Source organism: Cheilinus undulatus, linkage group 22 (genome assembly GCF_018320785.1).
Source record: "Cheilinus undulatus linkage group 22, ASM1832078v1, whole genome shotgun sequence".
NCBI classification, from domain to species: domain Eukaryota; kingdom Metazoa; phylum Chordata; class Actinopteri; order Labriformes; family Labridae; genus Cheilinus; species Cheilinus undulatus.
In genome coordinates this window covers 2,130,141-2,274,319 of record NC_054886.1, presented here as the reverse complement: position 1 = coordinate 2,274,319, position 144,179 = coordinate 2,130,141, and the positions used below count along the sequence as shown (strand labels likewise).

At 39.0% G+C, this 144,179-nt stretch overlaps 1 protein-coding gene across 1 annotated transcript; it reads right to left on the bottom strand.

Moving 5' to 3' along the window:
- Nucleotides 1–34,723: 34,723 nt before the first annotated feature.
- serpinh2 (serine (or cysteine) peptidase inhibitor, clade H, member 2) lies at nt 34,724–85,369 on the bottom strand. Its single transcript, XM_041779827.1, has 5 exons — nt 85,231–85,369; nt 84,067–84,702; nt 65,044–65,136; nt 61,356–61,588; nt 34,724–36,255 (listed from the first exon to the last, which is right to left on the bottom strand). The coding sequence occupies exons 2-5, from the start codon at nt 84,695–84,697 to the stop codon at nt 35,950–35,952; spliced, it is 1,263 nt and encodes a 420-aa protein (XP_041635761.1). The 5' UTR covers nt 84,698–84,702; nt 85,231–85,369; the 3' UTR covers nt 34,724–35,949.
- Between the last annotated feature and the right edge of the window lie 58,810 nt (nt 85,370–144,179).

Genomic DNA, 144,179 nt, shown 5'->3' with positions numbered 1-144,179 from the left:
ATTACATGGATAAACATCATTCATCATTTTTAAAAGGGTTTTTTTGAATTATTTTTAATGTGAGCTGACGAGGCGGTATCTGGTTTCTATTTGCTAGAAGAGTTTTCTTTCATTAGGCTTGCATGAGTATTCAAACAAGCTGCAGACTCTGAAGTGGCCGCGTTAATGTTATTGGTTTCAGCGCAGTCAAAAAGCTACCGGTGCAGAAGGGCCTTGAAACATCAAATAATCTTTGAATAAAATACACAAGTGATGTGATGCTGATCAGCTGCTGGAGATACAGGGAAACCATTTAGAAACACAGTCACAGGTGGGAAAGCTGTCACATATGGGAAATAAGACAGTTTTATTTTAGATCGGCCTAAGCTGTCTATTTAAACTAAATTTAGCATAAAAAGTGGGACATTTATGTTCAGTAGATTATTTCTTTGTTGTAACAGTGCTTCTTGGCAATGAATCATACTGTTGGAAGGCCTGTTTATTCCCCTTTTAAATGGAGCCACATTTGTAAGGAGCATGTGTTTGAGGGATGAGCAGCAGAGCTGAGTATGTGGGTTGCACCCATAAAAATTAGCCAAACAACTTTGCTGTTGCTATTGACTCTTGTTTGAGCTCCTGGTACCCGCTGGTGTCTACAATCAGGACTGTTAGCGGGTCATTCCCTCCTCCTCACTCCCAAATTCTGGAGGAAGACTCTGATAAACACTGTCCTTGTTTTTACAGTGAGGGAGATGCCGCCCCACATCATCACACTGCCTCCATTGTAAATCTATCAGTGTAACAGTCACTAAAGCGTTCTCTGCGTCTCCTCCACTCTTTGACCCTATGATCCAACTGCACAGGCAGGATCTGGACTCATCGCTGAACATGACGTTCCTCCACATGCTCAGATATCAGGGCACATGTCGCTGACACCAGAGCAAACAGACCTCATGGTGAAGGGCAGTCATGCAGGCCTTCTAGCAGCCCTATGAGACCAGAGATTGGCTGCCTGCAGTCTGTTTCAGATTGTCTGGGCAGAGAGCCGTCGGCCATGTCGTCCTGCAAACCTTGACTACAAATCTGTAAGACAGCCTACTGCAGGGGACATCGACTACATTTCCCTAAACAGGCACTCTGGGGGCCAAACTTCCACATAAGCTAATGAAATTACTAACATGGTCTAATAAACATATTTGTGTTTAGATATTTTTATTTTATTTCAAATGTTTGTAATTTTTAGGCTCTTACAGAGAGATTGGTCCCTATATCACAGCCAGCCACAAGGGGGCGACTGAGACATTTTAGCTGAATATTTCTGGGGCTGTCATGCTGTCAGATATGGGTCGGATGCTAAAAATCTGTGCAGTGATGAGTGAAAACCCAAGCACCTGAAGCTGAAAGTTTGCACAGAAAATGTGAGTTTTTATCATGAACTGACTGATGAATGTGTGTTTGACATTAATAATAAATGCTACTAACAGCTGACAGGGTGATCTCTGAAAAATAGTTGAATCATAAAGTCCTTCCTGATGAAACTGTTTGAGTTCTTTTTGGAGCTGTTCAATAGCCTTAAAGAGTTTATGAGCAAAGAAACACACACAAAAAAATATTTCCTCAGCATGGTCTGAATTTGGTCATGGTTCTGGGGGCCGGATCAGGAGTACCTGGAAGCAGCCGAGGACCTCCTCTTCACACTGGAGGTCGGAAAATCGCCGCCATATCTCATCTTCTAATACCGGAATTCACTTGAACTGAACGTCGTCTTCGTTGTTTTCTCCGTGTGTCGCTGCAATAGAGGCAAGTCCACCACATAAGGAAATATAAGCAGACGAAAAACACATGACTTTTCAGCTAAACAAGCACAGCGATAACGTTATGTTAATTTTAATAAATCAATTTATGATCCATATTCACATATCACTGAGAACAGACATCATATGCGACGGGAGATTGGCTGGCCGGATGCCGACGTCGCCATGTTGCCAGAGGCAAGTCCACTATGTCATTCAATACAGCAGAGAAGGATTGTCCAAGTTTTTGGAATGAAAAGCTCAAACGACAAGATTAAATAGATTTTAATGAACCATTTATAACAAATGATCCATGTTAAAAAAAATAACAGTGACAGTGAAACATCAAAGCAGAATCTGCTTTCTTGTATTTTCTCAGTTAAATGGAAAGATGTACTCCATGATTTAAAATAAAATAATGTTATATATATTACAGTTTCATATATATATATATATATATATGATTGTTTGAGCTTTTTATTCCAAAAATGTGCACAGTCCTTGCCTACTGTATTGAATGACATAGTGGACTTGCCTCTGGCAACATGGCGGCGACACCAGCGTCCAGCCAGCTAGCCAACCTCTGGTCACATATAATGTCTGTGCAAAGTGATACGTGAATTTAGATCATGAATCGATTTAGTAAAATTAATGTGATGTGATCGCTGTGCTTGTCAGTCTTCTTTAGTCTTCTTGTATTTCCTTATGTGGAGGACTTGCCTCTATTAATATGGCGGCGATGCATGAAGAAAACAACAAAGAAGACATTCAGAAGTGTAGGTCCTTGGCTGCATCCAGGTCCCTCTCAGCCAAATGGGCCTGAGGCCCCCTGGCTGCTAGTCAGTGATCATCGGCTAGTTCTTTTTTCAGACAATTTGTTGTAGGAGATGTTTTTACCTTGACATGTCATCTGCAGTCTTTCTCAGAAGCGTCAGCAGGCTGACCACGCCTGATAGACCTGTCAGGGCCGTCAGGTTGACCACGCCTCGGAAAAACAGCATATAAGGATACGTCACAGCGGTCAGCTGACGCTTCTGAGGAAGACTGCAGATGGCAGTCAAAACATGTCAAGGTAAAAACATCTACAATAAATTGTCTGAAAAAAGAAACCCAAGTAGATTATTCAGAATAAGAAGACAAAATGAACTTGCTGGATTTATTGGCCAATTGTTTCTAAGTGCTGGCAGGGTGAGGAAACAGTCTTCTTGGGGTGTCGTCTCCCTGGGACCCCAACTTTGCAGCCCATCTCTGACATCTCCTATCATAAGGAACTTGGTCTTCAGTTTGGAGATGGAACCAGGGCTCATTCCAAACAATGCTGCAACTTAGTTTTGATGGACACCAGCTTGAAGTTGCACAGTTGCACAGACCTTATCCAGACCAGTCAAACGTGGCATGCTGATTCTTGGAGCAGACATCTACTGACCACTGTAGCAGGGCCCATGACCACGGGTGCTGCCAATCAGGTAACTGATTATCAGCACCTGGGGGAACCAGAAGCTCAAAGCAAGGGTCAGCAGCAGCAGTGAAACAAGCTGTTTGGCATTAGCAGAGAGGATCTGGATAATTTTCATGGGCACAACCCACATACTCAGCTCTGCTGCTCATCGCACAAATGCATGTTCCTTACAAATGTGGCATCATTTGATAGGGTAATAAACAGGCTTTCCAACGGTGTAAGATTTACTGCTGAGAAGCATTGTTACAAATAATCTAGCAAACAAAGAGTTAAAGTTTAGAAAGCTAAGTTTATAAAGACTGGGCCACCTAAATAATGCTCCCTGAATCAGGGCACACAGTAATGAATGTAACTTCTAATGCACGTTTGTGTTGCACATATGGATTAACAAAAATCTTAACAAGTTCACCGTTGTTAGACATAGCTCATGCAAATTACCTACAAGTTAAAGCTTACTGCATTAAAAAATATGAACTCTTGAAAACTTCTTGTTTTATTGTGCAACTGTTAGTTATGTTTAAGGCTGATTATTTTTAGTTTGATCATTATTATATTCTTCTAGACACTGTCACATTGGTCTAAAGTTGCAAAGATTTCCTACATGTATTTCCTATAAAAGCTGGACAGCTGGATGACAATCGCCTGAGAGCTCAAGTGTGCAGAATTGCACAAAAGGTCCTCCAGAAGTCCACCCTGGCAGGAGGCCAATTTCAGCCCTCTCATCCTCATCCTTCCCTATAGATTCAGCTGATCCCTGGCCTCAGGTGATGTAGGAAAGGTAAGATAAGGAGGCTCAAAGAAATAAGTGTTGGGGGGTGCAGGGAAGGCTTGAAATTATTTTGGAAACAGAACACAATGAAAGAGAGAGCATGGATTTGAAGAGATTGGAAAGGAAGGAAGGATATAAATTCAAAGAGCCAAACACAAACTACAGTAAAGGATGTGGCTAGGTGAAGGTGAGAGGTGGTGAGCTCAGCGCCTCATTAAATAAAAAGTCTAAAGAGTCAGAGGCAGGAAGCAGATGCTGCAGCTTCAATAGTGTTTAGAACAGAGAATCACAGATCAAAAGATAAAGTCTGTGTGACCTTTTAGACAGTATCCCCAGAGAGACGATGGAGAGACAAAGGCACCCACACACACACACACACAGCTCCCCTAAGGTTTACTCACATTCTCCAGGCTGCCTTTTTGTCCTTCCTGGTCTCCTTTAGGCTAGGCTGCAGGCATTCCTTTGGGATGTTCACCAATATGATGCTCAATTCTTTAGAAAAATAATCTTTGCAAATGAAATGAAGTTTTATAAAATATTACACATTAAACAGCCAAGACAAGATAACAAGAACAAGGTTTGTGTTCCTCTCAGAGCACAGTAGGCTCAGTAAAGAGGTAAATGTCATCTCAAGGGAGCGCAGATCTCTCAGGTTTTAATGCTTTTTATTGCAGCTGTGTGACTGCATTTAAATGGATGTGGAAGACTGACAAAGGAAGGCAGTAAAAACAGCATGGAACAGACTCTTTATACCTAATTAGCAAATTATTTATGTTCTTTAAAACACTAAGAAAACTCTTAACAAATATATGGATAGGGAATATTGTTATAATGTAAGGAAACAGCGGTGCACAGTATTTCATGGAGTTGCAAAGAGTCGTTAAATGTGCTTAACATTAGCTGTACCAATGCACTGTCATACCTGGATGAAATACAACTCTGCACAATTTTCTTAACATGCACACCACTGACAAAGAAAAAGACTGACATAATTGTGACCCCAAAGTGAAGTCATACCTGTATACTGATCACAGAGTAGCTCATAGGCTCCACCCCCTCCATGTAAGGAGATGGGAAAGTCAAACTTTAAAATCTAAATATACCCAAACCCAAATCTCAGAGTCAAATATATTATTTTCACAAACATGCATGGTTTTTGTTTTCATGTCTGCTTCCTCTCCTGATGATTTAAATTAGTCCGCTGGTGCTATAACATGGGGTAATATGCTGTGCCTGATAAATACAGACAGATGGCTCACTGAGGCGCTGTGTGCATCAGCATCAGTAACTGATAAACACTAACTCAAGAAGCACCAGTACTTCCCATGACTATGACTGTCCAGAAGTATCAATCCTACTGTGGGCTGTACCTACCTGCAGGGGTCTTTGCTGTTTTATTGGTGTAAAATATCCTTTATTTATCTCTGATGGATGCCTGGTTATTGTATTGTATCATTTCTAGACTCTGTCCAACAGGACTTTGGGTCCTCACTGAGTGCTTTCAGAAATTCAGCAGTAGGTTGCTCGCGGCCTATGTTGACTTCCAGAAGGTGTTCGACTGAATAGAGATGCCCTCTGGAGGATCTGACATCCAGGATCCCATGTGAGCTCATCCAGCTGAAGTCTGACCTATATTCTGCTACAGAGCGTGCTGTAAAGTGTGGTGGCTAGTTGACTCTGGGGCGAGGCAGAGGTGTAAGTACCTGCATGGGCTTGATAATTTAGTGGATAACAGTGGCAGCGAACTGTTGAGTGTCATTCAGCGATGTTGAGATCACTGATCTGGACTTTGCTGATGATGCTATGATCCAAAGATGGTAGATGTCCTCTCTCCTAACTTGCTGAGTGAGGAGGCTGAAGTGCTGGGAATGCACATCTCCTGCACCAAATCAAAGATCTAGGCATTTGGTAATGCTGCCATTGAATCTGTGTCTGTGAATGGGGAGAACGCAGAAGTTGTAGAGCAGCTGACCTGCCTTGGCAGCGTAACTCATCGATCTGCTGACTGTGAGGCTAAAATCAAGCACAGAGTTGGGTAAGGGCGGTCAAGTTTGCTGGTGTGGCATTCCTGGTATCTGAGCATGCAAACAAAAGTCAGAGTCTTTTGGTCCGTGGTCCTCCCAGTCCTGCTAGACTCTTGTAAGGCCTGGATGCTGAACTTTGGCTGGAGGCGCTGGCTGGACTCGGTTGTGACAACTTCTCTTTTGCACATTTTTGGGTATCGATGACAAGACTATCTAAAGCTGACATACTCAGGAGAGTGGAGATGAGATCAGCTGTTTGATATGGGTACCACAGCTGTGCTTTTGTGGACACCTGGTGCACTGTCCTGGGTCGGACTCAGCTCACCACTGCTCCAGACACCAGGGGCAACCGTCATGGGGGGAGACCTGGAGAGCTAGGCGTAGGTTTGGTGCATGCCTGGATGATGGCTGATGGCCATCAGGATGCCAGGACCAAGGTGACAAGGTGAATTGCCAAACTGGCATATGCCCCCATACCTGACCTGACTTAAACAAGGTCACGGTGGCAGCAGGTGAAGCAAGCCAGCCTAGACATCCTTCTCCCTAGCAACATTTTGCAGTTCCTCCTGAGGGATGTGGAGGCACTCCCAGGCCAGAAGGGAAACAGTATTTAATCCCCCCAGTGAGTTCTGGGTCTACCTCGGTGTCTCGTCCCAGTTGGACATGCCTGGAAGACCTCCACAGGGAAGAGGCATCCTGATCACATGCTAGTACCACCTCAACTGGCTCTTTTTGAAGCGACGGAGCAGCAGCTGTCCGAGCTCCTCGCTCTATCTCTAAGGCTGAGCCCAGACACCCTCCTGAGGAATCTCATGGTAGTTCTCATGGTCATTACCCAGAGTTCATGACCATAGGTGAGGGTTGGGACATAGATCTGCCGATAGATTGAGAGTTTTGCCTTTCGGCTCATCTTCCTGGTACACTGTCTGCAATATCGAGGCAAAGACTCACTCCCCACCTGGAGGGAGCTTTTATAAATGTGTGTGATTATCTCCTGATTCAAACACATGTGCAACATGAATGATGCTGTGACATCAAAGAATCTCAGGCTCCAACCTTCAGTAGGAAACTCATAAGTGTTAATCATGTTTGCCTGTTGGAGAAAAGAGAAATCCTAGAAACAATTCCTCCTCTCCAGAGAGCAACGCCTACATGTAGCACAGCCCGTCTGCAGTTTTAAAGGAAGGTGCACAAGGTGAAATACAACATCATTATATGAGGATGAATTAGACTACCAGGCTTAAATGAGGAACAGGAATATCAATGAAAGCGGAGTGAAACAATATGCAAGGTCAACAGGAATAATAAGAGACTTGATAGGCTGGTTGGCTGCTGAGAGCTCTCCTCCCTGACATCAGTTTCAGTGCTGGGAAAGTTAGGATCAGAGCATCATCAATACATACTCGCCTGCCTAGTGGCAAATGTAGCCCTCCATTAGCCTTTAAAATGAGATCTAAACAAGACAAGGACAGGAAGCAATGGAGGAAAAATAAAATAATGAGCTTCCTCAAAGCAGAACGAGCTGAGCAGCTAAAGAGCACGTAACACAAATATGTGTGCGCTCTTTTACCTGCCAGTCTGTGTTACTTCATTCCCACACCTGTTTATGCTTTACAAGAACACATTTAAAAGCTTATGTTTCAGCCTGTTGTGCATTTGTTAATACATTCTATGGTCACTTAACCTGAGTGGGCCTGAAGTGAATGGATAAAGACGACTGATTGAGCTGCAGCCTTGCTCGAGGCCAAAGAAATGCTCGGCATGATTGCTAGCTCTTAGTCTGACATGGGAGAGTAATCTGTATACCCAGGAGCTATAATGTTACCTGTGCTCTCCTTTTACATCCATATTTATGCTCTGCTGTGACTTCTTGTTATTGAAACTGAAAAGTTTAGAGTAAAGTTTCTAGAAAGCTTGAAAAAAAAAAAATGTTTACCCCACGAGGCCCGATTTAAGAGTCTCAGGGTTTTATATCCTTGAAAGGCCTTTGATTGTCGGGGTATTGACTGAAAACGATATTGCAAAATGAGAATTTGCAGGGGGGCTGAGGGAATGAAAAGGATTTCTGTCAGGATTATCCAATCTTTGTCTGATTATCCAGGAAACATGGAGCTGTGTCAGGTAGAGGAGGTTGTAATTGTGGGTGCGCGGTTTCTGTTTACGGCTGTGTGCGCATGCTTTTGTGTTCCTCTGCGAATGTGTGTTGCTTTTTTGAAAAGCAGTGGCATTTTGTGCACTGATTGAGATAATTAGCATGAGAATTGAACCATCACAACTTACATGTATGCTGTGCCATTGCCCCTGCCCTCCGTGTCTCTCAGTTCAGCTAGTCTGACAGCGTTTACCTTTGTGGCTTTGTGAACAACACACACAATCTGTTTGGCTGCATGAAAGAGCAAAGCCACATTGTAAAGGATGTTGTTGTTGAAGCAGATCCATGCTTGGCTGTCAAACTTAGATTTGTCAAAGAGGAAGCAGTGAACTCCTCTTTCAACAGGAAACATTTTGCACATAGATCGAGTATTCTGGGAGCTTTAGTCATGTAAAATAAAACTGATAGGAAATGTAAGCCCTCAGATAAAGGTGAGTGAGGCCGTTGTTACAGATCTGACAGCACAGAGGAGGGAAAAATGTTAACATGAATCGGTCTATGCACCAGTTTTTATGAAGGAAGGATAACTTTCAAAAATTCTGCCCTACCTGATGACACAGCAGATCTAAAGTTTAGCTAAAGCAGGGGTCCATGGGCCACTTCCGGCCCGCCAGCAGGTGCCATACGGTCCGCGAGATGTTTAGGGGAAAAGATGGACATTAAAAAATATACATTAATTTTCAATATTTACTTAAGTGTTTGAAATACAAACTTTCACTCAATTTCCATGATCTATCTATAATATAGAAAAGAAAGATCATAATACGATGCAATAATTGAGTTAAATAAAGCATATTGGACTCCCTTTAGAGCAGGGAGGAACATCGTAACAAGATGCACAGCAGAGCGCACAGCAGCACAGACTTCTGCCGCCCTACTAGCTTTAATTTCTCTGCAAAGAGGTCAAATCAATACACACACGAGCGGTCAGTATGCAGAATAGAGAGAGAGAGAGGGAGAGAGAGTAAGAGAGAGCGAGAGAGAGAGTAGCCCGAACATGGGAAGGATTAAGCATTTTATACAGAAGAAAACACCCCTGAGATATACTTCCTGCCCCCCTGTCTGTTGTGGGGACCTTCACCAAGACCGGGCTTTGTTTCCAGGCGGTCTGGACATCACAATTTAAAATACAAAAGGACCTTTAGATTCAGTGGTGGGCCCCGGGTTTCACACCTAGTCAGGAACTGGCCCAGTCACCCTTTGTTGCTTTGTATTTACATATAGTCGACACCTTTCTAGCCCCATCGCCCCCCCATGTCTATCTCCATACACACCCCTGCAGGCTCCACAGAAAAGCAACAGCGGGGGGAAAGAGACGAGACAAAGAGGCCAAAGTTACATTACAACTTTTAAGACTGGAGAAGAAGGACTTATTTTTTCTATTTATTCATTCGTTTCTCAAGATGAAGACCGTAACCACCGTGCACAGCTGTACCTCGCTCTCTCATAGACTCTGGTCCTGTCTGACCCTCAGTTTTCTTGTTTTCTTCCTCAGACCTTAATAAATGTCAGAGGTTTATGCCTTGTTAAACTAAACTTCTCTCCCTGTGGAGGAATGAAGCAGCTCTCAGGATAGAAAATGCTTTTCCTGAGTAAATGCCCGTCCGCCACAAACACAGACATCGTCTCTCGCCTCTGACAAGTGACGCAGTTCAATCTCCAGCCTGATTTAATCCCTCATTATGAAAGTCTGTAATGCCCAACTAATATCAACTATATTTACTGACATATGATTTAATTCTATGTCAACAAGAAGTGAAATTGTGGTCTTGATCACTTACGTTAAAGCAGGAAATGGCTTATAAATCTTGTAAAATATTAAAATCCAAGTCTCATCAAATGGTAAAAATTCCTCTCATAACAATAAAACAGATTCTTTATAAATGAACATTTAATCCTAATCTCGACACTGGTTGTCCCATGACATGAGAGGTCAACATGTTCAGTCTTGGTGCAGCGCTAAAAGACATCAAATTTACGCACAGAGATGGCCCTGTTCATGACGCGTGCACGGATGTCGGGGGATTCAGAGAGAACTGACATGCAGAAGAATGACTGCTGGGACTCAGATGTGTTTCAGTTAAGTTTTCACTCAGCAGCTGAGAGTTTGTAGCTCTGTGAGCAGAACGGTTGAGCAACGGTCAGGGATCCCCTCTCTCTCCCTCCCTCCTTTCTCTCACTCATCTCCTCTCTGGACTCTGTGCACTGATCCCAGTCCGGGTGAAATAAGGATCAGATCAGGTTTTGTGAACAGGTTGCCATTTTAAAGCCATAGACAGTCATGCTGAATGTATATTTATAATGAATATTCCAGTCTTGTAAATTTAGCATCAGTGGGTTTTAAAAATGTTAAAAATCTGAAAAAAATGCCATGTGATACAAGAACAGCATGTTAATGTCTGACCTGTTTAGATTACTTTCAAGTAAATTCTGTCCAAAGTAGCTATTTTATACCCTTTTGTATATATAAATATATATATACATGATAACATACATGTTGCTGAAAAAATATAGCCCGGCCCACAGAACGTCTCACTGGGGCAAATCCACCCCCCCCCCAATCCTGAATGAGTTTGACACCCCTGAGCTAATGGCTGGTTCAGACATTTTTTTCTGTTGTTTGTGACAGCACCATGTCAGACTATACAACCAAAAACGTGTCCCATCACTCCAAGATACTCTCCCCGTATGCTGACGACACCACTGTCTCTGTGACTGAGAGTGAGTTCACAGGAGGGTCAAGGAGTGTCAGTCACTCTACAACAGAAGCGCTCTGTGTGACTGTAGCGGTCTTTGCTCCTAAAGGAAGAATAGTGATGATGAATTTTATGAATTGTATCAGGAGCATTTACATTATAATATAATTTACATCCGAGCGAACAGAGCTGCAGATTTACCCTCCGCATCAGATTATTCACTACTGAGAGAAACTGTGGTAGTAGCCCCACGTTTATCAGGGATGTCACAATAATCACAAGGTAACTTTTTTACACTGTTTTATAATTAATGCATTTTTTTCTCTAAGCACCGCTCCATAGAGCTGGAGCTCTGGCCTATTGGTGGTTTTCTCAGTAAATGGTTTGACACTGCATACAGCCATGTGGAGGAGAAGGATCATAATATAAACATAATTATTATAATGTGAATCTCTTTAACCTCCTAGGACCCTGCACGCACATGTGAAGACATTACACTCTGGCTTTCCAACTAAAGAATAAAAAAATTTCTACTGTAAGAATTTTGTAGAAAATTGTTTGGACTGTCCCTTCAAGTTAAAGTTCATTCACTACAAATACTGGGGAAATTTTCTATCAGATTTTTAAGCATTTTCCTGGAAAATCTGGGATGTTTGTGTGTTTTTAAGAGTTTCATGGGAAGTCTTTTTGCAATGAGTATTTGCATGGAAATCTTAGGGTTTTTTATGTTTGTTTTTTATTTTAACTCATTTTTGTGTTAATTTGGTAAATTTTTTGAAATATTTGGTATTTTTTGTTTCGGTTCTTTGCAGGAAATTCTCTTACTTTTTTAATTTGAGGAATTTGATTGGGATATTTCTAGAACTTAATGGGATTTTCAGGGAACTTGTTGGCATGTTTGGAGGAATTTAGTCAATCTAGTATGTCAGGCTTGCTGTTTCCTGCTGACAGGTCTTTATGTTTTAAACTTTTCCCCACCCTCAGACTTGAGACCGCACAATTACACATCCCAAACACCAATCACTCTGCCAGAACACATGATTCAGTCAGGTATTACAACAGACATCGCTGATAGCTGCAGTAAACAGCAGCTTTTAATCTAGTTTTATTTTCCTCAGTAGTGGTCATATGGCCCAGCTGTGCCAAGTTAGAGAGATGGAGAGCAACTTTTAGGATGCAGTCACACTAGGCAGTCTGCACTGTGCCTTAATCCAGTGTCTGTTAGGTGACTGAGCGGACAAATGTATCCCTTTATCTACTATATTTCCATAGTTGATGTCCACATGATAAACGAGCAATCACTGTGTTTAAAGGGAGGATTTGGTACGAGAGACAGAGAGGGATGGGGGCAAACAAGCAGGAAACAGCAGGAGCCTATCTAAATTATTAATCATCACACTGCTTCCTCAGATTAGAAGCTTTGCTGTGTTAAATCTTGAACTTCATGTCACAAATATTGCAGCGTAATCTGCATCGTATTTGGAAAAGTGGAGCGCTACCTTCGACCACTTCACATCAGCAGGGGCGTCGTTAAGGATTTTGGGCCCCGGGAAAGAATTTTACACAGGGCCCCCCTTAACTGGCTAACCAAGCAACAAATGTTGCATCATTTTTACAAATATCTGTGCATTTAAATGTATTTTTGAACCATAATTTCTGGATTTATGAGCAATATTTATTCTTTAATCCACTTGCATTATTTCTCAGCACTGGGCTATAACATTTGGACATTTTTGAGGGAGGAGCAGCCCCCCCCCCTCTTATTTCACTCTGTTTGATACATATTTCTGTCTGTTGCTTTTAATTCAATAATGACAATAATTACTAATAAGAACAAATTAATAAAAAATAAATAAAACACTTTCATTGCAGGCTTCCAAAAGGCCCCGTCAGCCATGCTTGTTTTGTTGATTCAGTTCGCTGCTGTTGACGCCATTACTCATGTGCATGCAATGCTGCGTACGCGTCCGGCATGGAAAACTGACTACTCCTCCACTCTCTTGCAGTAACAAGGATGCGTTTAGGTACCGAAACATGACACCATTTGATTTTACGTGAATTGGCACTCAGGAGTACCGACGAAATTCGGTCTGTACCTATAAAAGTAGCAAATTCAGTATCCATCCCTACTGGTATCACAGCTGCATGTTGTGACCTTTGACATCAAAAGTTTTGTATGTGTTCATGATTTTAGAAAAATCAGCTTCTGTAATTGTTAAATAGTTCAGTTTTGACTTATGTGGTGTAGTGGAGCAGAAATGTAAAGTACCCATCCATTGCAAAAAGGAGAAGAGTAACATTATTCTTTACTCAGTTGATCAGTAATTATATTATTACCTCCGCCAAGGAGGTCATGTGATCGGGAGGGTTAGTTAGTTAGTTAGTTAGTTAGTTAGTTAGTTAGTTAGTTAGTTAGTTTGTTAGCAACATAACTCAAAAAGTTATGGACGGATTTTGATGAAATTTTCAGAAAATGTCAGAAATGGCATAAGGAAGAACTGATTAGATTTTGGGACTGATCCGGATTACTGTCTGGATCCAGGAATTTTTGAAAGGATTCTGTACTATTGGGAGATAGGGCTAATGGTGGAGGTCTGCGCTGTTACCGCTTACACCAGGAGATGGCGGACATGAGTAACTTCAATCCCAGCAGCATTTGTTTTGGTGTTTCTAGTCAAAGTTTTGGAGTTAGTAGAGTTTGAAAGACACATGCCCGGTCGAGGAGACGAGTCGGAGCATAACAGAGAGAAAGACAGCGAATTGTAGCCAGAATACTCGCAATGCTGGGAGGAATAGAGGAATATTCACCCTCTGCCATGGCTTCCAGTTGTCCGGTGAGACCATGAGTGAGACTGTCAGTGCATCTGTTGGCACCAGCAGGCAATGCCTCCACCATGACAGTCCACCTGTAGTGAAGCCAATGCTTTGCCTCATTGTGTTTCCACTCCACCAGGGAAGGAGTAATCGGCGAATGCTGTGGTGGGGGGCACACGGAGACGGATCCAGGAAGTGCAGAGCCACACACAATATTTGAGCATTTTTGTGCAGCAGTTCTCAAGATATATTGGTGAAACAGGGTTAAAGAGTAGCAGAAATTGGCAGAAAAGTTGTGAAAAGAGGTCAAAATGTGACAAAAATTGGTGAATGAGGGGAAAAGGGGCAAAAGGTATCAAAAATTGGTTACAAAGTACAAAAAATAGTGCAAAAAAGTGATGAATGGGGTTAAAAGTGGCAAAAAAGGGGGATAAAACATGCAGGAAATTGGTTTAAAGGGTTAAAAGATGGCAAAATTTCAGTTAAAGAGGCAAAAAGTATCAAAAAAATGGGTTAAAAGTGGCAAAAATTGGTTTTAAAGTTGCAAAATGCGAAAGTGGTTAAAAAGTGGCAAAAATAGAAGAAAAGTTGCAAAAATGGATAAGAGTAGCACAAAGGGGATAAAACTTGCAGGAAAAGTGGTTTAAAAGGGGCTATAACTCTGCAAGACTTGGTTTAAAGAGGCAGAAAGTATCAAAAAGGGGTTAAAAGCGGTGGTACTGGTGCTAATTCACAACTGTGGAGGGCCCATTCTCTGGGATTTTCAGGGGCCCAGCCAACTCTGCTGTCAGGCCTGTCTCCTTGTGGCCTGCTGCATTAGAGATAACAGGGATCAGGCTCACTGGTGATGTCTAAAATGTCCTACATTTTGAAAGAAAATACAAATACTACTACAATAATATTTCAGTATTTCAAATATGTATTTAATTTTTGTGTATTGGAAAGTCCGGCCCCCAGAGTTTCTGTCAAAGACTAAATCTGGCCCTTGTGCAAATGTACTTGATGACCCCTGCTCTACAGCATGAATGGTCACATATTCCCACAGAAACAATCCAATATCTTCTGGAAAGCCTACCAAGAAGAGCGCAGGCAGTTACAGCTGCAAAAGCAAGACAAACGTACATGTATTTGAACACGATGTCATTACAGTCCCTGCTGGTGTAATGGTTAGGTGGCCAAATACTTTAGTAGTCAAACTAGTGTTTGATTTAAGCAGTTCTGCCAAATGAAACTTAGCTGTGTCAACGGAGTCTGATTCTCCTCTTTATTTCTAAGATGATTTATGGTAGGATGGAAGAAGTTGGATACTAACAATCAACCCCTCAAAAGGAACTTTTCATGTTCCACCAGTCGACTTCTGATGTAAGCTGGCAGGGCGATGCTTATTAAACCACCAGGTGTCTGAAACATTCGTGGGAGGAAACATGTTTTGGAGAATACTTTTTTATACGAGAGGTGAGAAGGTGACAGGGTAGTCAGTCTAAACAGAGTTAAACACATCATCAGTTGTGTGTGTGCCACTAACCTCTGAGTTTTGTGATAGTGTGGGGATAATCAGTCACATAACAGTCGCTCTGCTGTGAAGGCGCCGCTTCAAGTCAAAAACGCCAGGGCCAAAACTTCGTCCTGGTCCAGCCCTGCTTGTCTCCACTGGTGTGTTGTTCTCTTTAATTGAGTTTTAAAACTAAACCAGCTCTCTACATGGTCTAGTTACTCTACAGTCTAACTACATTTTTAATGCTGGCTTTGACCTCGGAGAGGAAAAAGATGTCAACCGTGGCGCTGCCTGGTTTGTGCCGCTTTGTATCCCAGCATGCTCTGAGCAGTGAAGCAGACGCTTGGATTACACCGGGGAGGAGTTTCTGAATATTCTGAGGTCATGAGTGTCGAGTGTTGTATGGTGGTGGCTGCATTTATCCTAGTAAAATAGTCGCACTAGTAAATCAAATGCGGTCAGCTGATTGGATTTTACATCTTACTAACAGAGTTTTAGGGCTTGAGTACATATAGTTTCTCTTTAATTCTACCATCCGACCAGCTGCAGCCTGAGGGACCATTAAAGAAACAAACACTAGTTCACACAGAGCTTTCATCCTCAGAGGCTGAACAGGCATCACAACACCTTTGTGGTTAAGTCGCCCTTGATGTTTTCTTCCCAGAGGGCCACACGGATGCTGCGAACAGGTCACCCTGCTCAGCTCTGGGTGGGGTCGTCCTGCTCTGTGCAAGACTGTGCCGCTGCATCAAATGTCTCCTTTGTGATTACTGTCCATGACACATGGACATACCAGGCCAGCTGCTCTGCCACCTGTCCATGTAAAAGTGAAATTAATCAGAGTGCTGATGAAGAGAGGCACAGGTACAAAAGGAACATGATAGAAAGGAAAGGGTGAAAATTAGAGGAAAGAAAAAGTGGGAAATGAGAAATCAGAAATAAAAAGGGTAAGAAGTGAAAGAGAAAGAGCAATGAGAGAGGGCAGCAGGAAGACAGACAGGAGGAAGACAAGGAGCAAGATCATAATGGGGATACGAGGTTTCCAAAAGGCACAATGCAGCCAGAGAGACACTCTGAAATACATAATTAAATTATGGCATTCAGTGATTCTCCTTTGTGATCTCTAGAAAGCAGGAAACTGCTGCAGCCATGAAATGGGAGACATTTTTATTAATTCCTGTGGGTCCCTTTAGTCGCAGCTCACTTGGTATTCAGGGACATCATTACCAAAATCTACAAAAGCTCTTATCAGTTATAATACTGCAGAGCACTGCCTCAGTGTGTGTGTGTGTGTGTGTCTTTGACAAGGCTTGGCAGCAATCTCTGCTTCACATCTCTTGGCTTCTGAGGAGAATGGGCAGTCCAGCTTTTCTACAGTGTTTTTGACATTTCCATTAGTCAGGATGAAAGTTAAACAGGTATCAGACAAGGTGGACAAGGCTGCACAAAGAGCTCCAACAAAGGCAGTCACTAAAAATCTCTCTGATGGGGAACAAAGGTGCCCACCAAAGCTGCCAATAATGATAATAATAATAATAATAATAATAATAATAATAATAATAATAGTAATAATAATAATAATAACAACAACTAAAAATATAATAATAATAATAATAATAATAATAATAATAATAATAAAAATAATAATAATAGTAATAATAATAATAATAATAACAACAACTAAAAATATAATAATAATAATAATAATAATAATAATAATAATAAAAAAATAATAATAGTAATAATAATAATAATAATAATAATAATAATAACAACAACTAAAAATATAATAATAATAATAATAATAATAATAATAATAACAATAACGATAATAATAATAATAATAATAATAATAACAACAACAACAAAAAATATAATAATAATAATAATAATAATAATAATAACAATAACGATAATAATAATAATAATAATAATAATAATAATAATAATAATAATAATAATAATAATAATTAACAATAATAATGATAATAACATAATATAACAAAATATATTATTATTATTATTATTATTATTATTATTATTATTATTATTATTATTATTATTATTTATAACAACAACAACAACAATAAAAAAATCAATAATAATATTAGTAATTTATATCAACAACAAAAATAAAAAAATAGTAATAATAATAATATAATAATAACAATACAACAGCAACTGCAATAATAGAAAAAATAATAAAAATAATATTAATTATTTTGATAACAACAACAACAACAATGATAATAATAAGAATAGTAGTAGTAGTAGTAGTAGTAATAAAAACAACAACAACAATAATAATAATAAAAAATAAAAATAATAACAATAGTTATAATTATAATAACAATAATAAATATAATAGCAATAGTAATTATGATAATCATAAAATAACAATTTTAATTAAAATGCTAAAATAAAAAAAAGTATAAAAGCAATAATAATGATGATGATAAAAAATAATAATAATAATGATAAAAATGATGAAAAGTAATGGTAAAAAGTAATAATGAAAAGTAATGATAATAAGTAATCATCTTCATCATCATCTTCATCATCATCCAAACATCGCTTGCCTATTGTAGCATAAAGCCACTATTTTCTCCATCAAAATGAGTGAGCTACTTGAACCAACTCAAAGGAATTAAGCAGCTCCCCCCTGGGATTTTCAATGTCAGAACATTCATTATAGGGCTCAATGGGGCACATCTCTTTCATTAAGGGCTCCATAACACATGTCTCACTGGGGTTCAGTCCTTATCCGGCGTTACAAAACTCCACTGCTGCTACATTTGTTTTGGAGGGGGTCATCTTTACCTCTGAGGACACGGAGGACTCCGGCAGCTCTCATGGAGATGTCCTTGGTGGAATTATGTACTTCCTGTGTGTCCTTCAGCGGCGTGTCCTTAGTTACACCAGGAATGACCCACAGAGCTCATAACAGCCTCTGAGGTCCAAGGACAGGGAAAGAAAAGGTCTTCATTCAGTCTGATAATGTAAGAATGCCAGTGTGCACACCCCAGATAAATGGCCAGAACAGTTTTTGCAATTACACCCCATGACATGTACCCCCCCAATTATAGGGATGCATATCATAATTGAAAATGTCTGTGTTGTAATCCGTCCAAGCCCACCACCCCCAACCAACCTGCTCCTATTTCTCAGCAGGAATTTCAACCAACCAGCAGGCGGGGCCTGAGCTAGCACTGTTATTAGCCAAATCATATCACCATGCAGATTATACATGGAGCTGTCCTGTTGAGTAACAATAACCAGACACAACACACAGAGCATAGTCCAGCAGGGTGTGAATGGGACGTCTGTGTCAGGAGCTGTTGTGTCAGGGGAGAGGTCATGTGACTGACATGGAGAAAACATACATGTAGACACAAACACAGGTATGGGCCACCATGTGTGCATTTATCCCCTATGATCCCAGCTATAGTGACAGTTAGTAGTGATATCTAGCTGATGAGAGCAAAGAGATGGTGCAGGTTCAGAGAAGACAGATTTTTCATTTTTATAATGCTCCAAATGTTTTTGATGTTGGAGAAAGATCTGGACTGCAGGCAGACCAGTTCAGGACCCAGACTCTTCTCCTGTGAAGCCATGCTGTTGTGATGGATGTGGCATGTGGTTTAGCACTGTCTTCTGTTACACACCTGTGTAGGAGGAAGGGACCTAACGTAATAAATTGTGAAAAGAATGTTTCCCAGTCCCTGAACTAACAAGTGATACAAATTTAACAGTTCTCAATCAGACAGGTTACCCTAAATAATTCAAACAGAAGACTGGACACAAACTAAAGAGGTCATTATAGCTTCAAAAATAAGAATAATCCAAAAACACAATTACCCCTGTAAAAAGAAGAACTGTGAAGATTACGATTATTCCACAAAATCAGAGTTCAAGTCTTCAAATTATCACCAAATGACCAAAACAATGTGTAGGCTAGGAACATAAGAGATGCTGATGTCAGAGATGTAGCCATGGCAACCGCCAGCCCCCTCTTCAGCAACCAATCACCAAGCACCACCAGGGAAGACGACCAAAGATCCACACACAACAGACAGCTCGCTCACTCACATCGGCATAGGAATGAACAAACAAGAGGACTCACTCTCACACAATACAGGAGACACAGATCCACGCAACCACAGAGCACTCACTCAGTCACAAAAGGAGAACACAAAATACAAAGCACAACAGCAATACAACAATACGATACAGCCCCAGCCCTAACACCTTCCCTGAAGTAGATGTTGTCTGGATGAAGCATAAGCTGCTCTAAAACCTCCAGATACTTTTCAGCATTGATGACTTAAACGAGTTACAACTTTGATTTAATCCATTAATGCGACTCAGCTGTGTAGTTACAGCTAACTCCAGTCTGGCTTAAACAATCAGCATCAGTGTGCTCAGGCATGGGATGGTTAGAGAGCCCAAATCAATGGATAGATAAAAGAGGATACCAAATGTGAAAAACAAGAGTAGAGTACTTTCTGAGGCCACACAGCCTATATTTATAGATTTTTAAGAGGAAGATAAATAAGATTTAGCCAGAAAAGTCAAAACTTTCACTGTTTACTGTCAAGGCTGAAGTTTATCTCATTGATTCTTTTGACATAAATGCTTTTTCAGCTTTAAAATAAGAGACTATGGCTTTAAGGTTAATAACATCAGTTATATGGTTCAACATGAGTTTTAGGCATCTGACGCAGTTTTACATGTAAAGTGGCCCGCTGACCTTTGACCTGTAAGTAATCTTAACAGCAGAAAAGGGCGATCCATCAGACATAAATACAGAATATAATGTGTTCTTTCTTTTTCAGAGAGCCATGAGAATCATCTGGAGATAGCTGATATGCTAAACTTAAACAACAATTCCAGATAAAAATCTCAATAATTCCAACAGCAGAATTATTACGTCGTTGTAGGAAAGCTAAATTGGAACGGCCTCATATGTGCATGCTGGGTCTTAGGAAGCAGAGCCACCTGAGAGCCTGAAGACAGAGGCCTCCGATACTGACCTTTAACCTTTCCCCTCGGCACCGAGAATTCTGCAGATCCTCAGAAGTGTTTGATATCATGTCCTGTAGATGGTGAGGCATTCAAAGTCTGCATAATCTTAAACTGAGGGACATTTTACTGGAATTTTTTACATTTCACAACTCAGCTTTGCGGGGTGGTGAAACTCTTCCTGTCTCTACTTTTGAGAGACTCTGCCTCTCTCAAAAGCTCCTTTTATACCCAATCATGTTACTGACCCGTTGGTAATTAGCCTTATTATGTCAAAAATATGTTTATCATCAGAATAACGTACTCTTCTAGTCTTCTGTTGCCCCGTCCCTACTTTTTTGAGATGTGTTGCAGCCGCCAAATTCAAAACAAGCTCATATTTTTCATGAAATGGTAAAATGTCTCAGTTTCAACATCTGACATGTTTATCTTCTAAAATTTGGCTTTATGAGATCTGACAATCATTGCATCCTGTTTTTATTTGCATTTTCCACAGTGACCCAACTTTTTTGGAATTATCTTTGTACTTTTGTTAAAATAAATCCCACCTTATCGCAGCTATGAAAGTTGTTCAGTCTGGACATAAACAATGTAGTTAACATTGTTTCCTGCTTTAGTTTAAGTTATAGCTATGTTTTTCTGTGTTCTCTTCATGCAGATCACCTGAGAAAAGATTCAATGACAGCTCAAGATGACCTTATAAGGCCCGCCCACAGGAAGTGGAGCCTGCCAGCACTGGAGACTGGAGAAGGGGAAACTCAGACTTATAATTCACCCATAAAAATCATTAAAACAAACATAATCCACTTAACTATGTTACATGTACGACAGTAATCAGAAAAAGAGAAACGCTGATGAAAGAAATCCTCTTTCCTAGCGGTGAATGAATGGATTTATTGTCACTGTCACTCAAAGACAAACGGTTGAGGGAGTCCAGTTAGCACAGGAGAGAAAATGTTGGTAGGGCTGATGCTGAAATGAGAGTAAACAGGGCTGCTCTGGGTACCAGGCTGATTTAGAGCGGCCTCAAAGATGCAGGCGGAGAGAGGAGAGGCAGAGGTAAAACCTCCTAATGAATCTCTCCATCCATCACCGCTGTAAACATCCCTCCAGCTTCATTCATGTAACGTGGGACTGACTGATATCACCTGGGCTGAGCATCCAGCTGAAACCCTGGAGCAGAAGCCCCTGGCAAGACAAAAGCTGCTGGCATGATGGAAGAGAAGAAAGGTTTTATTTCTATTTCTAAATTAGGCGGTGACACTGGGACCACTTCTGTAAAACTCGGGTTATGTCTTGGTCATTTTTCAGAGATTAAAGGAAGTAAAAATACGAACAATAACTGAAAATACTATGGTGCCTGTTCTCAGACCTCGATGTAAAACTAGAATTAAAAGTGTTAAGTTAAAGTGTGTACACATCACGTCTTTCACATCACTGTGGAGGAATGTTGTCCCACTCTTCTTTGCAGAATCGCTATAGTTCAGCCTCACTGGAGGGTTTTTGAACATCAGTGGCCTGTTTAAGGTCTCAGTCAGATTTAAGTCTGAACTTTGATTTGCCCACTGAAAACCTTCACTTTTTTGTTTTTTAGTCCATTCATCGTTGTCCTGCTGCATACAGCTGATGACCAGACATTCTCCTTCAAGCTTTTTCTAATAGAGAGCAGAATCCATGGTTTTTATCAATCACAGCAAGTCCAGGTCCTGAAGCAGCAAAGCCCCGGACCACCACCATGTTTGACCGTTGGTATGAAGCACTTCTGATGAAACGCTGTTAGTTTTACTCCAGACACACACTTTCCAACAAGTTCAAAGTGAAAGTACAGCAATTCTTGAAAAAAATTCTAAGTCATAATAATGAAATAAAAGGTCAGAATTATAAGATTTAAAAAAGTCATAACTATGAGATACAAAGTCAGAATTAGAGGAAAAGTAATAATGAGATATACAAAGTCAAGATGATGAATTGAAAAGTCAAAATTATGAGATAAAATGTTAGAATTGACTAAATAAATTTTTATCTCATAATTTCAACTTTCTATCTTTTACTTATGACTTTTATCTCATAATTTTACATTTGAATCTTATAATTATGACTTTGGATTTCTGTTTTTATTTCCTTACTTCCACATTTTTATTTTTTTAGGTGTCAGAAATGGGCTTCCATATGCCTGCAATGAAAAGTGTGTTTTTATTCAATTGTTCTTAATAATTAGAGTCATTATTGTATCAAATAGAGTCAAATACAATTCTGGGGGCCCCTCTTTTAAAAATGTTGAAATAGTGTGGTCCAGCACTACACAATAATGCAAGTACATTTAATTTAGCCATAGTAAAATTGCTCTTAAATTTGGGAAATTATGGTTAAAAATACATCAAATGCATATATATTTGTAAAAATGATGCAATATTTGTGCTTGGCTAGCCGGCTAAGGGGGGTCTCTGTGTAATATTCTTTCTAGGGGCCCTAAATCCCTAGCTACGCCCCTGCTGACCAGACTGCAAGGACTGGGGCTGATGGGAAGATTGATGATGTCAAAGGAGGCAGAAAGTGTTGATCTGAAGTGAAGCCAGAGGTGAAAATGAAGTCATAGTATATAACATGGCCTGGTGTTGTATTTAGCTCAGTGCAGAGGCTACAGTCCTTGAAGCAGGAAAGCTCTGGTTGGAATCTGGACTTGTCCCTGTTTCCAACCATATCCACTGTCCTCCAGTCGGCGTAAAAGCCCCAGAAGAAGACCCGTCCTGTCTGACAGATGCATGTGAAGCAGCTGACAGTCTGCACCCTTAGGTCGATCACAAACATGACAGACTTCAAGTTACTTTTTCTTCAACTTTTGAGAGTCATTTTCCAAAAAAAGGTTGAGAAAAGGTCAAAAACTAAAAGTGGAAACTATCATGTGAGTAAGAAGTGGTCCGGTCTAAGTCCAGAATCCTCACTGCGGCAGCTTCGTCTTTTTCTATGTAAAGCAGAAATGATTATACGGTATTACGACAGCTTTTGGTTTTATCAAACTCCTGGCGAGTATGCATGCACCTGAGCTCAGGACAAACGCACAGCTCCTATCTTCTCTCCCAACTCCTAATCCGAGGATTGACAGCTGGGGCCTGCGGGGACCGCCATGAATAATTTGGCAGAAAGAGCTGCAGGCAGCCAGAAAATTCTGAGACAAAAGTAATAAAATGGTGAAGTCAACAGCTTCATGAACTATTTATCTTTCTAGAGCCGATATGTCCTCCTTCAGTCGGATTCTGTACTGTTCCAGTCTAGCCACCTCACTTGTCAAAGCCCACAGCAGTCCAGACTTTATTGAAAATTTGATTCAGTTTCCCAAGTTGTCACTTTCTAAGGACTGTGTGCAATAAAGGAGACAGGTTATTGGGGAAAAGAAGAGAAAGACAGACTAATGAAAAAAAAAACTTTAGTGGAGAGAAACTGGGAGAGTGTGGTCTGAGTGTGCAGAAGTTGACAATGATCAATAACATTAATATGGGCTTCTATGTGCTGCGGGCAGATGAACTACCTGCTGCCAAAAAACACAATACAGGAGGGACAGGACCAGGCTTCTGCTTGTTATTTAGACTCTCAAGGTTTCTGTGGCCTTGTGAAGAGTAAAACCACCCATTACTTTTGATTTATTCTTTAGTTTTTTGCAGCATTCTTATAAAAAATGATAAAATAGTAGATATCTGACAAATCTTAAGCCTTCATGTGCTGACCTACTTCCTCCTGTGTTGATAGGGAGCCAAACATGGATGCTTTGGCTATTCTGTTGTTGATATTAATGAGACAGTAGAGCATGAAAGCACTCGTGTCTTCTTATCAAATGGGAAATTGTTGTTTCCCTTGATATCAGGCAGAAACACGGATAAACAGAAATGGTCTTTAATGATGAGGAAAGAGCCGACATTGTTAGAACAAGCTGGATGGATGGAGACGACTTTGATTTGTCATTGGAGTGAAAGTGTTCATGTTCCCATGAGGACAAATATTCAAACACCAAGGCCCTGAAACCAACTCCCTCTCTCTTTCAGCATTCATGTCGTTAACATGTTTGCTTTTCCTGCTGTTAGGACAGCAGACAGACGTCCCCAGAGAGGACGATGTGATCCTTTCTTCTTCTTTACACAAAAAAATTCTGCTTAAAAACATTTGAAAGTGCATGTTGATTTTTTTTTGGACATGATGGAGCAAAACATGTCATTTGTTAGAAAAGTGCACAAATTACACCAAAGTATTCCAACTATTGTTTATTATGTCCCACAGGGGAAGTAGGGTGAAGATTTACTGAAGGACTGCGGCTCATGCTCACACTAAACCTGTGTGAAGGAGAACTTACAGACCAGCGAAACCCAGTGCATCACATTTTCACCAGCTGTGGATCAGTGGTAGAGGTGGTTCCTCTTAACCGGAAGGTCAGAGGTTCAATCCCCAGTTCCTCTATCCTGCTCCCACTGCTGTCAGCGTCATGTGAATGTGTATCAATGATAAGCTAACGCTCATGGACATCACCGTGGTAGTAAGGTAAGTTTGCCCTGTGGTCCAAGTGTCCCCCTTCCTCCAGAGGATTTAGCCTTTCCTGCCCTTTCATCTCGACCTCAGTGGACTTTCAGCATTTCCTCCACGTTTCCTGATAGTTTTGTGGTGTATGACCTTGTTTTTCCTGCTGCTTATGACTACCTGTGCCTGTGAGGTGTTGAGAAGAGTTTTGCTACCTTAAGCAAATGTAGCTAAAGCTAATGTAGCTACATTATATATATTATGTGTTATATATATTATTTTTATAAACACACACTGTATATAAGGTTTTGCAGGTCAGGTTAAGTACTTTTGTGCCCAAAATCCCCACCCTAAGCATAACTGGAAGTGTAATCCAGTTTTATTTTGAAAATTTTCGGTCGTATTTCTGACCAGACAGTCTGACAGCTGCGGTCTGCAGTAAGTCTGAGGTAGGGGATCAGCTGGACTGTCTTGTGCAGGGGTGTCAACTCAAGGCCCGGGGGAACGATAATGTCTGGCCCACCAGATCATTTCATATTTGTATTATTACTGGCCCACCAGTCTGAAGTCTGCAGGTTTCCTCCTGTATAAAAACTTAAACTTGATTACTCTCTCTTGATGTATATCTTGGACTTGTAGTGTTTTTCACAAATAAACTGACAGCATATGTTTAAACCTGTGAAAACAAAGAAGATGGATGGTCCAGGACACCTTTAAGAGAAAGAACGGGAAATTTCCATGCAGAAAAACACCAAAAAGGTGAAAAGAAGACCTCAGTCTCAACTACAACTCCTGGTTAGCTTAAATGCTAACAACTGCCAGTAACTGCAGCAAATCACCGCCTGATCAACAGGAGACTACTGAATGATACCTACTGAGGTAGCATGGGGCGGAGTGCATGAACGCAGCGGCCCGGCGCTCCATCACTAGCAGCAAATCAAAGCCCTACACTTACACCAGAACTGACAGCATACCCGCGGAGTTTACATCTTTCCTGATGAAGATTATCCAGAGAACAGGGCACTCAGAGACTAAAAGGAGGAGGTACAGCAGCACAACACCTGCAGCCAGGTGGGGAGGAGGCAGAGACGACAATGTGCGAGAAGGAGGAAGTGGGGAAAACAAGCCGGGCTGCAGGCTAGGCTAAGAGCAGCCCCACACAAACCTGTCATACCAAGCTTCTTTCTCCCGGGTGCCCGCTCCCTCACCAGCAGGATGGACGACGTGAGGCTGCAGATTTCTAACCACCACTTGGACCACTGTGTTTGCTGCTACAGAGGAGACTGCCAATAATTTCTTTGTGTTTTTACAATGCAATGACAATAAACCTCTATTTATTATTTATCGTTGTTAAACTATAAAAATGAGAAAAAATTAAAGAGCAAGAAAAAATTCATAAAAAGTGAAGAATGTGGGGAAAGAAATTAATTTGTGTTTTTTTTTTTTTTAATATTTTCAATTTTGCTCCTCAAACTTATTATTTGACTTTTCATTTCATACTTTGACCTTTTCATCTAATACCTTGGACTTTATATATCACATTTCTATCTTTTACAGTCACAATTCTAAATTTTAAGTCATATTTTGACATTGTCAGCTCCTAATTTTGGCTTTTTAATCCAATATTTTGACTTTTAAACTCATTATTTCATTTTTTTCCACATATTTTGACATTTTAAATGAATAATTTTTACTTTTTATATCATATTTTGACCTTTTAGACTCCCAATTTTAAATTTAAATCATATTTAAAACTTTTTAAGTCATCATTTTGAATTCTAGCTCATATTTTGACATTTTCCACTCCTTATTTTGGCTTTTTAATCCCATATTTTGACTTTTAAACTCATGATTTCAAATTTGATCTCATATTTTGACCTTTCAAACATTTGATTTAAACTTTCTCCTCATATATTTGCTCTTTAAAAACATTATTTTTCTATTTTTAATATCGTGTTCTGATCTCTTAAACTAATAAGTTGGAATTTTTATCTCAGATTTGAGCTTTTAAACTTACCATTTTTACTTTTTTTGAATTTCCAAATGATTCCTCATCAGTGCTGTTGTTTTCATATTTTGTTTCTGGTGAAAATGAGGTTGACAGTTCTGGTTAAATGTTGACCCTGTTAGGCTCTCAGGTTGGACCTAGACCCAGGATCTGGCCCCTGCTGTGACTGAGTCTGACACCCCTGGTTTTGTCAATTTTGGGTCTCCTGACTCCTAGTCTTGCCTTTTTAAAGGGCCTAAGAATAGTCTGTTTCAGTCTGTTACAGGCTCAAGTCTATGGACTGTTTACTGTTACGATCTTTAAAAAGTGCTCCCTCTATAGACAACTTTTCTCCACATTAGTGTACAACTTTTCATTTGTCTGCACTTCAGTTTCACAAGCACTACAGACTTTGTGAATTCAGCCTTTAGACAGGGCAAATAGTACAAATGAGGATTTTTTTCAGGAATAAGGGGCTGTAATCTACATTTCACACCCTAACTTTCATAAATGCCCTATTTTTCTTAAATGCCACAGAGGTGCAAAGGTCAGGAGTTTTTCTGACTGATTAGAAAAGGTTGGGTCAGTCGTATCCCTGTCAGTGTAGATGACACCAAACTGTATTCATCAATGAAGCAGGAAAAAAAACACTCAATAAATCTTTAAAGTCCTGGATGACTAGAAAGGTACTGCCATTAATATAAAATATATATATTTCATTGTTTTTATCATTCGTTTGGTTAACAGGATTATGACTGTCATTGCAAACTCCATCTCCCCTCCCCCTCTTTGGTTTTAATCCACATGTGAGTGAACAGACTGCAGCACTCATGCTTGTTTCACTTTTCTAAATGTGAGTAAGCTGTCCCTTTAGTTCAACAAATATAGGAAATGCTGCTTTTTTCCAGGTATCCCTTCTGTGTCCGACTTCTAACCTCTCTTTTCAGAGCAAGGCGAAAATGGTTGGACCCTTGTAGCATCCCTATCAGTAAGTTGACCCCGAGCTGACCAGAGCCTCTTCTCTGATTCGCTCTAAAGGGTAAGTACTGTACCTGGTGTGACTTCTCTGAGTGCTCTTTCGCTGTCTCGTCCTTTTTTCTGCTGCTCCGATTGTGCAAGAGACGAATCCATCACACAAGGCAGCAGAGGAGGCGCACGGTTCATGGTCCCTCTTTTATCATGTTTTATTTAAAAACAACGATTAAAGATTAAATTCCTTTCAGAGTTTCCTCTCTGCGAGCGGGGAAGCTCTGCTGATGGTGAGTGTCAGGTTACACGGAGATCATCACGGAGTTCGCTTCAATTACCTCTCCAAAATATTGCTGCTCCGGAGCGCTCTCGGAAACAATGTGGAGGCTGGAGGAATCAAAAACAGAGTCAACAAATATAAAAACACTTCCCAGAAAAACAACGAGGACAATGAACTAAAGTGGTATTTTCTTTTGGGATGGAAAATGTTGACAGGACAATTTTAAAGGCCAGGCTGCCATCTCTCAAGTTTGTGTGCAGTAAAGTCAGAAATTGGTCTTTAAATACACTCTGTGATGAAAAAATATCGCTTCAGCATCAAAAAAACTCTCCTGCTTTCTCTAACAGTGGATTTAGACCATGATAACATTTTTTATTACCTTTAATTTTCCAGTTAGGCCAAAAGCAGACTGATGGCATCCTTATAATCTGTCTCTGTACATACTTAATACTTATCTGCATCAAAGTACAGCTGAAAATTCATTTCATCCATCCATGTTCTATACCACTTACCCCATTAGAGGTTGTGGGGGGCTGGAGCCTATCCCAGCTGTCATTGGACTGGTCAGCAGTCAATCACAGGGCTGACAGACTGAGACAGACAACCAGGCACATTCACACCTACGGGCAATTTAGAGTCACTGATTAACCTAACGAGCATGTTTTAGGGGGTGGGAGGAAGCCGGAGTAGCCAGAGAGAACCCCCGCATGCACGGAGAGAACATGCAAACTCCACAAAGAAAGGCCCTGACCGGGACGCCAACCAGGGACCTTCTTCTTCTTCTTCAAAAAAAAAGAAACTTTAACCACAAATATTCATGCAACTATGTAACACCTTGCAGGTAGATTTTCTCTCAAACTAAAATGCATCAGAGAGGATTGACCCAAACTGAAAAACATGTTTTTCATTTTTTCTTCTGCTCTTAAGGACTTTGCAGCTTGGCTTTTACTTTTGATGAATCTTAATCATGATGATGCAGTGTTATTTTGGCAGCTGTTTTTAATTTTAGTCTTAGTTTAAGTCTTTAAATGAAATGCATTTTAGTTTTAGTCACATTTTAGTCATTTATATCCTTTTAGTTTTAGTCTAGTTTTAGTTGACGAAAACTCAAAACATTTTAGTTTTATTTCAGAAAAAGTCCTCACATTTTAGTCTTTACTTTTAGTCCAAGCATTTATTCTCTTGCCTAAATCTGGTACCAAATCATGGTAGTGTGTTCTCTGCCAAACCTGGGGTCCCTGCTTTCTACAGCTGAGAGGCAGAATAGATACAGATGCATTGTTCTTAGATAGATTTACCCACAGTGGAGAAATATCACAGATTTACAATGTCTGACCAAAACTACATTACATTTTAGTATAGTTTTAGTCATCTTGATGAAAACTAAACTTAGTTTTTGTCAGTTTTAGTCATCACAGGTCTATTTTTGTTAGTTTTAGTCTAGTTTTTGTCATGGAAAAAAGGCAGTCGACAAATAGTTTTAGTCATAGTTTTAGTTGAGGAACTTAACACTGGGATGATGTCTTGTCTGCAAACTTTGTTTGTGATTGTGGTAAGTCTTTCTTACAGTCCCCCAATTAATAGGTATTTAGCTGATAAATATATTGTAATTTATAGTGTGTATTGGATAACTACCGCTGTAATAAACAGGTAAGAAGAAAGAAACTACAGCTCAAAAACTAGGTTTTTACCTGGTAATTTATATTGCGTTATAGGCTAATATCCTCTAGTAATCCACAGGTAAGAAGAGAGAAAGTACAGCTCAAATTATAGATATTTATCCGGTAAATATCTGGTAATTATTATAGTGTTATTGGGCAATTACCCTGGCAACAAACGAGAAAGTACAGACAAGCTACAGCTCCAATGGTAGGTTTATACCTGGTAAATATGGAAGAAGAAGATAAACCCATCCATCCATTTTCTACACCGCTTATCCTGTTCAGGAGGGTGGCTGGAGCCTATCCCAGCTGTCATTGGGCAAGAGGCGGGGTACACCCTAGACTAGTCGCCAGACAACCAGGCACGCTCACATTCACACCTACGGGCAATTTAGAGTCACCTATTAACCTAATGAGCATGTCTTTGGTGTTGGGAGGACGTTGGTGTAGCCGGAGAGAACCCACGCATGCACAGGGAGAACATGCGAACTCCACACAGAAAGGATGGAGACAGATGTCAGAGTGACGGCCTTGCTGCTTTCGCTGAAGCGCTTCCAGGAGCTGTTGGGGGGTACTTTGACAGTGCTCAGGAAGTGAACTGGTATCTCTCCAGCTACCAGGCCAAAGTCCACGTAAGGTCCGACCAGGACTTGAACCGGCGACCCTCTGAATCTCAGCCTGAGTCCTTACAGACTCAGCTACTGCCGCCCAATCTGCCCAGGATGGTTGATACATTAACATGTATTTACCAGGTAGCAGTAGGGGAACTGTAAAAGAAAGGGTTACAGTGATTTTCTCATTAATTGTTAGAAATCAAACTGAGCCTATTTTCCTTCTCAGGCTCATACCCCTGAAGTGAACATGAGTGAAATAACTCTTACTTCTAAATTTCATCTATTTAATCTGAATCTATTAAACCACAAAAACTTTATTGTGATCAACAACCTCACAAAGCTCAAAAGGTTTAATTTTCAGAATTTAAAAACTCATGGAGAAGAAGATCTTGCCGTGAAGTCTTTTTACACTTACAGCGGGCTTCCCTGGAAGGATGGAGAACGATTTCTGTTCCCAGAGGTCATAGCATCCTTCAGGGGATAATTGATATTGTCTGTTCTCCTGCTTGATCAGGGGTGACAAGTTTGAACATCACACTCCTTCTGTCTGCAGGGCCGTCGTTGCTGGATGTGAATTCTTGACTACTGAGTGAGGAACTCTTCCCATGAGCAGGCATGTTTTAGCATATTCAGCAGGCACACAGCATCCTAGAACAGAAATGACTGATTCATTTTTCATGATTTTGAAACTTGGATTTATTTGTCTGTTTATCATTATTGAAATTTGGCCTGGTGGCTGATTATAACAATTTCTGGTTGATAATAAATTCTAAACAAATATTGCTTTACAGAGCCTTCAAAGGAAAATTCTGAGCATTATTTTGAACTCTCACTGGTTTGGCAGTTTGTCCATTTTTCTATATGCATGTGAAATCATTAGACTCGGATTGTTTTAAAGGAGAACGCTGACTGTAGGAAAGTAAGAGCTGGTTTGGAAAGAAGGAAAGGAAGGATAAATGCAACAAGGCATGCAACAGTGATCATTTAATCTTGATCAGCTTGTTTTGATTGCACTCTAAGGCCGTCCCATGGTTTTAGCAGACTCCAGTCGAGACGGAGGAAATATAAATTCAGTCTACCTACAGTACAGTTTTCTCAAGATCTTGATTTTATAATTTTCATTCCACTTCGGCACTCTGTTCTGTTGAAACTGAATTAAACCTGCTGTTTTATACTGCTATATTGATGTGTACTGTCTTTTATGTATCTAAATAACAAATCAAGCCAAACTACAACATAATGAGAACAGAAATAAAAGTGAGGATGAGCAGGAGCTTACACTAGAATGTATTTTGCAGTGTGTCTGGCTCACAGCTACAGTTGTTAGAGTGGCATATAAAGCACGGCCTCCTAAGCAGATATACTGTGAGTTTCTTTCACCAGCCAGATTGCGTCTGGCTACCTGAGAGCAGATGTGGACATGCATGTGTTTGTGCATGTTCTGAACTGAATAGAACGTGAAGGTGAATCAGCAGGGCGCTGGTTTTGAAATGAGCAGGATTGATGTGCTCACAGCAGACGTCCTCGGATCCATCATCAGCTCGTCTAAATTGAGCTCCCGGGTTTATTCAGTGCAAAGTATACCTGTTGTATTGTGCCCTTTACAAGTCTCTGCGGCAAAGGAGACGACTGCAGGGAGGTGATTGTGGTAGCTTCATTCACACATGAATGCACATGTGAATAACACACACACAGGTTCGTAGATGCTGTTGCTGAGCAGACCTGTGTGACGGGCTAAATTAGGAACAAAGCTGTTCGACTGAGGTGTTACTGGAACAGATTGTTTAAATGCTGATCATTAGATGGACCAGCTGTGTGTCTAGACATTAAAACTAAGTACCATAAGAGAGCAGATTAAGCACGTCAACATTTTTACCTTGAGGAAATACTGGAAAGAACACTAAAGTAGTGTTTGTAGTTAATAAATGTGTTTTTAGAACAGAAAATACATCTTTAAGAAAAAGACTCTATCAGCTGTGGAATGACAGAAACACATTAGGCTCTGTATGCCGGCAACAAACAGGAAGTGTGACAACATGGCTGCAGAACGATAAAGACGCGTGGAGTAGGGTACCAGGATCGGGGAAACCTCCGAAACTACTTAAAATGCAGGTATGGTGTTGGCGAGTACACGAGTTTATGCTCTGATCTGATACCGTTCTGTTTACCTTTATATTTTGCTTCGTTTAGCCGTCCTGTTAGCGCTATAAATCGGAAACCAGTTCTTCGCTGCCGTAAAAAACTAAAGGTCCTGTCTGAACCGTTTGGGCCCGGTTAAAAAATGACATGACCAATCAGCATTGAGGGGCAGTACTTTCAGGCGCGGCGGAGTTGTGATGTAAGCAAGCAGCAACAAGAGGCCGGTGCAATTATGGCGGAAGATTAGCGTGAATGCTGCTAAAGCGCCAGTTTTATCAGAACTTGACGACATTTCTTCGTTAAAAGAAGAACAAAGAACAGCAGTGAGTTGTTTTCTTTTCAAAAACCACAAAGTTGTGAACTGACATGTCTACAGTCGCCATGGTTCCCGTTATGCAGTTCTCTACGGAGTTTACTCCTCAGTAGCGGCTACGTCACATGTTTTGTTGCTCTGATTGGCCCATAAAGATGGGACAGACAGAATATTCATCCAATCGCCCTCCGAGTTTTTTTTTCTTCAAAGGCTCTGCCCTTTCCCAAACGCCATCTATGGAAGTTTTTCCAGATGGATGTGTTAAATAAACCCATCTCGCATGTCAGGTTAGGAAAGAACATGCACGAGCTACCACTTTTAGAGCAGTGGAGAAGAAGCAAAGGACCCACTACGGGACAGTTTTTCTCTAAATGTGATCATTAAAACGCCTTCCAGATTGGCGCTGTCGTACACAACAGGAAGTGACACAGTTTATCAAAAGTTAAATCACTTTTAAACTATAAATCCCCATAAATGCCTCTTACTTGTTCTTCTTCTTGAAGCTAGCCGTTGTGTCATCCCATTGATGCCTTTAGCCGTGTTTCCATCAGGGGGTCCGGTTTGATTCAGTTAGGGTTGGTATGGTTTGGTACGCTAAACCTCAAAATAGTTAATATGCCCACAGACACCCGTGCGCTCACTTGGGTGGGCGGGGCTGTAAAAGCATGAATGTGAAGTCAAAGACAGCACGAATCTGCTGTTCCAGCCCCAGAGTTATAGAGAGGACGAGTGACAGAAATCAGTCGGGAATAAGCAGTAAACAGCTTTATTTCAGCTGAAAGGGCTTTTTAAAGAAATAACTACATTTTAATGATGTTAACTGCTGTCAGTAAAGATCCTCAGCTGATGGAATATGTGTACAGAGATGTTTGAGTCGTAACGCTACATTAGTATGTGAATATATCTAGTCTAGAACAGTTTATACGACAAAATATGAAAGTTTAGAGCTGTACTGTGAGAATTCACCGCATTAAAAATAAAGTAAAAGTTCAGCTGGTGTTAAAATCAAGCTAGATTAAGTCAGAAATCCGGGGGGTGCTGATCTCGTTTTAAAATAGTCTGCAGCCTGAAGTTTTACGAGCCCATTCAACAACCACAGAGCGATGTTTTCACAGGTTACCTAACGTAAGAAGTAGATTAATAACTAGTTACAGATGAGAATGAACTGTTCTAAGGCTCTGTATTCACAGACTTAAGCATTAATTTAGTTTCTCATCCATCAGGGATGGATCAGGCTGATGTGAGCCTTCAGGCTCTGCTTTGTGTTCTTAAAATCATCCAGATAAACGTCAGGAAACTTGATTTGTGGCCAGATACCAATATCCATAGACTAGGAAACAGTTTGGATCTCTGTAGAGTCCAAATATTTCCCATTTAGGCAGATATTAGTCAATTTTTATCCCGTTGTCACCCACTTCTCACAGCGCAGACTTCCGTGTTTGAAGCCCGGAGGCGAGCAGCTGAGTCGCGCGCTGACGTGACGTCAGTGCAGCTCCTATTGTTGTGTGTAGCTCCACCTTTTTGGTGCGGTTAGGTAAGCTTGGTACCCCTACGTAAGGGTGCCGAAAAGTGGGACGGTACGGATTGTTTTTTTTGGGACCCTTTTCAACTTTTGCTCTATGGAAATGCAAAAAAATGCGTGCCGTACCGCACCGAACTGAGCCGGACCGCTTGGTGGAAACGACCTGTTTGAATCCTTGCGGCAGCATTTTCAGTGAGCCTGGAACTCGTGTGGCTTTTGGGGTCTTTGATGATTAAATCCACACCAGTAAACCCGATACTGAACGTTGTTTTATCTATTTTAATCCAACTATGACCAGTTATCATCTCTAGCTTGAATGCTGTCATATTGTTTACCCTTTGTGAGGGTCTGTCAGCCAATAGCAGGCTCTTCTGTAATCATGTGATGCTGCCTGAATAGAGCGTAATGAAGAGAGAGAGCCTGTGCTGCAGCCCCCTGTATTATTGTTATTTTAATATTAAGCAGTCAAACTCAATAATCAGCAGAAAAACAACTTTAGGCTCACAGAGATGCTGTACATTATGATTCTATCCGTTGAGTCATGTTCTGAGTCAAATACAGGTCTAAAATAATTTGCTAATCTGCACAGTCAGTCCAGAATGTTCACTTGAAGAATTGCATGTCCTTGAAAATGTTACAACTGATGATCCAACTTTTAGTCTCTAAATATGCTTTCACACAACCTTGAGGCTCAATGTCAGCCAAACTGATTCAGGGCGGTGGGACAAAAACAAAGTATAAAAATAGCCTCCCTTCTTTACCAGCGACAGGGCTGCCAGTAACACAGATATCAGGTGAAACATGTCACTGCAGCTCCAGTGAATCTTACCAAGTATGCATTTAAATGTGTATCTCTAGGTGAGACATCTCTGCTGCTTTAAGAAACAAAATATACAAATGGAAATCAATATCTCCTTAAAAGCTGTAATCATTCTAAATACTAAGATGATACATTTAAGTCGAGCTGTGTCAAACATGTCTGCATCCAGCGGGGTAACGTTACATCGATCCCTGACGGTATTAAGAGATTAAAAGGTTTCCTGTCCTCTCCTTGTTGTTGACAAGCCTTGTGACTCATTACAGCCATTAGCATTGAGCTTGCTCATCAATAAGCACTTGGCTGATCCATCAGTCTTCCTGAGATGGAGCCCAGGGGACCCTGCCATAGGTCCCTGCCAGTTCTGAGAGGAGCTGCCGGGGCACCCTTGATCTGCCGGGTCACCCTGCTCGCACGCACACACGTTAGTGTGCCCTGCTCTTTGCCTGACAGGCAGGATTCAGGTGTCACAGCGAACCTCTCTGCTTCAAATTCTTTGTTGATGCTTCTGTTAAGTGTTGTGTCAGTGTAACCACTTCTGCCTGTCAGCATGTTAGCTTTCGGCAGTGCTCTCTTGTTTGCCAGCCTGCTTTGTGTTGACTTGATCACTGAGACCTTGACTGTGTGGGTGCACATGTGTGCTAAAGAGAAAAGGCACAGTCTCGCCAACTTAGGGGTGTTTTTTTTCTGTCTGTCAGCTCCAGTAATGTCTGGTACAGTATTTCATTTAAGTTAGCTGTGTAGTTGTTGGGATGCGTGTGACTGTGTAAGTGTCGGCTGTGGCAGCGTCAGTGTCAGTCAACGTGAGAGGATGCGGTGTCAGTGTGTGACAGCCAGCCGTAGTCTGATGTGATAGGCTGCCACAGTGAATGACAATGTCTCGACTTAGGAACCAGCGTGTAGTCTTTGAGCGGTAGAGTAGGAACAAAAGTCAGAGGGTGTTATAGTTCATCATGGAGGGCCTCTCCCTCTGCGTGATCCAGAGCCCCCATCAGCAGCAGGGCTCCAGTGGCATTGTCCCTCACAAAGATAACGAAGGGGTGATCCGCGTAAAACGGCTTGGGCTTTTCTACGTGTTCCTCTTCAAGTTCTGTGTCTCCTTTCCCGGCCTGAGCAGCCAGCTCTAGGGAAGCCCACTGCAAGACATCGCCCAAGTAGAGCTTCCCCTTGCTCTCTTCAGAAACCCCGGAGAAATCCGCCAACTTCTGGTCCCAGGCGTCAGTCAGGCCCAAAGCAGACAGCTGCTTCTGAAATGACACACACACACATAGAGCCAGAGTAAGGAGTTGAAAAGTTAAAAGATGTTAAAAATATGACTTAAATTTCAAGTTGGGAGTCTAAAAGGTCAAAATATTATATTAAAAGTAAAAAATAATGAATTTCAATTGTCAATATATGAGAAAACAATTTGAAATGATGAGTTTAAAAGTCAAAATATGGGATTAAAAAGCCAATGAAAGGAGTTGAAAAGGTCAAAATATGACTTAAAAATTAAGAATGTGAATGTAAAAGATAAAAATGTGACATAAAAAGTCCAAATTATGAGTTGAAAAGGTCAAAGTATATCAAAAGTAAAAATAATTCATTTAAGATGTAAAACATATGGGAAAACAATTTGAAATCATGAGTTCAAAAGTCACAATATGGGATTAGAAAGCCAAGATTAGGAGTTAAAAATGTCAAAATATGAGCTTTTATTCAAACTGATGACTGAAAAAATTAAACATATGACTTAAATTTAAAATTGGGAGTCTAAATGGTTAAAATATGGTATAAAAAATAAAAATAATTAATTTAAAATGTCAAAATATGACTTAAATTTTTAATTATGAGTCTAGAAGGCCAAAGTTTGATATAAAAAATAAAAATAATTCATTAAAAATTTCAAAATATGAGAAAAACATTTGAAGTCATGAGTTTAAAAGTAAAAATATGGGATTAAAAAGCTAAAATTAGGAGTGGAAATTGTCAAAAAAATTTGCTGGAATTCAAAATGATGACCTAAAAAAGTAAAAAATATGATTTACATTTAAAATTGGGAGCATAAAACGTCAAAATATGATATTAAAAGTAAAAATAATCTATTTCAGATGTCAAAATATGAGAAAAACATTTAAAATCATGAGTTTAAAACTCAAAATATGGGATTAAAAAGCCAAAATTATGGGTGGAAAACGTCAAACTGTGACTTAAATTTAAAATTGTGAATGTAAAAGATAAAAATGAGATATATGTCAAGTATATAAAATTCATAAAGTGCCTTGAATAATTCCCAATCTTGTAAACATACAGCGAAGAGACATCCTGTGAGGGTAAAAAAACAGCTGCCAGGACACTGATCAATTATGCACGCAGGACGACAAAACAACGAGTGGGAGGGAAAGTGCATTTTAAATTTTCATGATGCTGTGACCTTCAGAAGTGTGGGACATACACTGGCCTTCCCACGTCTGATTAATACGCCCTCCTGAACAGTCAATCAGTAACTTTTCTCCACAAGTTTTCATAGAAATGTTTATTTACTTCATTTCCCCAAAAATACAAGATGGGGAAAAGGCTGACAGTTGCCCTTGTTGTGAGCTGGCAGAACAAAGTGGGCGACAGGCAGAGAGGATTCGGAAGGAGGAAGCAGAGGATGAATAATTTAAGAGCGATGCCCCGTGACCTCAGCACCTCCTTTGTTTTGTCTCTGATATGAATTCCACAGAAAGTCGTCGGCATGACAGGTAGTTTATCCTCCAATGGCAGAGGGCCACTCACAATGACAGGCTTCTCCAGGGGCCAGAGGAGAGCATGTGTGAGTGTGAGTGTGTGACGGCGTGAACTTAGATGAGGCAGAAGGCCGCGGCTGCAGAGAGGGACCAGAGGGTGATATTGTTTCCAGGCATTGTTAAAAGTTGAGCTGATTAATCTCTTTATTGGAAATATCTCTCACCAGCTGACAGGAAAACACAAAATCATTCGGATGAGTTGTCTGCATGAATGGAAATGTTTTCTGAGTGCTGCTTGGCTGACTGGCTTTTTTTTTCTGAAAACCACATTGTTAGAGCTCTGCTGAGTTTACAAAACCACATGCTAATGGACGATTGTTATAATTCATACAGTGTCTGCTTTTCTACTTACAGAGCTGTGCATGAACTAGGACGGGGGTGTCAGACTCAGTCACAGCAGGGGCCGGATTCTGGGTCTAGGTCCAACCTGAGAGCCTGACAGGGTCAACATTTAATCACAAATGTCAACTGCATTTTCACCAGTAATAAAATATGAAAAAACCCAGCACTGATGATGAATCATTTGGAAATTCAAAAAAGGTAAAAATGATAAGTTTAAAGGCTCAATCTGAGATAATAATTCCAGTTTATTAGTTCAAAAGATCAGAAAATGATATTAAAAACAGAAAAATAATGTTTTAAAAGAGAAAATATATGAGATCAAATTTGAAATCATGAGTTTAAAGTCAAAACATGACTTGAAATTTTACATTGTGAGTCTGATAGGTCAAAATACGGATTAAAAAGCCAAAGTTAGGAGTTGAAACTGTCAAAATATGAGCTAGAATTCACAATGATGACTAAAAAATTTTAAAAATATGACACATTTAAAATTGTGAGTCTAAAAGGTAAAAAAAGATATAAAAAAGTAAAAATAATTAATTTAAAATGTCAAAATATGAGCTAGAATTCAAAATAATGACTTAGAAAGTTAAAAAATATGACTTATATTTAAAATTGGGAGTCGAAAAGGTCAGAATATGATATAAAAAGTAAAAATAAGTAATTCAGAATGTCAAAATATGAGAAAAATATTTGAAATCATGAGTTTTAAAGTCACAAAATGGGATAAAAAAGCCCAAGTAAGGAGTTGAAAATTCCAAAATATGAGCTAGAATTCAAAATGATGACTTAAAAAGTTTAAAATATGACTTAAATTTAAAATTGGGACTCTAAAATGTCAAAATATGATATAAAAAGTAAAAATAATTCATTTAAAATGTCAAAATATGAGAAAAAAATTTGAATTTGGCCCCAGGCCTTGAGTTTGACACCTCTGAACGAGGAGGTCAAACTGGATCATGTCAGCTTACATCTTAACATGAAATGAGTTAATGTATGCACAACTGTAGGGATCTGTCATCCCCATCCTTCTGTTTTCATGCTAAGCTCCACACACACACACACACACACACACACACACGCCACCTCCTGCTCTAATGCACTTCTATTGTCCTCATCCATTATTCGTCCTCTCTTCTTTCACCCTCTACCACTACATCACTGTCTTCCTCTGCTGCTCTGCCACTAGCCTGGCATCCCCATTCCTCATCTGCCCCACGTGCCTCTATTTTATCCCATTTCGTCTCTCTTTCTGCCCCTAACTCGCTCTTTTTCCTCCCCGCCTCATCCTTTATGTCTTTGACAGGCCAGCTCGCCCCCTGTACACAGCGCTCTCTCAACTTCTCAATCTCCATCGGCGATCGTTTCGAGCTTTTTTGCTCCTTATCTAACAAGAAAACAGAAACAGGCTTAGGTGGCAGATTCCTGGAATGGTTGAAGACAAATGTGCATGTGAGGAAAAGCAGCTGTTTGTCTATCCTCCCTCTCTTCTATTCTCTGAGGACCTAATTCACTTGTCCTGGTGCAGGTGGGGTCTATGAGGCATATAAATAGTCCCAGCCAACCCCACATGACCCACCTTCCCACTCTGACTCTCTCACTCCGCTTGTCAAGGATAAAGCACCTGGTTAATTTTTATTATTTGATGCTAAAACATGTTTAAAATTTAAAGACCCTGTGGTTACAAGCTGGGAAAGAGGCCATGTGTGTCAGAGGAGTCTACAGGGGCCTTTTGCTCCACAGAGGTGTTGCACTGCATTACATGGGGAGAAAAAAACCTCTGGGAGGTGCTCTTTGGCTGCCCTTTCTCTCTGTAGCACCACATGAATCTTGGATGGAACAGCACTGGGTGGACTGCAGATGCCTCGCACACAACACCAGCAGGCTATTTGTCTGCAAGTGAGAGCCACAGGCATTGTCAGCTGGTGGTTTTCTCTCTCTGTGCAGGGCTCACTTGGCCCACAGCAGAGCTTTCTACCAGGCCTGAGGTAGCATGGCATGAACCCTCAGGCGTCCAGCACTCAGCATCACATTATTTCAGCTCAATGGCTGAGCCCACTAAGTAGCTTGTTGGGAGTACCTATGGGGGTTTTACAGGGGGGGCTGTGGCAGTCAGGACGTGTTACAGCTCAATGTGTGGGGAGTCAGAGTGGCTGATGCTAAAATATGGAGCAGATTCAACAAAGTCTGTGTGCTGACACTGGACTCAACAGTTCAGGACTGGTTCATCCCCTCTGTTACAGTATTCTGCAGTATTTTACTGGGGCCACGACTCATGAAGACCTCCTTATAGCGGCAGCTAGAAAACACTTTAGATCAGTGATCAGTAAAAAAAATTCTAATTTTTGTCAGTATATTTCCATCGCCCTTGGTCGTAATTTTTTGCTACTTTTATTCAGTTTTACTGCTTTTAGCCCATTTTTGCCACTTCTTTTTGGCACTTTTATCCTGCTTTTTGCAGTTTTTTGCCCCTTTTTTCACCTTTTTTTTTTACTTTTTGCTTATTTAGGCTGCCTTTTGCAATTGCCACTCAATTCCCATTCTGCCACTCTTTGATACTTTTCGCCAATTTTTCTACCTTTTTGCCTCGTTTTTGTCCATTTTAGTCACGTTTCACTCATTTTTGCCGCAATTTTGCCACTTTAGGTGCATTTTTGCCACCTGAACACCCCCCCCCCCCCCTTTTTTTTTTTTTTACCACATCTCACCAATTTTTGCCACTTTTGGACCATTTTTGCCACTTTCTGCCCTTTTCATCCACTTTTTCTCCCAATTTTTGCCACTTTTCTCACAGTGTTTGCTACTTTTAGCCCATTTTTGCTACTTCTTTTGGTCACTTTTTACCCATCTTTGACACTTTAATTGTTTTTTGTAATTTTTTGCCCCTTTTGGTAATTTTTGCCACTTCTTGCCCATTTAAGCTGCCTTTTCCAGTTAAATGTCACTAAATCCCCGTTTTCCCACCTTTTTTTGGATTTTTACCCATTTGAGACACTTTTCACTCATTTTTTTGCTACTTTTGGACCATTTTTGCTACTCGTAGCTCATGTTTTGCAGCTTCTCACCCATTTTTGCTACTTTCTGACCTTCTTTTTGCCACTTTTCTCCCAGTGTTTGCCACTTTTTCACCAACTTTGCCACCTTTAACTTATTCTCATTGCCACTTCTCACCACTTAGATTGTGGCTCTTGCAAAGGTTTTCTTTTGTTTGTTTGTTTGAGCAGGGTTGAGCAACACTACTTTAGAGTTTCATTTCTTCAGCATCAGCTCCAGCTGACCCAGACTAAACAAGCCTGACCCACCTGCACCAACAAACCCAGGACAGCATTTTTCATGGTACACTAACCCTACTATATGGCACTGGTTATGGTAATTCAACTCAGGGCTGTGCAGTCCTTCCATGAGTGTTTGTATTCAAGAGCAGAACAGAGGAAACTTCATTTCTCTCTTCTGTTCTTCCCCATGATTATTTAACAGGCTTCATTTGCCTTTATAGAAAGGATAGAACAGACAGTGGAGTTGAAAACAGGGTTTAAATGCTGTGAGACGGCCTGTGGTTAATGGTTAGGGTGGTACTATAGCCACTGAACATGAAATTTAACCTCTGAGTTAGATCAGCGCTCCACTTTACACTGTCACAGGTTTATACTTCTCTGCAGGGCATTCTGAAGGTATTTAGATGCAGTCTAAAAAATCTGCACTCAGTACCCCATCATGACAAAAAGGAAACAGAATGTTTGAAACTTTTGCAAATTTTGTTAAAAACAGAAAACTGAAATTAAGTTAATAAGTATTAATGCGCTTTGCAAAAACACTTGTTGAGGTTTCTGCCTGGCCAGGCAGGCTTTCAGGCGTTCTGCACTGAGGAGTCACTCTGCCCTAAGCCCAGATCAGTGGAGGGCTGCAGTGATGGTGTCCTTCTGGAACTTTGTCCTGTCTCCACACAGGATCTCTGGAGCTCAGTCACCATCAGGTTCTTGGTCTCATCTATTACTACAACCCCTATCCTCTGTGTTTTCAGTCTCGCCTGGTGACCAGCTCTTAGAAGAGTCCTGGTTTTGCCAAACTTCTTCCAGTTGAGAATTCTGGCAGCTGCTGAGCTCTTGGGAGCCTTCAGTGCAACAGAACTTTTTGCAGCCTTCCCCAGATCTGTGGCTGTCAACAATCCTGTCTCTGAGCTCGTGGTGTGGTTTCTGCTCTGATATCAGAGTCAGCTGTGAGGCCTTCTCTAGAGAGGTGTTTGCTTTTCAAAACCATGTCCAATCAGGACAGGTGGACTCCAATGAAGGTGCAGAAACAGCTCAGCAAAGATCAGGAGAAATGGGTGGGACCTCGTCTACATTTATTGTGTTGTTGGAAAGGCTCTGAATACTTTTGTTTATGTGATACTTCTTTTATTTTTTAAGTTTTAAAGATCAAAAAAATAATCTGTTTTGACTTTGTCATGAAGGTGTAATGAGTGTAGATTAATGACAGAATTGTATTTTATTTTTCTGTAGCATCAGGCTGCAACGTAACAAAATGAAAAAAGTGAAGGGGGTCTGAATACTTTAATCCACCTAATTCCTAGCCCCTGTGATACTTTGTGTGAAATGTGGGTGTAATTTCTGGTACTTTCTGTCTTGACAGGACTTTGCAAATAGACAAGCTGCTTAACGTGATTATTAGAGCAAATTGGAGATTAAAAATATGTAAACTTCATCTGTTACACCTCAAACAGGACTGTATTATTATTTCCCCTCCCTCTACTAGAGAGGACAGAGTGAAGAAGTCACCCTAGATAACCTAAACAAGCATATTTAATCAGTATAGTCATAAACCATCATGTTTTGTTAAAGGAATTTGGACATCACCTTCAGATAAGATTTATTCAAAGCTTTAACATTTCTCTATTTAGTTAGTAGGGTTGCTATAATTCTTATTTCTCCTACTAATCCCTCTTAAAATGTGGGAATTATGTTGATAATACTATCATGACTCAAGTTGTCAACTCTTCGGTTTGTCTAATCTAAAATTCTGTATTAAGAGTTAATGACAAATGAATAGTGGATGCACAGTGGTGCAGAGGTTAGCGCTGTTGCCTCACAGCAAGAAGGTTCCTGGTTCGCTGCCTGGTCAGGACCTTTATGTGCAGAGTTTGCATGTTCTCCCTGTGCATGTGAGGGTTCTCTCTCGGTACTCCGGGTTCCTCCGACCACTAAAGACATGCTCATTTGGTTAACTGGTGACTCTAAATTGCCCGTAGGTGTGAGTGTGCCTGGTTGTCTGTCTCTGTATATCAGCCCTGCGATTGATTGGCGACCAGTCCAGGGTGAACCCCGCCTCTCGCCCAGTGACAGCTGGGATAGGCTCCAACCCCCCGCAGTCCCCTAACTGAATAAGTGGTATAGAAGATGGATGAATGGATGAATATTGAAAAAAATCACATCCCTGATTTATTTAGACAATGAACAGCATGCTTAAAACACTGCTACTGAAGACATACTGAGTATTTATCTTTGCCACGTTATTAGTACCATGACTGGAGCAACAGGCATTACAGAAAATAATTATTAATTATTATTATAATAATAATTAAAGCAACATGGCTGCAGCTACACTGTGAAGGAGGAGATCCCCCTGTCACAGGACAGCATTTGCTCCTTATCTTTGGTTCATTATTATCACGATTTTATCTGAAGGATATTCGGTCCATATTGTCTTCCTCTTCATGCAACAGGGACAAGTTATCCATAATCCAATCCATGGTGGTGTTTTTATCCCTGTAGAAGCCCACAGACCCACACAGCTGATCAGAGGATATCAGTGCGCGGTGGAAGGAGACAAAATGCCAAAAGCTGCATCGTAAATTAGTGCCTGACACAGAGGGATTTTTGGGAGAAATTAAGTGCTTTGTACATTTTTGACACAGCGTACAGGTGAGCCAACATATTTTCTTGGCCCATTGTTATGTAAAGCTCGTTAAACTATGCGGATAAAACGATCCCATCCACCGCCACTCTGAGCTCTCTGAGCTCATAATAACCACAGGATCAACTTTCACAGAAATCACTGGAGGCTAATGCCACTACTATAGCCAAGCACCTCATACCACCCAACTACAAATATCCTGAAATATCCCTTTAATCATTTTTACAATCAATCTCAATAGCTAACATAAAGAAAACATTTGCTAATTTTGCAGACACAATGAGAGTATTTCATGATTATTTTTAGCTGAATGCACTGATTTACTCTTTCTGAATACAAACTTTAAAAAATCCAATACTTAAGTCTACTTTAATCACATTAAAGGTGTCATTTCATGCATCAAAGGGCTGAATTTAACATTTTTACAGCAATTTGGGGGGATTTCAAAATATCACTATATAGCCTAATATAGCCTCAACCCTGCTCAACCACTGAGCCAGATTATTGAAAACTACCTTTGCAAGAGCCACGATCTAAAGGGTTGAAAACGGGTTAAAATGGCAATAAAATTAAGTTAAAGTGGCAAAAATGGTCACAAAGCAGCAAAGAATTGGAAAAAAATTGGTGAAAAGGGGCAAAATAGGCATAAAAGGCAAACACTGTGCAAAAAAAAAAAGCAGCAGACAGCAGCAAATATGGTAGCATTTACATTGGGGTTGCAGGGTAGGCTAAGAGCAGCCCCACACAAACCTGTCGTACTGAGCATCTTTCTCTCGGGTGCCGCTCCCTCGCCAGCAGAATGGACGATGTGAGGCTGCAGATTTCTAACCACCGCTTGGACCACTGTGTTTGCTGCTACAGAGGACACTGCCAAACGTAATTTCATGTCATGTTTTTACAATGCAGTGACAGTAAACGACTGATCTAAAAGGTGGAATTCAATGACAAAAGGCAGCTTAAACAGACAAGAAGTGGCAAAAGATGGCAAAATAGGGAAAAAAACTGCAACAATGCAAACAGCAAAAGGCTGGATAAAAGGCAAAAACAGCTGAAAAAGGGCAAAAACGGTTTAAAAATTGCAAAAATGAGCTTAAAAAAGCTGTAAAAACAAATTAAAAGAGCAAAAAAGGGGGAAAATGCAAATAAGTGCAATGGAAACATACAGACAAAAAAACTAAAGGTTGACAATTAAAGCGAAAGAGTGGGATACAAACTAACCAATGTAACTTGCAATGGATAAGTCCTGAGGTCAAAGTTGACCTTTTAAAGGTGTTTTGGGAGGAAAAAATATCTCAAATGAAGACATAGAAGGGCCACAAATCATCACAAGAGAGCCACATGTGGCTCCAGAGCCAGGCGTTGAGTGTCACTGGTCTAATGTAAGTGTAATATTCTTAGTTTTACGCCACATTACCCATCTCTAATTCAAACCCATGAGAAGTCGTCCTCTCAGCTCTTATTTGGACAAGAGTACAAGGCAATGACTGCTCCATCAGTGTCTTCTGAGGGATGATTCTGGAAGAAAAGCTCAGTTAATACGCAGAACCTCATTTTAATAATCAGCTGCTGAAGCCTCAGTGTTGTCAGTCTCTGATCACTCTTGCCCTCATGGTCGGCCCGCCAAGCTCCTGGATTATGGGATTGATCGGTCGGGCCACGGTGCTTTTGTAAGGGTTAATGCCCAACACTGGAGCAGCTAGGAGCAGCTAGGTGAGCAGCAGAAGATGCTGATATCCTGGTTAGGAGCCTGGCACTGCCACAGCCTTGCCAAGCCTAACTGCTGCTTTACTGTGCAGACCTCTGGTCCAATCCATCAATGCTTTAACCTCCTGAGACCTGAGCCTTTGTTTGGAGACCGTCTCTAGTTTCTCCCACTTATTTGGGATGAATAAGGTCTGATGAGTTAAAACATCAGTCTTTTCATTAAACAGGAATTTCTCAGAAATGTTCCTATCCAAAACTCAAACAATTCCATAATTAAAAAAACTATAACATATTTTTAAAGTATCCCATAAAAAGTACCCAAATATTTCTTTAGATAGTCCTCAAATCTTTCAGTGAAACTTCTTGATAAAACCTAAAAATTCCAATACAAATTTCCCCAAAAATGCCCTGTAAATTCCTGAAAAATTGCAAGCAAATTTCCCAAATATTAAAGCAAATTCCCCCTATTTTTCTTGACCAATTCGATACATTTCTCCAAAAAAAAAAAAAAAAGAAACATCCCAATCCCTCCCTAAAATTTTTCAAGAAAAATCCTAAAAATTTCAAATGACAATCCTAACACCAAATTCCCAATCCATTTAAAAAAAATGGTAATAAATTCTTCATATTCCCTTGAAAATGTAAAAAATGTAAATAAATTCAAAGCAATGAAACTCTCTAAAATATACAAACATATCCTCTAAATTTACATAAAACTACTTTGATTACTTCCAAGAAAATTCCTTAAAATATCCAAACAGCAAATTATCCCAGCATTTCAAGGAAATACCTTAAACTTGAGTGGACATTTTGGGCAATTATTATATCAGTTTAATACCAAAAATGACTGCTATAATGTAGGAAAGCCAAATTGTGATGTCCTCATATGTGAATGAAGGGTCTTAGGAGGTTAACAGAGAACAGCTGAAGATCACAAGAGCCCTAGGGGACCACATCCACTTCTCCCCCAGAGTTTACTTCTCCTTCTCCTTCAACTTTCCAAACACACTGGCCAAATGATTCATTTAAGCTGCTGCCACATTTAACAACGACAGACATGTTCTGCTTAATTCAATACTGCCCTTAACATCCTGCGTGGGAGGTTTCAAGTATGCAGTATGCGGCGCTGGCATCATCACAGCTCCATTTCATGGACACATATGATGCAGGCTTTTAAAGAGAAAAACATCTCTTTTTGTCCGTCAGCTCTCTCGAGGCTTCAAAGCCTCTCCTCTCTTTATTGAGTTCCATCAGTAATAGCACCATTGGTGTCTTATTTACATGAGCTTTTAGCTCTTTTGTGCTCAGATACTCACATGTACACAGGAGCCGCTTTTTATTCCACAAGGCAATTTGACCAAAAATTAAAAAGGAAAAGGGAGCCTCAGAATTAGTTAGACATTTAACTAATGGCCATGAAACAGGCTGGATTTTTTCAAAGGATGCAGAGCGGTGCACGTGTTAAAACAGCTGTCCCTCTGCACTGTATACTGTGGAGTGTGCTCTTGTAAATATTTGATGGCCTTTTGACCTCATTAGCTATGATTGAGTGAGCTCTCTGCTGCACACTCATATGTCTTAGTCACTGACTGCAGATAGAGGCAGAAGCCGGAGCCTAAGCCCAGCCATTAGTGTGTGCAGCGTGTGGCCTGGTCAGCGCTGGATCAGAGGCAGAGGGGAGAGCGATGAGGGTGGTTTACTCGGTGACCTCTGGGCCAGGCTTGTTAAGAGGGTTCACTGTCTTCAGCTACAGACTCCCAACACAGTCTGCCCTTCAACAAGAGAGAACACAGCAAATAGGGAGACAGAAAGAAAGACTTCTATAGCTAAATATAGTTCTCTGTGACTCTCCACCTTGTCCCCAAGCAATCATTGACCCCCCTCGTGCTCCTCCACCTCTCCTGCTCACTTTCCTGCAGAATGTCACCCGTATTTAGGTCAGCAGAGCCGATGTGCGTTTGCTGAGTGATGGCGTCACATGTGAGACCTACAAAAAGGAATTAGATCTCTGGGATTTAAATGGCAACAAGGGCAGAGGTGAAGGAGGGAATGGGTGTTTAGACGTAGCAAATCCATGCAAAGGTGCCTGAATTGTTTGTTCTCCTTGCACGCTCTCACACACTTCTATGATCTTATGTTTGTCCAGATGCTGCCCTCCAATCCCAGGAGTCCATGGCCATCCCAAGCACTGACAGACAAAGTGGTAAACAGCATTAACGCGCGGTGATGAGCAATTATTTGCCTGACCCAATTGGAAAGATGATTGTCAGGGAAGATATGGCGGGCTGTCGCTGGCCAAATGGGCTGGGCAGACAGACAGAACGAGGCTGGAGTGGGCTGAGGGCCTGCTCAGAGCTTAAGCCCTTTCATAATGATTCCTCAAATGCACTTGTTTTTCTTGAGAGAGCAAATGGAGGGAGACAGAGTCAGAGAAAAAAAGAAGCCAAAACATCCAAGTGCTTATCCGTAATTAGCTTACATAACAAGAGCAAAGTACGTCTACTTTTACTTATTTACAGGAGCAGAAGTTTTTTCTACATCAGGCAAACTCCTGAGAGCATTTGTATGCAACGCTAGGTATGTTTTCAGCTCTTTTCCCTGGCAAAGTCATAGCTGTGTCAAGGGGAGTTGTTTCAAGCCTTAGTTCTAGATTACAGCCTTCTCCCAAGAGCACCCCGACAATGTTAATGTCAAAAGCTTGCTCTTCAGGGCATGGCTAGCAAAATAACATGGCAGCACAGCTCCACAGAGATGTTTGTTAGACTAAAAAGAGGGCAAAGTGGATTTCATCAGTCCATGATGAGGTTACAATGTACATCTAAAGAGGATGTAGTAATAGGTTCCAGTCAGTGTATATCACTCAGGGGAAAGGCTTTACTGGCATGTCAGCTTCAACTAACCCTCCCCTCCATCTTTCTCTTCACTCATGTCTCATTCACAAATGTTAGACCTCACACTATTGTATCAGTGTGGCTCAAACGCCGTCTTCACACTCAACTGATGCAAATGTTCACAACAGTGTGACTGCATACAAATTCACCGGAAGGATGCAGGAGGAAGCAAACGGACGTGAGTTCAATGTAAGTCGGGCAGACTGAGTTGAAAAATTAACCCACACAAATGAAAATTTAAAATCTTTTCAGGCTTGTTTAAAAAAGGAAAAAAACGCTTTGCTCTGAGTTCTGAAATCTCTGACTCTGAGTTTTACCAACATGAGCACAGACTTCATATGTATGCATACAAGCTCTAGTTATAGCTGCTTTAAACATCTCCTCCAAAACCAAAATAAAAACAAAAATCAAACCCTTTCATTACTAATTTGGCCCTAAGTAATCTAATAGTCACTAAAGGCTAACATGAGATTTATCAAGCTGATCAAATGGGCTTTATTCACTGTGCCAAATACTGAGAGAAAAACATCATTTTTTCTGATGAAAATTCTTCATTAAGGGTAATTTACTTTTGTACAGAAGAGGATTAGGGCAACTGAAAAAAAGAGTTTGGGCTTTTTTACTTGTTGATCAGAATTCTGATATCAAAGTCAGAATTGTGAGATTAAAGTCAGAGTTATGAGATCAAAGTCAGAATTCTAAGATTAAAGTCAGAATTCTGAGATTATAGTCAGAATTATGAGATTAAAGTCAGAATTCTGAGATCAAAGTCAGAATTCTGAGATTAAAGTCAGAATTATAAGATCACAGTCAGAATTATGAGATTAAAGTCAGATTTCTGAGATTAAAGTCAGGATTATAAGATCACAGTCAGAATTCTGAGATTAAAGTCAGATTTCTGAGATCAAAGTCAGAATTCTGAGATTAAAGTCAGAATTATGAGATCAAAGTCAGAATTCTGAGATTAAATTCAGAATTCTGAGATCAAAGTCAGAATTCTGAGATCAAAGTCAGAATTCTGAGATCAAAGTCAGAATTCTGAGATTAAAGTCAGAATTCTGAGATCAAAGTCAGAATTCTGAGATCAAAGTCAGAATTATGAGATCAAAGTCAGAATTATGAGATCAAAGTCAGAATTATGAGATCAAAGTCAGAATTATGAGATCAAAGTCAGAATTATGAGATCAAAGTCAGAATTATGAGATTAAAGTCAGAATTATGAGATTAAAGTCAGAATTATGAGATCAAAGTCAGAATTTTGAGATCAAAGTCAGAATTCTGAGATTAAAGTCAGAATTCTAAGATCAAATTCTGAGATTATCATTATTCTGTAAATTCTTTCATAACAATGTCAAAGCTTTTTTTAATAGCATGCCATAACCAAGACATGAGGGTGCTGTATTTGAATATATAATTGTTACATTTAAGGACCAACGGCATGTGCATGGGGGGCTGGGGGGAGAGAAGGTGGTGAAGTCTGTTGTTCTGTAAAACTTCAGGTCTTTTGGTGAACTCTCTGAAATCCTCTAGCCTGCAGACACAAACCAACAGCAATCTCACATGCACATGTTAAAGTTTGTACCTGAAGCCTGTCAGCTCCCTGCCAAATAGTTTTAACTGCTGATTGCACTGTTAATAGTGTAATTGCAATAATGATAAAATTCAAACCACAAATTAACCAACTGCTGTGTTCAGAAACTTTCTCCTTAAACTCTGATGAGAGCTGGTGGTGCTATGAATCTAACATTACTGTGTTTTATTATAAGCATGATATTCACATTAGATGCTTTAAAGGACAAAATGATTTGTGTCCCTGGAACACAGTCTCTGTATGTGATGCTTTGAATTATGTTTGAGCAAAAATTCAAGGTCGGATATTGTTTTTAAAATATGTAAAAAATCTGCCAGAAAACGTATTCATCATTTATTTCCACGTCTTTAGTATTATGAGAGACAGATTCAACTCAGAATGATTACTTTGCCTACATGGTACCACATAGTACGGTGATTGTATGTTTTTAAGAACTAAGAGAAGTGATGGAAGTCATCCATCCATGTCCTATACCGCTCATCCCGTTAGGGGATGCCAGGGGGCTGGAGCCTATCCCAGCTGTCATTGGGTGAGAGGAGGGGTACACCCTGAACTGGTCGGCAGTCAATCGCAGCGCTGACGTATAGAGACAAACAACCAGGCACGCTTACGCTCACACCTACGGGCAATTTAGATTGATCAATTAGCCTAACGAGCATGTTTTTGGTGGTGGGAGGAAGCCGGAGTACCCAGAGAGAACCCACTAGAGCTGTCAATATTTATCTACAGTCCCATTCGAATTTCATTTATTATTTTTTACAGATTTTAAATAATATTTGAATATTTATGCACATTTTTTATCAATATGTATGTTAAACATTCAGTTGCTTGAATCACTGTGTAGTAACATATTTGTCCTCTAGAGGACCCTCTAATATTTCATTTCAGAATGCAATGAAAAACCCTCTCTGCCCTGATGGAGGCGCCTGGGATGCACAGGTAACGGTGTGCCAGCTGGGACAGGAGAGGATACCTGGACCACAACAGCGGGTTACTGTCGGTGGGCAGCACGGTTTTACTCTCGTACATCAGCGTCTCTTCACAGCGAAGCCTCACTTGCCAAATAACCCCCCGTGTGTGCACAAACTTGGTGATAAACATCCCCAATGGTGGCCATTGGCACCTCTGTGTTTTGGTGTAAAAATTATTGTTCATCATGTCACGTGTCATGTGACGAAACATTTGATTCCTACACCTTCATATGGGAGAAGCAGAGGCCAAGGAGAGAGGGGAGAGACTCGAGAACAATTACAAACAGCAAAAATATTGAAAAAACACACACAAATAATGACTTCAGCTTTCGAATATTAATGAGTTTTTAAATATTCAAACCCTGAAATTCGTTCCAACAGCCTTAGAACCCACACACGCATGGGGAGATCATGCAAACTCTGTGCAGAAAGGTCCTCGCTAACCCCTGCGCCGCCCTGCAGCCCTGTGATGGGATTCAGTTTTATTCCAAATGTTAGAATTTGTTCAAGTTTGGTCAGAGTAACAGCCTGATTTGCAAAGCCAGGTATGCAAGCTTACAGTTGTGTTTGAATATTTCCTGATCCGTCTTTAAAACTAATAAAATCTCAGACTAATCAGTGCTAATGCTCATGAATCTGAGAACATCTGAGTCAGGGCTAAACGAACCTTTGCAGCTGTTTAAGGCCTGTAAACCCTCAGCCAAAGACCCTTTATCAGGTAAATCTTTACCCAGTTATACAATTTCCAAACCTGAATCAAACCAGAAATCCACAGGTAAACTTATTTTTCCTTCTGACATAATCACTGGTATTTAGATTTTGCAGTTTGTGAAAAAGTGCTTCAACCAGAAAAATTCAGGCATTGATTTTTTATTACCACTGAAAACACTAAACCAAATGTTCCTTCAGCAACAGCATCGCAGTCTCAAAAACCTCTGCTTCCTGTTCAGATTTAGGCTTCTCCATGTTCTCAGCACACTCCAACCTCTCAGGCAGCCGGCTTTAGTTTGGACCATGCACTCACATTAGCATCACAGGCCCCTTAGATGGTGCCTGTCTGCCTGTACTCCCCCTGAATCCTCTCTTATGACTCAGACCGACCACCCGCTGACTCTGGGGTTAACAAGAGCAGAGACACAGACAGACTACCAGCAGGGCTGTGGCATGAACTCCTGCAAAGAACGGTCTGTGGGGGCTCTCAGAGCTCCATGTCATGGTCATCCTCAGACCCTTCTGACCACCTAGCAGCCTAGCTTTCTGAAGGCTGTTACATTCTAACGCTGGGAGTACAGCTGGATTCCCATCACTTCAAGGAAAAGAGGTGAGCTGTGGGAAGGAGTGACATTTGAACTCAGTGAAGCTGGAGTCCACAATGAACTGGAAGGGGCAAGCAAGGCCACTTACTCAGCTGTTACAAGCTCAAAACAGGCAGAGGCAAGAAAAACCTGAGGTCACAGGTGAATGTATCAAGTAGGCAGAGTAAAAAAAAGAAACGGCATGCAAACAAAACTGCTGGAAGGCAAGAGCATCAAGAAGCAAGGACAGAGGGACAGGAGACAACAGAGCCATGTGAGGAGGAGGACAGACACAAAGAGAGATTTGTTTTGTTGTGACAGGTGTGAGAATAGAAGCAAGATAGAGAAGGAGGCCAAAGCAGGAAAACTAAAACTATAGAAGAGGATAAAGAAATCAGAGCCACAATGAGAATGATGACCAGATTTCTGGGAGATATTGGAAACCAGATCCGTGGTTGTAAAAATGATTATGCAGGAAATGAACAGAAAAACAGGAACACTGCAATCAAGGCTTCATGCTGGATCCACACTGTTGAATCCCACTATCAGGGGAATAAAATAGAAGGACCAAACCAAAAACAGCTTTGATAGATTCAATAAAAAAGCAAATAAAATACAAAAAAAACGGCCATGAAGAAACCAATTTAAGGGGACATTTGAAACACAGCCTCTCCACTACTTATACTGGTTTGAATTAAAATAAGAACACAATCTCAGTGATGAGGTAAGACAGAAAACTCAGACTGAAGCCACACATCAAGCTAACAGGTAGAGCAGCACTGATTAGACCGTTTCTCTTCATTGAATACCAGTATTATTATTTCATGTTGCATCCAGGCTGTCACACATGTAGGGCTGTGCTCCGTCTAGGCCTGGGAAATTTATTGTAAATTAGATTAAATCACAAAATCTCCTGCCGCACTTTACAAATCACAGAAGGTGCAACTTTCTTTGACTAGAAGTTTGTCAAAATATCAGTTTAAAACCTTCATTTTTCTGCAGCAGCAGAGATATATGTAGATTATGCAATAATTTGAGTGTCAAATCTTTTAAATGGTTTTCAAAAATTCTCCTTTTTGTGTTTTTTGTTTGTTTAGTTTTAGTGAAAATGAGTGACTTAACTAGTTATATGAGATAACCAGTTCATTCAATCTAATATCGATGAAGCCTAGCATCAGGGTTATAATAGTTTTGGATTTTTCATTAGTTTTATTTCTATTTCTTCTTTACTTTTTGTTTTAAATTTCAGTTTAGTTTTTAGTATTTTTTTTCTTCTGGTTTGTTAGTTTAGTCTAGTTTTTATTTTGCAATAATGCTTCATTTTAGTTGAGTTTTTATTAGTTTCAGAGTTAGTTTTAGTTTTATTCATAATATGGGAAACTTGTCAGGGGTGAGATGCTAAAAGGCTTCAATTTTCTCTTTATTTATTCAATGTTTATATTTGTATACAACTCAAGATCCAAAATTACCACTGTATAAAGTATTTCCAATCAAAATCAGGAGATTTTACACTCTCCAGGCCTGGATCAGTCACAATGCTGCTGTCAAAGACTAAAACTAAGGATCCTTGGGGCGCAGGTGGCCGAGTGGTTAAGGCGCGCGCCCCATGTACGTGGACAGCCCTGAGACCCTTTACCGCATGTCTCTCCCCTGTTTCCAACTCTATCCACTATCCTCCTCTATCAAATAAAGGCAAAAAATGCCCAAAATAAACCTTAAAAAAAAAAAAAGACTAAAACTAAGGAGATTTTGTCTCTAATTTTATTTTATTTTAGTTTTGTCAGCACAGAAATTAGTTTCAGTTAGTTTTGTTTTTTTTGTAAAACTTAGTTTTTATTTAGTTTCAGTTAACTAAATTTTACATTTTAGTTGTAGTTATTTAGTTAGTTTTAGTGAACTATAATAACCTTGCCTAGCATTAGCTCATTCATCTTGTAGCCATCTTCACCTCCTCCACCCCAGCCACCTCCTTTACAGCTGAAAGCTTGTTGCACCCTCATATTCAGATTCATGCTACTGTGGATTAATTGCTTCTAAAATAATTTATTTGTTTTCAACACACATTGTCATTTATGTATCCATATGGGGGTTCTCTCCTACACTCCCTAGAAAGTCAGAGCGGCTGCTGACTAAACCTGGGAGCATCTTTAGAGCAGAGCCTTCTCCACAAAGTTAAAAAGTCTATTTTCCAATAAAATGGTTAAATGTACGATGAGTTTTCCTGACTGATTTAGGTCAGTGGTTCCCAAACTTTTCACAGCCCTTCAGTCATTTGACCTCCAGTCATGTACCCCCTACTCTCACGCACTTATAGCAGCTAGAAAAAGAAATGTGTCTGAAAGCCTGCCGCCACCTCCCACATTTAGCACGCATAACATACAAATAAAATCTCTTAAAGTGAATTATTTCTCACAGAATGGATTTATTTACCAGCATTTTCAGTTAGAAAAAAGAAATTTACATTTCTAGAACATATTCAGACATGAACTTGAAACTGTTTAGTATAAACTCACCACAGCTTTAATGAGAAGGGTGTCTGACTGAACATATGTTACTACAAGAATCTTGGACAATTCAGGACAGATTTCCTTCTCCAAGATCAATCAGAAAGAAAAATCATGTTTTTATTTTTATTTCTGGCGTACCCCCTACGTTGCCTTGCGTACCCCTGAGGGTATGAGTACCCCAGTTTGGGAATCACTGATTTAGGTTATGATATAGACTGAGTCATTGATTGAATTTGTTGAAAAATGCACAAGTTGAGGAACCTAATAATAATTGCATATTAAATTGCAATCGCAATACTGGGAAAAATATCCACAATTAGATTATTTTTGCAAATCATCCAGCTCTAGTCCCGTCTCTTCTCAAGGCTGGGAGAGTGCATAAAAACAATTCTCTTTCTCAGTCTCTCAGTCTCAAACCACTTTAAAGAAATAATTTAGATGAATGTATATTGATAATTGTCCAAAAACAACTTCTGCACCAAGACAAGCTTTGGGTGTGGCTCTTTGCGCCTGCGTGGTCCAGTTTCGATCAAACTGTCGCTTTTCCTACAGCTACATCTGAGCTACCGCAGCAGCAGCCCCTGGAAACACCGTACCACTGTACTACACCGTACCTGAAACAGATCTAGAGAAGAGCAAAAACATCTTTCTGTCACAGAAAGCTTCCAGTGTTGTCCGGTTCTGACAAAACTGCCGCTGTGGCTAAGTCCAAGCTAAAAACCCATTCCTCCATCAGAAGTCATATCTAAGCAGGTCTGCAGAAAGGCCAAAGTGTTGACAGGCGGTCCAGTTCTAGTAAAACGGACGCTATGCTGAAGCTACATACAAGGAAATCAATGCACAGGAGCGGCCATTACAAACGGCTCTGAGTACAGTAAACCTCCTCCCTCAGGGCAACTCTGTGTAAGGCTCTGAAAGTAGAGTCACTTAGTCAGTCACATCAGTAGAGCCATGTGTAGGACTGACCAAGAGAAGCTTTGTGCTGAAACACTGAAAAAATCTGACCAACTGTATTCAGAGAGACTTTAGCTGAGATGGCATGAGAGGCTGTGATGAAACCTGTTGCAGTTTCAAACAGAGTTGTTCTGATCCAGAGACCAGTGTCAGAATTACATCTGATGCTGCTTAAAATGAGTTTATGCATCCAATACTGTTTAGTTTAGTTTTATATTTTGCTAACTGTTAGTGCTATAAACCGGAAATCAATTCTTCTTCTCTCCTGAAAACACGTCATGCACGAGCTACCGTTTTAAGAGCAGCGAAGAAGAACCAAAGGAGCCGCTGCAGCAGCAAAGAATGGAGGCTGTGTGACGGTTTTTCTCTGAATGTGTTCTTTAAAACGCCTTCCAGACCGGCGCTGTCGTACATGACAGGAAGTGACACAGTTTATCAAACGCTAAATATCTTTTGAACCATGCATCGTTGCCTCTTACTTGTTTTTCCACCTGGAGCTAGCAGTTGTGTCATCCCACTGACGCCTTTGAATCCTTGCAGCAGCATTTTTAGTGAGCCTGGAACTCGTGTGACTTTTGGGAACTTTAATGATTAAATCCACACCAGTAAACCCGATACTGAACTTCTTTTTATCTATTTTAATACAATTACGATCATTTATTACCGCAGCTCAAATATTAACCGCCATATTGTTTAGTCTTTGTGAGGGTCTGTCAGCCAATAGCAGGCTGCTCTGTAATCATGTGATGCTGCCTGAATAGAGCGTAATGAAGAGAGAGAGCCTGTGCTGCAGCCCCCTGTATTATTGTTATTTTATTATTTAGGAGTAAAACTCAATAATCAGCAGAAAAACAACTTTAGGCTCACAGAGATGCTGGACATTATGATTCTATTTGTTGAACTATGTTCTGAGTCAAATATAGGTCTAGAATAATTTGCTAGTCTGCACAGTCAGTCCAGAACGGTCATACTGGTATGGGATCAGAACTCGGTATCAGTCGATACCCAGCACTTTGGTATCAGAATCATAACAGGAAGGAAAAAATGGTATCAGAACGTCTTCTTTTTGGGTGAGATTCTGGTTAATTGTTCAAAAACAGCCTTTCTCCAGAGCTTTTCAGCAGAAATGACACATTTCAAAGAGAAACAAGCTAAGCTGCTGCTACTGTTAGCTCATCTTGTGTCATGAAGCTCAGCCTGTTAGTCTTTTAGTGTTTACAAGCTTTTAAACAGGAATCCAATTAGCCCTAGGGGTCTTCTCTACCAACATAACAAAACCAGCAATTATAACCTGTAAAAAACTGCTGAATAAAACAGTTTGAAATTAAAAATCAGGATCTAACATGTTTGTGAAAAGCTTCTTTGTCCAAAGCAGAAAAACAGCGAGAATTAGACGTGTCAAAATAAATCTCACAGAGCTGTTTTTTCAGTCCTGGTTTATTTTTTCAGATTATTGATTTCTATAATGGACTGTCAAATCATTGAAGATAACAGGAGTTTATTCTCTGTCTACAGTTGTTGTTTTACAGAAGGTTCAGCCTGAGTTAGGCCATGCAATGGCAGCAACCACAAGGAGAGAGAAAGTGGATGCAACCGCAAACTTCAGGACGTAAGTGAACCATTAAGATATAACAGAGAGAAGGAACAAGCTGTGGAGGATGTGCTGCACGGGGCAGAGAGTGACATGAGGAAAAATACTGAGCCTCTTTGATCAGCATTTTTACACATTTCAGGTAAGCAACAAGCCATCAGCAGCCTTTCAGACAAACATCTCAGTGCCACGTCTCAGGCTTACTCTACCTGCAAAATAACACAGGCATGCTGCTTAAGCCTGAACTTCATGTGCCCAGACAGCATGCAGTACATCAACACTGACATTTATTTACAATTAGGGCTGTGAAATTTAATCACAAATCAGATTAAATCGTAACATGGCGTGCTGCAATTTACAAATCACTTCTTTAATTGGAAATTTGTTGAAAAATCACATTCATTTTTTTGCTGCAGCAGAGATTTCATGCAGATTATGCAAACATTCAAGTGTCTTTTTTTTTTAGAATGGTTTACAAAAATCCTCCTTTTCCTATATTTTGTATATTTTTCTTAATTTAAAATCCTCTTCAATAAAGCAACTGAAAACAAATTTACAATATGAGCAAAAATGATTGCAATAAGATGTTTTTTGATTGTTCTCCAACGGCTCATTCTATCTAATATTGATGAGGCTTGGTGTTAATTCACCTGAGTCATACGCCCAGCCATGACCAGCTGTACTTCTCACTAATCCCTGTTTGCATTCATGTTAATGCACCATGCTGCTGCAGGTAAAGCTCCACCTCCTCCACCCCAGCTACCTCCTTTATAGCTTAAGGCTTGTTGCACCTTGATCTTCAGACTCATGCTACTATGGATTAATTTCTCCTGAAATAATTTCAATGTTTTCTGTAGACATTGTCATAATGGTATCTATTCATTCGGGGTTTTTTAGCCATGCACTCCCTGGAAAATCAAAGCAGCTGCTTCATCAACCCAGGTAGCATCCAGGAGCAGAGCCTTCTCTGCCAAGTTAAACTAGATTTCATTTCATAAATAAAATAAAACAGATATACATATGATGACAGTGTTCCTGACTGAATATAGGTTACCATATTGAATGATTAACTGCTTGAATTTGTTGAAAAATACAAAAAAATTTGGAACCTAATAATAATCACTTATTAAATTGCAATACTGGGGAAAAAAATCGTAATTTGATTATTATTGCAAATCATTTAGCTGTAGTTAGAATTAAAGTGTGAGTGCAGTAAGGTGTGTGGCGATGCCCTCAAGTTTCAAAAACAAACACCTTCACACTGTCCAACTTGCACAGAAAGGGGGTATTTATTTGCAACGTTTCGGTACTAGACCTTCATCAGGCAAACAGTGTTTGACCTGACCTTGACCTTCAGGACTGTTTGCCTGATGAAGGTCTGGAAGGTCTGCAAATAAATACCCCCTTCTTTGCAAGTTGGACAGTGTGTGGGTGTTTGTTTTTGAAATGTTTGCTGGATACCTTGCCCTGCACACCTGTCCTGAGAAATAGATGTGCGAAGTAACCTTTCCATGATGCCCTAAAGTTTGAAAGTCAGCTGAACAATATTTCCTGCAGAGCTTTACAACATGTAGACTCCACCTTTATTATTATTAGGCATGTGCATACATACAAATAAGGCTTGAGCACTTCTTCTTTTACAGAGAAAGAGCTTTTTCTCAGGGAACAGGAGAAGTATTTTCTTGTTTGTGCACAGCCAGTCCCAAAGAACAAATGTATTTGTTTAAATATGTATATAACAGGTCAGGAGATATGTGATCCAGGTCTCCTGCTGAGTGCACACTCATGCACACTGGTGCATGTTAGAGGAGGAAGAGATGACTGTAATCACGTAAAGAAACATGTCCCTGTCTCTTCTGTTGTTTCCAAGATGTCAGTGAATAAGATATGTAAGTTTGGCTACATAATGTGAGTGCTGTTGTTTAATTAGCCTGTCATTATTGTGGGATATACACCATGCTTTAACGTCCTCCGCTCAGACAATAAAGACAACTGCAGGTGATGAATGGAGAGATGGAGAATCAGCAGGAGTAGATGAATAGAGAACAGAGGTCGGCTGAACAGTGCAAACATCACTGATTAATCTGTGGGCTAGATCAGAGGTTCTCAACCTTTTTAGCCAGCGACCCCCAAAATTAAGGTGCCAGAGACTGGGGACCCCCGCTGTACCTGAAGATGGTTGAACACAGCCATGAACAATCAAGAATAGTCAGGTGGAAACAAGACCGTCCATAAGGGGGATAAAGGGGAGATCTTTCTGGGGCCCACCTAAACTGGGGGACCATGGAGGTCAACAAAATCATGGTCCATTATAAAGTTAAGCTGTGATATCCATATTTTATATTTAACCAAAAGAATAATAGCCACTCTTATCAATGAAACAAATCTCTTTTTAAACCATTTGTGTAGTAAATAGGCTTCTTAAAAATGTAAATCTATTTTGAAAAAAATATATATATATAAGTAAAATGGGTTAAAACTGAAAAAAACAAAGATAGTGAAACCAGATCTTAAAAGTAGCAGAAATGTGTTAGACGTTGCAAAAAAATTATATAAGAATGACAAAAAATAAAAAAAATAAAAAAAAGTGTTACAGTAGCAAAAATGGGCATAGATAGTGGTAAAAGGGAATTGAAAAGTGGCTGAAAAGGCTTTAAATTGGCAAAAATGGATGGAAATCTGGTGAAATGGGAAGAAAAATCAATATAAACTGGCAAGATAGTACTAACTGGGAAAGAAAAAGTAGGCAGATATTGGCAGAAATTCATCAAACTGGCAAGAATTGGCATATCAGATAGCGAAAGGTGGTTAAAATGGGAAAAACTGGGCATAAAAAAGGTAGGAAAATGGGGTTAATAGTGCCAGTAATGGGTCAACAGAGGCAACATCGGGCTGAAGTGGCAAAATTGATTTAGAAATGGCAAAAACAGGCAGAAAAAAGTGGTGGACATGGTTTAAAATGGCAAAAATATGTTAAAACTTGTGGAAAAAAATGACGAAAAATTGTTAAAATTTGACAAAATTGATGAAAAGCGGCAACAGTGGAGTTTGAAAAATATTCTTAGTTTTTTTTAGGGAATCTGGAGACCCCCTCTTAGTGTCTCGCGACCCCCAAGGGGGGTCCCAACCTCAAGGTTGAGAACCCCTGGTCTAGATGGTAATTTGTGTATAAAATATTTGTAGCATAACAATAAAACTAAAGGTGAAATAAATGCATTTAACCTTTTATCCCCATATTCATTCTCCTAAAATCCACACAAAGGCTGACTAATAGGTACAACAGTGATTTAATATCAGGTTAATCAATAGTAGCATGGAGAAAGAGAGCGTAGCTCCAGGGTAAACACTGCAGAGGCCAGGATTATTTCACCTCTGAGTGAAGAGATGCCTGTTATCGTATATCTGCTGTTTAAATAACCTGTGACTGATCTTCAGTCTTAGCTACCATAACTTTAAGTCATCAAAGGTTAGCACTGGTTCAGCAGGTTTAATTCAGCATGTTCGATGGTGTTGGGTAACGTTCCCTTCAGAACTAAACTACTGGAAAAGATCACGGCCATTAAAAATCATCTTTTGTTATTGCTTTACACCCTGAGAAAAGAATGCATTAAAAGTGATTCTGCATTACCAAAACTGTAATCTACTTTGAGACTCGATAGTATCTAGCTTTTATAAGTCTGCCTCTGCTTCTCCACTGTCACTCCACAGTCTAGTTTACAGCCAATAACTCTGCTGCCTAACGACAGGAGTTACAGATGTGACACCTGGAACAGCTCCCCTAAAGGGTGCCAACAACTTGTGAGTGTGTTGTTGTACCTACCTGAAGACTGAGAGTGCTGGTGATGTTTGCTTTGGGCATTGAGATGATCACACTGGTCTTGTTGGTCTTCTCCAGCCACTTGGACAGCAGCTCCAGGGTCAGAAGCTTGTCCAGCCTGGCCAGACTCTCAACTAGAAAAGGCAGCAGGAACACAGCGCTGGCCTTTCCTCCCCATAGAGGCACCTCCAGGACCTGCACCATGTTGTTCATGTCTTCATAGTGACGGTACAGACCTGTGGGAACGGACAGACGGAGGATGGAGGAAGAGGATGAAGAGAAACTGAAGTGTAGTAGTGGGCAGTTTTAACTAGATAACCTCCCTGGATATTTGCACTACCATAATTAGCACTTTAAGCACTTATAAGGCAAAAGTCATTGTGCTGAAACCTCAACCCTGCAGTCACTACAGTGGATAATAGTGATTTGTGACAAACAGACTGAGTCCCAGCGTTTCACTTAAGAACTGTGGCAGACCTCACTGACCTAATGCCACTGTCTCTTCAGTTTTTACACTTATTGTGCAAAGCTATCAGGTAACTTCTGTGGCACAATGCTGCAGAGATGACATCCTGGGAGTTAGCATTGTGCAGCTCCATCTACCAGAAGACCTCTTCCATGGGATGAAATGTCCTGATGAAGGGTTGTGAATAGCGATGCATGATACATTTATTTTTTTGACACCAATAACTGACAAGAACCGATATTTTTTTTCAATCACTGATGTTAAAAAAGAAGTTTATTGGGTGTATTTATGAACATCTAGGGGTAAGATGGGGTTAATATGTAGTGAGCAAAGACATATGTAACTAATTTAACTGACATCACTTGCATTTAAATCTGACTTTGCAACTGCTATTTTTCCCCATTTTCCCTAGAAATGAATTGAACTATTTTGACAAGTGGTCAAATCTGACTTTTCAATCAACTAAACAAGAATTCAGCTGAGTTATGTCAAATCAGACATAAAAACAAACGGTAACGGGCTGTTACGCTTAATAAATGCAGATGTTTGATGTACTGGGTTATTTTTTTTTTTCTTTTTGCTGCCTAAGACAGAAATAAAGAGAGCTGATGTTTTACATAATGATTAAAAATATGCACTGATATAAGTCATATCAGAAATACACTATATTGCCAAAAGTATTCACTCACCCATCCAAATAATGGAAATCAGGTGTTCCAATCACTTCTATGGCCACAGGTGTATAAAATCAAGCACCTAGGCATGCAGACTGTTTCTACAAACATTTGTGAAAGAATGGCTCGCTCTCAGGAGCTCAGTGAATTCCAGCGTGGTACTGTGATAGGATGCCACCTGTGCAACAAGTCCAGTGGTGAAATCCTAAATATTCCACAGTCAACTGTCAGTGGTATTATAACAAAGTGGCATTTTTTGCAGATTTGGCAATCTGATGGACCAGTCTGGGTTTGGCGGTTACCAGGAAAACGGTACTTGTCTGACTGCATTGTGCCAAGTGTAAAGTTTGGTGGAGGGGGTTTATGGTGTGGGCTTGTTTTTCAGGACAAGGCTTGGCCCCTTAGTTCCGGTCAAAGGAACTCTGAATGCTTCAGCATACCAAGAGATTTTGGACAACTCCATGCTCCCAACTTTGTGGGAACAGTTTGGGGATGGCCCCTTCCTGTTCCAACATGACTGTGCACCAGTGCACAAAGCAAGGTCCATAAAGACATGGATGAGAGAGTTTGGTGTGGATCAACTTGACTGGCCTGCACAGAGTCCTGACCTCAACCCCACAGAAAACCTTTGGGATGAATTAGAGCGGAGACTGAGAGCCAGGCCTTCTCATCCAACATCAGTGTGTGACCTCACAGATGTGTTTCTGGAAGAATGGTCAAAAATTCCCATAAACACACTCCTGAACCTTGTGGAAAGCCTTCCCAGAAAAGTTGAAGCTGTTATAGCTGCAAAGGGTGGACAGACGTCATGTTAAACCCTATGGATTAAGAATGGGATGTCACTTAAGTTCATATGTGAGTCGAGGCAGGTGAGCGAATACTTTTGGAAATATAGTGTAGGTTGAAATTGTTCAGTACACTGTGGTCTGTGGCTAAACTTCTTTTCCTAATGTGGATCAGACTGAATGAAACCACATCATCAGAGCAGGCAGGGATACGTCTATGAAAGCAGCGGTGGATCAGGAGACTGCCAGACTGATTTTGTCATTATTAGTGTTGTGCCTTTTGGCTCGGGTGAACTAGCTGCAGTTTTCAAAGCCTGCTGAATCAGCAGTCTGCCTGGTATTGGCCTTTGGCTTGGTCCTAATGCCTGTGGCTAATGCTAGTGGCTACTACCGCTTCCTTTCAACGTCGTTAGGATGATGACTTTTAAGTGACTTATAGGATCTGTTGTGTTAAAACTCGAGGACTTTTTCCACTCTTCGGGATCTTTGTGGGACAAATGTGACAGTCACTGTTGTGTTATTTTCCCCATAAATACTGAATAACTCCACCAGTACTGCGCTGAGGCTGATTCTTCTCCTTCTCTGGTGCTTAACAGCGGGTCTTGTACTGTAGCGCCACCTACTGTCCCAGACAGTTTAGTCTCATAAGAAAGAGAACAAAGGCCTTTATTATCAGTGGATTTATCGGTCCATAATTATCATGCATCCCTGGTTCTGAAGTCTCATCCATGACAGCAGCAGCTCTCACTGTTCCTGTGCATGGGCTCTGTGGATCTCTCCTGCTGAACAGTCTCCACTTAAGTTTCTCTCTCTCTTTTATTCCGCTGAGTCTACATCTGTGGATGAATATGAGTGCTCCAGTTCACAAAAGTATCCCCTCTTATCCAACATAAATGACACGCCATCGTCACTCCAGTCAAAACTGCTCATTGGTTTAGCTCAGTTGCTTCCTTATTCCTCTGCCGAAGCCTGCAGACCCAAACAGCTGATCAGATACGCCGAGGCGGAAGAGCACGTAGCCGAAGCTCGCATGAAATAGTGCGAAAGACAGCGGCTTTCTGAGTGGAAATCAAACATGACAAAAATGAAAGTTTCTAGTTTCTTTAAGCAATTTAAAGGGGAAACACAGTGAAATCTCTGGAGGCTAATGGCACTTCTATCACCAACAACCTCATACAACCTTACTTAAAAAAATCCCAAATATCCCTTTAAGGGGAGAAAATGCATGCAAATGCCTGGTCCCTTTCCATTTTGCATTCCCTCCATATGAAACCTTTTTAACACAGAGGAAAAAAGCCATGATGTACAGTTTTGGTCACATTGCCCACCTCTACTGAGGAGGAGAGCAGAATTAAAATGTTTGGCTTTAGTTGTCTCCTAAGTTTGTTCAGACAAGCCCTTCAGGGTTGAATTAAATCCACTGCAACATTATGTGATTGCAGACTGAGACAGGATTAATGAATCATCAAAATAACCTCAGTCATGAATTGGGAAAGACATTAAAATATAATACAAAGCAAAATACAAGCCATCCTTCGTGCATCTTTTAGTGCTGTTAAAGCAGAAGCCTACTCTGCTCTGCTGTTGTTTTAAGACCGTGCATAAAATATGAAAAGCATCTTAAATAAGTCATAAGGAGCACAATGATAAATAGTAGGGAAGCAGATTGCACCCTACAGATGTTCCAGACATTTTAGGACTATATTGCTTTTTGCTGCACTTATTTTTCTGGATGGAGTACAACAGCGACAGACTGTGTGTTTTACCTGCTCTGTGCATCATCATCACTCTGGTGTATTTCTTCCCCAGGAAAGTACGAAGATCCGTGCTCTCCTCGCTGAACTCTCTCTCCCACAGCCCTGAACAAACAGCCAAACAAACATGGAGGACAGGATCACGATGAAGTCTCTGAGCTGGATATGGATAAGCTATTGAATGATTAATGGAGGTGGAAAGGTGAGCATCAGGTTAAACAATGCCATGTTCATAAATACAGATAGCCCTCATACACTGTGACGCCTGCTGACACTGCTCCGATTCATCAATATCTACCGCCTGACGCTGTTTCCAAAGCTGCTGAGGGGAGAGAGAGGCAGTTTTAAGGTTCTTAAGGCCACAGCATCCCATTCACCGCTGACAACATCTTACTCGGCCGTGCTAACCCCCTGACAGCTGTCAATTTAGGAGGGTCTAAGAGGAGTGGAATTACTGTTGTAATAACCTCACAACACTTCTACAAAGCCTCCCGGCCCATTCAATAGAGCAGGGGACGCTGGATGGAGCCAGGAGGTGGAGGGATTATGACTTTCTCTTTGTGGATGACACCTGAGGGCAGATAAGGGCAAAAAGGGGAATGATTTTTATATTGATAAATCATTTCCAGACATCATCACATTCATCACACAATTATAAGGTGAAAGAAAGCAAAAATCGCTTGACACTATGGACAAGTCGGGTGACAAATTGGTTTACTCTATCATCGAATAGCCTGATTGAAAAGGTGTAGAGCAGTGATACTCAACACGTGGCTCTGGAGCCACATGTGGCCCTTTTGTGATGATTTGTGGCTCTCTTATGTCTAAATTTAAAATATTATTCCCCCAGAAAACCTTAAAAAGGGAAACTTTGACCTCAGAAATTATCCACTGTAAGTCACATTAATCAGTTTGTTCCCCCACACTGAGACAGTAGGCTTTAATTGTCAAACTTAATTGTCAACATCTAGTTTTTGTCTGTGTATTTCCATCGCCCTTGTTTGCAAGTTTTTGCTACTTTTATTCAATTTTTACTGCTTTTAGCCCATTTTTGCTACTTTTTTTTGACACTTTTATCCTGCTTTTTGTTAATTTTTGTCCCTTTGTTCACCTTTTTGTTTCACTTTTTGCTCATTTAAGCTGCTTTTTGCAATTTCCACTTATTTCCCAATGTCGCCCTTTGATGCTTTTTGCCCATTTTCCTAGCTTTTTGCCACCTTTTTACCCATTTTAGTCACTTTTCACTCATTTCTGCTACGATTTTGCCACTTTTGGGCCATTTTCGCCGACTGTAACTCATTTTTTCACACATCTCACCCATTTTTGTCACTTTCTGCCCTTTTCTGCCACCTTTTTCTCCCCATTGTTGCCACTTTTTTTCCAGTGTTTTCTGCTTTAAGCCCACTTTTGCTTCTTCTTTTGGTCACTTTTCACCCATTTTTTAAAACTTTAATCCTTTTTGCAATTTTTGCCACTTTATGCCTTTTTGCCACTTTTTGCCCATTTAAGCTGCCTTTTACAGTTAAATGTCACTTAATCCCCGTTTTTCACCTTTTTTCTGATTTTAATCCATTTTAGTCATGTTTCACTCATTTTTTTACCATGTTTTTGCCACTTTTGGTCAATTTCTGCCACCTGCAACTCAGTTTTTTGCCACTTCTCAACCATTTTTGCTACTATCTGCCCTTTTTTGCCACCTTTTCTCTCCATTTTTGCCCCTTTTCTCCCAGTGCTTGCCTCTTTATGCCTACTTTTGCCACTTCTCGCCCATTTAAGCTGCTTTTTACAATTGTCAGTTATGTCAATTTTCCCACATTTTTGTTCTGATTTTTGCCCATTTTTGCTACCTTTACTTTTTCTTTTTTTTTTTTTTTTGGTCACTTCCCACCCATTTTTGCCATTTTCTGCCCATGTTTGCCACTTTCTTCCAGTGTTTGCCACTTTTGGACCAATTTTTGCTACCTTTATCTTATTTTCATTTCCACCTTTAGCCATTTAGATTGTGGCTCTTGCAAAGGTATTTTTCAACAGTTTGGCTCTTTGGTTGAGCAGTAACACTGGTGTAGAGCGAGGTGTAGAGACATCATCCATAGCTTAATAGTCTTGAAAATGTCACAAAACTAAAACTGAAAATATGGCTGATTTCTGAAGTATTTTAAATTGTTTATTTTAACCAAAACACAGCCCAACACAACAGTGAAATTTCAGTCTATATGAATAAAAGCAGAGTAAAGCTACAGTTGTTTTTGATATTTAATGGGGTTTCACAAGATCTCCAGCAGAGGCCCGTGAGATGCATTGAATAAATGTCATTTTGTATCCTCTATTGAAAACTGCTAAAGAAAAAAATCACAGTAACTGAGTAGGATCTAAAAAAATTATTTAAAGCATTTTTCAAAGTGCTGTTACACAGAACAAGAGTTTTTAAACACAGCTTTTCCAAACATGCTAATTTATTTTGGATGCTAACATTATTTTACTTTGCACAGAGAAACACGATTATTAGCCTCCCTGGTGCTAACAGTCAGCCGTCTCCTTTGTGCTGATAACAGCCTGCAGTTGTTTGTTGTAGTTTTAGTTTCTAACTCGTCTCCTGAAGAATCCCAGACCAGTCTTCTTTGGCAAATCCCTCCAGATCCTCTAGCTCTGATGGTCTTCTGGCATGGACCTTGGTCTTCAGTTGACTCCACAGATTTTTGATGGGATTCAGTCAGGGCTTTGGAGCAGGCCAGTCACTCAGGTTCACTTTGGTTTTCTGGAGGTATTTCTTCACCAGGAACAACGTTGTTTTGGGTCGTTGGAAGACAAAGCAACAGCATTTCCTTCTCTCCTCATGATTCCTTCCACCTTTACCAGATTCCCAGTTCCAGAAGCATCCCCGCAGCCTAAGCAGTGTTGCCAACTTAGCGACTTTATAGCTATATTTAGTGAGTTTTCAGACCCCCTAGCGACCCTTCTTCAAAAAAGCAACTGGCGACAGATCTAGCAACATTTTCTGTTGTTATTGGAGACTGGAGATGGAGGAGATGTTCACCCCTCCACGTCCAGACTGCAATTTAACCGCGCCGTGAAGCCACCTTGACAGTTTTTTAAAAGTCTCTTTTTGGTCGATTTGGATTGCTAATGTAGTTTTTATATATATAAAATAAATGTCGAGAATGTTATGGTTAAGAATGGTCATGTTCTACTGTGACCTCTTGTAGGCCTTTAAGTGGACCGTGAGGTTTAAAACTAAACCAAACTTAAGAAAACTAAACTTAAAGAAAAAAATAGAATAATAAATAAATAGAAATAAACAAAATTTGCAGTGACTCTGCCAGAGTATCTCTTTTAAGTCATTTTTATAAAGTCAAGCCATGATAAAGTCCTTCACTAGAGTCTAGTCAGCTGTTCTGGGGTCTTCAGACACATCTCTCACTAGTTTTCTGTCTAGGGTCTTTGAAATCTTTCTCTTCCTCCCTCTGCCAGGCTCTGTCCTGTCTCCATGATCCTTCTCACCCCAGTCCATGACACTGTGATAGCTCTGTAGACCCTTCTCCTGCTTCGTGAGCATCAACAACTCTCTTTCTAAAGTCTAAAGTCTACACTGATTTATTTTTCCATGGTACTTCCTGTGTGTGACAGCTCAAACCCTTACTAAAGTTTTTGTACTGTGTGTAAACATGGAGATGTCCCTCAGTTTTAACTGGATTTAACTGCTTTGAGCATGAACGTTAAAGCACATTAGTGCAAAACAGTGGTCTGTGCCATGGCCCGACAAAAAGGTCTGCTCTAAAGGGGGCTAATAATTCTGTTTTATGTAAAATAATTTGTTTCTGAAAGCTGAAATTTCCATAGAACAGCTAATAATTTTGTCCTGTAAGTTTGCAATGAAAGCAACCAGATAGGTGTCTAAAGGTAAGCACAGGCACACAAAGACACCATCTGTGCTTTATTAAGGTTATTATGATCACTCAGTGCTACAGCCTTTATATGACTGTATTCTGCTTCTGCTCTTACAATAAATGATCATATAATTAAACACTGTGGTTTTTAGGCTCATGTTTTCTTTTGTTTTGTTGCCAGTTTTAGGAAAGGCCTATCATTGAGGGTGCACAGATGTGTACCATTATGTTTTAATTGTCTCCAGGGCCAGAGGGGTCCCCGGTCTCTGCTACCTGGAGGGTTTGGGTTGAAACGTTGGGAGCTCTGCTCTACACAGCCTCCTCTGTTCCTGTACGACCTCCTCCATGTTTTCTTAGAATTTTGACTTCTGCGGTATCTTACTCCAAATGGATAAGACAGTTTGAGTTTTAGCTCCTGAGGTATCATACCATTATTGTGTCTAAAAGATGAGGATTAAGGAGATTATCTTGCTTATTTCTACTGAGGAGCAATAATCCACCTGTAAGATAATATTTCAGCAGAGCTGCTGCATGACTGGTTCTGGGAAATAATCACATATTTCTGTTAATTTACTCAGGATCATTAAGAGAGATGATTCCACTTCAGAATTTGTTGTTGCATTGCAAAAAGGGATTATTTTCTTCAATTTTCAACATCCAAACCCATCTGCACCCCAGGAGAAAAACTCAATATTTACTGTGTTAATTTTAAAGTCAGCTTTAGATTGCAATGCCTTTATTTATCATCATGTTTTGGTCATTTCATAGTTTCAGCTGACAAAATTAACATGAACATTTGCAAACATAATGTAATTACAATTTTTTCCCCAGCATTAAAATTGTGATGTATTATGTGATTATTAATAGGTTCCTCATCCTATGTAATTTTTCAAAAAATTCAAGCAATATATCTAAACCTATTGAGGTAGCATGGCGCCGGCGCGTACTGACGCAGCAGCCCAGCGCTCCATCACTTGCAGCAAAAGGAAGTCCTACACTCATACCAGAACTGGCAGTCTGAGCATAAGAGACTGCTGCTTTGACTACTGCAAAGGAAGCATGCCCACGGAGTTGGAATCTTTCCTAATAGAAATTATCTGGAGAACGGGGCGCTCTGAGACTGGAATGAGGAGGACGCAGAGGCAGCACAACACCTACAGCCAGGTGGGGAGGAGGCAGAGACGGTGTTGTGCGAGAAGGCGGAAGTTGGGCAAACGAACCGGGCTGCAGGTTAGGCTAAGAGCCGCCCCACACAAACCTTCTTTCTCACAAATGCCTGCACCCTCACCAACAAGATGGACGACACAACACTGCCGCTTTCTAACCACCAGCTGGACAACTCTCTCTTGATGGTAACAGAGGCATGGCTGCAAGAAAACATTCTGGATCTAACCGTGGAGGTAGTAGGCCGAACCATATACATAGCGGACCGGACACCTGGCTCCGGCATGACTAGAGGGGGTTGTTGGCTCTACCCTCTTCCCGCTTAAAGACATCTACCAGAGTCGTCTCCACCAGTGGGCCTCCAGGATTCTGATGGACCCCTCGCACCCTGGACGCTCTCTGTTCAGCATTACCATCACAAACCTGCTGTACCAAAATTATGTATTTTTACTATGCAATGACATCCATCCATCCATCCATCCATCCATCCATCCATTCATCCATTCATCCATCCACCCATCCACCCATCCAACCATCCATCTATCCATATATGCTACAAAGGACGAGGCTGGGGTGGAGGGGGTGAAGCTTTACAAGCAGAAACAGTGTAGTGCATCAGCATTAATGCAAACAGGGATTAATGAGAAGTATGTCATATTTAAACGGTCCGCTGTACTGAGAGAAAGAGCTGTGATTGGCTGTAGAAGCTGGTAGGCAATAATTGGTATCAGCCGACGATCAGCTGATCAAGGCTGGGTATATGACTCCTGTGAATTAACACCATTGATATTAGACAGAATGAGCTATGGCAGAACAGTTATAAAACATCTAATTGCAACTATTTTTGCTCATTTGGTAAATTTTTTAGCAGTTGCTTTATTGAAGAGGACTATCATTTAATGTCACTTGTTTTGATTAAGAAAAACATACAAAAAACACAAAAAAGTAGGACTTTTGTAAACCATTCTAAAAAAAGACACTGAAATGTTTGAATAATATGCATACACTCTCTGCTGCTGCTGCAAAAAATGAATATATTAAACTGATATTTCAACACATTTCAAGTTGAAGAAATATTGCAACTGCGATTTGTAAATTGCAGCAGGCCACAGTGGGATTTAATCTAATTTGTGATTAATTGCCCAGCCCTATTGCTAACCAGTGTTAAGGTAACATAGCACAGAGTAATGCTTCCATGTCACCAGATTGCATTTGTCTGTAAAAGCTCATTACTGCTGCTAGCTTTGGTTTTCACATAAGTTCAACTATCTGCATAAAGGGAGGACAGAAAATCTGATCAGCAGTCCTGCTTATGCTCACCTAGGCAGCACTCATCTTCATGTTGGCACACGCCCAACAACAGCAGAGTCATTCAAACAGACTTTGTTCAAATGTGGAAGAAATGCACCCAATTTTGAATCTGTTATGAGAGATTTTCCAGCCCAGAAACAACTGCACTGCTGTGAACTTCACATCAACTCTTTGAAAGCACCTGCAGAACTAATGCAAAGCTGCAGCTCTGCTTTAGAGACCCTGACACTCAGAACAGGACATGATGCCAACAACAACCAGGCAGCTTAGGGTTGATTTTTAACAACAGGTATCCTTCCTGTATTAAAGAGCAGGGCTTGTGTAAAACTGCCTTATTAGGATAGGATGTGTGCAGATGTGGGCATATGTAAGGTTTTATTTATACCAGTGTTACTCAACCCTACTCAAGCAAAGAGCCAAACTGTTGAAAAGTACCTTTGCAAGAGCCACGATCTAAGTGGTGAAAACGGCTTGAAGTAGCATTAACAATAAGTTAAATGTGGCAAATATGGTCCAAACATGACAAAAACATAACAAAAAATGAGAGAAAAGTGACTAAAAGTGGGCAAAAAGCAGTCAAGAGTGGCAAAATAGGGCAAAAAAGAGGACACACGTGGTATTTAACGGCAAAAGGTAGCTTAAATGGGTGAAAAATGGTTAAAAAGGGTAAAAAAAAATGGGATAGAAGTGGCTAAAAGAAGTTGCAAAAATGGGTAAAAATGAGAAAGAAGTGGTATTTAATGGCAAAAGGTACCTTAAATGAGCAAAAAGGGGTGAAAAAGGGTAAAAATGGGATAGAAGTGGCTAAAAGAAGTTGCAACGATGGGCAAGAATGATAAAACAAGTAGTATTTGATGGCAAAAGGTACCTTAAATTAGCAAAAAGTGGTGAAAAAAAATGTGAAAAGGGTCAAAAATGTTCCAAAAGTGGCAAAGTGGGCTAAAAAAATGAGTGAAAAGTGACTCTTATGGGCAAAAAGCAGTCAAAGGTAGCAAAAATGGCAAAAAAAAAAAAAAAAAGGAAACAAGTGGTATTAAATGGTAAAAGGTCTAAATGAGCAAAAAGTGGTGAAAAAATTGTGAAAAGGGCAAAAATTGGGAAAAAATAGAAAAAGGTGGTATTTAATGGCAAAGGTATCTTAATTGGGTGAAAAGTGGCAAACAAATTGTGAAAAGGAGCAAAAATGGGACAATTAAGTTTGACAATTAAAGCCTTCTGTAAAAGTCTGGGAAACAACCTGATTTATGTGAATAATTTCTGAGGTCAAAGGTTTTTTTTTTAAGGTTTTCTGGGGGAATAATGTTTCAAATTAAGACACAAAAGAGCCACATGTAGTCCAAGGCCACACGTTGAGTATCACTGCTTCATCCTCTGAATCAGCCTTGTTATGTTACAGAGTAATGCTGAAGTAATGTAAGTTTCACTTTTGGCATTAGTAGTTATGAAAAGTAGTCTTTAAAAAAGGAACCAGTACAGTGTGTCAGTCAGACTCTGCACATGTGCAGCGATCCACATGGAGCCCATCACTCCCTTTCAGGTCAGTCCTTGCAGCTTCACAGCATGAGCCCCAAATGCCATTCAGCTCCAGACGTATGCCAGTCTATTTTCAGCTATGCTCCAAATCACATAGAGCAGATCCACCACAACAGAAACAAGAATGCATAAGCACCCAATCAGCTTCAAAATATGAGACAGGAACCCCCAATCGTAAGTCAGTCAGGGGCCCTGAGGTAATGATGTCATCGACAAAGAGAAGCTAACCTTGGAGGTGGACATCCTGAGGATTTTATGTGATTTTACCCATCCTAAAGAAAACCATGAACCTTTACATTTCCTAATCCACTCACAAATAGAAGAAGAAAAATCTCTGAACATTACAATCAAAGAGCAAAAAACAATCAGAATGGCATCATAGCCTTTTATTACCATGTTCTAACATTATATTCCCAGTCTGGACAATGCTTCCAACACAGACAATGTGGGATTATGGGTAATTCATTACCTTTTGTACCAGTGCCAACAGCTGAGGATGTTGGGTAGTTATTAGTTCTGCAGGCAAACATTAATCAGAGCAATGACCAAATTAAACATTTGACCTGATGATGGCCTAAAAGGAAATAAATAAAACAGTCATTAAATTTTACTTTAATCTTCATCTTAATTTCCTGGTAATTCATTCACTGGTTGTTATGATGCATCACTCAACACCGCAATCCCCAACCTCACAGCGCTGATAAAGAAAAGCAGCATGAGGGCGCTGAAGTCTTCCGCTGTGTTAATTACAGTTTATGAAGTTCTGTTTCATCTGAAACTTTAATCTGTAGGTAGTACAGCAGGGAAAACTGACCTGATGGTCAGAGTGAGCCCCAGGTTCCTGGTCTACTCTCTTTCTACGGCTATTCTCCCTGAGTGCTCAGTTTGGCCGGGTGACCAGGTCTTGGAAGACTCTTGCTTGTGCCAAACTTCTTCTATTTGAGAATTCTGGAGGCCGCTGTGCTCTTAGGAACCTTCGGAGCAGCAGATGTTGTTGTGCCTTGCAACAACTCTGTCTCTGAGCTCTGCAGGAGGTTGCTTTAACCTCATGGGTGGGGTCTCATCTCTGACACTGTATGCACCATCAGCTGTGAGGCCTCCTATAGAAGGGTGTCCCTCTCTTAATCATGTCCAATCAGTTTAATTTACCAAAGGTGGACTCCAGCCACAGTCTAGAACCATCGCAGCACAGATCAAGAGAAACAGAAGACTCCTGACACATTTTTAAAAAAGGTCTGAAAACTAATGTCAATGTGAGATTTCAGTTTTCAGTTCTTCAATTATTTTTAATTGTTTTTAAATTGTCTTATCACTTCATCACTATGGGGAACTGAGTGTACTGTAGATTATTTAGACCAGTGTTACTCGACCCTGCTCAACCAAAGAGCCAAACTGTTGAAAAATACCTTTGCAAGAGCCACAGTCTAAGTGGCGAGAAGTGGCAAAAACAGCTTTAAATAGCAATAAAAATAAGTTATAGGTGGCAAAAGTGGCAAAAATGAGAGAAACGTGATGAATATGGGGGAAAGAGCATAAAAAGGACATAACTGGTATTTAATGGCAAAAGGTAACTTAAATGGGCAAAAAATGGAGAAAAGGGGCAAAAATGGTCCAAAGGTGGCAAAAAGAAGTTGCTAATTTGGGGAAAAAATAGGAAATAAGTGGTATTCAATGGCAAACTGTAGCTTAAATAGGCAAAAAATGGGATAAAAGCGGCAAAAATGTGGAAAAATGAGCAAAAAAGGGCAAAAAAAGAGGAAACAAGTGCTATTTAATGGAAAAAAAGGTATCTTAAATGGGCAAAAAGAGGTGAAAAAGTGCAAAAATGGCATAAAGATGCCAAAAAGAACTAGGTAAAAAAGGGCAAAAAGAGGAAACAAGTGGTATTTAATGGAAAAAAGTAGCTTAACTTGGCAAAAAGTGCAAAAATGGGATAAAGTGGCAAAAAGAAGTTGCAAAATTGGGGAAAAAATAGGAAATAAATGGTATTTAATTGCAAAATGTAGCTTAAATAGGCAAAAAATGGGATAAAGGTGGCAAAAATGGGGAAAAAGTTGCAAAAAGAAGTTGCAAAAATGCACAAATAAAGAGGAAACAAGTGGTATTTAATGGATAAAGGTAGCTTAAATGGGTGAAAAGTGGCAAAAAATGGTGATAAAGGGCAAAAATGGGGTAAATGTGTGACAAATGGAGTAATGGGACTATAAGTTTGACAATTAAAGCCTTCTGTATCCGTCTGGGGAACAACCTGATCAATTTGATTAACTTCTGATGTCAAAGTTCCCTGTTAAGATTTTCTGGGGGAATACTGGTTGAGCCCAGTGGGCGGCCTCTTGTCTGCCGTTAAGCCGATCCAAAGTTGGGTTGAGACCGTGATTTCAATATGGAGGCCGCCATGGATTGGCTTCAGAAGCAGTTTGACTCCGCCTATTGTAATCAGACGACTGACGGCACACGGCCTTCGTCCAATTCTTTCCACATAAAAAAAAGGAGGAGGCTGAGGTGGAGGAGGTGGAGCTGAACACGGTATCAATGAATTCTCAAGACTCATGATTCTCTGGATTTTGGATGTAATTCTAAACTTGAAAACTTGAAAACAGACAAGAGAAACATGAGAGATGTCCTCACATTTTTCCTGGACTTTCTGACGTTTTATGGCATGCAAACTGAACTTGATGTGTAGCACTGATGCTGCCTGTAGCTGCACTACATAAAAAAATGTAATAATTGTGCTCTGACCGATGAAATTGAATCACTAAAGGAGGTCTTCCCGAGTGAACATATGGCACTCTTTGGAGCCCAGCCAACCCCGAGGCACAGCAACACAACCTGAGTTTCCCTCCAGGCAAGCTAGCACAAGTCACAGATATGTTCCTTCAGCTTCAGACTCAGAAACGTGACCTCATGAGCACAGAAACAGCAAGTGTACCTGAAGTGGCAGCAGTGTTCCTGCCATGGAGTCACAACGATGAAAGATTTCTCCTCCGTTGTGTGCGTTAATGTTGAAGGGATCACGCAGGAGTGTGGGGACCTCAGACTGTTGATCTGTGTGTGGTGTTATAGTCCGGTGTATGTATGACAGGGTCTGTGCAGGTTTCCATTACACCGTCTCATTTTAAAGGACACTACTGCAGAGAAAATATCACTGAAGCATTTAAACATATCAACAATGAGGACTGAAACAATTGCAAGTCTAAGAAATCCAATCGCTCACAGATTTCCTGATTCATACTGTATACCTCAGGCAAAAAGCAGAGGAAAATCAATTCCACTGACTCGCTCCCTCTCCTCCCTCATCAACTTTTGATTACAAGAAGTTGTGGTATTTCAGAAGCTATTATTAGAGGTTAAATATGTGGGGACTTGTTGTTCTCTCTTGCCTTTTTCTTCCCTTCTCTCGTCCCCTATGTTTTTGTGTTATCTGGTGTATGATTTTCTCTCTTGTTTTTCCCCCACAATCTTATTTTTCTCCCTCCGTCTCTGGTGTTTGTTTGTCTAAAACAAGAACAAAGCCTGAATTAATTAACTAGTGTGGACCGGAACTCCCAAGGTGGGTCTTTAACATCCCTCTACTGTGTCTGTCAATCTCCCTCAGTCTCAGAGAACCTCCTTCTCTTTACTTTTCCTATTCTAATCTTTACTTTCTCCCGTTTTTCTCCGTCCAGAACTCCACAGCCCTATTTCCATTTTCTTTGTGACATATTTCACAAACATGTCCCTCTGTACCAGAGATATCAGACTCAGTCACAACAGGGCCGGATCCTGGGTCTAGGTCCAACCTGAGAGCCTAACAGGGTCAACATTTGACCAGAACTGTCAACCTCATTTTCACCAGCAATACAATATAAAACACAGAACTGATGATGAATTATTTGGAAATGCAAAAAAGTAAAAATGACAAGTTTAAAGGCTCAAATCTGAGATAAAAATTCAAACTTATTACTTCAAAAAATTAGAAGAAGATAGTAAAAATAGAAAAATAGTTTTTAAAGAGCAAATATATGAGGAGAAAGTTGAAATCAAACATTTGAAAGGTCAAAATATTTATATTTAAAAGTCAAAACGTGACTTGAAATTTGAAACTGTGAGTCTGAAAGGTCAAAATATGGGATTAAAAGTCAAAATTAGGAGTTGAAAATGTCAAAATATGAGCTAGAATTCAAAATGATGACTTCAAAAGTTAAAATATGACAAATTTAAAATTGGGAGTCTAAATGGTCAAAATATTTTATAAAAAGTAAAAATAAGTCATTTAAAATGTCAAAATATGAGAAAAAAATGAAATTATGAGTTTAAAAGTCAAAATATGGAATTTAAACGTCAAAATTAGGAGTTGAAAATGTTAAAATATTGGCTAGAATTCAAAATGATGACTTCAAAAGTTAAATATGACTTAAATTTAAAATTGGTCTAAAAGGTCAAAATATTCTATAAAAAATGAAAATAAATCGTTTAAAATGTCAAAATATGAGAAAAAAATTTTGAAATCATGAGTTTAAATGTCAGAGTATGAGCTAGAATTCAAAATGACTTCAAAAGTTAAAATATGATTTAAATTTAAAATTGGGAGTCTAAAATAGTCAAATGTTTTATAAAAAGTACAAATAAATCATTTAAAATATCAAAATTTGAGAAAACATTTGAAATCATGAGTTTAAAGTCAAAATATCGGATTAAAAGCCAAGGTAAGAAGTTGAAAATGTCAAAATATTACTTAAAATTTAAAATTAAACCCTTTCCACCACTTTTTTTCTGCCTGTTTTTTCCACATCTAAACCAATTCTTGCCACTTTCTGCCTATCGTTGCCTCTGTTGAGTTATTATTACCTCTATCAACCACTTTTTACACCCCATTTTTGCCCATTTAACCACAGTTAACCCGCTTGCCAGTTTGTATCAATTTTCCATCCCTTTTCTCCTAATTTCCACCGATTTCTTGCACTTTAAAGCCATTTTAGCCACATTTAATCCCCTTGTGTGCCTGCTTTTGCCACTTTCACTTATTTTTGGTTATTTTTTGCCACTTTTATCTTATTTTTGCCACATTTATGTTCTTTAAAAATCCAATTTCACCACCTTTCTACCATTTTTTTTCCATTATTAACCAATTTTAGCCATTTTTAGGCCATTTAAATTGCGTTTTAAACAAAAGTTATTTTCATTTAAAGAAGCCTTTTTCCTATAGGAATGAATAAAGACATTTATATAAGAGTGGTTATTATCCAGGTCAAATATAAAATATGGTTTTCACATCTTAACTTCACAATGAACAATGGTTTTGCTGGTCCCCAGTTCGGCTGGGTCCCAGAAACCTCTCCCTTTATCCCTCCTTATGGACAGCCTTGCCTCCACATGACTATTCTTGAATGTTCATGGCTGTTCAGCCACCTTCAGGTACAGCGGGGGTTCCCGGTCTCTGACATCTTTGTTTAGGGGGGTTGCGGGTTGAAAAGGTTGAGAACCACTGCACTAGTGAATGCCACAGCACCCTAAAAGTGAAAGTTACAACCAAGCAAAGTTAGCTCAGAGCAGCGGGCAGCAATCTATCAACTACTTTTAAATTATGAGTCAAACTAAAGGAATCCAATTTTCACTAATCTAATTCGTGTGCTGCAATCTGCTGTATAATCTAATTTGTATATTTCCTCCACAAAATTAATGAAGCGACCAATGAGGGTGGGTTCACAGAAAAACTCATTTTGTAATGAAGTCAAACATCAAACAAAGAAAATTAATTAAATTGCTTATCAAATATATAGTCTGTCAGGGAATGTTATTTTCAAAAGGCCGTCTATCTGTCAGCAACCTGTTTTCACGTCAGCACTGTCGCCTTCTTTGCATGTAATAAAAAGAAAACCTGCAGGAGGAAACAGCAGGAATGGAGGCCGATAGAGGCAGATAAGGGATGTGGGAAGAGGAGGAGACAGGGCTAGATTAGACGCCAGATAAACAATGACAAAAGCACAAAAACAGTGACAAACGCCACAAAAAGAACCACTGAAACAGAAGGCTATATTTAACACATAATCTTTCACACAGACCGCAAACAAAAATTTGATTCTACGTCAGCGACCAAATGTTGGCTGTGCTCTGAGACAGAGATGGAAGATTAAATTCCTGAAAAGTTGTCATGAGAATGGAGAAGAGCGATGTTCATTATGTAAATGCAGTATTTAATGGCATGTTTCCGTCTCCACAGCCCTATTTCCATTATCTTTGTGACATATTTCACAAACATGTCCCTCTGTACCAGAGATGTCAGACTCAGTCACAGCAGGGCCGGATCCTGGGTTCAGGTCCAACCTGAGAGTCTAACAGGGTCAACAACTAACCACAACTGTCAACCTCATTTTCACCAGACAAAAATATGAAAAACAGCACTGATGATAAACTGATGGAAATTAAACAAAAGTAAAAATTACAAGATTAAAGGCTCAAATCTGACATAAAAATTAAGAAATATAATGTTTAAAGAGCAAATATATGAGGAGAAAGTTTAAATAAAACTGTAAAAATATGAGATCTAATTTGAAATAATGAGTTTAAAAGTCAAAACATGACTTCAAGATTTAAATTTTGAGTCTAAAAGGTCAGAATATGATAGAAAAAGTACAAATAATTGATTTAAAATGTCAAAATATGAGAAAAAAAATGAAATCATGAGTTGAAAAGTCAAAATTAGGAATTAAATAGGCAAAATTAAGAGTTGAAAAAATATGAGCTAGAATTCAAAATGATGACTTAAAAAGTTAAAAAATATGACTTAAAATTTAAATTGGGAGTCTAATAGGTCAAAATATGATATAGAAAGTACAAATAATTGATTTAAAATGTCAAAATATGAAAAAAAATTGAAATAATAAGTTTAAAGGTCAAAATATGGAATTAAAAAGCCAAAATTAGGAGTTGAAAATGTTAAAATATGAGCTAGAATTCAAAATGATGGCTTAAAATGTAAAAAAAAATATGACTTAAATTTAAAATTGGGAGTCTAAATGGTCAAAATATGATATTAAAAGTAAAAGTAATTCATTTAAAATGTCAAAATGTGAGGGAAAAAAATGAAATTATGAGTTTAAAAGTCAAAATATGGGATTAAAAACCCAAAATTGGAAGTAGAAAACGTTAAAATATGAGCAGAAATTCAAAATGATGGCTTAAAATGTTAAACATATGACTTAAATGTAAAATTGGAAGTCTAAAGGTCAAAATATGATATTACAAGTAAAAGTAATTAATTTTAAATGTCTAAATAAATAGTTTAAATGTCAAAATAAGGGATTAAAAAGCCAAAGTAAGGAGTTGAAAAGGTCAATATGACTTTAAATGAAAAATTGTGAATGTAAAAGATAAAAATGTGACATATAAAATCCAAATTAAGGGTTGAAAAGGTCAAAGTGTAAAATGAAAAGTCAAATAATAAGTTTGAGATGCAAAATTGAAAATATGAAATAAAAACACAAATTAATTTCTTTCCCCCTATTCTTGACTTTTATGAAATTTTTCTTACTCTTTAATTTTTCAGATTTTTATGGTTTATTAAGGATATTTCCACAATTTAAATAAATGCATTTAAAATACTTGACTGTGCCCGATCAGGAGCGAGTTTCAGATAGAGATTATGTGGATATGTTTTTGGGATGCAACTGTTACTAACAGATGGGGACTAGCTGACTGCATCTGAAATGAAACGTTGACTAGTTTCCACCACTGCAGACCGGCACAAAGAACAGACCCGGGCCAAGCTGTGCCGCCGAAGACTTGGAGCGCTCCAAGCACAGATGTTAGGCGTGACACCAAGGGAGAGAGTCTGGACACTTGTTACTTAATTATTTAAGATGACACATCACCCCCAATGAAAGATGAATAAGCTCTCAGTGATGAACCCCAGAATCATCCTTTATCTGCTGGGTCCACCAGCTGGAGTCCAAACGCATGCACACACACCCAAACAGGCTGACATGCACGCTGGCGCTGGAGGACAAACTGGCATGTAGGCTCTCACTGCTGTGTTAACGTTGAACATTGTAAGCTTGGAAGACTTCTCAGGCAATGCAGCACACAATCCCAGAACTGAGGCGTTGCATAATTACAAATGACTCCACAATTACAGAGCACTGCAATCTATTTCAGCATTATTCAGTCCAGCCTGGCATCTATACCACACATCTCTGTCCAAGCAGCTATACCACAACATAATCACTATAATGGATTCGGCGTGTTTGTCTATTTTTATGAATATTCTTTTACATTTTCAATCAGCGTCACATTTTTAAATATTTGTGACCACAGGGGTCGGACAGACATGACACATTATGGTCTGTAAATACATCTCAGCATTCCTTTTCTATTAACTCTGCAGTTTTCATGCAGTGCAGATAATTCTCTGTGGAGAACAGAAACAGTGTCATTTCTTCAGCACTATAGGCTCCCCTGCTGTTATTTACAGTTCCCTAAGCCAGTGGTTCTCATCATGGGGGTCGGGACCCCCTTGGTGGTCGTGAGACACCAAGAGGGGTCACCATATGCCTACTAGTATTTTTTAGATGATTTCAAATGGAGTATTTTACCAATTTTCATGAAAATACATGCATAAAATTGGTTATATGTAAACTCAAATATCTGGTGAGATTTATGCTGAAACCAAAGTAATCTTTCAAAATCTGTAAAGTAACCTTATCACCACTTTTCTGCACATTTTTTTATTTGACAGTTTAAACCAGTGGTTTTCAGCTGGCCTAGCCTCAGGTAGAGATGGGTACCTTTTACATTTGAACCAGTACAGTACTGGTTCCCAGTACCAGTACACAACAGTACCCATTTTCACTACTTTTGTGTGTGAATAATATGCAATAATAGATGTTATATAACCTCAAACCTTCAGAATTTCACATATTTCTCAATATCCAAACCCTATTAAATACATCAAAACAATTTTGATAACAGTGTGATATCACAAGTTTTTTTACAAATTACTCCAACAAGGAAAACCTAAACTACTCTAACTACCCAGTGTTTTTTCTTTATATTGCACAAATGGAAACCCAGCCCACTACCTCTTATTCCTCTGATTTCCCCTCTTAGAAAAATGTGTGTTGGGGTCCATGGAGGGAGAATAAGTTTAAAACAAATGAACAATAATTATGGTGTCAAAATAACTAAATAAATAAAAGGTATAAAATTTACCAGTTAAAGTTTTACAAATGAAAGTAAACTAACCACTTCTACAATGAACTACATGTACCTCACATCTTCTTTCCTCATGCAGTTCTTTTTCCAACAAAACTAAGACGTCATCTTTCCCTGGTTAGAGCAGAGTCTGCTCCTCACTCATCAATCAGTCATGCAGCCGTCCACACAGAAGAATAACCCCATTTAAACCACTTTTAATCTAACTTCAACACTTTTGTTTTACCAAATTCTACCACTTTTACATTTATAACTTTGACTTTTATCACATATTTTCTCCTTTTACATTCATAAGTTAGATTTATCTCATATTTTGTCCTTTTACATTTATAATTTATACTTTTTATCATATTTTTGTCAATTTACAATTAAAATTTATATTTTTATCTCATATTTTTCCTTTTACATTTACAATTTAGAGTTTTTATCACATATTTTTGTCATTTACATTTAAAATTTATATTTTTTATCTCATTTTTTGTCAATTTACATTTAAAATGTATACTTTTTATCTCATATTTGGTCCTTTTACATTTATAATTTTGACTTTTTATCATATTTTTGTCGATGTACATTTTAAATTTATATTTTTTATCTCATATTTTTTCCTTTTACATTTACAATTTAGAGTTTTTATCACATATTTTTGTCAATTTACATTTAAAATATATGTTTTTTACCTCATATTTTGTCCTTTTACATTTGCAATTTAGATTTTTTTATCATATTTTTGTCGATTGACATTTAAAATTTATATTTTTTATCTCATATTTTGTCCTTAACATGTATAATTTAGACTTTTTATCATATTTTTTCGACGATTTACATTTATAATTTACACTTTTTATCTCATATTTTGTCCTTTTACATTTAGTATTAAGATTTTTTCTCACATATTTTATCCAATTGCATTTAAAATTTAGACTTGTATCACGTTTTGGCCCTTTACATATATAATTTAGTCTTTTTATCACATATTTTGGCCTTTTACACTTCTAATTTACATTTTTTTAATCTCATATTTTGGCCTTTTACATTTAATATTTGACTTTTCATCTCAAATTTTGTCCTTTTACTTTTACAGTTTTGTCTTTTCATCACATATTTTGGCCTTTTACATTTATTTTTTGACTAGTTATCTCATATTTTGACCTGTTAGGTACAAAATTTTAAATTTGAGGAAATGTTTTTTGCCTTTAAAACATGATTGTGACTTCCAATTTTATCTATTTGCATTTTAAACATATTATTTTAACATCTAATTCCGTGTTTTGACCTTTTGAACTAGTAAGTTCAGTTAAATTTATTACTGGGGATAAGGGGGACAGTTTTATTTAATGTGGACCCTGTTAGTCCCTCAGGTTAGATCTAAACTCAGAGTCTGGCCCCTGCTGTGACCGAGTTTGACACCCCTGCTATATACTATGACATAAATGAATAAAAAAAGGTTGTTGTTGCTTTGATGAGAGCCGTCATTATTTAGGGGAAAGTATGGATATCACAGAGTAATTTTATAATGACTCCTTGGGCCCCCAGTTCAGCTGGGCCCCAGAAAGCTCGCCCCTTTATCCCCTCATGGGCCGCCCTGTCTCCACATGACTATTTTAGCATGTTCATGGCTGTTCAGCCACCTTCAGGTACAGTGGGGGTCCCGGTCTCTGGCACCTTTATTTTGGGGGTCTCGGGCTGAAAAGGTTGCAGTACATGCACACAGTGCTTGGAGCAGAAACAGCCAATCAGATCTAGAATTTGCTGACATAATACTAAATAAAAACCACTGATTAAAAAGCAGCCTTAGAAACATCTGAGAGGGGTCTGTATTGATTTTGGCTACAGCTTCACCATACCGGCCTCCATCTCTGTCATCTGCAACTTTTTAATCCTTAGTAGCAAAAATCTATGTTAGTGGGCTTGAGCTACTTTATTTGTGCTTGTGTATGCATATTTTACTCACCTTTAAAGTGAAGTGCATTGGCCAGTATTAGTGCTCCAGCCTTGGCCCCAGTTTCTGCAGCCAAAGAGGCTCCTTCCAGTCCTCCTAGTCCAGTCTTAGCCCAGCTGTGGAGCTGCTTCAGGTCAGCCTTGGAGTCTCCCGTTCCCAGCGTCTGGTGCTGTAATCTGTACACAGCCTGGCTGTCCTTCACAAACTTCTGGCTAAGTTCAGGAGCTTGCTTAGAGAACAGTGCTAGGGACATGTGCAGGAGGAAACTGGTCCCATTAGACTCAGAGAGGCTCTTCAGCGCTCCAGACAGGACCTCACCAGTGTTGGCTCCAGTCTTGTCACTGGATGGGGTCTCCAGCAGGCTTTTGAGCTGGCTGGCCGTGGTGCCTCCTGACCCTTCACCAAGCGCGCCTAGCGAGGATGCTACAAGCAGAGGCGAGAAGAGGGTGTTCACTGGGCTGGAGTCGGAGCGGAGGGCCTGGTACAGGCGCAGACCCAGGGCCCAGCTTGGGTCACCCAGAGGGGCAGGGGGGCGTGATGGAGGGCTGGCACTGGGGCTCTTCTTGGATGGATCTGCAGCGCTGGCCAGCACCAGGAGAGCTGGCAGAGAAATGAGGATACAGAGAGACAGCCTGGGCAGCATGGCAGCTGTGGGCACAAAGAGAGAGAGGCAAACGGTTCTGCTTGTATGACAATGGGAGCTTCCACTTTTATCATAATGCAAGAAAATACAGCTCTATTCAACGCACACATTTCTGTACAGATATCAAACAGAGTAATAGCTGCTCATGCTGTTATTGCACTGCTCATATTTGAGATAAAGCAATATAAACACAGCCTTAGGGTTCTCTCTGCTGTAAAATTCCTACTTGTGCAAACAGCAGCCTCTGCTCATACAGTGCCACAGCAGTAAACCTGATTTTGTAAATTCCTCCCCACTTGACAACATTGTTATTATCTCCCCCGCTGCGCCAGAACCCGAGTGTGACAATTAACTTCGACGAAGTTTGAGACGAAAGCTGTGCAGCCTGGAGCAGAGGAGATCCCCATTCAGCCCCCCTGTCCCGTCAGAGCGGGGCAGCGGTGACGTGAAACATCTGGAGTCTAGAGCAGGCTTATCCGGACACCTCTCAGAGAAAAGGACAGCAGGAAAGTCGCGTTTATGTTCAGAATTACCGTAAATGTGTTCACGTTTCTCCCTCTCCTCCTCCGCTGCTGTCCGGTTAGCTTAGAGCTCCTGAAGTGAGGAAGTGAGCCTCAGACGTGGCAGCTCCAGAGGAAGTTTACCCTCAGCTCTCAGCTTTTCCAGAAACTTCCACACTTAGAGTGGCAGCGAGCACTTCCAGTCACACTGTGGAGATTAACGCCACTGCTGGGGAATTAACCGCGTAAAATCACTCAAAAATACGAGGAAACTGGAACCGTTAGTCCCAGCTCAGATTGGCTAATACCCAAAAAACATTTGGTTTTGCTAGGCTATGCTACAACAAGACGCTTTAGTCCAGTTTTATTGGAGCTACAACCCAGGAATGAAAGCCCACAGCTACATAACTAAAACTGTAGCATGCTTTAAAGCAGGGCTCAGACTCAGGCACAGCAGGGGCCGGATTCTGGGTCTAGGTCTAATCTTAGAGCCTAACAGGGTCAACATTTAACCAGGACTGTCAACCTCATTTTCACCAGTGATGAAATATGAAAATATAAGAACAAACACAGCACTGATGATGAATCATGTAGAAATTCAAAACAGTAAAAATGAGAAGTTTAAAGGCTCAAATCTGAGATAAAAATCCAACTTATTAGTTCAAAAGATCAGAACACAATAATAAAAATAGAAAAAGCAAATATATGAGGAGAAGGTTGAAATCAAATGTTTGAAAGGTCCAAATATGAGATCAAATTTGACACTATCAGTTCAAAAGTCAAAATATAACTGAAAATATTGAATTCTGAGGTTAAAATAGCCTATGTCATTAAAAAGCCAAAACTGGGAGTGAAGAAATGTCAAACTATGGGCTAGAATTCAAAAAGATGACTTAAAAAGTTAAAAAAAAAATATGACAGATTAAAAACTGGGAGTCTGAAAGGTCAAAATATGAAATAAAAAGTAAAAATTATTATTCCAAAATGTCAAAATATAAGAAAAAAAAACTTGCAATTATGAGTTAAAATGTCAAAATATGGGATTAAAAAGCCAAAATTAGGTGTAAAAAAAGTGTTAAAATATGAGCTAGAATTAAAAATGATGACTTAAAACGTAAAAAAAAAAATGGCTTGAATTTAAAATTGGTCTAAAAGGTCAAAATTTGAAGTTAAAAGTAAAAATAATTATTCCAAAATGTAAAAACATGAGAAAAAAGTGAAATCATGAGTTTAAAAGTCATAATATGGGATTAAAAAGCCACAATTACAAGTTGAAAATGTCAAATATGAGCAAGAATTCAAAAAGATGACTTAAAAAGTAAAAAAAAAAAAAAATACCTAAATTTAAATATGGAAGTCTAAAAAGGGTCAAAATGTGATATAAAAAGTAAAAATAATTCACTTAAAATGTCAAAATATGAGATATAATTACAAATCATGAGTTAAAAGGTCTAAATATGGGATTAAAAAGCCAAAATTAGGAGATGAAAAGGTCAAAATATGACTTAAATTTAAAATTGTGTAAAAGATAAAAATGTGATATATAAAGTCCAAATTATGAGTTGAAAAGGTCAAAGTATGAAATGAAAAGTCAAAATCATAAGTTTGAGATGCAAAACTGAAAATATGAAATAAAAACGCAAATTTTTTTCTTTCCCGACATTCTTGACTTTTTATGAATTGTTTCTTACTCTTCACTTTTTCAGATTTTTATGGTTTAACAAGGATATTTAAAATAAGGTGAAGTTTACATTTTTATACAGGAGGAACTCTGCAGACCTCATACTGGTGGACCAGTAATAATACTAACATGATGTGATCCTGTGGGCCGGATATTATCATTACACAGGCCGGATTTGGCCCCCGGGCCTTGAGTTTGACGCCCCTGGTTTAGAGGAAACATTAAGCTTTGCTGGGCTGTGCTACAACAAGCGGCTTTAATCCAGATTTATTGGAGTTACAGCCTGTTTGTCTATAAAAGTGTAGCATGCTTTAAAGTAAAACCTACCACAGGGGAAAATCCCCCACAGGGTCGCCCTAAAGTCAACTGTAGCAGCTGGTTTCTGCAGGCATAGCACGTTTATGCTCCACAAAGCCATAATTTAATATTACAAAGTAGGGAAGGACCATCCTGGCAGGGACAGGGCGCATGTAATGTTGAGCTTGTTTTAGAATTTGAAGGAAAAAAAAATCCACCAGTTGCAGCAAATGAGGCGTTCCTGCATGCATTCACAGGCAATCTTCGCTTGGATAATAAAGCCTCTTATTCTTGGCTCAGTGGGACTTGCAGTTCCCAAAACCATTCAAGCGGGGTCGCTAATGGTCTTCTCATCGCCTCAGCTCAGTGACCCCGTGAGGAGGCTGCAGCATGGGAGCCAGGGCCTCCCGAACTTGACACCCTGCCCTCCCTTTGGATGGGAGACAGACCACAGAGAGAGCAGAGAGATGAGGTTTGATCCAGGCACATCTCCCACTGGAGGTTTTCTTTTTAGTCTGAATTAGTTTTAGAACTCACTGCATTTTGGTTGGTAATTAGGGGACAGGAAATATCACAGACCCCTTTTGAAATTCTTGATTTTTTTAAAGGAGCAGTTAATGAAAGGAAATTTGTAGGAGACTCCCACAAAGCCCTGTTTCACCTTACTTTGCAGTGGCTGTAGTCTACTGTCAAGGAAAAGTAGGGCACACCATACAAGCCTGCATTATGTCTGACCCTTCCAAATGTCCTCATTCTGTATTCGCCTCATTTCTTGTGTTTCTTTTTTTTTGTACCTGCCTTGTTCTTACAGTAGAAAACGGAGCGGGGAGATGACTTGAAACAAAAATGTCTCCAGGGCGGGGATTATTACCCAAATTAAAGGATGGAGAATGGCCATACAGGGTACTAATCAATAAATGTAGAGATAGACTAAGGAGGCTAGAGAGGGATCAGAGAGGGATATGGAGGAAGATAACTGCTGAAGACCACCAATGCTCAGCAATCAGGCCGAACATGACAGCTTGTAGACCCAACCAATTATTTACCCCAGCCAAATCAATAGAGCTCTCTGCGAAAGATAACCATCAGCAGCACTATCTGGAACACATTCACAGCAGAAAGCACAAACACACTCTGCTCGCTGCCACTTTCACTCTCTGTCTCTTTGAGGAAACACACACATTTCCCTCGCAGACACTTAGTTATCAGGCTTCCTTGGAAATAAGACACAAATCATCTAATTATTGGACATCTACACCGACAAGAGAAACATTAAAACAGCATATGTCAACCACAGGGACACTTAAAAGAAGCACACACTCCTCGGTTAATGATGTTGGAAGGCTGTGTGTTACATGTTGGTGGAGATGAGCTGATGTGTGTGCAACCGCCGAGGTCTTAACCCTCACCAGAGGAGTCACCGCCCCCTCCTGGGACCCCCCAGAACCACATCACAGCCGGTCTCATCAGTAATGAGCAGCGACACACATTGCAGTGCAGGTGATTCATATAAAGCACTGGGTGCGCTGCAGTCAAACGAGTCCCTGGGGGGACTGCTGGGGAATCTGAAAAGTGGCTAAGTCAGCGGATTGTGCATCAGGGATTTATAAAGGGATGCACTTTAACCACGATGCACCTCCACATCTCACCTTTTACCCTGCACCCACATGAGCCCACCTGCACCCCAACTCAGGCCCAAGCCTGGAGTCTGGATCAAGTTATCCAGCTCCAGATGTGATGGTCTTGGGCACCTCATTCATGCAGTTGTTAGCCGTTGTTCTCAGCTGCTGTCAAGGTTAAACGCCGCTGGCTCAAGTGCTTACAACAGAATCAACACCTCACAATGAAAGCTGTTGTGACCACTGCCAAAGGCGGAGAGCGACATCCACTCACCCATGCTCTATTCTTGCTCCCATTTCCTCTTGCTCTCTCTTCAGCACACTTTCGAAGTTTCTCACATATTGTTGCATTTATTTTCATTTCCAGTCACTTCCTCTGGCTCTTTCCAGGACCACCAGATTGAAATATTTCACCTGGGACATGCTGCTTGTTTTGACTCCTTTCACTCAATAGCTTCCTGTTTGAATTACTTTTCTTTTCCATGCATCGCTCCGCTTCTCTTGGTAGGTTTTAAAGGGATATTTCAGGGTTTTTAAGTTGGGTCACATGCAGTGGGACTAGCCTGCTGTAATTTCAGCATTTCCCCTTTAAAGACAGGTGCAGCTTCTCCACATAATCACATTCTAGGGATAAATGGGCAAAGAGACAGTGTTGGCTCCAATGTGCTTTACACCAGTGGTTCTCAACGAGGGGGTCGCAAGACACTGATAGGGAGTCACCAGATGCCTTAAAAAAAACTGAGAATATTTTTTAAATTTTTTCAAATTGTGTATCAATTTTCATGAAAATATATGCATGAACGCAGTGTTTAGTTAGTCGACTAAAGCCCCGTTAAAAATGTTCATCAACAGCCTTTTTTCCATGACAGACTCGACTAAGATAGATCTGTGATGACTAAAACTGACTAAAAGTAAGTCCAGATTTCGTCAACATGACTAAAACTAGACTAAAATGAAATGTAGTTTTTGTCAGACATTTGAACTCCATTTTATTTCTCCACTGTGGGTAAATCTGTAAAAAAAAGAAACGATGTAAAAAGCAGGGACCCCAGGTTTGGCAGGATGCATGGAGCACACTACCATGGTTTAGAAGCAGATTTATGCAAGAAAATAAATGTTGGACTAAAAGTAAAGACTAAAATGTGGCGACTTTTTTGCACAATTTGTGCAGATCTTGCCTCTTGCTGTCCATTTTTGCCACCTTTTAATCCTATTTTACCCCCTTTTCTGCCCATTTCTTAAAATGTACTCAATTTTTGTGACTTCTAAACCCTTTCCACTAATTTTCTGCCTGTTTCGACTCAGTGTGCAAGTGATGAGGTTTTTCATATCAGGGATAAGTTTATAGTTGTTGTTTTGTTCCTTGAATGACTGATTATCTGACAGCTACAGTCAGTGAAATATGTGTACTGTATGAAAACAGTGAGTCAGCTGTTGAAGTGGAAAACTGAGTTGAAATAACTCGTTTTTTAACCCACACACCAGTTAGACTGTTTCATGAATCAATTGCATCGGGTACATTCACATTCACTGGGCAACTTTCCAGAAAATTCTAGAAAGGTGATTGGATGAATGTTCTGTCCGTCACATGATTATAGGCCAATTAGAGCAATCAGACTAAATGAGGTGGTAGGACAAGCAGCTCCAGTCGTAACCTGAGCTCAGCAGAAAGGCGCTGTTATGGGTTATGAAGGGTGGAGCTTGCTGGTGGATAAAACTCATGCTGAGGCAGGTCAGGGAAGAGCGAAAGCATCTTTTCCATCATGAAAAGCACATGGAGAAAAGAAGTCCAGTTCTGCTAAAACTGCTGCTACGTTATAGCTACATCTGAGCTAACTGTACACCATGGTCATCAAGTACATTTACCCAAGGGCCAGATTTAGTCTTGACAGAGACACTGGGGGCCAGACTTTCAAATAAACCCAAATTTGATAAATATATTGGCCTATACATGTCATTGTATAAGTGTTTGTTTTATCTTTCAAAACAGAAAATGTTTAGGCATTACAGTGAACTCTATCCTTATTATCTGTAATGCATCAGGCCACACAGAGACAGACCAGCTCATAGAGCTGCCAGGACCCCTGAAAATCCCAGAAAACCGGCCCACAATAACTGTGATTTAGCACCAATATTAACTCATTTAGTCACTTTTAACCCCTTTTCACCACTTCATTCAGCCATTTCTGCAATATGTTTTGCCACTCTTATCTCATTTTTTGTGTAATTTTTGCAACTTTCAACCCCTTTATTTATCACTTTCCTGCCAGCTATCGCCCTCGTGTCCCATTCTTTATCCCCTTTTCACTACTTTTCCTGCATGTTTCATCCCCTTTGTGCCACTCTATTATCCATTTTTGTCACTTTTTACCCCTTTTCGTTATTTTTTTTGCACCATTTTTGGCACTTTCAACCCATTATTTGATATTTTCTGCCCCTTTTTCCTCTTTCACCATTTTTGCCACATTTTAACCTCTTTTCACCACTTTTCCTGCCAATGTTTGTCCCTTTATGCCACTCCACAAACCATTTTCTGCCACTCTCTAATCTCTTTCCAACACTTCATCTGACCATTTTTGCAACATTTCTGTCAATCTTAAAACATTTTTTAAATATACAGTGCTTAACAAATGTATTAGACCACCTGTTATATTTGTCTCAGAGACCATCTAGCATCATGAAGTGCTTTAATGAGGACTCTTTCATTTTCACTGAGCTCTCCACGTTTTAACATTTTGAACAGGAATGAGGGATTTGAAACTTAAATCACCCAAATTTGAGCCGGCTCACTGGGCTTCTCTGAGAAGTCAGAAATGAATTAAGCATAACATTCAACCACTAAAACTCATTTTTCTGTTCAGGAATGCAAGTAAATAACTATAATTTGACATATTAATCAAGAAATATTAATGTGCTTTACTATTTTTCCAGTTCTTTTGTAAATCAGTCAATTTAAAAATTCATGGATAACAATAATAATTATATTTTAGCATTAAAAATATCATTTGGGTTTAAGATCTACATGTTGGTGTATTAACCATTGCAGAAACATAAAAAATGATTTTGGTAATTACCAATGCTGTTAATTTAGGGCAGCTGTGGCATAAACCTTACTTTGGTTAGGGTTAGGGTGGTCTAATAAATTTGTTAAGCACTGTATATTCAAAATAATTACAGATTTTTGCTGACAAGTGAATTTTAGTAAAACCAGATCAAATGTTGAGTCATTCTAAATCTATTTCCATGTTAAGTGTTTTTGGGGGTGGATTTAACAGCTGTAGACATGTAAGGCCAAATGATACTCTTAAAACCACAACGTCTTCCTTTCTGGGGGCCGAACAGGAAGCTTAGGGGGGGTCTAATATGGCCCTCGGGCCACCAGTTGATGATCAGTGTGCTACACTGACAGCCGCCATCACTATCGGCTTCCAGTACAACTAAGGCCTCGTTTCTATGACAACTTTTTGATTCGTTTTCCGTTTTCGTTTCCAAAAAGTTCCACGTTCAGACGGCAACACTTTCAAAACGATCTCTGATCACACGAGACAGCGGGAAACACCTAAAACGATGTAGTACACATGCCAGGCCAGTAGATGGTGGTGTGATTTTCGAGCCTGAACTAGATTCTGACTCGATCCTGGAGTACGGGTTGAGTCAGAATCTGGTGCAGGCATGAACTACATCCAAGTGATAGTGAGGTAAAACAACACTTTGTTGGAGTAGTGCAGTTAAATTCAGAAGAGTGAGGAGCATGAACAGTACACTGGTGTAGGCCATCTTTGTTTTGGGCTTCCTATCCGCACATGCGTTATAAGCCAACTCACGCATGGATATTTACTGCAGCGTCAGTGCACATGTCCGTTTTCAAAAAGTACTGGTTTCCCTGTTAGACGGAGACGGGGGTGTTTTGAAAAACTTCCACCCTGGAGCCCGTTTCTGAAAAGTTCAATTTTCAGGCACCAAAACGCGGTTGCCGTGTAAACGGACAGCCAAAACGCTACAAAACTTTCGCGGTTTCACTTGAAAACGTTGCAGTGTAAACGGGGCATAAAACCCGCCTCATTCTCCTCAACTGGTGCTGATTGGTCAGGTCTGTTCTCAGATCTGTCACAGACTGAAGCTTCGCTAAGATGCATCTATGGTGACAGGTATGGAATCTGCATCCATCTGCTTTGCTAGCTTAACCAGCTTTAGTTCAGTTTGTTGTTGATGTCTCAGTCAAGTCCGCATGCCCAAGAAGCTGATCAGGAGATGACGATACGTTGTGGCGGAAGAACACGTAGCCAATGCTGCATTGCAACAAAGTAGTGCCAAACACAGAGGCTTTATTTTTTTTATTTTTACCTAAAACTGGCTGAATCACCAGGAGAAACTGCACCTGTCTGCTTTGCTGTACAGCCTAACCAGAACTACCAGCACCGGGGGAAGCGCTCCCTCAGGTGACTGAAGGCTTGTGTCACTTGCATTGCCAAGTCCCTGATACGACCCAGCCTCAAACATACAGAAATATCTCCACAGCTCCTATAGGGCTGCACACACATATCTGCTCCTTCCCTCTCTCTCCTAGAGGAGAGGTTACTTTTCTAAGTTAGTACATAAAGCAGACAGAACAGCCGTACTATGAAACCTAAAACTCAAACTTTTCTTATGAATATGTTAAAATCCACTCCCACTGTGCTCTTTTTATTCCTCGCTTTCCGCCACCTTCTCCCACCTCCTCTTACTCACTGTCAGCCCATTTCCTCTTTGCTTCTCACCTCCTCTCATTCCTAACCCTGACTCCAACTCTTTCTCCCATCTCCCCTCTGCTCCCTCTCCTTCTCCAGCACCGTCTAATTCACTCCCCATCCCTCTGTGTCTCTCAGAGTTTGGACTGCGTACAGAACAAACAGCATGTAACATGTGAGCCTCCGTTCTCCTCAGTTCTGGTCTGCCTGTCTGTCATCAGCTCCACTACCAGAGAGCTAGTTCAGACCCCGTCTGGACAGGCACAGAGAGTCCTGGTGGTTTACATCAAGCTCCCTTGTGTTCCTTTCAAATTAGGGCTCTTACTTAATGTCTGGCCAAGCTGCTTAACTGCTCCCATGATTTCCACTGAAGCAAAACGCTGAGTCCAGCTTCATCCTGGCTGGAAATCTTGGCCCAAACCATGACCGTGAACAAAAACACAGATATAAAAGCTTAATACAATAAGGTAGGTCACTCTGACTTTTACTTTTGCACTTGTTAGCATTAGCTTAGCATTTTTTACTCTTAACTGTACTCAATCTAATGAGTAACAGAAGAAACAAACACTGAGAGAGGGAAACAAAGATCAAAATTGAAATCATGAGTTTAAAAGTCAAATATGACTTAAAATTTGAAAATGTGTGTCTGGTAGGTCAGAGTAAGGGATTAAAAAGCTAAAATTAGGAGCTGAAAATGTCAAAATATGAGCTAGAATTTAAAATAATGACTTAAAAATTTAAAAAATATGACTTAAATTTAAAATTGGGAGACTAATGGGTCAAAATATGATATAAAAATAAAAAATAAAAATCTAAAATGTCAATATATGAGAAAAAAAGTAAAATCATACATTTAGAAGTCAAAATATGGATTCAAAAGTCAAAGTAAGGAGCTTTAAAGGTCAAAATATGACTTAAATTTAAAACTGGGAGTCTAAAATGTCAGAATAAAATATGAAAAGTAAAAATAATTAATTTAAAATGTCAAAATATGAGAAGAAAATTTGAAATTATGAGTTTGAAAGTCAATATATGGCATTCAAAAGCAAAAAATTAGGAGCTGAAAATGTCAAAATATGAGCTAGAATTCAAAATGATGTCTTAAAAAGTTAAAAATATGACTTAAATTTAAAATTGGATGTCTAAAATGTCAAAATATGATGTAAATAATAAGAATAATTAATCTTAAATGTCAATATATTAGATCAAATTTGAAATCATGAGTTTAAAAGTCAAAATATGACTTAAGATTTTAAATTGTAAGTCTGATAGGTCAAAATATGGGAATAAAAAGCCAAAATTAGGAGTGGAAAATGTCGAAATATGAGCTAGAATTCAAAATGATGACTTAAAAGTTAAAAAATCCAACTTAAATTTAAAATTTGGAGTCTAAAAGTTCAAAATATGATATAAAAAGTAAAAATAATTGATTCAAAAATTTCAAAATACAAGAAAAAATTGAAATAATGAGTTTAAAAGTCAAAATATGGGATTAAAGAGCTAAAGTAAGGAGTTGAAAATGTCAAAATACGACGTAAAATTTAAAATTGTGAATGCAAAAGATAAAAATGTGATCTATCCACCTTATACCCAGTCCCCATGATTCTTTGCGTGAAATATGGGCGCAACTTCCGGTCCCTTCTATCTAAATAGGACTTTGAATCGAATACGAGATGTGAAACAATTTTTAGAGCAATCTGGACATTAAAATGTGTAACTTTGGACTGCTTCACCTCAATCGGGACAATAATATTATTTTTCTGCCCTCAGCTAAAGATTACAAAGTGACGACATTAGCTCAGATAACCTAGACGATCATATTTAGCTAATTAGCTTCATATCAGTACAGTCGTAAACGATCACGTTTTGTTAAATGAGTTATAACATTTCTAGTTTGTGGGGCTGCTGAAATCTTTATTCCACCAAATAATCCCTCTGAAAATGTGTGAATTAACTGAAGTTACCTGAAGTTGTCAGCTCTTCAGTTTGGTAAATGTCAAGTTTTGAATTAATGATGAATTAATATTGACAGAAAATGCATTTAAACAGTGAACAGCATGTTTAAAACACTGTTGTTAAAGACATAGCTATATTTCACATAATCAGTACCACAACCAAAGCAACAGGTACTGAACATTACAGAAAATATTATTTAAACATTCAGCTCATGTAACTTTACTGAGGTAACAAAAATGAAGCAGTATTTACTGCAGCAATATTTATATCAGAACAACCACTGTTGACGCTAAATCGCTGTAGCAAGCCTTTGGAAGAACCGTGTTTTGCTATTATTGCTGCTGTATGGGAAGTTCCAACCACATTTACAGCAGTAGACCCCCCAGGAATAATGTAGTGTCCACCTTATTTACTTATTCACAGCTTACAAAACGAACAATGTGAACATGTGATTTCAAAAACTTCAATATTTACACATTCACAGTGAATTTCTATCAAACAACTGTCATTCGTAGTTAGCATTTATCGTTAGCTGCTGTATTAAATTACATGTAATTATGTACTTACGCCTTATGGAGGTTTGGCCCATAGTGAGTTTGACACCAACAACACAATCAGCAGAAAGAGCTGAACAGAAACTTACGGTCTGCCTTACTAAGGATCTAAAAAGACACGTTTGGATGGGGATTGGGGAATGGGAGAAGAGTGCGGTCCCAAACTGTGGAGTTTTTCTCCCTGATTTGAATCTAGGGCAGAACTTTAGAAGTCAATGGGAGGTATGGCTGGACAGATGGAAAGAGGGGAGTATGTGTGTTTAATCGATGAGGGGGCTGTGGCAGAAAGGTGAGGAGGATCAGTGGCAGTGGGGGTCAGGGTGAACATGTCGAACAGTGCCAGAATCACAGACACATCTGCTGTTCATCACCAGTGTTTCCAATAAAGTTTCCTCCAGCTCTGTGAAAGTGTACCCAGTCACCAGGACATGACAAAGTAGATGTCTGATTTTCTCTGTGTGAGAAGATATCTGTTCTCTCGCCCTTTTTTTGTGGAGGCATTTGGACAAATTACCCAAACTTTGAGTCAAATGCACACAAGTACAAAGGCAAAGGTACACATCTCTACGGGCGCACATCCACACAGGGAAGGAAGGCAAATAAGTGGCTTTTAATGTGCGCAGTGACTCAGGCAGGAAAGCAAATGCCAAGCACCCACAAGAGTACACAGCTGCTCCAAGCAAGTGTTGACAACTATCTTTATAGGAATTAAATATTGCTCTTCTCACCATCCCAAGTAACCGCCTAACACCTGTGACTCAGATCACTCAGGCTCAGACGCCATGACATTAAATCAACATGTTCGCCTTTTGACGCATCACATATATAATGTGCCACACACACACACACACCTCAGGCTGTCAGAAATACGGACACACACCTTCAGAAGACGGAACGGCTGACACCCCACACCCACCCACTCACGCTCACACACAAGTTCTATCCTCTGGCTGTGAGTTTGCCAGCAGCCAGCTGGTACTGTCATGTCTGATAGGCTGGAACAGAGACAGAGACGGAGAGGAGGCCGGGAGAGGGGAGAAGGAGGAGGAAGGGAGGCAAGCTGGGAAAACGTCTACAGCAGAATGCATTAGTAAGACTGGGAAAACTGTATCAAACCCTGGCAAGTCATTACACTGTCTCATTCAGATCCAGGGTGGGGGGCGGGGGGTGGGGGTTTCCCTCTGTCTCTTATAGTAGTCCTCTAAGCTATAAGACATGTGTCTGAGCACCTCCTTTTCTTATTTTTATTTAAAATAAATGTGTGATTTTTACGGTAGTGGTATATTTCTATAGTAACAGATAGAACATATAAAATGTGAGTTGGTTATTGGGACAGTTAAAGGTACATCCAAAGAAAATGGATAATGTTGAATACTTGAAAATTCAAAATGTAAGCCCAAGAAAATTATTGGTGAACACACCAGTATTTTTACTTGTATCACTTATATTTTTGGCTGACCGCAGAGCTCAGCCCTACATATGGCTCTGTCCGTATACTCACTGACTGACTGAGTGACTGAGTGAGTGACCATACTTCCAAAGCCCTAACATTACAGCGTTGCCTTTGCTTAGACCGAATGCTATCACTAATGTCTGCCTCCACTGTGTTAACTACAGCCATACATACAGAGTTGCTCTATGGGTGGGGTTTAGTGGGACTGAAAGCCCTCTAATGGCTGCCTCCACTGCTCTAAATACTCAAGCCCTTTTCAAACCGCCGTGCGGCAACTTACCGCCTCCGGTCATTTTAATGAGGGACAGGAAGCGATTTTAACCGCAGCGGTAGGACCCAGAAGCGGTTGCCACCCATGTGAACGCGCACAGATTTTGCCCTGCCACTCGGAGTTCAGTGTGTTGAACTTTCTGGCGGCAGCTGCCTGGCAGCAGCCAATCATATCAAAGGAGGTAGAGAACCCGGAAATAGCAGGCTTCGCGGGTCAAAGCAAACAATTGAGGAGCTCATAATGTTAGTGTCAGAATATCCTGAGCTCTACAACATGGCTCTACTATCATCCAAAGACAACCAGAAGAAAAACTGTGGAAACATATTTTCTAGGGGGAATTATTTTGATGATGAACTGTATTTTTCCCTCCCTTTTAAAGTACATTATACATGTTAATATACAGGGATTGTGAGGTACTCTACGTGTTTTTGGGGAGGGGGGGTTGTGATGGACTGGTGGGCGGGCTCTGCTGTGCCGTTCATTGAAGCACCTTTTACATCATTGCCACCTTGTACTGCGGCGGCAGCAGCCACCTTTAAAGAACGCTCTGCATTTCGGGGGACTCCTCCAGCAGGGAGGCGGTTTTCAGGGTAGTTACCACGCGGCGATGTGTAACCGACTTAAGTCACAGCAGCACTTTGTCAAAACAGGACATTTCTTTATTAAAATCAGCGAAGACAGCAACACTAAAAGCTATCTGTAACAGAAAGGGTGTTTTTGCTCTTCTGCCAAACCGCTTCAGCGTGAGTGTGTGATAGTTAAAGGGGGAAAGGGTGGCTTGTTGTACTTGTTGTGCCAGCCAAACGTTAGCATGGCCTTAGCCAGGCCAACACATTTCTTCATCAAAATTAGTGCTGAGAGCAACATGGAAAGCTTTCTGTGACAGAAAACGAGGTTGTTGTTCTTCTGCCGCCCCCCGACATGACTATGTGATAGTTACAGGGAAAGGGTTAGTTGTATACAGCTAATCAGTTGTTGTGTCCCAGCTAACGACTCTAGCAGGCCTGCTAGACATTAGCTGGGACTGAGCTGCAGCAGCGCTTTTGTCTGAACCAGACAATGTGTCTAAATCCAAACAAGCGCAGAGAGAAACACAGAAAACTTTCTGTGACAGAAAAAATGTTCTCGCTCTACTCCCGGTCTGTTTTGGCATGGCTTTCCGATCATTGTGGTGGGCTTGTCCCATATTGTCTGCTGTTAGCTGTTAGCTTGGATGTCGCTGTAGGACCGCTGTCCTTGTTAAATCCAGAACACAGAGCCACACCCACAGCTTTTCTTGTGCAGGGAATATATGTCATGATTTGAGACTCCTGCACAAACTTCAGTTTTTGATTTTTCCATCATGCTCTCCTCACCTCGTCTGCTTTCATGCTGCAGTGACACACAAACGCGACGCTCACACACACACCCACACTGAAACGTACGCTAACATGTTGGTAGTGTAGACCTCAGGCTTCTATCTGTTGAGGGCAAAAGTTTCAGAATACTGGAGGATAAACAGCAGAACTTTCTCCTCTTAAAGCTCCTCTCTGACCACGGAGGATCAGCCCGTCAGCGCTGTGTGTGTGCGCGCTCCAGCTGTGTGTGTGTGTCGCCCGCATGTGCCAGGGGTGTGCGCTATGTTATAAAAATATTTGGTAAATATTCCTTAATACCATATGTTTACTGGGAACAAATAAATGTTAAAATCTCTGCATTTACATTGTTAAGAGAATTTTACGTTTAGCGACATGTCTTTATTTGCAGAGAATATAATAAATGTGCTATTTATTGATAACTAACAGATAATAAAAACAACAGGAACACTAAAGTAGAAATTCATCTTAATTTTACACATATAAAGACCCTTACACACCTGTCTGAGGAGAATTAGGAATGTTCATGACACCTGCTGCAGTTTTTATTTTATTTTAGAATAAACAGTTCATTAATAGTTAGTGATTTAATTTTAGTATAAACTTACTATCATCAAAGATTAAAGACTAGCTGATACAAACAGCTGATCGCTGTCAGGGATTTTGGAGCAGCCAATCAGATTTCAGGACGCCTTGGTTGACCCGGCCACAGTAGTGGAACATGAGTGAGACTTGTGCTGCCGTCTATTACTGTTATTCTTTTTCTTCATCCATCAGGCTGTTAGGAATGAGATATTTTCATTATTTGGTTGTCAGTGTGTTTTATGAATTCGTCATAAAAATGTGATTTCTTCTTGTCAAAATGTTTGTTTACTTCAACTCTCAGCTGCTGAAACCTGCTTTTATGTACGGCATATTTAATTCTATTTTCAGAATTCACATTTGGCCCCCCAGCTGTGGATCGAACACCCCTGATTTAGGACAAATGGCTCTTCAAATTCAGCGTGCTGTGTTTTCCTCCTTCTTAACTGATTTGCTGATGTTTTCCCCTGTACATAATTATTGTCACACCTGTCTGAGAGGGATCCAGTCAGTCGTGTTTTCTGAGATATAGACGAGTATTTCCTGCTATGACAAAAGTACCTGTTAGCTCTCTCCTCATTGTGGCTGCCTATAGAAAAGGAATGTGTGGCACATCATTAAGGCATGGAGAGGAGTCTGAGGGGGATGATTTTTTTAGTCTGATAAAGAGTGAAAAACTCCCACACGCTGCACTGTTTCAGTAATGAAGACAACCAAAATGTAACTGCTCCTCTTGAATGACAAATAAAACTCAACAAAACTTTCTGTCTGGAATGACGGCAGCCCTGTGAGGCTCTGGGGAGCTTAATGCAGAAGTTCTCAGCTATAATGTTCTCTTCATTCTCCAGCTTTATCTGAGCTGACTTGTGTACCAAGACTTCCTGCTGTTCACTGGGAGAGGGAAAGATTTTAACATGTTGCATCAATAGGAACACAAAGGTCATCGTGGTATTCATAATCATCTTCAACGGTTTGAACATCGGTGTAAAAATAATAAGAAATACAGCAGTTAGATGTTGAGTATCATGGATTAGATCACCCTTTATTTTCCCAGCTCATATCTCAGAAAAGCTGAGCCCCCAGCACCCACCTGGAAAAAGTACAGTACACATCAATTTGAATTATTTTCATTGAAAATATTTTACCATAACAGGCCTCCATACAGACGTTCTAGCCAAAAGATCTTTGTAGAAACCATCCATTATTCTGACAGTCTAAAGCAGGGGTTCTCAACCTTTTCAGGCCACGACCCCCAAAATAAAGGTGACAGAGACCGGGGACCCCCACTGGACCTGAAGCCATGCACATTCAAGAATCAAGACAAGGCCGTCCATTAGGAGGGGAAATGGGAGAGCTTTCTGGGGGCCAGCCAGACTGGGGGCCAGTAAAATCATGGTCCATTGTAAAGTTAAGCTGTTTATATTTAATAATTAACCTGAATAATAAACACTCTTATCAAAGAAACACATTTGAGTTTATTTGTGTGGTAAGTAGCCCTCTTAAAAATGTAAATCCGTTTGTTAATAAACAGAATAAAAACACATGAAAAATAGCTAAAATGCTTTAATAATGGCAAAAAATGGTGGAAAAGGAAGTGAAACTGGATTTTAAAAGTAGCAGAAATGGGTTAGAAATGCCAAAAATTAGATAAAAGAGGCCAAAAACATCCAAAAATCACAAAAATTGTTTGAAGTGGCAAAAATGGGCACATTATGTGGTAAAAGAGGATTAAAAAGTGGTTGAAATGGCTTTAAAGTGGCTAAAATAGGAGGAAATTTGGTGAAATGGGATGAAAATTCATATAAACTGGCAAAATAGGGATAGCTGAGGCAGAAACATTCAGAAACCGGCAAAAATGGGCATATTAAACTGTGAAATGTTGCTTAAAAAGTAGTAAAAGGGGTTAACAGTGGCAATAATGTGTCACCAGAGCCAACAATAGGCAGAGACTGGCAAGATTTGATTTAAAAGTGGCAAAAACAGGCAGAAAAAAAGTGGTGGAAAGGGTTTAAAATGGACAGAAATGGGGTTTAAGCTGCAAAAATGTGTTAAATTTGGCAAAATTCATGAGAAAAAGTGATAAAAATGGGTTCACACTGGGCAAAATTGGTGTAAATTGGCAACAGAGTAATTCAAAAATGTTCTTAGTTTTTTGGAGGCATGTTGAGACCCCCTCTCAGTGACTCGCGACCCCCAATGTTGAGAACCACTGGTCTAAAGGGCTGCTCTTGGAAAACATTATAGTGATGTTATATTTCAAGGAAAAACTGAAAATCTCAGTTTAGTAAGTTTTTCATTTACAAGGGAAAAACGACTTTAAAATGTGCATAAACAAAAATGTAGAATTTTTGAGATTATAAAGTTGGAGAGTAAAAAAAATCTATTTTAAAAAATTATAATATTTTAGAGTAAAAATATAAAATATGAACTGGTTATTTGGGACGATTAACGGTACCTTCAAAGAAAATGGCTAATGTTATTAAAGTCCAGAAAAGTCTCAGAAGTTCCAGACTCTCTGAAAATGCTGCTGCAAGGATTCAAGTGGAAAAACAAGCAACAGGAAACGACTTATGGTTAAAAAGTGATTTAACGTTTGACAAACTGTGTCACTTCCTGTCGCGTACGACAGCGCCGTCTGGAAGGCGTTTTAACGATCACGTTCAGAGAAGACTGTCCCACAGCCTCTATCCTTTGCTGCTGCAGTGGCTCCTTTGGTTCTTCTTCACTGCTCTGAAAACGGTAGCTCATGCATGCAGCGCTTTCCCGCAGCAAAGAAGTGATTTGTGGTTTATAGCGCTAACAGTTAGCAAAATATAAAACTAAACCAAACGGTAGAGGATTGGTGCATAAACTCGTGTACTCGCTGATACCAATACCTGCATTTAAACAGAATCAGACACATTTCTGATACTGGTATCGGTTTTGTAACAACCCTTGCTGTGTTTTCTCCTGAGTGTCAGGTTACTGGACAGTGTTTTAGTTTCTCTGCTGCTGTACCTTTGCTCTGGAGCCTATAACACAGTAGATATCAGTACTTACAGGGTTAGATTCAGTACCAACAGACAGGCCATCTCCACACAAATGTTTTAAAAATATGTCCTCTTAACCCTTCCAGAACATCTATCATCTACAGGTGCACACACACAGGTGATCACATCAGTGATCAGTCTTTAGAGTAGACTTCCTCTCCTCAGTCTCATCTCAGAAGGACTTTAACTGCCCAAGGATTATTCACACATCAGTCTATGGTTTGAGCTATAATTGAGGTGCATTCATAACATATATACTCAAATATAATGAAAGGGAACAATAATTTTCATTCTCGCCTCACATCTGAAGTCCCCATGAATGCATCTTGGATATGTTAATCAGGTTTTTCATAACGGAGGAATATCTGGGTCATGAGCTTGTTATTTACACACCTCTACTTAAAAACGCAGCTCTATTAAAATGAGTGACGTATCCTGAATTTAAAGCAGCTGATGCTGTTGAATGTCCTCTGAAAGTTAAAGTTACTTTATAAAACTTGTAGCAGCCTTTTCACTTTAGTAAAACTGCAAATCTGTCCACGGCTGATAGGTTAACCATGTTTTAGAGCACGGGTGTCAAACTCAAGGCCTGGGGGCCAAATCTGGGCCGTGGAACGATAGAATCCGGCCCACCAGATCACATCATATTAGTATTATTACTGGCCACCAGTTTTAGGTCTGCAGATTTCCTCCAGTATAAAAATGTAAACTTCAACTTGATTATTTTAAATATCCTTGTTAAACCATAAAAATCTGAAAAAGTTATGAGCGAGAAAAAATTCATAAAAGCCAAGAATGTGGGGAAAGAAATTCATTTGTGTTTTCATTTCATATTTTCAATTTTGCATCTTAAACTTCTGATTTTGACTTTTCAACTCATGATTGGACTTTATATATCACATTTTTATCTTTTACAATCACAATTTTTAAATTTGAGGTCATATTTTGACATTTTCAACTCCGTACTTTGGCTTTTAACCCGTATTTTGACCTATCAGACTCACAGTTTTTTCTCATATTTTTACATTTTAAATGAATAATTTTTACTTTTTATATCATATTTTGACCTCTTAGACTCCCAGTTTTAAATTTTAGTCAGAATTTTAACTTTTTAAGTCATCATATTGAATTTTACCTCATATTCTGACATTTTTTACTCCTAATTTTGGCTTTTTAATCCCATATTTTGACTTTCAAACTCATTATTTCAATTTTTTTCCTCATATTTTGTGATTTTAAATTAATTATTATTACTTTTTATATCATATTTTGACCTTTTAGACTCCCAATTTTAAATTTGTCATATTTTTATCATTTTAAACCATCATTGTGAATTCTAGCTCATATTTTGACATTTTCAACTCCTAATTTTGGATTTTCAATCCCATATTTTGACTTTTAAACTCATGATTTCAAATTTAATCTCTTATTTTGACCTTTCAAATGTTTGATTTCAAATTTCTCCTCATATATTTATCTATTATTATTTATTATTATTGTATTTATATATTTATCATTTTTATTTATTTTTTTAAATTTCCAATGATTTAGTGCTGTTGTTTTTTCATATTTTATCACTGGTGAAAATGAGGCTGACAGTTGTGGTTTAATGTTGACCCTGGTAGGCTCTCAGGTTGGACCCAGACCCAGGATCCGGCCCCTGCTGTGACTGAGTCTGACAGCCCTGCTTTAGCAGAGCACTGGAGCACAATGCGGTCTGAACAGGATACTGTGAGGTCCTCACAATCAGGCCTGAGAGATTAACCTCAATGAGGAGTAAAGTGGAGCCACCATCACCTGCTTGCATGTTTTATTCACCAGCTCAGCCAGCATTATCATACATATTTATAGTGATAACTGCATTTACATGGACACCTTTGAGCACGTGCACACCCGTCCTCACAAATGCATGCAGAAGTTCAGCCTGTCCCTGAGGGCTGGAGCTGTCATTTTAGTCCTACACAGCGGTAACTGTACACGTGTATTCAAAGGAGCACACACACAGATCCATTGTGCGTGTGCGATTTAGACTGACTGATAGATGATCGCTGCAGGGCAGGTGGGCACTGAGTCATCTGCTAGTGTTGGGAGGTGGATGGATGGAGGGGAAGCGGGTGGAAAATTCAGGGGGCAGGGAGGGGTGGAGGAGATGAAGTCAGGTAGCCTGTCGGTCAGCCTGCCACTCAGCCTCATGGGAAACCGGCTACACCAGCGCTTGAGGGCATATATGCAGAGGCAGGAAACCGAAATAATGTGGGAAACAGAAGCAAGGCAGAGGGGAAGGGTCAATGTGTGGGGACTGTGGTAACTGAGGGTTACAAACTAATGGTGTCACTGCTTTATTCATCAATCTGCAACCTGAAACTGGAGAGGAAGCTATACCTGATGGGAAATCACAGGACACGTCCTTGAACAGGGGGATTCTGGGAAACTGCAGGCAAAAGGAAAAGAAAGTAGATGGCAGAGAAATGATGAGAGGCAGAAAGAGGGAGGAGGATATGGTGTATCACCATGACACTCTAGCAGATCAACAGGTGATGTCATCCTGTTGCCTGAAATGCCGTCATGCTGAGTTTGGGGTGACAGGGTTGAAATGGAGAGGGGGGTCATTATCCCATCATCTCAGCCTCTCTCTCCAGTTCCTATCAAAGCTTCTCTGTCCCCCCCCCTCCTCCCGTCACTCCTCCCCCCTAAGCCGCTCTTCTATTCGCTCCGCCAGGGCTTAAGATGGAGGGATTTTACCCTCTTCTCCCTGGATGTGGGTTCATTTCCAGAACAGAGTGCTATATGCAGAGGCTGCATCTATCAGCACCGAGATATAAGCTGCCAGGAATGTCAGGGGTCAACCTGTGATATTATTCTACTGTTAATGGCCCACCGTGTTATAAGGCCTCTAATATCCCTGGAAATGACTCCTCAGACAGCTGCGCAGAGTGTGTGTGTCTGTGTGTGTGTGTGGGTGTAGGTGTGTGGGTAGGGGGGTGTGTGTGTGTGTGTGTGAGACCACCTTGCAGTGGGTCATGTGACAGCATCTTTCAAATCAGCGGCAGGCTTTGGCTGCACTCACACTGTCCATTAACTTACTCTTAAGACAGGGGTGTCAAACTCAAGGCCCGGGGGCCAAATCTGGGCCATGGAAAAATAATATCCGGTCCACAAGATCGTATCATATTACTATTATTACTGGCCCACCAGTATGAGGTCTGCAGATTTCCTCCAGTATAAAAATGTAAACTTCTACTTGATTATTTTAAATATCCTTGTTAAACCATAAAAATCTAAAAAAAATTAAAGACTAAAAAAAAAATCATTAAAGGTCAAGAATGTGGGAAAAGAAATAAATTTGTTTTCTCAAACTTCAAATTTTGACTTTTCATTTCATTCTTTGACCTTTTAAATTCATAAGTTGGACTTTATATATCACATTTTTATCTTTTACATTCACAATTTTAAATTTACCTGAGATTTTGACATTTTCAAATCCTTAATTTCAATTTTTTCTTATATTTTGACATTTTCAACTATTTTTAAAAACTTTTTATATCATATTTTGACCTTTTAAACTCCCAGTTTTAAATTAAAGTCATATTTGTAACTTTTTAAGTCATTTTGAATTCTAGCTCATATTTTGACATTTTCAACTCCTAATTTTGCCTTTTTACTCCCATATTTTAGCATTTTAACTCATTATTTCAAATTCTTTTCTCATATTTTGACATCTTGAATTAATTATTTTTACTTTTTATATCATATTTTGACCTTTTAGACTCCCAATTTTAAATATAAGACATGTTTTAAACTTTTTTAATCATCATTTTTAATTTTTTCTAATATTTTGACATTTTAAATGATTTTTTAAAAGTTTTTATAACCTTTTTTGATCTTTTAGACACCCAATTTTAAATTTAAGTCGTATTTTAAACTTTTTTAGTCATCATTTTGAATTCTAGCTCTTATTTTCACATTTTTAACTCCTAATTTTACCTTTTCAATCCCATATTTTGCCTATCAGTCTCACAATTTAATTTCATTTTGAGTCATATTTTGACTTTTAAATTCATGATTTCAAATGTGATCTCACATTTTAACCTTTCAAATGTTTGATTTCAACTTCCTCCTCATATATTTTCTCTTTAAAAACATTATTTTTCTGTTTTTAATATTGTTTTCTGATCTTTTGAACTAAAAAGTTGAATTTTTATCTCAGATTTGAGCCTTCAAATGTATCATTTTTAATTTTTTTGAATTTCCAAATGATTTATCATCAGTGCTGTGTTTTTTTCATGTTTTATTAGTGGTGAAAATGAGGTTGACAGTTGTGGTTGAATGTTGACCCTGTTAGACTCTCAGGTTGGACTTAGACCCAGAATCCGGCCCTGAGTTTGACAGCCCTGTCTTAAGAAGAGCAACTGCTAAATTAAAACACATATAATGGTTTTTTATTTGCATGTGTTTTCAGGGAAAATGCAAACATGCAGTATTTTAGTTTGCATTCATCAATATTTGCATTAATTTAAGCCGTGAAGTCAACAGATGCACGCAGAGAAGCTTGTAAACATCTCTTCAGTGAAAGCAGCCACAGGTGCAGCCCTCATGTATTTATTAAAGACACATTTCAGTTTCCAAACTGTTGGATTGTGATGCATGTGAGGCTGACCTGCAGATGCAGCTCACTTCTTCCTACTGGAGTGGGTAATAAAGAATCACTAACATGCAGAGTAAAGGGGTCACTGTCCACCATGCACTCCTGAAGACTCCCATAGAGAAGGTGTGTAAATGCAGAGCAGCGCTCTGCTCTGCTGCTGTGGCTCTGAGACCTATAACACATGAAAACAGGAGCCATGTGGAACGTTTTCATGTGAATTATTCAGCGACACATTAATTTTGGGACATAAAAGAATTAACATGAATAAAAAAAGCACTAGGGTTGGATAAAATGGCAACCAGAGAGGCCTCCATGTTAAATAAATAATACAGCAACAAAATCTGCAGCGAGGAGTAACAGCAGGAGACGAACGCTAAAAATACTCCTGACATTAACTAAAGGAGAGTTCCCTGGTCGTCCTAGTTTGTCTCAGTTTTCTACAGGTATCCTTTCTACAGGGTTTTATTCTGTTACTCTCATAACCACCAGAAACAAAGCCGATCCATCACACACACACGTGAAAACATAACTGAGGGTTTAAAGGGTTGTTCCGGCATTTTTGGAGTTGGATTGTACAAAGCAGGTGTTTCTCTTTTAGTTAAGCTGTATACAGCACAACAGAATAGGGTTGGGCATCGGGGTGAAGTTTTCTGATACCCGTACTAAAACCAGTACCAGTACCAGCACCAGTGTAGTCCTTCACCTTTGGTGTTCTGGTTTGCATCACTATTTAAAAAAAAAAAAAAAAAAAAAGGTACCATACCAAAACAGTACCTGCAGCAATGCTCTTCAGAGGAAAAAACATTTTCAGTAACGCTAAAAAATACTTTAATAATTGCGAAGGCAACTTTAAACTTCAATTGAGCAATCTACAGTATTTAATCTTAAAAATAAAAATCCACCATGAACAAGTTCATACAGTTAATTTATAAAACCTTACCCAACTCAAATGTATTTCTATAAACTGTTTTTTTTTTTTTGTTTGTTTTTTTGCTAACAACTTTTCACCAAATCTTTAAATGACAAATTTTTAAAAAAATATTTTAAAAATGTCCGTCCTGCTACAACTTGCAATTGCCATTTAATGGTTCACTAACAGTCATTGATCAGTGCTATGTATGAAAATCAATGCACTTTAATGACAGGTACATTTGACCTGTTGGCTGTTTTAGGTGTGTAGAGATCCTCTGCAGTGTTAAAACATACCTACTGTCTATTTTCTGGTGTCAGGATTTATTATGAAACTACTCATGCTGGTATTGACTGATCCTATGGTTTTGAACCACATGTACTCTTATGTTGTCCTGGGAATAGTGGGAATAATTTATTTATGTAATGAAAGACAAACATGAAACCAAACCATCATTAATGATCTGCCTTTAAAGAGCTTTATTAACACGAGCTTAGTGTGATGTGTTATGTGTTCTCGCGGACAAACAGAAGCTAAATCTCAGACTTTTATTTTATTCATAATAGAATTAAATGACATAAATGAAGGGGATTTTTTTTTACTTGACAAGTTCCCTTGAGTGTTTTTATTTATTTATTTATTTTAGTGATGAAGGATGGTACAAAACATGTGTGTTGTGTACATTTAAATAAAAAAATGAAATGAAAATAAATAAAATAAACAAGAATAACAAGAATTACAACGTGGGGAGAAACAGCAGTAATATGTGTGAACACTAACGACAGGAGCCAAAAACACGAAGAAGGACAGAACACACGGGAACGTCCAAGTTTGGTGGTTTCAGAGTGTGTGTGTGGGTGTGTGTGTGTGTGTGTGGGTGTGTGTGTACAGTGTTTTATGTGTGTGTAGCTATGTACATGAGGGTAACAGATAAGGAAGAGTTTTAATAGGAATAAACCATTAAATAAAACAAAAGTGGAGGTGTAGGTGTGGTGGATTAAAGGTATAAAGGGACACGTTCCTCTCCATTCCTCTTTAAGATCATCATTTTTATTTATTCATATGCAGACATAACTAATCCTTACTCTTCTCCTCCCCAGCTTCCTCTCCTGCAAAATAAATAAATAAATAAATAAATAAAGAGAAGGAGAGAAAAAAGGATAATAATAACACCAATTAAAAAAAAGATAGTTATAATAATAATGAGAATTTGGAAGATGAGAAAAAAAAAGAACAAAAAATACAAAAAATACAATAAAAAAATGAAGGAGTTAGAAAGAAGGGTCTTATTGTGAATGTTATCATCTAGATCAATCAGAGAATGGTAATATGTGATTTAAGAGTTTTATTCTCAGTGTTAACACTCATTTATTAATCCCAGTCACACACAGACTCAGGCGCCTTCAAAGGTGCGTTCAGCATCACTGAGGTCTGTTTTTCTCTGTTGTTAAACCACTCTGGTGTTGCAGACTCACTGAAATCTGAAGCACTGCCACGTCCAATGAGAGAGTGACATCAAATAAGGGGGCGTGTCCTTCAGTTATAAAGCTGCTCACATGTTCTCTTCTCCCTCCACCCGTCCTCCTCTGGTTCAACCAGCATGAAGAGGCAGCGTTCAGGAGGGCTGAGATCAGGGAACGTCTCCAACCCTTAGGACCACTGACAGCATCACATAATCACAGGATTAGACCAATCACAGTTCAAAACTGAATTTTGAGTTCTCCCAAGTTTAGTGGACTGAGTGAAGTTAGCTCACAAACATGAACTTAACAGCTAAGAAAACCAGTACAGGTGTGGAAAGCTGAGTTAGCCTGCAGACCTGAGGCTCCAGAGAGAACTGGAATGAGACTGACAGTTGTGTAACTCTGTTCTGCATCCATAGAGCCTCAGTCCTAACACACACTCTGGCTCCAATCCAGGTCAGCTCTCTCCCTGCTGATGCAACAATTACAGCAGCTACATGAGATCCATGCCTGATAATGAGAGTAAATACTGGTAGTTAAAACTCTCTTTTCCCTGTTTCATATCCTCATTGTAGCTGTGTTTCAGGTATCAAAGAAAAGAAAACTTCATCTACGTCTCTGTTTTCCAGACTGAAGCTTCAGTCGTACCATCACATGTCTGACATGGAGGCTGCATCTACAGATTTTACTGATTTCTCTCTATTCATTAACCCCATCTTCTACTCTTCTCCTTTTTTACAGAAGTGTCCTCCCAGTCCTGCCAGTTCTCCCTGATAAAAAATGATATCCATGAGGGCAAAAGTCTCTGACTTTTAAACTTGGCATTAGCCTCTAGAAGCCTTTTCTGGCAGGAGCGAGGACAGTCAGAGGCTCATCAACAAAACATCTTCTGTTTTAGCGCGGAGAGAGAAATCTGTGCAGCCAGAGCCGAACCTCCTCTGTGATCACACGATGGTTTAAGACAGGCGTGTCAGACTCAGTCACAACAGGGGCCGGATCCTGGGTCTAGGTCCAACCTGAGAGCCTAACAGGGTCAACATTTAACCACAGCTGTCAACCTCATTTTCACCAGTAATAAACTATAAAAACCAGCACTGATGAGGAATCATTTGGGAATTCCAAAAAAGTAAAAATGACCAGTTTAAGGACTCAAATCTGAGAAAAACATTCCAACTTATAAGTTCAAAAGATGAGAAGACGATATTAAAAATGGAAAAATAATGTTTAAAAAGAGCAAATATATGAGGAGAAAGTTGAGATCAAACATTTGAAAATATGAGATACAACTAGAAATCATGAGTTTAAAAGTCAAAATATGACTTAAAATTTTAAATTGTAAATCTCATAGGTCAAAATATGGGATCAAAAAGCCAAAAATTAGAAGTTGAAAATTTCAAAATATGAGCTAGAATTCAAAATGATGACTTGAAAAGTTAAAAATATGACTTGAATTTAAAATTTGGAGTCTAAAAGATCAAAATATGATATAAAAGGTAAAACTAATTAATCTAAAATGTCAAAATATGAGAAATAATTGAAATCATGAGTTTAAAGGTCAAAATATGGGATTAAAAAGCCAACATTAGGAGTTGAAAGGGTCAAGATATGACTTAAATTTAAAATTGTGAATGTAAAAGATAAAAATGTGATATATAAAGTCCAAATTATAAGTTGAAAAGGTCAAAGTATGAAATGAAAAGTCAAAATCATAAGTTTGAGATGCAAAGCTGAAAATATGAAATAAAACACAACTTAATTTCTTTCCCCACATTCTTGGACTTTTATGAAATGTTTCTTACTCTTCGCTTTTTCAGATTTTTATGGTTTAACAAGGATATTTAAAATAATTAAGTTGAAGTTTACATTTTTATACAGGAGGAAATCTGCAGACCTCATACTGGTGGACCAGTAATAATACAAATATGATCTTGTGGGCCGGATATTATGGTTCCATGGGCCGGATTTGGTCCCCGGCCTTGAGTTTGACACCCCTGGTTTCAGAAGTGTGATCAGGATCTTTCTCAGCTGTCCTCAGCTTGGCTGTTGATGGCTGTCATGATCACTGGTGCAGTGACATGCAATCTGTTTAGTTTTAGCAAACTTGCTAACTAGAGGAGACATTGTTCTGTCAAAGTTCAGGCTCCAGCTGATCTGCTGTCTATCAGGGCCCTGCACATTTCAACATTGTTTAACCCTTAGAGCTCAAAGATTAGTTTTTTTAACCATTGTGTCTCATCTGGACTTTCTGTCTTATAAAGCTTGTAGAACATCAACCCTGTGGTGCACAGTCAAGCTCTAAACTTCCTTTTCTCCAGGACAGCCTGGGCTTTCAGGATATGTGTGCTGCAGCAATGTCAATGGAATTTTAAAAAGTTAAAGACAAAAAAAAAAGCATTAGAAAATTAAAACTGAAAGATTTGTATGCATTAAACACAGTAAACGTTATCGCTCTCCAAACTTTGTGACCAAAGAATTGAAATATTGTCATTCTGGGCCAAAAAAAACAAAAAACAAAAAAACAAATCACATTTTGCAAAAAAAAAAAAAAAAAAAAGAAAAAGGTCCTTGCACTTCTGAGTCATTATTTAAAGTGCAGAGACTCTGAGGGACACGTCACGGCCTCTCTGTGTCTATTTCTCTCTATTCTGAGTCATTCAGGCTCGCTTCTTCAGTCTCTAAGTCTGTGCACATGCGCTGGTTAGCAAAGCATGACATGATGATAGAGCAGCTTCCCTTTGGTTGTCTCAGCCCAGGAGCAATGCATTCTGGGTTACTAACGGAGAATATGGCAGGGGGGTTTACCGATGTAGCTGGCTCAACTGCAGGAATGATCAAAAAATGGATTATAAATGGATACATTTTTGGAGAAATTCAGAGCACACATTGAATGTAAAGAGAAGAAGATACTTAATTTTAAAATCTTTTTTTTTTTTTTTGTTAATCAGCTCTTTTAAGTTAAAGTATTTAAAGAATGTGCAACTTTTTGACTCTAAGCATATATGTGCTAATTCAATCTATAAATATAATGCTTTTCCGGGACAGATGCTTTTTCAACAAGTGCCTTTTTGGTGTCTGCAGTGGTCTGTGAAAATAGAGTGAAAACACACCTTTGTGCTTGCCGCTAACCTCTGAGCCATGTCAAAGTTTGGGGGTCGTTTTCACAGCTCTCCATGGAGGAATGGTGTCTACAGTTCAGTCACATTCAGCCTGGTGTGAGGGGCTGGTTTGAGCCCAAATTTTCCACCCATTCCACCCCTGGTGTAACCTACCTCTCACTGATGACAGCCAGGACCGACCCCAGCCCCAAACAGGACGAGGGATACAGATGATGGGTGTTCTTCAGTGATAAGAGACCCTCCTAACATTCAGACAGCTTGGACTTTATTACAAAGTCATGAAAGGATGCTGTCTGTCTCAGTTTGCTTTCCCCTCGTTCCTACACTCTTGCTCTCTGTCCACTGAAATAGACTGCCAACCTCTGAGTCTGGTCCTGCTGGAGCTTTCTGCCTGTTTAAACAAGGCTTTCACTGTACCTGCTGTCAGGTTCCAACTCATGATGGATTCATGATACATCTTCTTAAATTAGGAGCACCATTCTATGTGGATGACCTCCTGGAAAAAAGAAACTTTTGTCATGATTCTGTTTTTTTCAACCACTTTCTTATACTGTTAAAAAAAACAGCCTAATAAGCTCAATTAGACATGCACAGAAACTAATGAAATAAAAGGCTTTTAATGCTTAGGCCTATAATGGGAAATGGTTGATTTTAGTAATGAACAAGAAAAATGACAAATTTGACTATTTTCCTCAATAATGAAACCATAACATTACAGAATGCATGATTATTTCATGCAATGGCTGTGAGATCAAAAAAATGTGGTTTGAATGGGAGTCAATGGGACGTTTTTGTCCAAAAGTGACTCGAAAGGGTGGTAGATTTTAAATCAGATGCTACACAAAAACTAATAATGCATCAAAGTCAGTATTTTGGCTAATGTTTGATAAACCCAGGACTGATTTAAAAATAAAAAACCCAACTCTCTAACATTAGTTATCTGGAAAATAATTAATGTTTAGTGGGGGTTTTTTTTGTTTTTTTTTTGGAAAAAATATAACCATCCTGTAATCAAACTGGCATTTAAAGGGTTAAAATCCTGAAGATGATTCATTATTTGATTGTTTTGATCAGAACTGTGTAAGAAGTCCACACATATAAAAATCTTTTAATCAATCTGTAATATTTTTTCCCTTCCTGCTGACTTTTTAAACTAGAAATGAAATAAAGAGAATGTGTTTGTGACAGCTTTCTGTTCATAGACCAGCAGACTCTGAGTCCACCTCGCAGGACATCATGGCACGCTCTGATTATAAAGCAACCTTTTTAGAAAATGACACCAATTCTCCTTTTTCTCTGCCCTCAATAACCCTCATCCTGTTGCACTACCTCGCTTGATTCATGGTCGTCAAGGTAACCACCCCATTATAGGCCTAATAGCTGGCACTGAACAATGCATGTCATCATTTTGACAAATTTCTGTATGGCTCACTGCAAAACCCTTGTCATCATAATTACAATTACACGTGTGTACCGCAGCGTGAATATGCACCTGGGCAGCCGGTATATGTATTTTAAATGGTCTGCTCCTGACAGCACAGACAAAGACAGTGAAATTAGCTCCATACTCAAATCTGTCCTCTGCAGCTTTTCTCCGACACCTACTGTTAGCCATTTCTTTTCAGGAGACTTTTCCCTCTAAATTTCTTATTCAAACAGCAGGAAACTCAGACTATGGCACATGAGAAATGTTCTGCACGGTCAGAACTCTATAAGCTTCATGGAAACACACCAGTGAAATTCAAACGGAGCGGCTTCTCCACTGTGGGATCGTTTTCCTACTTTATGGAGAAGGCGAGAGTTATGGGCGTAGACCGAGGGGGAAAGGGTACTGATTCACGGGCCCACAGTTGGGGGGGGCATTTGAGATGCCTGTATGGAAGCCCATTCAGGTCAATTAAAAAAGAAAAAAATGCGAAAGTACAGCAATTCTTGAAAAGAAATTCTAAGTCATCGTTATGAAATAAAAGGTCAGAATTAAAAGATGAAAAAGTCATGATTATGAGATAAAAGTCACAATTATGATATAAAAAGTCACAATTATGATAGAAAAGTCATAATTATGAGGTAAAAGTCATAATCATGATATAAAAAGTCAAAATTATGATAGAAAAGTCACAATTGTGAAATAAAAAGCCATAATTGTGAAATAAAAAGCCATAATTATGATAGAAAGTCATAGTTATGATATTAAAAGTCACAATTTTGATACAAAAAGTCACAATTATGATATAAAAAGCCATAATTATGACAGAAAAGTCATAATCATGACATGAAGTAAAAGTCATATTCATGATATAAAAAGTCACAATGATGATATAAAAAGCCATAATTATGATAGAAAAGTCATAATGATGATATAAAAAGTCATAATTATGAGGCAAAAGTCATAATTATGATATAAAAAGTCATAATTATGAGATAAAAGTCATAATCATACTATAAAAAGTCACAATTATGATATTAAAAGTCACAATTATGATATAAAAAGCCATAATTATGATAAAAAAAGTCATAATTATGAGGTAAAAGCCATAATTATGACATAAAAAGTCATTATTATGATATAAAAAGTCATAATTATGATATAAAAGTCATGATTATGAGATACAAGTCATTTTTATGATAAAAAAGTCAAAATTATGATACAAAAAGTCACAATTATGAAATAAAAAGCCATAATTGTGATAGAAAAAGTCATAATTATGATATTAAAAGTCACAATTTTGATACAAAAAGTCACAATTATGTTATAAAAAGCCATAATTATGATAGAAAAGTCATAATCATGACATGAGGTAAAAGTTGTATTCATGATATAAAAAGTCATAATGATGACATAAAAAGTCATAATTATGAGGCAAAAGTCATAATTATGATATAAAAAGTCACAATTATGATATCAAAAGGCATAATTATGAGGTAAAAGTCATAATCATACTATAAAAAGTCACAATTATGATATTAAAAGTCACAATTATGATATAAAAAGCCATAATTATGATATAAAAAGTCATAATTATGAGGTAAAAGCCATAATTATGATATAAAAAGTCATAATTATGATATAAAAAGTCATTATTATGATATAAAAAGTCATAATTATGATATAAAAGTCATGATTATGAGATACAAGTCATTTTTATGATATAAAAGTCATGATTATGAGATAAAAAGTCATAATTATGATATAAAAAGTCATTATTATGATAGAAAAGTCATTATTATGATATAAAAAGTCATAATTATGATATAAAAAGTCATTATTATGATATAAAAAGTCAGGATAATGAGAAAAATTGTGGTAATCATGATATCAAAAGTCATAATTATAAGATTAAAAGTCATAATCATGATATTGAAACTAATAATTATGACCTAAAAATTCAGAATTAAAGGAAAAAAGTCATAATAATCAGACACAAAGTCAAGATTATGAATTAAAAAGTCAAAATTATGACATCAAAAGTTATAATTGACTTAATGACTGTTTATCTCATAATAATGACTTTGTATCTTTTAATTATGATTTTTTTTATCCATAATTTTAAATTCTTATCTTATAATTATGACTTTGGATTTCTGTTTTTATTTCCTTACTTCCACATTTTTCTCTGTTAGGTGGCAGAAATGGGCTTCCATAGACCTACAATGAGAAGTGTGTTTTTATTTTATCTTTCTTAATAATTAGTGTCATTATTGTATCAATAGTGACTAAATGAATCAGTCAACAGACTGACATTAGTATCAAATAGTGTCAAATATAATTCTGGCAGGCTCTCTCTTAAAAATGTCCATATAGTGGTCCAGCACTACTAAATAATGCAAGTACATTTAATTTAGCTGTAGTATAAAAAATGCTCATAAACTGTGAAATGATGGTTAAAAATAAATCAAAATGCATATATATTTGTAAGAAAGATGCAACATTTGTTGCTTGTCCAGCTAAGAGGAGCCCTGTAATATTCTTTCCAGGGGCCCTGAATCCCTAGCTACACCCCTGACCAGAGCAGTGCAGTAATAAAGTGGAAGGCTGCATTCTTAGCTACGCTGAGGCCTTTTGCATAATGAACAGTATAATTATTTTCTGTTCATGTTCTGTATTGTGTTGGGTGTTAATCCTAACAGATGAGAGCTCAGGTGGACAGAAGGCAGTAAAGAGCGGGGAGGCTGTTGCAGGTTTAGTGCGCCGCGGCCTCAGCTGTAATGAAGCAGGTGGATGCTGTGGAGTCAGAGGAGGGAGCTGTAATCTGTGAAGCCGTCTGCTTTATTACACCACTGTCTTGTCACGAGCGCACCACACACACACACACACACCCCCACACACACACACACACACTGGAGGAAAATACAGCAGCCAGATAGAAAAGGGGAACAAATCTGAATGTGTGAAGTCTAGAACCAGAGGGGGGGGAGATAGGAGGGGGAGGAAGGGGAAGCAATCAGCCGCCTGGTCCTAATCATGTTCCTCTCTCTCTCTCCTTTTCACTGAAACCCGGCTCCCAGCTCCGCATTTGGACGCATTAAGTTGCCAAAATTATTTCATAAGCATCTCGGCCTTCACCACCAGCGAAGGAGGAATGCAAGGGAATGATGTAGAAGGCTCTGATTAGACCTAATTATGAATCCTGATTAAGGCTTTTAATTAGTCGAGCCAGCACTTCAGCTGGAGAGGGCGGCAGAGATGGAGAAGACAGTGGGAGAGAAGGGGGGGTGAAGAAATCGACAGAAAGTGGGAAATGAAGAGCCTGCAGAGAGGACTGAGGTGAGGCTCAGAGAGCAAAGGGTAGAGACTGAATATATTTATATTTAAAACACAAAACAGAGGATAAGAGAAGTACAGACATGAGTATAGATATCCTACTGTTTTATTTGTCTGAAAAATATACAAATATTTCAATCTCAGGCTTTGTTTTTTCAACAAGCAATGGCAATTCTATTTAAACAGAGTGTGACAGCATTTTGTTTCCAAAGTAGACCCGGGATTTAATTTTGCAATGTGATTTTGCAAAGTAAACTCCTGATGTAGATACAGTATATCATGCCATCATTGGTTCCCAACCTGGGGTCCGGGACCCCCCAAGGGGTAAGAAAAGCATGCATAGTCCTTTTAGGGTTTCATCAGGGAAACAATTAAAATCTATGCTGATTTTTGGTGGCAGTGTCTCACTTTCTCTTCTCTTTTGGGTCCTGGGGGGGCTGTAATGGAATTTTATTCTAATCCATATACTTTATTATGGAGCCTCCACTCTTGAAAGGTTTTCTACAAGATTTTAGAGTGTTTCTGGTTGAATTCGTGTCCATTCATTGTGTAGAGCAGTGTTACTCAACCCTGCTCAACCAAAGAGCCAAACTGTTGAAAAATAGCTTTGCAAGAGCCTCAATCTAAGTGGTGAAAAGTAGCAAAAACAGCTTAAAGTAAGTTAAAGGTGGAAAAAATGAGAGACAAGTTACAAAAATGGGCAAAAAGCAGTCAAGAGTGGCAAAAAAGGACAACAAATAGGAAACAAGTGGTATTAAATGGCAAAAAATGGGCAAAAAAGTGTGATACAGGACAAAAATGGGATAAAAGTAAGAAATAAGTGGTATTTAATGGCAAAAGGAAGCTTAAATTGGAGAAAAGTAAGAAAAGATGTTGAAAAAGGGAAACAATTGGATAAAAGTGGCAAAAAGAAGTTGCAAAAATGGGCAAAAAGTAGGATATAAGTGGTATTTAAAGGCAAGAGATAGCTTAAATGGGAAAAAGTAAGAAATAAATGGTATTTAATGTCAACACGTAGCTTAATGGGAAACATGGGGAAAAAGGCAAAAAGAAGTATCAAAAATGGGTAACAAATATGAAACAAGTGGTGTTTGATGGCAAGTGGTAGCTTGAATTGGATAAAAACAAGAAAAATTGGTGAAAAAGGGCAAAAATAGGATAAAAGTGGCAAAAAACTGGGGAAAAAGTGGTAACAAGAAGTGACAAAAATGGGCAAAAATAGGAAAAAAGGTTGTATTTATTGGCAAAGTTAGATTGGGTGAAAAGTGGCATTCACTGATGTTGGACCAGAAGGCCTGGCTCATAATATCCATCCCAGATCATCCCAAAGGTGCTGGATGGGTCGAGGTCAGGGCTCTGTGTTGGACCAGTCAGGTTCTCCCACAGTGAACTCATCAATCATGTCTTTGCCTTGCTTTGTGCTCTGGGCCACAGTCATGCTGGAACAGAAAAGCTAAAGCGTTAGCACCTTTCACACACCATGTGCTTTAGCAGTCGTTGACACTGCTCCGTGATTTTATGGGCTTCTGCTTCATGGCTGAGTTTCTGTTGCTCCTGAACTCTTCCACTTTCTAATAATACCTCTGACAGTTGACTGTGGAATATCCTGCAGGGTTGAAGTTTCACCATCTCTCTTATTGCAAACTTAGCATCCATCACAGAAGATCAGAGCATCTCTGCAGAGCTACAAAATGTCTCTGTGATGCAGTTTAGAGACGCAGTCACTCTGATCATGACAGTGCAGGTTATTTTAATATAACTATCATATCACAACATGGCCTGGCACAGAGTCAAACTCCCACTCTGGAGTATTATTCGAGCTCACTCATGACTGTCTCAGTCAGGCAGCTTGCATGTGAAAGTCATTTTATCATGTGCAGCCCCACAAGAGCTGGACTTCTCATGCTGAGGCACAGAACCAGCAAACTTCCTAATCTACACACCATGGATGAATCTTTGAGAGTGACGGAGCTCAGACAGAAGACAGTACTACCATCTAGTCTTCCACTGGCATTCAATGAACCTTTCTTTTATTCAAACTTGACTTCAGTGTTGACAAAAGAGAGAAACAACACTGCTTTGTGTGAATGAATAAAAACGAATGCTTCTTTCTGAGAGATGCAGATGTCATGAAAGATCCGGGCAATATGGTGTCTGTTCCTCAGTGAAGAATAGACGCCGTATTGTTTTTAATCCCTGCAGACTCAATCATGGTGCAACACCATATATAAACTCCTCCAATAGTTTTAAAACACTGGCTGAAGCATGTGACAGATCTGTGGACAGCAGACAGACTTTCAAAATTGCAAGACAGCTGACCAAAGTTTGTAACATGCCAGAAATCCATCTGAACATTTATCATTTATGAGATTAGTCAGGCTTCATTAGCAACCTTCGAGCTGCATCACAAACAAGCAGCAATCTGGTAGAAACTCAGCCCAACTTTGGAATTACTAATTCAGAGCTAAAACTTGTCTGAAGCGTCACAACGCCTGCCAAACTTTAGTCAGCTTTAAGTGAAGCTGGGATTCTCAAATTTACTGGAGATTGAAGAAAAATGTTTTTTGGAAACTTGTTTTTCTAATATTAAATATTTAAAGAAGAAAAACTGGAGTTTTTTAAGTGTATTTTTATCATTTTAATTTTACTGGATGAATCTCAGCAGGGTTTTTGATTCCTGTACAGCAGAGGGTCAAGAGAAAGTCTGTGACAGTGACTGTCAGTGATTAGATTCAGAACTGACTGATTTTCATAAAGAGGTGATTATTTCAATGCTGTGCACTGAGGAGCTCTAAAATATTATTTGGCATTAAAAAGTTTAGTAAAATGTGTTTAAGATAATGCACTTCTTTTCGAGCATATTTGAAGCTTTCACAATAATAGAGATAGAAGAATTATGTAATTTAAAAACTATGTTGTCTATGGGTTTAAGCAGGAAACTCATCATAAATCTAAAGTATCAGCACACTTAGAAAATGTGGGTTCTAAGGGTTGTACTGATTTATATCAAATTCAAATACTTGAAAAAAAATGGCAACCAAGCATGTACAAATGTAAAGATACAGTCATGGACGAGAGTATTGACACCCCCAGAGTTTTTCCAGAAAATACACCATTTCCCCCAGAAATTATTGCAATTACAAATGTTTTGGGTATAGACATGTTTATTTCCTTTATGTGCATTGAAACAACACAAAACACAAAACTCAAAAAATGGGCCTTACAGAATGATTGTCACCCTTTTAAACTGTGGGTAAATAATTTTAATTCAAGCATGCGATGCTCGTTTAAACTCACCTGTGGCAGTAAAAGGTGCTGGCAATCTAGAAATCACACCTGAAGCCAGTTAGAATGAATAAAAGTTGAGTCAACCTTTGTGTTGTGTGCCTGTGTGTGTCACACATGTTGTTGTGTTTCAAATACATGGGCTAGACGTGGCAATCGAAGAGGACGGGTGGATCTGGCACCGTGTAGTTCCTAGAGCGGATGGAAATAAAGTAACGTTGGTTCAGCACGTCGATCAAAGGTTTGTAGATGTAAAGCAGAAAGCCTTCTACAATAAGGACGTGAGTCTCCTCCTTCTTAGTGTCAGACTTTGGGACGATCTCAGTGTCCAGGATGTTATAAACACCATGAGATTTCTCAAACTTCATCGGGTTCTCCAACCATCATAGGCGGTTTTACCATTAGACAAAGGTAGGCAGTTGCCTGGGGCCTTGTCAATAAGGGGGGCCTCAAGAATTTGCCTAGGTTTGTTTTTCTACAATTATAGCTCACTTGCGTTTTTGCCACTCCCCAGGTCAAAGAAAAGTATTCATAGTTTAACATTTAGAGCACGGAGGAACATCATAAAAAGACACACAGCAGAGCCCATAGCTGCACAACTGCAGCATCAACTCTGCTCTCTCAGTGAGTCTTGTCCTGTCCACACCTCTGATTGCTTTCTTGCACAAGGGCCTTAACAAATGTCAAATAAAGAGGTTTTTGCCCTGTAAAACCAAACTTCCTCCCCTGAGTGTGAATAAAACAGCTGCTCTCAGGATAACACTACTGTGTCTGAGTAATAGTCCCACAGCCACAAACGCGGACATCGTACCTCGCTTTGGTGAGCGACTCAGTTCAATCTCCAGCCTGATTTAATCCCACATTATAATAAATCTGTAATGCCAAACTAATATCGACTAATTCTATTTACATATAGTTTAATTTTATGTCAACAAGAAGTGAAATTATGGTCTTGATCTCTTAAGTTTAGACAGGACATGGTTTATAAATCCTGTGGCATATTTAACTCCAGCTCTCATTAAATGGTAGAAATTCTTCTTTTTACGGTTTAATGACTTAATAACTGAACATTCAATCCTAATCTGGACACAGGCTGTCCTATGACATGAAAGGTCGGCATGTTTGATCTTGGCGCAGCACTAAAATGCATCCAAAATACACACGGAGATGCGCCTGTTCATCCCGCGTGCAGGGATGTCGGAGGGATTCAGATAGAGTGGACATGAAGAAGAACGACTCTAGGGGCTCAGACACGCGTTAAAAGTCAAGTTTTCACTTGGCAGGTGAGAGTATGCAGCTATATAAGAAGTAACAGTGTGATAAATCTCACAGGGTTCTCGTCTCTGTCTCTCTTTCGCTCCGTTCTCCCACTCGCCTCCTCTCTGGACTCTGTGCACTGATCCCAGGTAAAGTCAAATAATCTCAGGGTCAGATCAGATGTTGTGGACGACAAGTTGCTGTTTTAAATCCAGAAACAGTCATGTTGAATGTTTATTTACAGTGAATATTCCAGTCTTGTAAATTCATCATCAGAGGGTCATAAAAACGTTAAAATCTGCAGTGATATTGGGGGGGGGCCTCACATTAATCTTTGCCTGGGCCACCAAGTCACTACAGCCGCGCTTGCCAACCACGCATAGATCGTACTCATCATGGCACAAAATCCCATTCATATCTATTCACACAGGACTGGCTGCACCACTGAGCATTACTTTGGGTTCAGTATCTTTGACAAATGAACTACAGGAGATGAGAATCAGACACCAACCCCCTAACTGAGAGACGACTCCACCATTGAGCCACAGCTAGTCCTGCTATTAAGCTTGTCAAGGTGCATGGATAACAGAAGCTTTGAATCAGATAGCGTTCAGCATATGACCACTGTGTTAGTTCAGACCGCCTTTGTCAGAGTGTGCACTCTGAACAGCAAATGCAATCTTAATTCAACATGTCTGACTGCTGAAAGCTGCTAATTAGCAAAGAGTGCAAAGCACAAATGAGCAGTGATGAAGTCTGAGAAGAGTCAGAAGGTCGTTGAAGTCAGAGAACCATGCATGTCTGCACACATTTGTGCCCATCATTGTCAGAGATCACTTTTTCTAAATGAAGCTTTAACCTGCTGGCATGGATAGGTGAACTGGAATCAACAAAGTCTTTAGGATTAATCCTCTACTGAAGTTTGCAGCACAAAATGACATGTCAAGCTGCTCCATAGCTGCTGACACGTGTCAGTTAAGATCAAAATGATGGACGGACTGACGGCCAACTGTACGGATGTCAGCATCTCCAAGCTGCTACTGCATATATCCTTCCACAGCGTTTTTTTTTTTTTTTTGATCCTCAGTCTCTCTCTCTCTCCCTCTTCCCTCCCTCTGCCAGCCTTTTTTTGTTCCCTTCCCTCCCTCTGTCGAGGTCTGTCACCGCTGCCTCCATCTGCGGAGAGCAGTGATCATCGTTAATGACAGGCGGGCTTTAATTAGCCCACAGTAAACAATTACCACAACAGCAAAAAACATTTCAAATGCAAATCACATCCTGGGATGATAAGGTGCTGCTACACTATCAATGCATGCATTCTCCTGTAATTAGGAATACCTTCCAGGTTACTGCTGGGACTGTGAATGTGTGTTGTCTTAATAAATCCATTTAAAACTGTTTTCCTTTCCACTTTGCTGGCCTTTTGTGTAGTTCTCTCATTAATGCTCATAGGATTGTTATTTGGGTAATAGATGTCTGCAAGTAAAGCCATAGAGAGGACAATCGAATGGAACTGAATGGGTCTCAGATGAATAGGGAAACAGGAAACACAAAAATAGCTCTCCTCTGTTTGCCTACCTCTCTTTACTTGACCTCCTTCTAACACTTCCTGTTATTATTTTCATTGTGCGGTGATGAATCTGTATTGTGCTAACTAGACGTGACAGTTAATGACAGAGAGTGCAGAAATGAAATGTGGCAGACTGCCAAGAATAGCATACGATGATACAAGTCACATTTTATGTGAAAAAACATCTAGCCTTGAAATACAATTACATTGTTTAGAACAGGGCAACGAAGCCCAGGCGGAAGGAATTAAGTCGTATTAGTGCATCTGTCAGTTATGGGACGTCAAACCCAGGAGGACATCTTCTCTCTGTTGGTGATTGGGTATGGTGAGCCTCTCCATATGCGGCGCATTCCCCAGATCCCTCAGTCACGGATGAGATGCTGGACTTCAGCACCCAAACAGCAGAACATGATGTCTGCCTCACAAATTAGTGACAGACAAATGGCAGCGATCCTTGAACGCACTGACTTTATGTTAATTGTTGTAGAGTTAGTGATGGCTGTTGGCTAAAACTCTCTTAACCCACCGGGACCCACACCAAGTTCTCCTAATAGAAAAATGATGGGGGCATAACACTAACTATAGATTTTCATTTGTATTTATACAGCATGAGTATAAATCAATTAGATTTAACATCTAATGTCATTTTTTAGTGTTTTTTCCAACAGTGAATGGGCCTTCCCCAGTCATGATTTGTTGATGGCATCAATGCATATGTGCTGGATTCATAGAATGTAAGCTTTTAAACCCTTCTCTACTACTATTCCTTTTTCTACTTTAAGCCCATGTTTTCTACTTTTAACTCATTTTTGCAACTTTTAAAACCCAAATTTCCAACTTCATCTGCTCATTTTTGCAACTTTTGCCACTTTATACCCACTTCTGCTGGTGGTTTTTAACCGCTTTCCAAATTTTTTGACCCATTTTTACCCCTGTTTTTACCAGTGTATCTGGCCATCTTAACCCATTTATGCCAATGGTTGCCATTTGTTACCCATCTATCTATCTATCTATCTATCTATCTATCTATCTATCTATCTATCTATCTATAAATATACACTATATTGCCAAAAGTATTCACTCACCCATCCAAATAACTGAAATCAGGTGTTTCAGTCACTTCCATGTCCACAGGTGTATAAAATCTACAAATCTACAAACATTTGTGAAAGAATGGCTCGCTCTCAGGAGCTCAGTGAATTCCAGCATGGTACTGTGATAGGATGCTACCTGTGCAACAAGGCCAGTGGTGAAATTTCCTCACTCCTAAATATTCCACAGTCAACTGTCAGTGGTATTATAACAAAGTGGAAGCCATTGGGAACAACAGCAACTCAGCCACCAAGTGGTAGGTCACGTAAAATGACGGAGCGGGGTCAGTGGATGCTGAGGAGCATAGTGAGCAGAGGTGGCCAACTTTCTGCAGAGTAAACGGCTACAGACCTCCAAACTTCATGTGGCCTTCAGATTAGCTCAAGAACAGTGGTAGAGAGCTTCATGGAATGGGTTTCCATGGCGAGCAGCTGCATCCAAGCCATACATCACCAAGTGCAATGCAAAGCGTGGGATGCAGTGGTGTAAAGCACGCCGCCACTGGACTCTAGAGCAGTGGAGACGCCTTCTCTGGAGTGAAGAATCACACTTCTCCATCTGGCAATCTGATGGATGAGTCTGGGTTTGGCGGTTGCCAGGAGAATGGTACTTGTCTGACTGCATTGTGCCAAGTGTAAAGTTTGGTGGAGGGGGATTATGGTGTGGACTTGTTTTTCAGGAGCTGGGCTTGGCCCCTTAGTTCCAGTCAAAGGAACTCTGAATGCTTCAGCATACCAAGAGATTCTGGACAACTCCATGCTCCCAACTTTGTGGGAACAGTTTGGGGATGGCCCCTTCCTGTTCCAACATGACTGTGCACCAGTGCACTGAGAGCCAGGCCTTCTCGTCCAACATCAGTGTGTGACCTCACAAATGTGCTTCTGGATGAATGGTCAAAAATTCCCGTAAACACACTCCTAAACCTTGTGGAAAGCCTTCCCAGAAGAGTTGAAGCTGTTATAGCTGCACAGGGTGGACCAACGTCATATTAAACCCTATGGATTAAGAATGGGATGTCACTTAAGTTCATATGTGAGTCAAGGCAGGTGAGTGAATACTTTTGGCAATATACTGGGTATGTATATACACCCAGTTTGGCTTGGCCCAATAAAGTTCCTTTATCCGCCCTTAAGGGCCAGTCACATGACCACACCAGAATGTTCAGTGTGTTTCACTCAGAGACGTCATGAATTAACATTCAAAGGTCATGTGACACCTGTGTTATGGTAGTTAAAGGCCATTTGCACTTAAATGATCAAAGCTGCAGCACAGATTCAGACCACAAGCTGCATTTCTCACTCCAGGCTTTCTTTGTACAGGGCCTTTAGTAAGTGGCATGAAGTGAAAATGGTTCTGCTGACAAAATAAATAATTTGTCATCTTCAGCCTGCGATACTGTACGCTTTACAGCAAGTAAATTGAAAATGCCTCCCGGCTGTGGAAACACCAGATGATATAGCTGTTACAGAGCAGACAGCAGTAGAAATGTCATTTCCAGCAAACACTGCTGCACCTATCTGGGTCAATCACTAATAAATGTGTCACCTTGTTTTCACCTGTAATTGTAGTATCTCTTTGGGGGCAGACGCTGGGATATAAAGCAGCGTTAGCCAGCATGTAACACAAGTATCTGGCCCAGAGATGAATCGTTTTCCACACAGAGTCCAGCCTTTATTGATAAGAATGTGCATGCTGTCACGTTTGCTCAACACCATGCGTGACTCTTCATTTGAAACTGCAGACTTTTTCATGACTTCATAGGTTTCAACATCCCTCTCTTAGCTTCAATAACAGCTATGTGACTAAATATCTTTTGTTAATCTTATTCCAACATGTGCAGATCATTACACACTGTCACTCTCCCAAATAAAACTGTGTTTTCTGGACGGATAACCATGCATGTGACCCACTTTTGCATGCTTATTCATATTAATTTGCCATAAAGCATTGTAGTATAGTGATGCATATGGCTGTGTAAAATCATCTTTGCCAGTGCCAGAGTAGGAATGAGTCTGGTTTCCGTCCAAACAAGATTAAAAAGGAAATGTCGATGTAAATTGATAAATAATGTTGGAAATGGGGGTTAGGCTTGTGCATATGCAAACACTTTAACAATCACTCAGATGCATGGATCCACAGCCAAGACTAGATTTTCCATATGCAGATGGTGAGTAATAAATCTTGCATTAATAGCGTTGTGTTTTAAACATCTAGCCCCGAGAAATACAGCAGAGTGCTGCATCATTTCAAACCCGAAATCTTGCTGTCTATTTTCTATAAAAGGTGTATCACATTATGTCCAAGCCAAAGCTGCATCTCTCTCTCCATCTGGGTCCCTCAGCCTCCAAATGGATTCTGCATTGTCAAAATTACCACCTTGATTTCAGCCCATATTGACTCCGTCCCTTTCTGGGCTAAAATCACACTGCCTTTCTCTCTCCCCTCCTTTTATTCCATGTTTTTTCGTGGTATCTCCATTTTGGCCCTATTCTTCCATTCTATTCCCGCCTCTCTCTCTTCCTTTCTCTCTTTCTCCATTCTCTGGAGTAATTGCATTGATAGTGAACAGTGCTGCTAATTAATTATGCAACAGCCGAAAATTGAGGTGAGAGCGAGGGATGAGAGGAGGAGAGATGAGGTTTGTGCCAAACGGTCTACAGTAGAGAGAGAGGAGAGAGAGAGAAGCACTTTGAGAAAAAAAAGCCAGATGGGAAGCAGAACAAAGGAAAAGCACAAGAAAATGAGGAAAGGAGGAAGATGAGAGGCGAAGAACGTAACAACTGAGAGGTTATGTTTGTAACGAGGATCTGTCACAATGTGAAGATCAACAGCGCGGAGGCAAATCAGGGCTCTCCTACGGAGGAAGATCAGAAGGATGGATGCAAACACTGGTGGAAGAGTCAGAGGGAAATTTCAGCACAGATGTGTTTCACATACTTCACATACAGCAGGGAAACCTCATGAGAGAACCACTCCTGATGGGCTGAGGGTCAGGTTAACAGTGGTGCTTCATATTAAGATATATTCCAGAGAGGAGCCTGAGATGAGATTGTCTTCTAAAGAATATTTTCATATTCTATGTTGGCTAGATAAGAGGGTTCCAGCAGCAAGTGGTGGTTTAACTATCTAAGCTCCTAATTAATTTACAAACCTGCAGCAGCAGGGATAGAGTTTTATATTAAATAACTGTTTAACCTGCCACCACTCTAGTAAGGAAATATTTTTATGCCTCATGGTGGCGATGGCTGACGCCCAAGGAATTAGGCTCTCTGGTTTTCTGTCCCTCCTTAGGAAGTCCAGGCCTGTCTTATGAACCTGATATCTCATGAACACCTGATGGGATGTTCCTCACACTGTCCAATCAGACTCCAGGATAAACAGGTTAGTTGTTGGAAGTGACCAAGGTCACCTGGCCTCATGTTCATCCGTTACTTGTGAGTCTGATATCTAAAGATGGCATCACAGCTTTTCTTCAAACTTTGCACAAACATCCACTGTGACTCCAGGATGAAGCCTCGAGATTTTGGAGGTGAAACATCAAGGTCATTGGGCCCAATTCGCTATGCTTTGAGATTGTTCTTTTTTAATTTTGAACTTATGTAATATGGACAAAAGTATTAGACTGGGGGCTTTAATGATGTTGTATTCAAGAACATGTACGTTAGTATGGAGTTTTCCCACCTTTAGCACCTTCTGGGAAGTTTTACACCAAACTGTCGAAAAATACCTTTGCAAGAGACATAATCCAAGTGGTGAAACGTGGTAAAAACAGATGGAAGTAGCAATAAAAATAAGTTAAAGGTGGCAAAATGCACCAAAGGTGTCAAAAAAAATGAGAGAAAAGTGACTAGAATGGGCAAAAAAGCAGTCAAGAGTGGCAAAAAAGGGCAAAAATTAGGAAAGAAGTGGTATATCATGGCAACCAGTAGCTTAAATGGGCAAAAATGGTAGAAAAGGGTTAAAATTGGATAAAAGTGGCAAAAAGTTGCAAAAAGAAGTTGCAATAATGGGCAAAAAAAGAGGAAACAAGTGGTATTTAATGGCAAAAATGGTAGCTTAAATGAGCCAAAAATGGGTTAAAAGCAACAAAAATCTGAAAAAAAAGTAGCAAAAAGAAGTAGTAAAATGGGGAAACAAAGGAAACAAGTGGTATTTAATGGAAAAATGTAAAGCTTAAATGGGTGAAAAGTGGCAAAAAAGGGATGAAAGTGGCAACAATGGGGTAAATGTGGGAAAATATGATAAATGGGACAATTAAGTTTGACAATTAAAGCCTTCTGTATAAGTCTGGGAAAAAACCTGATCAATGTGATTAATTTCCGAGGTCAAAGTTCCTTTTAAAGGTTTTCTGGGGGAATAATATTTTAAATGAAGACATAAAAGAGCCACAAATCATCACAACTGAGCCACGCGTTATCACTGGTGTAGAGCATTCATGAGGTCAGGCACCGACTGCCAAACAGAGAAAAGTCACTCTGCAAACACGTTTCCACTGCTCCACAGCCCAGTGTCAGTGTGCTTCACCACTCCATGCAATGCTTGGCATCGGGCTGGTGATGTGAGGCCTTCATGCAGCTGCTTGCCATGAAAACTCATCCATGAAGCTCCTGCTGCATGGTTTTTGTGCTTACATTAATGCCGGTGAACGTTCAGGACTCCTCAGCTATGGAATCAGCAGATTAAATCAGCACATCCAGTTTCCCCATGAGAAAAGTTTGAAGGCTTACTGTGGGTTTTATAATCCCAGAGGCCTGATCAGACTTGTATGCTAGGGGGCCAAACTAAAGAAATGTGGCCTACTTCAGGAATGGTTCGAATGCCTGAGTTAACATCATACAGACACATTCACCTGGAGTAAAAAACAAACAGAACATCAGCCAACAACTGCTGACTAACAATAAAAACAAGAGGAACTATGGTCTGATACAGTTAATGAGCGCCCGTGTTAACTGATGGCTACAGCCCTAGAGTGTGTCTGGGTTTATTACGAATACTAAAATTAGGGCTGAATGATTGGAAAAATTATCGAATAGTGATTTTTTTTTTCCCCCCTGATGCAATAATGATTTGATATGTGATTATTTCTTAAAACACAAGCAATGAATTGTTCAAAACAGCTGCTGCTGCTGCAAAAAAAGAAAAAAGTTTTGAACTCCTATTTGACAGAAATTTCAGGTTAGAGAAATATTGCACCTTCTGTGATTTGAAAACTGCAGCAGGCCTTACTGTGATTTAATCTCATTTTTCATTAATTGCCCAGCCCTAATTAAAAACTTAAAAAGCCCTTTTGTTGTTTTTTTTCCATTAAACTTGTTTATTCAGATTACATAACACAACAGAACATGTGCAGTTTCTTAACAATGGTGTAACCATGACAACCACCGACACCGTTAGCTGAAAGGTCATCAGTTAACACTGTCACTTGTTCAAACGTAACACCTGCACAGTGTTGTCAACAGAAGACCGTGTTGAAACAATAACAAGTGTGACTCACGATCTGCAAGACAACAACTCTATGGGTTCTTGCAGACGAACGCCATCATACGTCATCACGTACATGTAAAGTAGGAAGTGATATGAAAGGCAGCGTTCTGGATTATATTACAGTATTCAGTTTTTGATGTGTGAGCTTTTCACATCATTTCTGCAGAAGAAGGAAGGGTATGTCTGGAAGGAAACAGTACTCTGGGACACAGTGAATGTGTGATATGTTAGTGTTACTCCTCTGGTTTCATGTAATTTGGCTTCAATTCTACCCACTCTTAAAAATAGATGTGCAAATGGGAGCATAGATGCTCCCACAGGTTTTAAAGGGTTAACCCTCTGATACCAGTGTGGTAGTATACAACAAGAAAACATGTCTGATTCAAAGTTGAATAACTTCTTGACCATCAATCATATCCACTTACTTGTTTTTCCATTGAAGCTCTAAAAGATGCTATCCACACCTTTGTAGCTCCTACAGAACATTTTCTAGTGAGCCTGGAATTTAGGTGACTTTCAGGGGTACTGGACGCCTTTTTGTCAACATATAATCAAATTTTCAATGGTTTCTGCAGCTAGCGGCTTAGCCTACAATCATATTGTCCGTTAATATCCCAGAATGCATTGTGGCTGGTCTGTGACAACCAATGGCAGGCTGTTCTGTCATCACATCCTGCTTTGCCCACCTGCACATGTGCAAACACTTAGAAACTGGAGAAGAGAGCCTGAATGACCCAGAATAGAGAGAACGAGACACAGAGAGGCTGGGACGTGTATCTCAGAGTCTCTGCAGACAGGAACTGCTATTATAATAACGACTCAGATTTCTAAAAGCACAAGGAATCTTTTAGTAAAAATGTGAATATTTTGAGGACATTTGTCATAGAATGAATATTTTTTATTCTTTGGTCTCGAAGAGATGGGAGACCAAATTTGTGCAAAAAAGAAAAAAAAACCTTTAGTCGTGAATGTTTACTGTGTTTAATACATACAAATCTTTGAGTTTTCATTAGGTATTTGATTAGGTATTTCTTTTGTCTTTTTAAATTTTCTTTTTTATTTAGATGGTGTTTAATAATAGGTCAGGGCTCAGAGGGTTAATAAGACAAGTAGAAAAAGAAGAAAGTGCCACCAAAGCACATCCCATGTGGTATTTCATGATAGCAGTACCAGACAGATCAAAGCATGCAGCAACTTTAGCACCAGAACTCAGCTAGGAAATAAAGAGGCACTTGTGTACAGCACTGAGTGCAGTCCTTTAGTGTTTAACCCTTTGAAAGAATGCCTTTTACACATAAGCTTTAAAAAGTACGCCCCCCTGGTGCCTGCTCTCAGACTTCAGGCTGAGACTGACAGTAGACATAGCTGTTATTTGTTTGGCAGCTTCTTCATGCTGATTGACATGGCAGGATAGCATGCTATGCCTGGAACACTCTACAAGATAATCTTGCAGATTTTTGTCCTGATTCCCCTTTCAGACCAACGTCAGCATTGGCTTGATTATCAGATAGTTCTAAAGATTATCCTGACAGGTTTCCCTGTGGTGTGCTAAGATCGATCTGTCCCTCTCAGATCTGCTCAGAAGATGATCTGGCCTCTCTGACACGAGACTGTAAACCAGTGTTACTCAACCTTACTCAACCAAAGAGCCAAATTAATGAAAAATACCTTAGCAAGAGCCACAATCTAAGTGGTGAAAAGTGGAAATAACAGCTTGAAGTAGCAATAATAATAAGTTAAAGGTGGCAGAAATGGTGAAAATGGGCGAAAATGGGGAGGAAAAGGGTCAGAAAGTAGCAAAAATGGGTGAGAAATGACAAAAAGAGTTGCAAGTAACAAAAAATGGTCCAAAAGTGGCAAAAAACATGGAAAAAAAATGAGTAAAAAGTGACTAAAATAGAGAAAAAGCACTCCAGCGTGGCAAAAATGGGCAAACAGCTAGGAAACAAGTGGTATTGAATGGCAAAAAGGAAGCTTAAATGGGTGAAAAGTGGTAAAACAATGGTCAAAAAGGGCAAAAATGGGATAAAAGTGGCAAATATGGGAAAGACATGGCAAAATGAAGTGGCAAAAATGGGCAAAAAGGGACATTAAATGGCAAAAGGTAGCTTAAATGAGTGAAAAGTGGTGTAAAATGGTTAAAAAAAAGGCAAAAATGGGATAAAAGAGGCAAACATGGGAAATGGGGGCAAAAAGAAGTTGCAAAAATGGGCAAAATGGGGCATTTAAGGGCAAAACGTAGCTTAATTGAGTGAAAAGTGTTGAAAAAGAATAGTGAAAAGGGTGAAAAATGGGGAAAAAAGTGGCAAAAAAGAAGTGGCTAAAATGGGCAAAAACTAGGAAAAAAAAGTGGTATTTAATGGCAAAAGGTTGTGTGAAAAGGGGCAAAAATGAGATAAAAGTGGCAAAGTTTGAAAAAGTGGCAAAAATAATAATAAAAAAAAAAAACCTGGCAAAAATGTGCAAAAAGTAGGAAAAAAGTGATATTTAATGGCAAAAGGTTGCTTAAATGGATGAAAAGTGGCAAAAAAATTGTGACAATGGGCAAAACAGTTTCTCTCTTTTTAAGGTTTTCTGGGGGAATAATATTTCAAATAAAGACATAAAAGAGCCACAAATAATGACAAAAGAGCCACACGTTGAGTATCACTGCTGTAAACCGTTAAATGTTCAGTATTTATGATAGAGGTCATGTTGTGTTGTGGACATCTGTGCAAGCATGAGCAGGATTGTTACCTGGAATGGAACAAGAGCCAATCAGGGAGCAAGCTTACCGAAGGAGGAAGCACAGCAAACACAGCCATGGCAATGAAAGTAAATGTGAAGCATAAATTTAGATGTTTGTCAGAAATGGAGGACCAACTGTTGGTTTGTGACAACAGCATGGTAATAAATACATGTACAGTTCAACATAGCACAATCAACCTGACTGGGGAGGGAGAGGGACTGAAGATGTTAAACTCAGTGAAGCAGGTCACTAACAGCATGCTAGCTTATTTGACCATGGTTGATGCGGAGTTTTGGGTTGTGTTGGTCATCTCATAAAATGGTTAAATCTGTCATTATTTGCCACCAGATGTTGGAGCTCTCAAATCAGAGCTAAACAGGTTAAGATGATGAAACTCTGAGTGTGTTCCAGGTTTTAGTTGTACATACTGTAAAGTTTAAAGGTCATATCTTATGCAAAACAAACTTTTTCAGGTTTTAGTAGCAAAAATATGTCCACAATTCCCCCAAGAATCAGCCCCCCCTCTCTTTCTCCACCTTTTAGAAAACGTGTGCTGAAACAAGCCACTCTCAGATTTCCCCTCATGATGTCATGTGGGGGGTTAGCCCCGCCCCCAGGTTTGGTTTGCCCCCCCCATGCTTGGAAGAAAGTTCTGCTCTCCTCTTCAGATCTGAGAGGAAGATAGGGAGAGCCACATCCATTAAGCCACAACCATTTCCGAGAAGGGGCGGAGCCAGGGGCGGAGTCAGACAGCGCATTAACACTTATAGCCACAGACCCAGAAACAGCTAGTTCTGAGCAGGGCTGAAACAGAGGGGTTTTTAGACATGCAAACATCCAATACTTGAGTGTTTTTTCAGCAAAAACTTCACAGGCATGGTTTTGGGGCCTCTGAGACCAAGATAAACTTGTGTTAAAGGGAGGAAATATGTCCCCTTTAATATACTGTGACTTTGTATTTTATAATAAAGAATAAATGTTGGAAAATGCACAAACACTCCAGATAAACCTGCTCTATTTGCTGGAGCACTGAATGCTTCCACCACACTGAAACCACATGGGATAGTTAGATCTCTTTCAAATATCAGTGCAAACCTCAGGTGTTTAATATAAGGCTATGGCTTTTTAAAAACATTATATTAACTTTAAATTTTGACCGAAGAAAGATTGAAATCCAAAAGTAATTATCTTTCTTACTTTTGCGAGGCATGTAATGCCCTTCAGACTGCCTATAATCATGGATTTATGGACTCCTCAGTGGGCCGTTCCTGCATACAGAGAGCTTGATTCATCTTACACAAGCATTTTAATATCACACAGTTTGCACAGGTTTAGCTTTAAAAAAAAACCTGAAAATGTCACAGAAAATGTTAAACTTTACTGTAGTAAAGAGGAGAGTCAGCCCTGGTTTACCTGAGACTTACAGCAGAAAGCACATCAACAACTGTGGAGATCTGTATGTGTGTTTGGCTCTCTGAACCTTCCACATAACTGAATACTTTAAATTCACTTATAATACTCCCCATTTAGTCTATTTGGCAGCTGTAAGTCAGGAACATTAAGGATTTATTGCATCTTTCAGATGTTTATCCGTCCATGCTGATGAAGGCTTATGCCTGCTGTTTATTCTCATGTTTATTTGTCTCTGCATGTCGGCCCGTGTTTGTGACTGACTGACTGAAGACAGAGAGAGTGATGTGCAGGCCTGTGCCAATCACTGTTAGCTGGAGTGGATGTGTTTGTTAGTGCGTGTCTTTCTCCATCACAGGAAGTCCATCCACATTAGATCTTATGGCAGGATTAAGTGGCACTGCTGCAGGTACGTGGCGGCCAGGAGTGGTTATATCTTCATTTACTGTTGGCAGCTGGTGATTTGTTCCTGTGCACATCTCCCAGGTCTGTGAGTGTGTGTCTGTATGCATGCATACACACCAAGTCAGGAGGAAACGGGGAGTGAAGAGATTTCAGCTCGGGCTGATCAACTGAGTGTATATCCTATAGCGGGGTAGGTGTGTGAGTGTGTGTGTGTGGTTGAGTGTGTGTTAGAGAGATACAGAGAATAGATAGAGTGATAGATGCTAAATGGAAGGGGAAGGCTAATCTCTATTGATGAGACAGGAAAGATCACAGGTGAAGGTTGCTGATCAGCAGAATGCAGATGAAACCAGATCAGCTGAGCTGATCGGGTAGAGTGTTGAATAAAATGTGGGAATGGTAGTTAAACAATCATAGCCCAAACACAGTTTGAACTACTTTATTTTCTATAAATTTTTTCCTCCAAATTTCTGGACATAGAACAACAGCATGTTTAGTTTTAAGCCATATTTGGCTCAAAACATGCTGCCTGCCTGAGAGCATGGCTGGGGCCACACTTTAGTCCAGCCCTAACAGACGTATAACCTGATCCCACTGTAAACCTGACCCTTTGTGACCCTGTTATTTCTATCTGCTTATTTACACAGACTGTACTGGACCAAACCAAGAAAAAACTGTTAAAAGTTTATTTTTGTGTCAGTATGAAAGTTATTTAAACAAACAAACAAAATTAAATATGCTGCTCATTTCACCCAGGGGTGTAGCTAGGGATTTAGAATATTACACAGGGCTCCCTTTAGCCGGCTAGAGAATCATTTTTACAAATATATATGCATCTTGATGTATTGTTTAAACACTATTTATGAGATTTTCTTTTTTACCATAGTTAAATTAAATGTACTTGCATTATTTAGAAGTGCTGGACCACACTATTTGGACATTTTTAAGAGAGGGCCCACAGAATTGTATTTGACTCTATTTGAGACTAATTTCAGTCTGTTGAGCGATTCATTTAGTCACTTTAGATACAATAATGACACTAATTATGAAGAACAATTAAATAAAAACACACTTTTCACTGTAGGATATGGAAGCCCATTTCTGCCACTTAAAAAAGGAAAATGTGGAAGTAATGAAATAAAAAAAAGAAATTCAAAGTCAAAGTTACAAGATTAAAATTAAAAATTATGAGATAAAAATAATAGTCAAAAGATTAAAAGTTGAACTGATGACATAAGAAGTTATTTAGTCAATTATAACTTTTTTATCTCACAATCATGACTTTTTATATCATCGTCATGACTTTTTATATCAAAATCATGACTTTTTATATCAAAATCATGACTTTTTATCTCATAATCATGGATTTTTATATCAAAATCATGACTTTTTATATCACAATCATGACTTTTTATATCATCGTCATGACATTTTATATCACAATCATGACCTTTTATATCACATTCATGACTTTTTATCTCATAATCATGACTTTTTATCTCATAATTTAAACTTTTTTCCCCATAATTATGACTTTTTATATCATAATTATGCCGTTGTATGTCATAATCATGACTTTTTATCTCATAATCATGACTTTTTATCTCATAATTCTGACTTTTTATCTCATAATCATGACTTTTCATCTCATAATTCTGATTTTCTTGCTCATAATCATGACTTTTTATATTATAATTCTGACTTTTAATCTCATAATCATGACTTTTTAATCTCATAATTCATACTTTCTATCTCATAATCATGACTTTTTATCTCATAATTCTGACTTTTCATCTTGTAATTATGACTTTTTTAAATCTCATAATCATGACTTTTTATCTCATTATCATGACTTTTCATCTCATAATCATGACTTTTTTAAATCTCATAATCATGACTTTTAATCTCATAATCATGACTTTTTATATCATAATTATGACTTTTAATACATAAATCTTACTTCTTATGTCATAATCATGACTTTTTATCTCGTAATCATGACTTTTTTGATGTAATAATTATGACCTTTTATTTAATAACTATGGCTTAGAATTTTTTGTCAAGATTTGCTGTTCTTTCACATTTATTTTTATTTATTTATTTTTTTAATTTTAACCCAAATGGGCTTCCATACAGTCATCTCAGGGCCCCTCCCTACTGTGGGCCTGGTGAATCAGTACCCTTTCCCCCAGCTGTGCTACGCCCATGCCTAGGGTCATAGTCTTTTGGATTCACTGAGAGATGAAGTAAGAGAGCAGCTCTACAGAGAGGTGCTGGAGTACAGAGATCATGATTGTAGGTTTAAAAAACTAAAATGATTCCTAATAGATAAAATCTTTAAATCTTGCACTGTTTTTCAGTGAAGGAAAGGAGAAAGGAGGATTACCACTTCTCTTTCTGTGCCAGTTATTTTGTAAATATAATGAGCTCTATTACAGGACTGGTTAGACTGGTTAGACTGCTGTATAAATATAAGACTTGTTAAATTAAAATATCATCTAAAAACAGTATGATTGCAAACCCCCATGTCTGCTGTCTGTGTGCATGCATATGCACCTTTGAAAGAGAAACAGGCTCCGGTTGTTCGCAGCCATCTGCCAATTTTACCGCCCTGTGGCAATAACAAAATGACTATACATAAAAATAGGTACAGAGGAATTAAAGTCACTGATGTGGGATATAAATTACACAGTTTGCAGCAGGTGAGCCATCCCACATTAATTTGGACCCAGCCATGTTTATCCATGTATGTCCTTCCTCGTCCAAGCTTGCAGTGCCAACTACCACCAACACCTGCTTTGTTCCAGCTCCTGTCTGAACAAACAAAAACACTTCCATATCTGTATTTGGCTATGCTTGAAATTCTCTATTAAAAAGAACTACGACAGTATGAAGCAACCAGGATCAGGCTGTTATCAGTTTGCCAAGAACTTGTGTTAAAAAGATGCTGCTAATAAGCTGTGTAAACTTCATTTCCAGACTTAAAAGCTGGGCAAACTATGTGTGTTTATCCTCTACTGGAGCCAAACAGCTCTTTGTCTATCTCGCTGCCCCCAGGGCCCTGGCCCATATGACTGCCTGGCCTGTAAGCCTGGTCACACAGGTCAGGACCCTGCCAGCCTCACCGGGATACAAGACTGTGTGTGTGTCAGTGTATGTCCATCTGTTAAAATTGAGAAGCACCGTGTGACAGATTTCCCCTCCGGGACAGAGTGAGTGTTTGTGTCCAGTCACAGAAGAATATGTCTGCATGAGTCTGCTGATGATAATGCATACATTCATCACCAACACACCGCACTGATCCCAAAACCAAGATTTCTGTCACCTACACCCACTTTTAAAAAATAGATCCGCCCCTCCTCCACACCCGCTCCGTGTGTCTGGTACCAGATGGGGTGCCAGGGTCACCTCTGACCCCCCACAGCACTGTGAGTGATGGGACAGCCCAGCCCCGTCACCCCCCTCTATTGTACCCTGATGGGCATCTGACACTGCTCAGACCCATTTATTATAACCCGAGCAGCCTGCACCTGAGCTTCTTAATCAGTCTGCCAATCAGAGTTATTCTATAGACAATACCTTCCTATATGTCTTTGTTGCTGCTAACGCATCAGAGGAGAGTCATCAGTCATTTGTCATGTGACACCTGAGCTTAATAATAATGCTGACAATCAATGCATTAGGAGGTAGAAAACAACTGACCTGTAGTTAAAGGGGCATTTCAACAAATTAAAAATAACATTTCTCACTCTGCAATCTGAATTTTTCTCTGCTTCTCAGTCACACAGAGTTAAAGCAGCTGGCTCATGGCCTCAGGTTTCTGGAGGTTTCTGCCTTTTCTAAAAAAAAAATTTTAAAAAAAGGGAAAAAATAAAACTTTAATGCCAAAGTGAAACAGATTTCTAGAAAGTAATACCAGTTACAAAAATGTAAAGTAGAATAAGTGACTACATAAACATTCATACAGACACCTGTGTCTGGGAGGTCCAGTCACTGGTTAGTATTGGTCAGTATTCCTGGCTACCATTACACCATGAAGAAAAAAGAACCCTTCAAGTAATAGGGAACAGAAACATAGATGTAATCATGCAACCATCTGTCTGCGCATGTCAAGCTGAATCCCTGATAACGGCCTCAGATGACCTGATTGAAGCCACTACGGTTCAGGTCAGACTGCTGCGACCGTCACCAGTGACGTTCTACAACCATCCCGTCTTAAACCATATCTGAACTGGGCTTCAAATTCCTGATTTTACAGTCGTTAAAAATGAAGTTTTCATAATTTCTCGATTCATTTTCAAATAAAATGAAATATTTCAAGCCGTTAAGTCTTTATGATAACAGCATGTAGTTGATGAAAATAAAACAATCCTTAAATATTTGACTGTGACACATCACTACTGTGTTTTAGATACAGAAATGTCAGCTCTGAACAGTACCAGCATTTCTGGGCTCAAAAAATTGGGACTCCTTTTGTGTCATGGAGGAAATCAGTCAGCTCTCCTCTTAACAATATCTCATTCTCATTCTCTGTGTGGATCAGGTCAGCAGAGCTGGCTGGCCAATGAAGCACAGTAATACCATGGTCGGCAAACCAGTCACTAGTAGTGTCGGCACTGTGGGTGGGTGCCAAGTCCAAGTCTGGGTGCCAAGCCAAACTGGGAAAAGAATTCAGCATCCCCATAAAGCTTGTCAGCAGACAGAGGCATGAAGTGCTCTGAAATCTCCTGGTAGACGGCTGTGTTGACTCTGGACTTGGTAAAACACTGTGGCTCAGTGGTCCAACGATCTCCTTTCACAGAAAAAAAGATTTACATTTCATTTCAAAATAAAAGTCCCAGAGTCTGAGGGAGAGAGGAGAGGCACAGGAGCTCATTATTCACATCTCTGATTCATGATAAAAGCATGATAGTAACATGATAATAACATGATTCTAACATGGTAATAACAATGATGATGATAACATGATAATAATATGACAGTAACATGATACTAACATGGTAATAACGATGATGATAACATGATACTAACATGGTAATAACATGGTAATAACGATGATGATAACATGATAACAACATGATACTAACATGGTAATAACGATGATGATAACATGATAACAACATGATACTAACATGGTAATAACAATGATGATAACATGATACTAACATGGTAATGACGATGATGATGATAACATGATAATAATATGACAATAACATGATACTAACATGGTAATAATGATGATGATAACATGATAACAACATGATACTAACATGGTAATAATGATGATGATAACATGATAACAACATGATACTAACATGGTAATAATGATGATGATAACATGATAACAACATGATAATAATGATGATGATAACACAAAAATAACATGGTAATAAATACTATGATCATTACATGATAATAACATGGTAACAATGATGATGTTAATAACATGATAATAGCATAGTAACAATGATAATGACAATCATAATTATAACATGATAATAACATAATAACAATGATGACAATGTTCCAACATGATAATAACATGATACTAACATGGTAATAACGATGATAATAACATGATTCTAACATGGTAATAACAATGATGATGATAACATGATAATAATATGACCATAACATGATACTAACATGATAATAATGATGATGATAACACAGAAATAACATGGTAATAAATACTATGATCATTACATGATAATAACATGGTAACAATGATGATGTTAATAACATGATAATAGCATAGTAACAATGATAATGACAATATAATAATAACATGATAATAACATAATAACAATGATGACGATGTTCCAACATGATAATAACATGATACTAACATGGTAATAACGATGATGTTAATAACATGTTAATAATATGATAATAACATGATAACAATGATGACAATGATAAGAACATGACAATAACATGATAATAACATGATATGAATGATAAAAATAATAACATGATAATAACGTGATACTAACATGATATGAATGATGAAAATAATAACATTATAATAACGTGATACTTACATGGTAATAATGATGATGATAATAACATGATAATAATATGATAATAACATGATAAAAATGATGACAATGATAAGAACATGACAATAACATGATACTAACATGTAATAACGATGATGATAATAACATGATAATAATATGACAATAACATGATATTAGCATTGTAATAACAGTGATGATAACATGATAACAACATAATAACAATGATGATGATAACAAAATGATACTAACATGATTAAAATGATGATGATAACAGCACATTTATGACATGTAAATAACAAATATGATAATTACATGATAATAGCATTGTAATAATGATGATGATATAACATGATAATAACATGGTAAAAATGATGATTTAATAACATGATAATAGCATAGTAACAATGATTATAACAATCATAATAATAAAATGATAATATCATGGTAATAAAGATAATTATAATAACATGATGATAAAATGGTAATAATGATAATATAATAACATGATAATAACATAGTTTCAAAATTAATAATGGCATTGATAATAACATGATCATAACATATTAACAATGATGATAGTAATAACATGATAATAGCATAGTAACAATGATGATAATGATCATGATAATAACATGATAATATCATGGTAATAAAGATTACCACAATGACTGTTGTTGCAATTTTCTCTGTTGCTGGTGAACAAAGAAATATTGAACAATCTGCTGGCCGACAAAAAGGTTTATTCTTGCAAGGTCAATCAACACATACAACGGTCAGTATGCAGCAAAAGATAGAGAGAGAGAGAGAGAGAGAGAGAGAGAGAGAGAGAGAGAGAGAGAAAGGAGAGGGAGAGAGTGCCAGACAGAAGAGTCAGAGACAGAAGAGCCCCTAGAGAAGAGACTAGAACATTTTATGCCTGAGCTATGCCCCCTCCCCAAGTTATGCTTGACACCCCTCTGTCTGGGAAGAATCCACACCCACACAGGGCTTTGTTTCCAGGCGGTCTGGATATCACAATTTAAAAGACAAAAGGACTCCTTTGATTCAGTCAGTGGCTCCAGGTTTAACACTCTGGAAACTGGAATAGTCACCTTTTGTTGCTTTGTATTTACACATGCAGTAAAGTCAACACCTTCCTAGCCCTATCGTGTCCCCATTTCTGTGAGAGGATAGGCTTCATAGAAAGAGAACAGTGAGGGGGTGTCGCTAAAACCCCATTACATGACATGATAATAAAACGGGTACAATGATAATGATATCAACATGATAGTAACATAGTTAAAATAATAATAATGACATTAATAATGGCATGATGATAACATAGTAACAATGAAAATGAATATGATAATAACATGATAATAACATGGTAATAAAAATGATCATAATAATAATGATAATTACATGGTAGCAATGATAATAATAATATGATGATAACATAGTCACAATAAAAAAATGACATTGATAATAACGTGATAATAACAGTAACAATGAAAATTAATATGATAATAACATGGTAATAAAGATTATGCTAATGACATGATAATAAAATGGTAGCAATGGTAACGATAATAACATGATAATAACATAGTTACAATAATGATGATGACATTGAAAATAATGTGATAATAACATAATAACAATGAAAATGAATATGATAATAACATGATAAAAACATGGTCATAAAGATTATCCTAATGACATGATAATAAAATGGTAGCAATGATGATGATAATAACATGGTAATAACAATGATAATAGTGATGATGATAATAACATGGTAATAACAATGATAATAGTGATGATGATAATAACATGGTAATAACAATGATAATAGTGATGATGATAATAACATGGTAACAATGATGATGATAATAACATGGTAACGATGATAATAGTGATATGTTAATTACATGGTAACAATGATGATGATAATAACATGGTAATAACAATGATAATAGTGATGATGATAACAAAATGGTAACAATGATGATGATAATAACATGGTAATAACAATGATAATAGTGACGATGATAATAAAATGTAACAATGATGATGATAATAACATGGTAATAACAATAATTATAGTGATGATGATGATAATAACATGGTAATAACAATGATTATAGTGATGATGATAATAACATGGTAACACTGATGATGATAATAAAATGGTAACAATGATGATGATAATAACATGGTAATAACAATGATAATAGTGACGATGATAATAAAATGTAACAAGGATGATGATAATAACATGGTAATAACAATAACTATAGTGATGATGATGATAATAATATGGTAATAACAATGATAATAGTGATGATGATAACAAAATAGTAACAATGATGATGATAACAACATGGTAATAACAATGATAATAGTGACGATGATAATAAAATATAACAAGGATGATGATAATAACATGGTAATAACAAATATTATAGTGATGATGATAATAACATGGCAATAACAATGATATAGTGATGATGATAATAACATGGTAACACTGATGATGGTAATAAAATGGTAGCAATGATGATGATAATAACATGGTAATAACAATGATAATAGTGATGATGATAATAACATGGTAACAATGATGATGATAATAACATGGTAACAATGATAATAGTGATGATGATAAAAACATGGTAATAACAGTGTTAATAGTGATGATGACAATAACATGGTAGTAACAATAACAATGATGATAATAGCATGGTAATAACAATGATAATAGTGATGATGATAATAACATGGTAACAATGATGATGATAATAACATGGTAACAATGATGATGATAATAACATGATAACAATGATAATAGTGATGATGATAATAACTTGGTAATAACAATGATAATAGTGATGATGACAATAACATGGTAGTAACAATAACAATGATGATAATAGCATGGTAATAACAATGACAATAGTGATGATGATAATAACATGGTAACAATGATGATGATAATAACATGGTAACAATGATAATAATGATGATGATAATAAAATGGTAATAACAATGACAATAGTGATGATGACAATAACATGGTAATAACAATGTTAATAGTGATGATGATAATAACATGATAGTAACAATAACAATGATGATAATAGCATGGTAATAACAATGACAATAGTGATGATGATAATAACATGGTAACAATGATGATGATAATAACATGGTAATAACAATGATAATAGTGACGATCACAATAACATAGTAGTAACAATGATAATAGTGATGATGATAACAACATGGTAACAATGATGATGATAATAACATGGTAGTAACAATAACAA

What these genes read in the sequence shown, in the direction of transcription:
- serpinh2 (XM_041779827.1), bottom strand. Translation starts at nt 84,697, where the DNA reads ATGCTGCCCAGGCTGTCTCTCTGTATCCTCATTTCTCTGCCAGCTCTC. An exon ending in CAATGCACTTCACTTTAAAG is followed by an intron (nt 65,137 to 84,066) that starts GTGAGTAAAATA and finishes CTGTTTGTTCAG; the next exon opens with GGCTGTGGGAGAGAGAGTTC. An exon ending in GATGATGATGCACAGAGCAG is followed by an intron (nt 61,589 to 65,043) that starts GTAAAACACACA and finishes CCGTTCCCACAG; the next exon opens with GTCTGTACCGTCACTATGAA.